This window comes from Ambystoma mexicanum, chromosome 3p, assembly GCF_040938575.1.
Source record: "Ambystoma mexicanum isolate Mex_15411 chromosome 3p, UKY_AmexF1_1, whole genome shotgun sequence".
NCBI lineage: Eukaryota > Metazoa > Chordata > Amphibia > Caudata > Ambystomatidae > Ambystoma > Ambystoma mexicanum.
Genome location: NC_090925.1, coordinates 571,847,166 through 571,991,344, shown reverse-complemented (window position 1 = coordinate 571,991,344; position 144,179 = coordinate 571,847,166).

Below are 144,179 nucleotides of genomic sequence, written 5' to 3'. Positions count from 1 at the left end.
GAATTGGATTTTGCAGTGAAGATAGCTTCTTTATAAATTCATGGCACTGATTTAAAATGATCTCTGGTGGAGTCAGAGTGGTTAGATTGCCACATTTTAAGGGGAAGTCGTTTATTTGAACACATAGTTTGCAGTTCCTCAGTGAACCACGAATTTGAGTGAAATGATTTCTTTTTCTTTTTTACATTCTAGAGGTGCTACAATATTTACTGCCTTGGAGACGGCGTCTCTAAAGATATATGCTAGGATGATTTAGTCCTGTGAGAAGGGAGGTGCTAGGCATGGGATGTTGAGGTAGGGTTGGATATTATCTGCTGTAAGTTTTTTGGAGCTTCTTGCTTGCGTGGTGGGGCGGGTGTGGTGATTTTGGAGCTGGAGGCTGTGGGGATAGAGAATTGGATGCAATGGTGATCTGTCCAAGGATAGGCATGATTGGACGTGATCGAGGAATTACAATTATGATCAGCAATCTAACCAGGGATGCAACCTTTGGCGTGAGTAGGACTAAGGATATTTTGGGTGAATCGTAGGTCTGTGAGGTCATTGAGGAGTGAGCTAGTAGCTTTGTCATTGGGGTCATTGAGACCTAGGTTAAGGTCACCTAAGAGTAGTGTTTTAGTGGAATTTTTAAGGTTGTTACTAAATAAGTGGATTATGTGTCCCTGGAAGTCCACTGGAGATCCTGGTGGACGGTAAAGGAGATGGATATTGATGGTATTATTAGGTGAGAGGGATAGTTTCACTAATAAGATATCTATGCCATCCTCCTGTAGGATATTTTGTGTAGATCTGGGGTCTGGCCGTATTTTCTTGACAATGAAAACAAAAACATTGGTAATTCGGTGATGACTACCCCTTGCATCTGGGGTTTGGCCTTATTTCCTTTCAGTGACCATACCTTATTACATTACATGGGATAATTTATTAGTATACACTATTGTAGGTAGTTTAGTGGTGAGCATGATTTTTCTGTTTTTTTTTTGGCCTCAACATACACAAAACCTTCCTTATTCTTATAATGTTCTTGTGATCTATAGAGGCCTTGGACCTACATTCAGAAACACCACAATTTCATGTATAGCATTCTCAATAACCTGTGGTATTATCACTGATTTATATACATCAGTGAACTATGCTTCCATAGGCCTCCTTGCTGGTTCATGGACCCCCAGCAATGTCTATTGTATTAGATTTCAGCCAGACACCATGCATTGGATGAACACACACATACCTCTATTTATCACTGCTAATTCTATTATTCCTTCTGCAGGGAAACATGATGTATTACTTAAAAATCTTCCCCATTTCCTACAACATTCTTCCCAAATGCACCAAGAATAGACAAACACAAAAACACTCTACACGATTTGTGTATATATCATTTGTATTATAAACCGTTGCATTTCAAAATATCATCTGACCCTTCTGTATTACCGCATTATCTGTAACAAACAGAAGAGAAAAATATACAGCAACAGAACAACATTTACTTTGTATTATCTGTAACAAGAAGAAGAGAAGAAAAAAAATAGCGACAGAACAAAATTCACTTTGTCAATTAAACACAGGGGATTCACTTTGGCTACTCTCCCTGCCTGATATTTATAGAAGGTCATTCGTACAGCACACAATAACCTCAATTCACTTGGATATTTACCAGCTATCTGTAGTTCTCCCACACACGACCTCTCCTCGCTCGCCTCCGAATAATGGGGCCAGGTTTGCCTTTGTAATCTCGAAGGTTTGGAGTGCACAGCGAGAACATGCAGTTATCTGCAGTTCTCAAGCAAGTGCTAATTGAGACTGGGCATGCCTGCCTCACAGCCCAGTCTCAGATGGTCCCTCTCAGCAGCTCAGCAAAAAGCAATCTGAACTTTTTTCTGTCAGACTTTTCCAGCAAAACTCTGCACTGTCTCACATTGCTCACATCGAGCCACTGCAGATACCTTCCACCAATCAAATGAAAAAGACTGTATCACCCTTCCTTCCACAATAGCTCATTTCTACAGTAAGAAACTGTAGCTGAAATCATTTCCTGGCATGCAGATTCTGCTTTCTGCAAACACAGTGAACAAAGAGAGAAGAAAAAAAATCCAAGTGCACGTCTGAAAAAAGAATTTCAGAACATGTATTTCTACCTCATTTTCCACATGGATATTACATTTTAATGTTAATGAGTTAGGTCTAGTGATTAGTATTTGTTAATTAAGTCAGTCAATTAGATAAATAATGTGGTCTCCTGTGTATGGAGCAGTTCAATGAAAGAAAAGAAAAAAAAATATTCTGGTGCACTTTTAAACCTGCAGCCTGTCTCCATCTGCATACCCATATGTTATGCTAGCAACATAGGGCTGGCTATATGTGTGCCACATTATTGCTGGCAATATAATGCTATCACATTCAGTGAAGCGCCATACTTCAAAGCACTATAAATTATACTACATTATCCCTCCCGTTCTGAGAATTTGGCAATGGTCCAAGCCACAATTGGAAGAAATTCAAATTGCGCTCTTTTTCTTTTTTAAAATGTATGCGTATTGGTATATCTTTCATTTCGCGTTGTAGCTAATATCATGAGCAACATCTTTACAGACAAAACAATTAACCATCCTCCCATTATTAGCACCACAACAGCTAAACCCACCATAGTTCGTTCCCCCCAGGTTCCCCAATTAAACTTTTCCACTTCTATTATACCCAGGTTACTAACTGTGATATTGTTTTTTCTCAAATTAATTTTCAGAGTATGTTTTTCTTTATGATTCAATAAGAACTCCACATCCGGGTCTATTGGAAATGCATCCCTTTGAAAAAATTCAATATTTTCTACTTGGCTCTCCCAAATATCATTTGCAATATGAAACAATGTTAAACCTCCAATCGAAACAATTGTATCCTTTGGAACCTGTAAGTAAAACACATTATATTTCACCTGTTTAACAACAAATGATCCATGATTTAAATGTATGATCGTTAGATTTTTCATACAGGTGCTGACCAACCATTTACCTTTGACCATTTTAGCTTGTGCCAACTCTTCACCTGCCATATTGCTAATAACTACTTCACATCCTCCTGATATACTTAGGGCAGATTTCAAACCACAAATAGCGTCTGTAGTATCAGGAATAAACGGTTTATCTGGACACATGTAATTTTGTTCTTTAAACTTTACACAGGTTTCCAAATTTGGGATTAAATAGACCTCGGGTTCCCATGACTGAAATGCCACAACTTCAGGAGTCTTGATCTTGATAAACCTATCTTCTTGCCAAAATCCCACATTATGTACCCACTTAGTTTGATAAATACGTTCAGGAGCTACATATAGGATGCACAATAAAAACCCTATTTCCAACCTTTCCAAATCCACATATAAGGGCATTGCATTGCCCATTTCAAATGCAATTTTCACTTGTATCACACCAATCTCCCTCCTGGTCAACCTTTCTATCATTTGATGAATAATATCCTGTGAAACAAAATACAATGGTATATGTCCTTGAATCAATTGTGAAATTGCAGTTTGAACTTCCCTCATGTAATTCGCCAACAATCTATCTCAGTTGTTGTGCTTTAGTACTCAGTGTCCCTACTGAAATGGCACTGGCTGTTGACATTGTGGTATCTATTATGGCTCCAACTATAGACATCACCAATGCGACCGCAAGCATTACTGCTCCTCTTTTTCCTCTCCTTTTCTTTGTCTGCTGAATTTTCCAATGGTTTTTCCTAATTGCATCAACATATCTTTTATCGACTGCTTGGCGTCCTCTTTTCTTAGTTCTAGCCACTCTTTAGTCTGCTCAGCCTTAATTCCAGTATTATTAAAATGTTTTTCCATCAAAGTATCAGGATTCAAGGGTATATAAATGTTCTGGAAAATCATCCCTCTATCACTCATGATGAATCCTGGGGCTTCTTCTACCGCAATACCAGATGCTGCTCCGGGCTCAATGACAACTTGTCCTTCCAATGTTTTGAAATTCCCTCTGATTATTATAATTAACAACAACATCGTTGGCGTCATCATTAATTCTACTTGTTTTGTAGATTTGGTCTTCGCCCCCTCCCCCCCAGGGCTTTTCCGGAATTTGTAAATAGACTCATGTGTCTTCTTTCATGTATTTAAAGGACTTTATCTGTTTCTACACGCTCAAGTCTCTTTACCTCGTGTTTGGGGTGCCAGGGTTTAATTTGATTTACGTGAACAAACTGTTCTGTTACTGTTTCACCTTCAGTTTTCAAAATTTTGTACACTACTGGAGATATCTTATCTATAATTCGAAATGGCCCCTGTCAGGCTGCCAGAAATTTAGAATGTTTCTGTTTACCTTTTCCAAAATTAAATTTATACACCTGATCCCCGACACAATACTCTTTCACCAATGTCCTTTTTATCATAATATGACTTTGCACTGTCAGCAGCCCTTTCTAGATTCCACTGCACAAAAGCAAATGCATGTTGTAAATGCTTCCTCAGCTCATCCGTGTATTCATGAACTGTAGATGTACTTAAAGTGTCTGCTCATGTGTTCTGTATAGCAGGTCTTGCGGCAACACCATTTTCCTACCTGTCAATACTTCATGAGGGCTAATACCTGTTGCTTTGGCAGGAGTTGATCTGATTGCCATCAAAATCAAAGTTAAATGTAAATCCCAGCTGGAACCTGCCTCTGCTACAAACTTCTTTAATATATCCACAAGAGACCTATTCCAGCGTTCAACTTCACCAGAAGAAGCGGATCTATATGCAATATGTAATTTTCTTTTCACTTCCAGTATTTGCCATACTTTACTCATTAGAGCGCTTGTGAAATTACTTCCTCTGTCTGATTCTATTCTTTGTGGTAACCCAAATCTTGAAAATATATGATTCACCAGTAATGTAGCTGCTGTTTGCGCACTACAATCGGGTGCAGGAATACACTCTATCCATTTTGACATTAAACAGACCACACTCAAAACATACCGGTTCCCCCCTGCTCAACCTCTTTACAAGCCCTACATAGTCTATTTGTAAATCTGACTATGGAAGAGTTAAGCCTCTTTTCGTTAATGGGGCTCTATGCATCGGTGAAGCAGGTTTAAATTGGGCACATACTAGACATCCTCCAGTATATAATTCTACATCTTGGGACATATGTGGCCAGAAGCATAACCTTTCAGTATCTCCAATGTTTTTTGTGAACCTCTATGTCCTGCAGTTATTGCATCATGTGCATGGTGTAGCACCTGCCCTCCGAATGAAAGGAGTACCACCCACTGTATTTGTCCTGTTATGGACTCTCTAATCATGAGCCCATCCTGTAATCTAATTCGTTTCTTATTCTTTAATAGCACCCTCAACTCTTCTTTTTCCACACAATCATTTTCTGTTAAAGGGTTTTGTTCAGGGTCTATCAAATGATTATAATAGATTCCCAAAATTGCATCATCCTTTTGTGCCTTAATCAGATCTTGATCTGGTGTATCATGACTCCACTGTACCACTGGTTGCTCTACCTCCTTTGGAGCTTTAGAGTGTTTAACTGCATCAATTTGTATTTCACCAAGTAAATGTTCAATAGGTAGCAATTCTCCCATCACAGTCCCAATTTTAGCTAAAAGATCTGCCTTATAATTTCCTTCCTTATCCACTCCTGGAGTTCTTAAATGTCCACAAATTGTTCTCCTGTATATTGTCAAATCATTTTCTTACACCAATTTGTCTATGGCTTGTATCATTTTTCCATGTTTAAGGGCCTTTTTATTGTATGTAATCATGCCTCTCGCTTTCCAGCCTGATAAATATTCCACAAATCTATTTCGTGCATAGTCAGAATCAGTCACCAGGACAATTTCACTAAATTTATTATCAACTTCAGTAGTAATTGCTTTACAAATGGCTGCCAATTCGGCTACTTGACTGCTCCGAGCTCCAATTCTCATCCCTATAATGGGGATGTCTTCACATTTCAACCAGACATTTCCTATTCCTGACACCAATTATTTATTACTGTCATTTTCAATGTGAAAAGCACAATCGTAAACATATACAGTCGGCAAATCCTTGCATGTCTTTTCATCAAAAGCTTTGTGTGGTAATTACCCAAATTCCTGTAAACTAGATTCCACCTCTACTTCGTTTTATACATGTTCAGCTGCACAGTCATGTAGATCTGCCAAAGCTTGAACAACTGGGCTCTTTTTATTTTGGCCATATCTCACTTCTACAGGAAAACCCCGTAATGCCAGCGTCCATGAAGTGATTCTGGACTGTACTAGGTTACCTGACCTGATTCTTTTACTCTCTAAAAACTGCAAAGGTTGATGATTCGTCTCAATAATCACCTTTTCTCCCTGAACAATGTGGCGGAAATGCTGTAGCGCCGACACAGTGGTCAAAAGGGCCTTTTCACATTCATTGAATTTAATTTCAACTTGAGAAAACGCCTTACTTGCATACGCAATGGTTTTGTGATTCAAATCATGTTTTTGTGATAATACTGCCGACATACAATGTTCAGAGAAACCTATATCTATAAAGAAATCCCTATCCTTTATGGGGTATGCTAAACATGGTGCCTTTACAAGACATTCCTTTAATTTAGCCATTGCCTCAGACTGCTCTTTTTTACCATTTCCAGGGTGTATTCAGCTTCAGCAGTCTAGTCAATGGTTGAGTAATTTCAGCATAATTTTCAATGAACGTCCTGTTAAAGCACGTCATTCCTAATACACTTTTTACCCCTTTCACCCTTCTGGGGTCTTTTAGTTTTTGTATGGCCTCTACTTTCTTCTTTTGTGGTTTTAGTCCATGTTCAGTCAACTCATGGCCTAAACAAATCACTTTTTTCTTGCACCATTGTGCCTTTTGTAAAGATACTTTGGCGCCTGCTTTTTGTAATTGGCCAAGAACATGTCTTATTTCATCAAAATGGCTTTTCAAGCTTTCATTTTTATCAGGACATCATCTACATAAACTATGGTTCCTCTTTCCGCTGCATCAGACATGGCCTTTCTCAAAAATATTCCAAATTCACTCCCACTATTGAAATACCCAAATGGAACTCTAACCCATGCATATTGGGTCTTATCAAATAAAAATGAAAATAAATTCTGGATCTCCTCTGCCAATGGCACGCACCAATTTCCAGATGTGAGATCTACCGTAGTAAACACTTTTAAGCCAAGCACCTGAGCCAAGCCTTGATCAATGAATGGCAATGGCCATCTGGATACTGGCACTCTTTTATTTAATTCCCTCAAATCTGCACATAGCCGCCATTGACCATTTGGCTTTAACACACCTAAAATAGGTGTGTTGGATGTACTATGAATAGGCCTGATGATTCCAGGAGACTCCAAATTTTTAATTATCTCTGCCAATGACTCTAAACATGCCAGTGGTAATCTATACTGGTGCACAAATACTGGGATTCTACTACACCCTTCCGGTAGCGTGGCCACATGTAAATTAGTTAGACCACATTCATAAGCATCTTTAGCAAAGACATCTTTAAACTCCATAAATATTCTTCTCAATTCATTTCTATCCTCATCGCTGTCCCATGCATCTGCTGATAAAATCTGCTCCTCTACCATTTTTGAAAATTCTGGGAAATCTTCCAGTGGAGGAATCTCTGTGCTTTCTTCTAACTGTGTGGCTGTGTCTCTCTGTAATGCTGCCACTTTTAAATATGTTGGTATATCAGCTTCCACTTCAATGGGCTGATTTTCTGTTTCATTTAAGTCAAATGTTATACAATCCTCTTGAAGACAGCACACTGTCTCATTTGAATCATAAGGGTACACAGAATGAATTTGAAAGATTCCTTTGGGCTGAGAATCCAGGTATTCTGGCAATTAACCCCTGGCATCCACATACTTTTCAGGGATATTTCCAATCACCATGTTATTTAGATCTGCAGTATAATGTGATTTTTGTATGGCCATTCCTAATGAGGAGTTTTCCTCTAAATTAATATCTTGACAACCTTTATTATTCACCATGATTTATACAGACCCTTCACCAATATCTACTAATGGAATGTATTCATAATCCAGACCTTTCTGTTTTATGGATTCATTCAAGCACACAAATGCATTAGAATCTTCATCTGCTGTCCATGTTTGCACTTCAGTGTTATTGCAACCTGTTTGGTGAATGCAGAGATAATAGTATCCTTCCTCATTTGTAATTCAATTGAATATGGGACCAGTTGTGCGCAATGATAAGCCTTTCTTTTGTCTTCAAATTCAGGTGCAGGACCACCTAGGCGTGACCATATTTTTTGATTAAGGAAATCTAACACCATACACATTCTGTGCATGATATCATTGCCCATGTAAAAGTCATTTTGTGTTCCACTCACTATCCATACATTATGGTAAATTGTTTTCTGCCCAATACTAATTTTTAACATGCATCTGCCAGCAATTCGGTTTTCAAAATCTGGACTGTCCAAGCCAGAGACATATTGGTTTTTAATTCTAAATTTCGGGATCTCCTCCCTCTGCATTATTTTTTGCAATCATGTCTCATTAATGAAGCTCCTTTCCTGTTCAAGCGCTAAAGTGGCTTTTATTGTTTTAGAATAGTTATTTATACCAATGTGAACCCATGGCTGCTCATCTTCCATGTGTATTTCAGCAAGAGTGGTGATGTGTTTTTCTGCATCTGTTTTAGGAACAGTATTCTGTTTGCATGTTTTCTCTTTTAAATAAAAGTGTAAAGTGTGCTCATCTATGGCAGTTTGCCATTTTTTCCTTGGGTCTAAATATATTTCTACAGATTGTTTCTCATTTTCACTCTGCATTTTATCTTGACACATCAAGATAACAGTGACGCTAGGTATGCAGCTATTCTGGAGATATACCTCTACTGCTTCATTTGTTTTGGCAACGGTGTGACATTAATTTATATTGCTGTTTTGTGATTTTAGTTTTTTAGGTCTCAATGGTTTTTTGGTTAAGGACCACAGTACTCCATTCACCCCATCTATGAAAGGAGACAATCTTTTCAGGCAATCTGTTCCTATCAGAAATTGAATTTCACAAGTAGATGTGATCAATACGTCCTGTTTCATTCTGTGTTTTCCTATCTTTATGTCAACCTCGGTAACACCTATAATAGGCACCTCCTCCCCATTAAAATGATGTACTGGACCTTCATTTTGCTTCACTGTGATCTGATTCTGAGGGGATCTCCCTTCATTGATACTCTTTACCTATTCTTTAGACATAATTGTGGCCTGTGCGCCAGTGTCAATCATTGCAAATGTATTGCCTTTCTCTTCTATAGTGATGGGAGCATAGTACCTGTCTTCAACTTCTTCTAACACACATAAGAAGTGCAAATTCTTACTGATTTCAGGGCTCACCTTTCTCGGGCCTTTTTCACTTTTGGCTAAGCACATTGGTAAATGGAAAGATATGTTTCCCTCCTTTTTGCCCATTTCTGTGTGAGAGACTTTATTCATTTCGCCATGTTCAGAGGTTTTTTGGAGTGTGGCCATCATTCGCCCATTCATCCAGGTATCATCAGAGGTCACATTGCAATCCTTCAACTGAACATGTGTAACAACATCACTTGGAAATGTGTCATTGTCTAAGTCTGTGCATTTGTAGTTACTTATTATGGTACCAGTCTTTTTAACTTCTTCAAAAATGTGTGGCTCAAAGAATTCTTCAGGTGATTGACCTGTACCCTCCTTTTGAGTATTTCTTTTTTCTGCCTATTTATGTTATTGTTTTGATTGCCCAGGGAAGGAGTTATAGCATCCCCACTTACTCCCTGTTCACTGGTATGCCCCATGCATGAGTCATTTTTCTTAAATCTGTCTTTGTTCCTTTCGCATTTCAGGTTTTCCTTTTTCATTTGTACAAATCCCCAATGTTTGATTTAGCTCTAGGTTAAACCGAACTTCTTTCATAAGGGTATTTGCACTTTCTGTCACATGTTCATTTACTGGTATCTTTATTTTTGAATCTTTATACATATCAGAGTATTATGGAAAATCACATCAGAGCAATCTGTTTTCTTGGCACTGCAGGTATTTTAAGTACTTAGTCACTTTTCAGAAACCACCGGTCATTGCTATGGCCTTCTGCCCCCTCCTTTGATGACTTTTTGTGTGCTGTACAGAGCTTTCCAATTTGCTCAGCTAACATGTTCACTTGGGCCTCGAGACACTGGAATCTTTCCATCTCTCTAGAATCCTCTCTCTGTTGCCTAGATCAATATTGGTTGATTTCCCTCTGATGGGATCTATTCTGATACCTCTCGGGGGAATGATTTCTATTGGGAATGTTCCTGAACTCTTGATTCATATATGGAGGGGAGCGGGTAGCACACATCCTTTGGTTGTAGTCCCCTGACGGGGAATCATTGTACTGACGTGGAGCGTAATTCATATTTTGCCTCATGTCCTGTCTCTCATCTTGTGGGTACTGACCCCTATGTTGATTCCCGTTATCATTAAATCGATCCACATATCGTCTATCCTGATTACCATATATCATGGTGTTGGGATCAAATCTGCTTTGCGTCCCCAATGTGTGGTAGGGACCATTATTTCTTTGATCCTGATTTTGTCTCTGGTTATTGTTCATACCTGATATATCGGGCCGATAGCCTGCCCGGCGCCTATCTCCTAAGTACCTAGGGCTGATATAGCTCTCCCTATTACTAGGATCATGTGATTGAAACATTGGTGCAGGAGGTGACAACCTTTGTTGATTACCCCTTTGTTCAGGTGTCAAATTATTTTTACCTGGACTTTGAGCAGACTCAAGTGACATTTTTGCTGACCTGATTTCCATCACTGTTGCTGAGGGTTCTTTAGCTTTTGGTCTAGTGTCTTTCATTTTATCACTTTCTCTACCCTGACGATAGAATACCTCATATAGTTTTGTGCTTTGGTGTACAATCCACTCAAGAGACTTGTCACGATCAAATTCACAGACCAACTGTGATATGTCTTTCTGTAGCCCATAGAAGTAGGCAGTTTTAAATTCATTAGAATTGGGGTCAAAAGATACATCAAAGCGATAAAATGCTCTTTTTAAATCTTGTAAAAACTGGTGAGGGGATGTATTAGGCCCAGCAGTGATTGTGTAAGCAACTTTCTTCGCCTCCTGCAATGACTGGAAAGGAGAAAAATGACGCCTAATCTCTTTTTCAAACTCTGCCCATGTCATATTCTGTTGTTCATTTAATCCCCTTATGATACTGGCTGTGGGAGCATCTAGAGTTAAATGAAAATACTGTCTGTATTGTTCCCTAGGTATCTGGAGGGCTTTAAATATGTCATGCACCGCTTCTAAGTGATCCTCTATGCAGCATTCCCCTCCCTTTTTAAATGGTTTGATCAGGACTTTGATGGATTTCATTATCTTTATGGGGCTACTTGTTGCTATGCATGGAATTGCACTACTTGGGGATTCAACCCTGGTTCCAGGTGTATGGGATTGGTGGCGGCCCCCAGTGGGTGTATCAAATCCCCCAAGGGTGCTGCAACCAAGTTCAGTCACCGGCCCAATCACTGGGGCACTAGCTCTTTGGGTAGAAATAGGATTCACCCCAACTCCATTGAATGTGGTGCCCTGTCGTCTATCCTGGGACCTGGAAATGCATATTTGCTGTTCCAAATCCTTACACTTATTAAGGAGCCTGTCTGCCTCATTTTGCAAATAGTTGTTTTCATCAATCATTTTATTAATTACCTCCTGCATGTCGCACATTTGCATTTGACATTCATTGAATTCTTTATTTCTATTGTCTCTTTCTTGAAGCATTTTAACCATTTCCTGTTCTGCATTTTGGAGATCACTTTCTTTTTCATAATGTTCTTTTTGTAAAATCTGCATTTCCGAAACAATCTCATCTTTATCTTGTCTAATGTGGTCTACCAACGCTTTTAAATGTACCAATTCTTGTTCACTGTCCTCAAACTGTTTCTTGCTTTTGGACAATTGAATATCAAGATCTCTACATTTTAACTGCATGTCTTTTTGATATCCTTCTAATTCTGCTCTTAACATTTCCTCCTTTTTACTTGCCCCATCTAGGTCGGCTTTTAACCTGTTAATCAGCTTAGTATCATTTTCTTGCATTCGTAGGGACCTATTCAAAATAAACCATGTCTTGGCACATAGCCATATCAGGCAATCTTTCTCTGCATGTTTATCATTTGCATTTAATAATCTCAGAAGGCAGACCTGAATTATGCTGCCTTCTGCAAAAATGTTGTCTAGTGGTTCTTTCTGCACTTCACCATAAATGCGGTCGTGCCATTCTGTGGCATTATTTGATGACCATGTCCCATGTCCATATAACATTGCCTCCAAATATTGTACTAGTTCTGAGAATGTGGCTTCTATTTGAGACATTTTGAAATTTGTTTTTAGTGCCACACTGCTATTATGAAATGGGTTCCCTCTAATGTACAGATGGTAGCGTTAGACACACTTGCCACGCACAGTAGGTGCTCTATGATCACTTTCCCGGCCAATGCACCATAAATATGTAGGATATTTTGTGTAGATCTGGGGTCTGGCAGTATTTTCTGATCAAAAAAAAAAAAAATTGGTAATTTGGTGATGACTACCCCTTGAATTTAGATTGGGTTCGGCCTTATTTCCTTTCAGTGACCATACCTTATTACTTTACATGGGATAATATATTAGTATACGCTATTGTCTGTAGTTAAGTGGTGAGCATGATTTTTCGGTTTTACTTGTGGCCCCAACATACACAAAACCTTCCTTATTCTTATAATGTTCTTGTGATCTATAGATGCCTTGGACCTACATTCAGAAACACCACAATTTCATATATATCATTCTCAATAACCTGTGGTATTATCACTGATTTATATACATCATTGAACTATGCTTCCATAAGCCCCCTTGCTGGTTCATGGACCCCCAGCAATGTCTATTGTATTAGATTTCATCCAGACACCATGCATTGGATGAACACACACATACCTCTATTTATTACTGCTAATTCTATTATTCCTTCTGCAGGGAATCATGACACATGTATTACTTAAAAATCTTCCCCATTTCCTACAGCATTCTTCCAAATGCACCAAGAATAGACAAAAACAAAAACACTCTACACGATTTTTGTATATATCATTTGTATTATAAACAGTTGCATTTCAAAATAACATCTTACCCTTCTGTATTACCGCATTATCTGTAACAAACAGAAGAGAAAAATATACAGCAACAGAACGACATTCACTTTGTATTATCTGTAACAAGAAGAAGAGAAAAAAAAATAGCAACAGAACAAAATTCACTTTGTCAATTAAACACAGGGGATTCCCTTTGGCCACTCTCTCTGCCTAATATTTATAGAAGGTCATTCGTACAGCACACAATAACCTCAATCCACTTGGATATTTACCAGCTATCTGTAGTTCTCCCACACACGACCTCTCCTAGCTCGCCTCTGCATAATGGGCCCAGGTTTTCCTTTGTAATCTCGAAGGTTTGGAGTGCACAGAGAGAACATGCAGTTATCGGCAGTTCTCAAGCAAGTGCTAATTGAGACTGGGCATGCCTGCCTCACAGCCCAGTCTCAGATGGTCCGTCTTAGCAGCTCAGCAAAAAGCAATCTGAACTTTTTTCTGTCAGACTTTTCCAGCAAAACTCTGCACCGTCCCACATTTCTTACGTGGAGCCACAGCAGATAGTCTAGTATCACCCTTCCTTCCACAATAGCTCATTTTTACAGTAAGAAACTGTAGCTAAAATAATTTCCTGATATGCAGATTCTGCTTTCTTCAAACTCAGTGAACAAAGAGGGAAGAAACAAAAAAATCCAAGTGCACGTTTGAAAAACGAATTTCAGAACATGTATTTCTTTTTTTTTTAAAACTTTTCTTTATTGGCAAGAAGTAGTAGCTGGCACGTTACATGTTATAACAACAACACACATTTCATAATTGAAGAGTGGGTGACAATGCAAAGACTCTACAGAAGGTCGCATATGTTCATAAAAACGGGTTAATTACAACATGGCCATTCATCGTATAGCTTGATCAATCCCCTGTTCAGGATATGCGGGAGAAGACAGAAGCTCCAAGTCCACCCTGCTGTTCAGGTAACTACAAAACTCAGTCCATATATTTTTAGGTCGAGCATTCACCGGCAACATGTTGATATAGTCCGCATCACATATTTGTGTCCAGGTAAGGGCTTTTAACCACATCTCTAGTGAAGGGGGGGATCGACGCTTCCAACACTGCAGGATGCATTTCTTGGCCACTATCGCAGCCACATTCAGAAATCTAGCGACCCGCTTCGCCTCAGTCCCCTCCCAGAGCCCAAACAGTAGAGACTGGGGGTCAGGGTCAATACGGAATCCCACCATCTCAGAGAGGGCCCCAAGCACCGCCTCCCAAAATGGAGCCAATGCCCCACAGGACCAGAACATGTGGGCGTGGTCCGCATCGCTGGATCTACATCTCTGGCAGGAGTGGGAGTGATCCCGTGCAAATTTCCCAACCGCGTAAGCAGTGTAGTAGAGGCGATTGAGTAGCTTGTATTGAACACATCTAACTCTGGAATTGAGAGAAACCTTGCGTGTATGCATGCACATTTTGGCCCGCATACCATCTGTGATGTCCAACCCCAGGTCGCGGCTCCAAGCATCCTGGACAGTGTTGGGGGGGTTCTACAGCTCACGACATTAACATTTTATACAGAGCGGAGACTATGCCCCTACCCCCTGCGGAATTCACAATGTAGCAGATCTCGGGGGACTCCGGGGGTTCGTCCGAATACGAAGGCCACATTTCTTGGACTGCCGCTCTGAGTCGAAAGTATTGCAGCAGCTCCAATGAGGACTTGGAGTGCCCTGGCCTCCATGTATGCGGGGTGATACATTTTCCGTCGGGGAACAAATCGGAGAATGACCTGTATCCCAGGTCTAACCAGTGACACATCAGCAGCTTATCTTGTGTGGGGGTGAGGCCCGGGAACGACCACAAAGGAAGCCATTTATAGTACGGGGGGAGCCAGAGCGAAGCAGCAGAACCTGTCGCCACGCCCTGATAGTGGAGGCCACTGGGTCAGCAGGGGCGTCCGAGCGATACGAGTGGAAAAGGTTCAGGGACATAACATTTACCTCCCCAGTCGCGAGGATCTCGAGCTTAACATGCGGGGGAGGGTCCTGGTGCTGGTACCAGTGTGTGGCCTGCTGAGCTTGTGCGGCTATCCAATACTGGGTAAGATCCGGTGCATTGAAGCCCCCCTTCTCGTAGGGTAGAGTCATATGTTAACACTTCCTTCGCACGGCACCGGAATGCCATAGAAAGTGGGCACACCCCACATGCAAGTCCGCAAAGTATTGTTTCCTGGGCCAGAGTAGAACGTTAGCAAATATGTATAGGAGCTTTGGAACTATGATCATTTTTATTAGGGACAGCTTCCCTGATAGTGAGAGGGGAAGGTTACACCATCTTTTCATCCTGGCCTCAATATATTGTGCGGCAGCCCAATAGTTATCAGCCAATCGAGAAGATTTCGAGAGGGACACCTGGACCCCCAGGTATTTGATGCCCTCAGGGACCCACTTGAGTGGGAATTCGCATGCATGTTGGGAAGTTGCGGGTGTGAGGGGAAAGATTTCTGATTTAGTGTAATTTATAGTGAAGCCCGAGAATGTGCCAATTTTGATTATTTCACAAATGATCGGGTCGAGATGGACCGAAGGGTCTCTAATATACAAAAGCACATCGTCTGCATAAAGTGATATAATTTCGGGGGTGTCTCGTAGCCATATCCCTTTGCGCGTATGGTTGTCTCTTACACTATCCGCCATGGGCTCGATAGCCATCACGAACAGCAGGGGAGAGAATGGGCATCCCTGATGCGTCCCTCTGTGGAGGGTGAAGGAAGCTGATAGATGAGAGTTAACCAGGACTCTGGCCAAGGGGTTAGTATATAGCAGTTTAATGCAGGACAGAATGTATCGGCCGATCCCCATCCTCTCCAGCACCACCCAAAGGTATTGCCATGAGACCATGTCGAACGCCTTTTGGGCGTCAAGTGTCACGGCAACCGCGTTGGCTTTGGGGTCAATCCTGGAGATGACATTGAACAGACGCCGAATGTTTAAGGCAGTGGAGCGTGCGAGGACGAAACCACTTTGATCCGGGTGGATCAAATATTTCATGATGGGGAGGAACCTATTTGCTATGATCTTGGCGAAAGTTTTGGTGTCGGTATTAATGAGGGACAGAGGTCTGTAGGAGCCACATTCATCAAGAGGCTTACCCGGCTTGGGGAGCACAGTGATGACAGCCTCAGGCAGGGACTGGGGAAGGGTAGCAAGACGCAGCGACTCATCCCAAACCTCATAAAGCTGTGGGGCAAGAAGGGCAACGTGCTCTTGATAGAACTCGGCAGTTAGGCCGTCTGGACCGGGAGCTTTTCCTTTAGGGAGGGCCGAGATGACCGAGGCGATCTGATCAAGGGTGAAGGGTGTATCTAATTGTTCTTTAGCAGCTAGAGATATAAGGGACGGGATTGAGGAGGGCATTCAGATCTTGCGGGCTTTGCTCCCGCTACTGGGCATAGAGGGTTGCATAAAAATCTGCGAAGGTCTCAAGAATGGGCCGGTCGGACCAATGCCGCACTCCGTTATTGTCGATGATACTATCAATCCGGGCTCTGCCCCCCTCATCCCGGACAAGACGGGCAAGGGTACAATCCGGCCTCTCCCCCTCACCATACTTCCGGGCCGCAACGGGTCAGGCAAGGTATCTTATCTCGCTGAGGGCAAGGGACTCGAATGTGTCCAGTTCAGTTCATATCTGTGCTAGCTTCGGTGGAGAAGGGGTGGTAGCGTACACACGCTAAAGCTCCTTAAGTTTGGACTCAGAGCGGCGTGAAGAGTTTCTAATGTCTTTCAGGACCCCAGCCTCCCTGGAGATACACATGCCTCTGATGAAAACCTTGAATGCCTCCCATCTCACCCCATCTGTTGTGTCGTGGGGTTTGTTATTATCAAAAAACAAGGTCATATCTGCAAGGATGTCGACCCTGAAGACAACATCCTGAAGTGCCTCTGACTTAAAACGCCAGTTAGAGTGATGGGGGAGGGCCGGGTGCAAAGCTATGTCCAATGTGATTGGGGAGTGGTCGGACAGCATGCGCGGCAGAATCTGTGTGGTAAGTGTTTTGCCCATGAGCCCAGCAGAAAGAAGGAAAAGATCAATTCTGGAATGACTGTCATGGGCAGAGGAATAAAAGGTAAACTATTTAGACCTTGGGTAGAGCGCTCTCCAGGCATCGACCAGACCGGCTGTGACCATGTGTGCATGGAGGCGGCGAGCGGCCCTGGACATTATTCTGGGTGCAGCTCCGGATCTGCCCGATTCAGAGTCTAGAATGAGATTCATGTGTCCCCCCAGATAATTGGAACCCCAACATATCCTAGGAGGATGTTGATAATGTGATCGAAGAAATCAGGTGCATCTATGCTCGGGGCGCATGTGTTAAGCAGAAGGCATTCTGTATTAGCGAGGAAACAGTGGAGGATCACGTACCTACCCTCAATATCAATGTGGCTGGTGCGCAGGGAGAATTCCAAGGACTTGTGAATAAAGGTTAGGACACCCTTGGACTGTGAGGAGTACACCGTGTAATATTTGTTGGGGCCCCATGCCGGGGCTAGAGAGGATGAGAGGCGTGCGAGTGCGTGGGTTTCTTGCAAGAGAAGTATTTTGACCCCATGTCGCTGGACATATGCAGTAATCCTGCGTGCCTTCGTTAAGTTGCTGAGCCCTCTGACATTCCAAGACATTAGCCTAATAGCCATTCAGTAGCATTTTAGGGGGGATCCCAGTAACGTGTGACATAATTTGTTGAATAAGTGTCGGCTAACAATACAGTGACGCGTTGCATCGCGTCATGAGCCACTACTACCTCGCCATTTTTGTTATAACATCCCACAACTGTACCCCCCCTCACTGCCTCCCCCAACACAGCAGTGCCCAAAAACCCACCGAAAGATTCAAGGCGAGCGTGCCAAACCCAACAGGGCAGCTCTTGCCCACACACCCAACTGGGGTGCAACCAGTGATCATAACAAGCCAAACTCGGCGTTGCAACTGCAGCGGGGGTCGTTGCTGCCATGGGCCCGACTGAGGTGACTGATCGGTGGGATACACTGTGTAACATACACCGGTAAACATGTTAAGTTTCCAGGAGACACCACAGCAGAATACGATTAGCAGAGGGTATAGAAAATAAAGGATCCAATGATCGTTGCAATATACCATAGATCTTACCCCGGTATCACATGTTGAGTTTCAGGAGACATTACGAGTTACGACAAGCAATGGATATGCAAGATAAAGGATTCATGAGATAACAAGGAAAATGCAAATGACGAGGGAGCCATTTGGTACAATAAAAGAATCAGGCCTTGGGGGCGAGGCAGGCCAGCTCAACCCTCTTCTAATGGATCGTCCACCGGACCAGGGAGAGGAATATGGGACTCAATAAATGTCACCGTCTCTTCTGGGACCGTGAAAAACTACAATTTATTGCGGTGGGTGAGTTTCAGCCTTGCGGGGAACAACATGGCGCATTCCACTTTCCTCTCTCTGAGCAGTTTTTTCACACCATTGAATTGTCTGCGCTCCATTTGGACGTTGACATAGAAGTCGGGAAAGATTTGGATAGTCTGAGACTCCAGTTTCAGTTCACCGTTTTCTCGAGCCAGACGTAGAATATGATCCCTATCCCTAAAGCTGAGAACCTTAGCAACAATTGGTCTAGGGAAATCGCCCGGCTTGGGGCGAAGGGCCAATGGGCGATGAGCGCGTTGAATAGTGAAAAATGGGGAGAGTTGAGGATTGCCCAAGAGGTCTTTCAGGAGGTTTTCAACAGCATGTTCCATTTTCCTTTGAGGGCTGCCTCCATAACCCCCACAATGCGGGATCTGGACTCTAGGTCGTCACACTTCGCCTTGACTTGCTATATATCGCGCACCAAGTCAGAGACCGTGTTTTGGAGAACGTGCACCTCATCCTCATTGGCCCCAATCCTGGTCTCGGCCTCAACCAGCCTAGCGCCGTGCTGATCCAATTTGGTGCGTAGTGAGGCTACACTGGCGTGTATGTCATCTAATTTTTCATGAAATGAGGCAAAGTTCTTTGCCATAGTCTCCATAAGTGTCGTAAGGTCTGGCTGAGGGGAACATGAGGGTGTGTCTGGATCGTCCTGAGGCGAGGCGCCCCCCCTACTCCTGTCTAGAGAGATTTTTGGCATATTTGTCCATCGCCTCAGTTTTGTTGGCCCCGCGTGACTTGCCGGACATATTCGGTGACACACCAAGACCCCAGAGGGCAGTTTTGTAGAATGCACGTACCAGGCTTCAGGGCTATTGGGGCAAGGGTTCCACGAGGGACCATAGCCTCCCACCCCAAGCGGGACCAGCCGCCTTATAGGGATTGGGGCACGATATACACTAGGCAGGTGCGTTGCGAGGTACAAGTACCACTGTGCAAGAATAGGCAGTGCGTCAAGCTGTCAAAAGTGGAAGGGCAACTTAGAGGGGATACTGCCGAGAAAGGCACACCAGAGATCCAGTCGGGTCGCTAACAGACAGTACCAGCTGTGTAGGGCATCTGGAAAAGCTGTCAGGGTGCCTCAGGCGGCAGGGTGATAAGGAGAGGGCGGCAGTAAGAACAACAGGACGGGAGCAATGACACACGGGCCACCTGGAGGGTCGTGCAGGCTCAGCAGGGTTTAAGGCACATAGTCTCAAGGTAACCAGGTAGGTGTGGGGGAAATTGTGTCCTGCGAAGAGGGGAGGTCTCCGCCCCCAGGATTGAGAAGTTGCAGGGAGCGGATAGCAGCAGTCCCAGGCACCCTACTCCTCACCTGTAAGCGGCAGAATGCTGAGGATGATGCAGGCAGCGTCCCAAGTCCAGTACGGCCCCAACCAGTAGCGGCGGGCAGCCCACGAGGCACCAGCCGTAGAGCCACGCCACCACCGGAGGACCAGGGCCACCCCAGCCACCACTACGGGGTCAGGGACCCGGCAGAGAAGCCGCCAGGTGGATCAGGCCCGGCGCCCGAGCGGCAGGGGTCCACTCCAGCGGGCCCCGCAGCGTGATGTGTGATGAGTGGCGAGTGGAGGAGGAACAGGGTCCGCCGGCCGCGGGGCGGCCCCAGGGGCAGGCAAGGAGGGAGGCCACACGGATGAACCGAAGGCACCCGGCCACAGGGAGAGCAGGCCGAGGAGATGAAAGCACCGGGCAGTGGTGCACAAGGGCCCGACTCCGAAGCGGGGCCGGCGGAAGAGGGACCAGGCCTGCCGCCCCGGCGGGAGACCACAGCACAGGCGGCAGGATGAGCCGGGCAGCCCGTAAGGTGAGGACGGCGCCTCCGGGGAACCACAGGTCGTCGGGGCCACAGGTGGAGGACGCAGTCCAAGAGGCCCAAGGGGCCACAGCTATTAAGCAGCCGGAGCAAGAGTGGGCCGCCACGACACCACGGCGTCCGCTGTCCTAGCTGGGGGGGAGACCGCTCTGGCGGCCCCCGCGGCCCGATGTCGCCGGGCCCACCCGCCGCCTCCCTCGCTCTCCAACGGCAGGTCGGGGAGAGGAGTCACGTTAGGATGGCGCAGGCAGCAGGAAGAGCGGGCCGGGAAGAGGAAGCGATGCCCCAGTGACGCGCGAGGCCCGGCCCCAAAGCTGGGCGGGCGGGGAAGGAATCCGGCCTATGTCCGGACTCCGCACAGCAGGGCAGCCAGACGAGGCAGGAGAGCCAACTACCGGAGGGCCTCGGCGACCAGGGCCGCAGCCCGACCACACAGCCAAGGAGGCCTCAGCCGTCGGGCGGGCAGCACAGGAACAGAGCGACCAGAGCTCCAATCTTCGCCCAAAAGAAATCAAAGCATAGCTGATTAAACTGGCAGCACGATGCTCGCCTCGTCAACCTCGGATGAGAGATAGAACCGCTGATTTAGGCAGATGAAGAGCAGCCGGGCCACGGAGCAAGAAAGCTAGGCAGCCATCTTGCAGGCTGCTCAACAGCGCCCCCCCAGAACATGTATTTCTACCTCATTTTCCACATGGAGATTACATTATAATGTTAATGAGTTAGCTCTAGTGATTAGTATTTGTTAATTAAGTCAGTCAATTAGATAAATAATGTGGTCTCCTGTGTTTGAAGCAGTTCAAGGAAAGAAAAGAAAAAAAAATATTCTGGTGCACTTTTAAACCTGCAGCCTGTCTTCATCTTCATACCCTTCTGTTATGCTAGCAACATAGGGCTGGCTATATGTGTGCCACATTATTGCTGCCAATAGAATGCTATCACATTTAGTGAAGCGCCATACTTCAAAGCACTATAAATTAGGGTGAATCCTAAGTCTAAGAGGTCATTAAGGAGTGAGCTAGTAGCTTTGACATTGGGTACATTGAGACCTAGGTTAAGGTCGCCTAAGAGTAGTGTTTTAGTGGATTTTGTAAGGTTGTTACTAAGTAAGTGGATTATGTGTCCCTGGAAGTCCACTGCAGATCCTGGTGGACGGTAAAGGAGATGGATATTGATGGTATTTTTAGGTGAGAGGGATAGTTTCACTAATAAGATATCTATGCCATCCTCCCCAGAGTGAGGTGTAGACCTGATGGATATTGCCTCTTTGTAGATTAGTGCAACCCCCCCCCCCTCCTATTTTGGAAGTTCTGTCCTGTCTGAGAATGCTGTAGCCTAGTGGCAGTGCTAGAGTGATAGCAGGGCCTGAAGCCTCATGTAGCCATGTTTCAGAGATGCATAGAATGTCTAGGTCTTGACTGAGTAGGAGATCATTGATTTCTAGTGCGTGAGCAGTGAGGGAACAAACATTCAGTAGGGTGCATTTAAGAAAAGAAGGTTGTAATTTTTTGTCTGGATCCAGAATGACCTTGCAAACTTTGGGCAGGGGAGGGAGCTTAGTGCATGAAGGGGATGGCAAGCTGGCCATAGGCTTTGTTGACTTTACTTTGTGTGTGGATGTGCTAGTGTTGTGTGAAAGGTGCCTGTTAATGGAAGGGGTTCCAAGTCTTGTGTTTCTGCAGATAGTGTCTGTGGGGCGGGTGAGAGTGAGCATTGGGTGAGTGTGTTTTCTAAGTCTATAGAGTCTGGTGGGAGAGTTGGGAGGGTGAGTAGCGGTGTGCTGTGATTCCATGGTTGTGTAAAGAGGTGACTGCACATCGCTGATGTGCTCAGTTTGGAGCAGAACTGTCTGATAAAGTAGCATTGAGTAAGGAGTATAGTTAATTTGTTCATTGACCTTCGTCAGTGAGAAGAAGAGGATCTCTGTGGCACCCACGTGATGGAAGATGGACTGACTGAGCTGGAACCAATGACCTGGCATCCCTTATGGGGTAGGCAGATCCTGCATAGGCACACGCCAACCAGCCGTGCAGGTTTTTACTGTATGTATTGCATCACTATGACAATGTGTCTCTTCTTGTACTCCTTTTTGGCAGAATGTTCTTAGCAGCAGAGTTCTTTGCTGTTGCTCTCATTTGTGTGTGACATTGAAACTTGTTATCATTACAAGATTGACTTGGGCCTTTCTTCCCTAGTGGGTTGTATTCTCTCTGGTGTGAGCGTTCAGGGACTTACATTCAATTGGTGACCCTGAAGTCATCCCAGCACTCCCCGCATTTGCAGAGGCTTTCAGGCCACTTCTCTAGAAGGAACCGCACACACCAGTGACCAGTCCTGAAAAAAACATTTGTTCTGAGTGGGTTAGCAGGAGGCCAGGAGCCATTTTAAGAGAAGTCCTCTCAACTCTTTTAAGCGGGGCGCAGCTCTGAGGAGAGTGCAAGCCGGTGTTGGAACCCTGTGATGGTGGAGTTTTAGTGAGCACGCTCCTGTCAGTAGACTCTAGGAAGCGATAACAAGTAGGGGACAGATGCATGGGGAAGTGTGAGTGGTGGTAGCACGTAGAGAGCGAGGTCGCTGATGTGACATGGGTGTGGTTTGTGTTATTTCTTTTTGGTGTTTGTACTGTGAAGAGATTATTTTGGTAAGGCATTATAAGATAAGGCAACCGTAAGGCAGGGAGCCCCTCCTCAGAAGACGAGGAAAGGTGGTACCACAATAATACATATTATTTAAAGGAGGAATACAGAAATAAAAATAGTGGTCTCATATAAGTAGTAGGCCTGGAACAAGTAGTGGTTTAGCTTGTTATTTCAGATTATTGTATTTGTGTTTTATTGGATGAAGAACAGGCCCTAGGAGGGGTGATCATAGTGTGTGTCGCGGCGTGGTGTGGCATTGGATGGTTTTATGAAGTAGTGTGTGTGCACGGGTGAAGAGGGACAGAAAAGGTTGAGGGGTGATTTTTTGTTTTTGGTGTTGATTGTCATAAGCAGCAGCACCAAGCGTCAGCAGGGCTTTGCATGGTTCGTAAGACATAGGCACCACTAGCATAGGGGAGGAACACCTATAAAGTATATCTACAAGTCCCTGCCACTGTATCATGACAGGGTGGAGAAATACCATAATCAGTGGATCGTGGAGACGGGAGGAGGGGGGGATGCCCTGCCCATGGCCAGAGCAGGGCTCCCACAATAAGAGTTTCTTGGAACACATGTCCACATTTGTAGTAGCGAAGTATAAGGGGAAACAGCTACAGAAGAGAAAAAAAATGTAGACCTCTGGCGAATGTTTGAGGACACAGAGGACCAAGGGGATAGAGCGGGGGCACAGATACAGATAGATGGAAAGTGCTGGAGGGGAGAAGGAGAGTTGAGGCATCAGCGGAGCATGGGGGATACTATCCCTTGGCAGCATGTCCCACAGATGGGTACACAAATCCAAACTATGTGCCCACTGTGGTAGGGACCCCTTCAGCACCAGTAATGCCACAGGCTACCGCTCGCCCACCCCCATACACACATCCGCCTGAAATATCGGCATCCGCGGATGTCAGTTCAAGGGAGTTTGAAGATAGTTTGACAGAGTTGCTAACAGAACTGAACAGGATACACGCATCCTCTCGAGGTGTCTGAAAAAGGATCGGGAGAATGGAGATCAGGGGAGGTGCTGCTCAGGATGGATACTGAAGGAATAAGAAGTGTGTGTGTTGAGAAGGAGGGAAGCAAGGGTGAGTGGACAGTCCTTGGACAGGAGAATACGGTGTAGCAGGCCTAAATAACGCCTGTCCAGATTAATAATTTGGCATTTATATAGCACTATGAACCCTCAGGTATCTGAGCGCTGCTTATTATCCACGGTGTGTGGTGCTCATTTATCGACCTCGGAAGGATGAAAGGCTGAGTTTGGCCCCACCGGGATTCGAACCTGCGTTAGCAGGCTCTGCACGGATGTCAAAATGAGCGCTCCACTCGCTGTGCCACTTGACCGGCTAAGATTAAACCCGGGTATACTTTGGCACAGTCCAGAGTATACATCGGTTGGGGGGATAAAGAGTCCTATACCAAACTATACCCAGGGTTTAAAATAGACTGGGCCACACCATAACCCGCCAGGCCAGAATATGCCCCACCTGAACCCCTGCCATAATATACACAGGTATAATCTAGCCTAGGTCATAATATACCCGGGTATAATCTAGCCAAGGACATCATATACCCAGGTACAATCTAGCCTAGAACATAATATAGCCTAGGCTATAATATACCCCCATATAGTGGTGCCCAGGCCAGAGTATAGCCCGGGTGATAGTGTCCAAGTCCAAAGCAAGGGCAGTGTGGCCCCAGTCAATAGGGTACAAAGCGGGACCACCGCCCCCTTTGGAGAAGCAACAGTGATGGGGTATCCCCTTCTCGTTCCCCGGAATGAACACATATTCTGAATAGGACAGCCCACAGAGAGCACTTGCATGTCGGGGCTTGTCAATGACCATCCACCCTGAAGAGGAACCCTCGGTGGGGGCGGAAATAAGAGACAAACAGTTCATATTTATGGTGGACTCAGGTGCACCAAAATTGTGCATTATGGAAGATAGTTTCCCATTATCAGGCAAATATCTTGACACACAGGGATTCTCTGGGGCTATTTCCACAGTTCCCTACACTGCGGAACTGGACATAAAGGTGGGAGGGAAGGTGGTGCAGACTCCCCTACTATATTATGCAAGTTCCCCAGTCAATATACTGGGCAGGGACCTGCTCAGTAAATTAAACATGATAATATAATTTACAGATCGCAGTATAGTTTACTCCATGCCTGGGATGTGCGCAATAAGGGTAATGTTGATAATGCACACAATGACAATGGAGGTGGTGGTTCCCGGGACTACTGTGGACCCGGACCTGTTAATTTATGGTATTAATGTGCTCATGGAGGCAGTGCCTCAGATTGCAAAACAGTGTTGGCGAGTGCCCACAGATTTCATCTTTCGTCCAGTTGTGTCACCTGAGGTGGTGGCAGGAACAATATTGTTGCTGGATTTACAGGTATTTTTGGTATCTGACAAGTGTGATGTCTTGCTAGGATTTACAGGCACTGGTGTGAATGGTGCAGAGTGCTCTGTATTGATCCAACAGTACAATTAAAGGAAGTGACGGATGACGAGCTGTTTGAGAATAATGACAAAAATTGGGAGATAATATTAGAGCTTTGTATCCTCTGCAACATAATGTTACACTACTGAAGGGTGCAGTGCCTCCTGATATCAGTACTAACCCCACCTCTATTATTTGACAAAGACTTATAACGCATGCATTTGCAGTTGTGGTCTCCAAATCCACATGATGAAGGACTACTGAAAGACGTGATCCCTCCCTATATGTATAACACTGAAGCCAGGTGCAGTGCTACCCAGGGTAAAACAATATCCATTATCAAGGGAGTCAGAGGAGAGTATTAGAAAGACAATACAGGCCCAGGTGGATCATTATGCCATCGACCTCTCCATGTAACACAGTGATATACCCTGTTAATAAATCAACAGGGGCAATTGGAGAATGATTCAGGACTTGCACCCCCTAAATGATGTGGTACAGAAAGAATTTCCAGTCGGCTGAACCTTGCAAGAATGTTATGCAGTATCCCCAAATAAGCCACATACTTCACTGTAGTGAACTTGAAGAATGTATTCTTCTCGATTCAACTCCATGCTGAGTTGAGGTACCTCACGGCATTTGCACAGGGCCTGATGCGTTTTGAACATACTAGGTTTCATTGGGAGTACTGTGAGAGCCCAAGAATCTTTAACAGAATAATGCTTGCTGATTTAGGGAACATTCAGGTGCCCTGCATGATTATCCAGTACATGGACGATCTGTTAGTGTGTAGTGACATTGAGCAGCACTGCCAAAGGGATTCCATAACACTCCTGCAATTGCTGGCCTATAAATGGTTCATGGTCGACAAGGCTAAATTGTAATACTGCCAACAGGAGGTGCTCTATCTGGGACAGTTCATATCAGCGAATGGTAAAAAGATACTACCAGATAAGGCAGCATCAGTACACGCTACCCCAGAACCGCCTCAGTTACAGAAATGCAGAGGTTTTTGGGGCTGTGCAACTACTGTAGGATCTTAGATTATGCTGCAATCCCTTAAGGAAGCACAAAAAGAAAGGATCATAAGTTACAGTGGACTGAAGATAAGATCAAACAGTTTAACAATCTAAAAGAAGTAATTAGTTCAGCACCTGTACAGGCCACCACAGACTACACACAGCAATTTGACTTGTTCGTGCATTCAAATTGCCAGCAGTGACTGCAGTATTGACACAGAAGAGCTCTATGAGCCATAAGCCATTGGCCTATTACAGCATCACACTGGATTCAGTGATGCAAGGGCAGTTTGTGCGCATTTGCAATAGAAAAAGGTTCTACTATTGGAATGGGATGCTCAGTTACATTGTATGTGGAACATTCTCTATTTGCCATTTTAGGAAGTTCAAAGTCTACCCTGACTACACAGAGATCATCTGTGTACGTGATTATTATTTCAAAGCAACACATTCATGTGTTTGGATGCAAAACAGTGAATACTGCCACCTTCCTAACAGTTATGCCCACTGCCGAAGATCTGACAGAGCATGTCTGCTCCACATACGAGGGGGAGGGGGATGGCACCCCGAAAGCAAATGATTGTGCATTGACAGAGGGTGATGCTCTCTTTGTTGATGGATTGTCCACAATTGACCAGGAGAATGGACCAAGACATACAGGGGCAGCGGTGGTACGACTTGAGGAAGTGGAGTACAAGATGGCGGTTATGAAAAGATTGCCTATGCACTATTCTGTACAGGTGGTGGAACTCGTAGCGCTTATTGAAGCATTGAGACAATAGAGAAACTTATTGAGAATTGAGACAATAGACAAACTGGACGTAGCAACCACAACAGTAACAGATCCTGAGTGCATGACCACAAAACCGCTGCTGCCGGTTGACTTTGTGTACATTTGCAACTTCGTTCATAGGTGGAACAACCCTTGGTTCCATGGGCCCTACGAGGTGGTGTTTTGCACTCCCCTCGCCGTGCAGGTAAAGGACTTGCGATATAGGGTCCACCGATCTGACTTCTGCAGGGAACCTACGGATAGCACATTGCCACTTCAGTTATCTTTAAAGGAGGCCAGTAGTATCTGCACCCTATCTACCTCACCGGAAGATTAGCTGCTAGCTCCATATTCTTCTTTTTTCAGGAGCTCTGCTTCTCTTTTTCTCTCTCTCTCTCTCACTATCTCTTTCTCCCTCTCTGTGTAAAAGTACATCTTGCACATTCTCCTTTTCTTTGTTTTGTGTCTTTTTGCTTCCATTTCAGGAGAGAAGATGATGAATTTCGCAACTGCTTGTTTAGTAAACTGTAATAAACCAAGGCCAAGGCATCGGGACCAACTGTTGGATCTGACACCGAAGGCAACATGACGACATATAGTAAACTTCTATTTGCAGCTATGGACAACATGGGTGTCATCTCTACCAATTTGCCGATGACACCCAAATACTCATAGCACTCTCTGGGAACTATTAGTTAGACACCCAGTTACCTCAGGGTTTGGTGCGCGATATAAGTAATAAACAAATACAGATACAAATACAGCATCCTAATAAACAACATCTACACAATCATACAAAACTGGATGGCTCTAAAGAGCCTCTGTCTTAATGATGAGAAAACAGAGATACTCATTGTGGGAGTCCCAATTAAAATCAATACCCTCCATACTGACTCCAACGCAATCAAAATCGATGGCACCACCATACCTGTCCTCAAAAAAGTTAAAACACTTGGTGTTTACCTTGATGCCAACCTAACTATGACAAAGCACACTTGTACCTTTGCTTCATCCACTTCTTACACAGCTAAACTCATAGCCCTCAGCCGCCAGTTCCTCACCCCAGCCAATTGCACCACTTTAGTCAGAGCCCTAATACTTTCTAAAGTAGATTACTGTAATGTTCTCCTATTCAGCACTTCTAAGGCAAATACAGCCAAACTCCAACTCATTCAAAATAAAGCCTCACGAGCATCTTTAGTACTAAGAATATCAGACCGTATCTCTCACATCAGTAGAGATCGTTTACTGGTTGCCAATCAAAGCCAGAATCACATTTAACACCTTATTTCTTACCCATAAATGTATCAATAATAAAGTCCCTAGCTACCTTAACAAATCCATCACTAAACAAGAAGCAAACCGCGCATTAAGATCAAATGCAAAATCTCTCCTATCCATCCCATGTTACAAGAGTAGCAGAGCTGGGGGCAAGAGCTTCTCAGTCCTGGCACCTACTCATTGGAATACCCTCCCAATCAATCTGAAAAATGAATCCTCTTTCCCCATCTTCAAGAAACTACTAAAACATGGCTATTTAACACAGTCTAACCTAGTATGTTTATATTCCAGCTTCCTCTCTCATTCTGTGCTCAAGAAATTTATGTAGCACTCTACTAATCAGCTGAAACTATGCCTGCTGCTCTCCCTCCTGTATTGATACCTGAATATACTTTCATGCTTGTATTTGACAAAGAATGAATTGTACATAGATGGTTTAATTAGTTTGTAATTGTTTTCTAATTCATTGTGTAACTATTTCTAATAATGCCTGTAACCACTTTAAAAGTTGTCTGTAACTACGCTGTGATACCTAAGGGTCTGGGCATTTAATAAATGCAATAAATAAATAAATACATAAATAAATAAATAAATAAATAAATAAATAAATAAATAGGTTACGGCAAAGTAACCCCTAGAGTGCTGAAGTCATTATTCAGGGCAAGTCAAAAAGGGAAAACATGCAACAAATTACCTCTAAGCTCAAATCCCAGGCCAAACTCCCTGCTGGGAGACCCGTGAGTGTGTTTAACCCAATTTAAGAATCACAGCTGGACCCCCTTCTGCACCACATTTTTTCCATCTGAGCTGGTTTTTAAAAGTGCTGCCATGACAGAAGCACATGCTCAATTCTGCAGCAAGCCTGGTAGGTCTCTGAGGAGTGTCAGTGCAATTCTGTCCCATGGAGATTTTGCTCTCATGTGGAGGAAATCTGTCTCCCAGAGACCCCACTGTGATTCTGATTCTGTGTATGCTACTGTGATTTTGCCAGCTGTGATTTTTCTCCCACTCTGATTTTGCTCCCATGTATCCCACTGTAATGTATGCTCCCACTATACAAATGTTGAATCATTCAGTGTGTCCCCACTTCTTACTTCCCATGTGTTGAACTTTGATTATTCCCGCTGTGATTTGGATCCTAAATCTCCTGCTTTACGGTGTTCCCATTTGCTCCACTGTAGCTCCATGGTGTCCCTCATGGGATTTCCCCTCAAGTGATTGGAGTAAACGCACTACTCCCTGTCTCGTGCTCCCTTAGGTCTTCGCTTAACTTTCTGCACTATGCTGTAGGCCCGACGGCGAATGCTGTCTGCTTCCAGGAGCACCAGCCCACTCTAAGGTGCCCCAAGACCTCTCGTCACAATTACTCTTCCTGTGGTGCACCATTAACAGGACATCAGCAATGCCATACCAGACGGACACTCTAAATGCCCATTGAGATCTCCATTGACTGATCCAAACATTAGCATGCTCAAATTCTTTCTTACAACTTACATTAAACGTACAAACTAAGCCGCTCACACATGGTAATTGATCAACCTTCCCAACAGGCACTACCTGCACACAAGGCTTTGCTCTGGGCACAGATACCACATGCTCTATTTATAGAAACCAGCTAGAAACACACCCACACGCATAGGGGTGCACTCGTATATGCCCATGTCTTCATGAAACACACAATGTATTATACAAAATATACTACATCAGTTTTGGAGGTAAAGAGGCTGCATTTTATTATAGAAAAATTCTCACAAATCCTGATGGGGATCCCATGTGTCTTTTACATCAACCATAATTGGTTACCATTACTTTGACCCTAGCAGCCCTGCTAACCCACCAGCTGTCATTTTGGCCTGCTAGCTGTCCGAGCTGTCCCAGGGTTACTTGCAGTATCGAATGTCCAGCCGGACAACCCACCGTCAAATCCTGGGCAACATTTCCACCCAATGGGCAACCTGAGGGGCCACCCGACCGTCCACGCCGATTTGGCCTATTGGATGCAAGTGGGCCCCTTAACCCACAACCCAGGTAGCAAAATCACAAAGTCAGAGTTCCTCTTAGTTCAACATTTTGGACATGGTCCAAACATTTTCATAATCCCTTGTATAGGACCCCGTCAACAGCGCCGACAAACTGCAACACTCAAATATAAACAGAGTATAATCACACACTATGATCTTCATAACACATTTGTGCATGTTCAATAACCCAGCTCGTAGCTAACAATAACGCTGCAAGCATAAGGGGTTGTGAGGGTGGGCTATCTTTATCTGAGGCGCGGGCGACATCGGCGGCAAAAAGGATGACGAAGGGGCTATCCCCCTCATATATATAACATCCCCCACCAGATGCAGGTAGAGAAGGTCTTCTCCTTCCACCTCCATGCCCCTCCCTATTGCGACCCCCCCCCCCAGAGGCCACAGCAGAGCAGTAGTAACATCAGAGGCCCCCGAGGCAGTCCCTAATAGAGCGGCTCTTGTAGGGCCATGGCGGCGTCTCCAGGATCCGGGCACTTCCTTTGTCTTCTTTCCTCACTGAGCACACCGAGCCGCCCTTTCTCTCTGGTCAGCGAGACTGCCAGGAGACCTTGCAAATGGCAGCGGAGCGCAGTAGGAAACCTAATAACATACGAGAGGTTACCTGGATCTTCAAGCGGACATGGACACATAGCACAGGTGTGGTTTCACTCCAAGCCAAACCCTAGATGTCAGCAGAGTGTCATAAAGCAGAACAGGGACAGCTCACTTGGCTCTCTCTTGCAAGATTTATCCGAGTTTGCGGCCAGATAATGGATGACAAATTCTCTTTCCAGAGGTTCTTTCCGAAAATGGTGGAAACCCTTTTCTCGCCCATTAAATGTGATGAGAGATGCTCATTCGGCTTCACTGCAAATCCCGCGCCACGAGGCGTCAGCGACCTTGGTTCTCCTCCAGTCTTTCCCAGCAATAAATCATTCGGGGTGGAAGTCTGCCATGTGTCATTAGAGAAAACCTCATGATCTGAACAAGTTACAAGTTGCGCAGTCTTCAGACCCCAAGGCGAATTGATATGCACTGCACGCAGGAAATAAAACATTACATGAACCATGTAATCATGACTTTGATTCAGCTGTGCGCTCTCTTGGATGGAACTACTCGTCATGTATTTACTTCATTCGGAAAGAACTTGTGTGTGCTGTTATTCCACAAAATGGCCTTTTTCCACAAAGGGGCGACTTCTACTTTGTTTAAAAATTTGAGCCAGAGATTATTATTTTTTTGCATTCGTTTTTTTATTCGTGTTTTCAAATTTGACAAGTTTTAGCAACAACCCTCAAATCGATATCAGCCAGCGCATTAGACACTTTAAACAGGATGATGGTATTCAGTTTGGACGCATTCTTTGGGATGTCATTTAAATGAGGCTGCGGATATCTCCCCTTAGAAGCCTGTAGCAACTTCTCTTTAATATTGAGAAGAATAAAAAGGAGCTAGAGGTCTGGAGCTTAAGGGTCACACCATAGCATTGACTTCAGTGGAAACATCAATATACCGCCTGTTTGGTCCAGCATACGAAGTGGTTATGTATCCGCTAAACAGGACACCATCGAAATCTAATCTTCTCTCCTCTTTCCCACTGACAACACACTGTATTTATTATTACTGTTGTTAGTAGGTGTCGCTTTTCGACAGCATTAAGTCAGTATAATAACACTATGACGACTTGCTCCATGGGTTTAACTAGTGTGTTGTTTTACAGGACCCCTAGGATAGGGCAAGTTGCCAGTCACTTGTGTGGAGTCACCGTTGTAGTCTTCATTTTCTTCTGAAAAAGGTTTGTTCTTCCAGGCCCTCTTCTGTTTCTTTAAGTGTTTCCACAGGACTCACGTGGCTCTGTATTCTCATACCTCAAGAAGAAACTGGTTACCTATGTACTGAGATGGGCACTCCAGTCTGAAGCTCAGAGCAACCTCGTAACAACCAGTTTCAGAAAAAAACAACGGACTCGGCAAAGCCTTTCACACCAAAGCTGCAACCTTATGGAATAACCTCCCACCACAAATAAGACTAAAGCTCTCATACAGTACCTTCTGAAAGAAACTGAAGACCCACTTGTTTAGATAACTCTCTTAATCTAATACAAAGCCAGCTGGAAAATCTATAGACTAATGTTGTCCTGTGACCTGTGTGTCTAATGTGATTCTGCGTGTAGATGTGGCGCCCTGATGCCTGCGGGCTCTGCTGCAGTATAAATAAATAAATACATATACATTCTCTCTTTATCCTGCAGCCTATAACCAAATATTTTCTCCGCTGCTAGTCTAATCAGTCTTTCATCCTAAAGGTCTGCTTTAGGTATATTTCCCTTGCCCTGTAGCCTCTTAATTGGCTTTCAAGTCTCACTAGGAATCATGTTACCCTTGTTTGACCATTCCCTCACTGATATTGTGTAGCAACCACAGTCTAGGTGCCTGTACCTGACACCCTTTCCATCTTATATAAGATCTCCTCCCAGTATTCGGTCAATTTGCGGCAGCCCCTGTGTGTATGTAGAGTATCACAAAAATTATCCATGCACCTCCAACATTTTTCAGGTGAGCTCAGCATAACTGTGAGTGGTATGATGACATCTCTGTACAAAAGTAGATTGAGCCAATTACAGGTGGGCCATATCTATGTCTTTGCTTTGACTAGCCGCTATTTTGTTCCACTTTTCTCTGTCACTGTTGTTAAGGGCATGCAATATCTTACGTTGAAGCTTAATTGTCAGTGTAAAATATGCGGTTCTCACCAAGTTCCCTAATTCTCCAGCTCATAAGCTTCCGGAGTGCTGGATACAGGTATTAGACAGCCTTCTAACAGCATAATCAGAGTGTTCTTCAATTGTAATTAGGTACATGTTTGTGGTTTGACACTGCTACCTATATTGCAACACGTGGAATGTGACTATATGTCCTGTATCAACTAATTAGCAGTTTATCATTGCAATATAGACATCTCTTCAAGACTTTCACTAAAGCATACCAACCCTATGCCTATCCGTGTATTTTCTGAGACTGCCTTCTTCCTTGTGCAAAAGTTGGCGTCAAGGATCAGGTGTCAAGGGCAAAGTCCTTGTGTTATGACCGTTTTCTCATTATCCCATAATCCTATTGATAACTTTTCAATGTTGGAGCATTTATGTTTGCTTTGAATTCTGGGCAAGAGAGTCAGTCACACATTGCAGAGCCTCCTGTGGTCTGCCCCTTTCAGGGTGGAACAAATCCTCATATGCATATGGTCTTTGCCCTCTCTGTGATGGCTCGATAGTAGACTGAAGAATGATGGTCTTGAGGGTTGCCCTGGACGAATGGAAGAGGTTACGATTAATTAAAAACCTTCCAGCCACCATCTCTTTTGTTTTGCTGTAGTCACCCTGAGTGCCATGGTTATGCCCAGAAGCACGGAAACTGCTCTCCTGAACATCTGTGAAGACCTGCTCTCCAACCTTGACCCTAACATCCCTTCTGTCCTCATCCTAGTCGATCTCTCTTCTGCCTTCGACACGGTCAGCCATACCATCCTGCTCAACCGTCTCTGTGACAATTTGGGTATCACTGATCAGGCCCTGCTGTGGCTGACGTCTTTCCTCTCTGATCAACCCTCCCGGTCCAACTTGGGTCCTTCCTTTCCTCTATATCCCTCTCTACCTGCAGTGTTCCCCAGGGGTCTAACCTCTCACCCTAGCTCTTTAACCAATACCTTGCAACGTTCGCCCATCACATTGCCGCTCTCTGCTCCGATTTTCAGTGGTATGTGGATGACACTCAACTCATTTTCAGGCTTCCCTCGGCCACCTCTTCTCCTTCTCTCATATCTGATTGCCTGTCTGCTAATCAGGATTGGTGTGTCACCAACAATCTCTGCCTTAATGCCAGCAAGACGGAGAGCCTCCTCATCAGCACACCTTCATCCTCCCTTACTGTCACTCGCTTGCTGGCCTCCCTTGACCCTCCTCCTAGCCCCACCTGCGAGGCTAAGAACCTCAGGGTTATCTTCAACTCCATGCTTTCCTTTTCTGCTCATATCTCTGATGTCTCTAAAAAGTCAAACTTCCAACTGCACCCCCTCAGAGATATTCTGCCTTTCCTCTCTTTCCCCCAGAAGCTCACTGTCTCTCGAGCCCTGGTTCTCTCTAGGTTGGATTATTGCAACAGCCTCCTTCTAAATCTACCTGCTTCTACTTTCCACCCTTTGCAACTCATCCAGAACAGGACTGCAAGACTTGTCCTTGGACTCAAACCATGGGATCATATCTTTCCAGCACTGAAATCTCTTCATTGGCTCCCAGTGGCTGCAAGGATTAAATTAAAGACCATTTGCATTGTCCACAATGCTTTCTGGGGCCTGGGTCCTAAACACCTTCAACTCTCCCCCTGTAAATACCTTCCCTCTTAAGCTCTTCACTCCTCCACCTCCAACTCCCCCATGGTCAGTCGTTTCTCAAAGAAATCAGCTGGGGTAGATCTCTGTCTTTGGCTGGCGCCTCCCTCTTGAACCGCCTCCGTGCCACTCTGAAACTTGAGGAGAACCATCTCTGGTTACGGAAACACCTCAAGACCTTCCTCTTTTCTTCTGCCTTCTCTCCTGCTCTCCCCTGCTGATCTGTTCTGCTTTGGCATTGTGCACCTGTTTACCCTCTGTTTTCAGGCCCAGGTACTTGCCCACCATGCCACGCACCTGCATTGCTTCCGGGCAACCCTTGCACTTGGGTCTGTAACTGTAACTCTACAGTCCCCCCTTTTTCTGCACTTATCAGACACCCCCTGTCTGTGTCTTAAACCTAGCACTTGCCAATTGCTGGCTGCACTACCATTTGTTGTTTTTTATTCCTTTGCTCAGCACTTTCCACCTCTCCCCTCACCTTTGCACGTTCCCCCTTCCCTCTCCCCTGCACTTGCGCATTGTCAATGTCACTGGGCCTAGTAAGATCAATGTTTTTGTTCTCCCTTGTTCCCCTCCCTTACTTCATCGTGCTCTGAAACACTTGTGTATGAGCGTGATAAAAATAAAATATCAATATCAATGTTGCCCCAAGCCTGCTGAACCTAGAGACTTAAGCTATACCCCACTGATGAAACCCAGTGAGGCTGAATCATTTCTGTGGTTGCTTGTGTTCTGGTGCAGAATTCATATGTTCGGGCTGGACTGCCCCTTTTTGGGTGGAACAAAGCCGGATTTGCATTAGGTCTTTCCCTTTTCTATAAATGCTTGGCAGGCTGAAGAACAATGGTCTGAAGGGTCTCACGGAGCAATGCCAGAGTTTGTGATTAATTCAAAACCTTCCACCCATCACCTCTTTTGTTTTGCTTAAGTCTCCCTGATTGGGACAATATGACCAGAGCTGAGGCTCACCTTAGATCTGTGTCCCAAGCCTTCTGGGCCAAGAGGTCCAAGCTACACCTCACTGTTGGTGCCCAATGAGTCTGAAACATGATGGGGTTGCTTATGGTCTTGTACAGAAGGAATGTGACCAAGTTGGGCTGGAGTGCTCCTTTTTCGGTGGGACCAAGCCTGATTTGCATATGGTCTTTGGCTTTTTTGTAATGGCTTGGCAGGCTGAAGAACAATGTTCTGGAGGGGTGCCCAGAGCAATGCCAGCGGTTACAATGAATTTGAAACCTTCCAGTCATCACTTCTTTTGTTTTGAATATTAAAGTGGCATATTCTGTAGTTTGAGCCCCTCTGCTTCCGGTCTGGATACACTTTTTCTACTTTGAGTCCACCTCAGTCTATCCGTCTAAGTGACAAAATACAAAAGAAACCCACAAACACTTTTTTCATTTTGCCTATTTTATGCCATGTTCCAAAGTTATATTCTAAGACAAATGCTGAATATAGCAGCAATTAGGGATGACTACAAGTTTCTTGTTTAATTAGGCCTCAGGATATTGTTTTAAATTAAACATTAGAAGGGATGGAAGGGCCATATTGATGCAGAAAAACTAGCAAAGCGAGTGTCAATCGGATGTCATGATCATTTTGTGATGTTGATCAAACTTTCATTATTTGTGTGCTGTTTGGTTGTTTTTCCACACACTGACCACTCATGGCCATTTCCACCTACTCCCTTTCCCCCCCACACAACACCCCACACCAGAGGTCTTCAAACTTGAGCAAAGTTTCGGCAGGCCGGGCCCCCCCAAAAGTGCCAGATGGACAGTATGTAGAAATCGCTATGAACTTTTGCGTGCCGTCACCACACCCTACTCCCAGTACAGACCCTGGGCTCTCCCCAACCTACTCCCACCACTATCCCAGTGCTGCCGCCCATCCTGCTCCCACCACAGTTCCATAACACAAGCATACACACATCCATACACATTTAAATAAAAAATAAATCGCCATAAACGTACCTTCTGCAGGGGCCTGCGCGTGGTTGCTAAAATGCCCCGCTCCAGGTTTCTCTGCCCGTATGTGCGAGGAGGCACAGGAGCACCCCCTCGCACATACATACATGCAGTGCCCCAGCGAGCATTTCCAATGAGCTATGCAAGGCTGGCGAAGCAAAACACCCCCAGCGTTGCATGGCTCAGTGATCATGTGCGGCTGCGGAAATTAACTGTCAAAGGCAAACAGTGTTCCTGGCTCCTACGCTCCTCCATAATGGGTGAGGTGGCTTGTGGGTGGATGCCCCCTCACCCATTATGGATGAGCCGGCAGGCTTGGACTGGCCTATAGGGCAAAAGGGCGATGACTGTACCAAAAATGCCAAATGCTAGTGTAGGCCAGTCAAAATGGGCCACTTTTTTGGGCCAGTTTGAAGAGTTACTTCACTATGCAGCTAGTAGTTTTGACCATTGTTGCTGAATAAAAATTCTTTAAAAAAGTCTGTTAAAAACAAGCACTGTGAAATCCAACAGTTTTTTCTTGTGTACAAATATCAGGAATTTTTCAAGCACTGACATCATATGCCCACTTTCCAGCTGTTGCCATGTTATATCCATATATGGCATTGACTGGCAAATGCATATCCCATCCCTACAAAAAGGCAAATATGTCGGATTTGCCAGTGCTTATTTAATCTCATGCAGTGGACATTGGGGCTCATTGTGAGTATGTCATTGAGTTTTAAGAGGCAGTATTTTAAGTGCTGCTTGCTTTTAATGACCATACTCAAATGAGTAGTGTGTTATTTACCTCATGTAGGACTTTGGAAATAGACTGTGTTTTAAATACTCAAATACCTCTTGAAAATATTAGTGATTTCCCCATAATTCTATAGCGACCTAGAATCAGAGGTAAACATACGTGTTCAGCCCCACATCGCAAACCTTATTTGCCTGTAAATTCCAGACACTGAAGGTGCAGTAGAGCCTCCAGTGGGGTGTGAATTAGGGGGGGTGTTCGACATGACTGCGCAAACGTCAAGACCACACTACTGTGTGCAGTTGCAAAGTTTTTCTGCCTTCCACAGCACAAAATAATGTTTTGCCCCCCCCCCAGTCATTTAGCAGATGAACTTTCTAACCAACTCTGCTTCTGGCTAAACAACTTCGCACACATGTATCTTCTGTATGAAGTAATTCTCAACAATAAAGTTGTGGTGAAGAATTGAGAAACATAACCCCATTTGAAACTTTTATTACTTACTAAAGTACATTCCGTGGAAGGTAATAAACATGGATAACCACATTTTTTGTTGAATATTCCTAGAAAACATGCACTTAGCGGACACAAAAGAGCCATATCTACATTTGCAGAGTTTTGTTCATGCATAGGGCGCATGATGCAGTCAGAGGTTGATGTCCATACACACAAATGATCACCATCTGATTTCATGCCCGTTTATTCTAGTCACTCCTGTCTGTAAAGCTCTCCCTCCCAAGACGTTACTCCGCTCCTGGCGGTCAGTTGATCCCAAGGTACTTGGGGCCTGTATCGTCTCTAAGTGCACCTCCTTGGGACCTGTATCTCTATCCACGCTCTCAACATCGCTGCTATTTGCCGCCAATGTTCTCGCTCCACCTAAACTTACCCAGAGTCGGAGATTACTCTCTCAGCCCTGGTTTACTGATCAGCTAAAAAACGCCCGCCTGCTACTTAGACAAGCCGAACGCAAATGGCGAGCTAGTTACGACCCTTTGCTTAAAGACTTGTACAAGCTCAGCCTTTCCACTTACCTAGCCAATGTCAAACTGGCTAAAGCCACTTTTTTCGCCCAACAAATTGAAAGTGCTCTATGTAAACCTAAAACACTATTTTCTATTGTTCAATCACTCTCCTCCTCTGAACCCCTTACCTCGATGGTTAAACCATCGCAAAAGCTATGCAATGACCTAGCATCGTTTTTTATTACGAAAATCGATGTGATACGATCTAACATCGCCAAATCTCTCGCTATGCAATCTTCCGGCACTTCTAACCTTGTGCCACTCACCCTCACTGACCCCCCTGCCAGCTGGTCCACCTTTCCTCTATTCACTGAGGCAGAGGTTCTAGCAGCGATTCTTAAAATTAAATCCTCTTCTCCAGAGGATGCTATTCCGGCAAGTATGATGAAGACTATTGCCCCAGACATTCTGTTTGACGTCACAGCGGCTATAAACAATTCATGCCAGTCTGGTCTGGTTCCGCCGGAACTTAAATCTGCTAGGGTTATTCCCCTGCTTAAGAAGCCGTCTCTTGATCCTACTATCCCCTCTAATTTTCGCCCCATATCCCTGCTCCCGTTCTTGTCTAAACTCTTGGAATCTCTGGTCACGCCCCTTCTCTCCTCCTTTCTGGAATCTTCTAAGATCTTTAATCCTGCCCAGGCAGGTTTTAGGCCAGGAAGAGGTACAGAGAGTGTGCTTGTCTCAGTGCAAGATGACATGTCCAGACTCGCGGACGCAGGTGGTGTTGGAGCTTTGATTCTGCTGGATCTGTCCGCCGCATTTGATACGGTGGACCATCCTATTCTTCTCTCACGTCTAGCACAAATCGGGATCTCTGGATCAGTCCTGGCTTCGTTCACCTCTTTTCTTGCAGACCGCACTCAGACCCTTGCTATGCCCCCTTTTCTCTCTGTCCCTTGTGCCCTCACCTGTGGTGTCCCCCAGGGATCCTCTCTCTCTCCTATCCTATTCAATATCTACATATGGGCGCTGGTCTGCCTTATCCGCTCGTATGGACTTAATTGTTATTCCTACGCGGATGATACCCAAATCCTGATCCGTTTGGATCAGGATCATATTAAGGTCTCAGCTTCTCTTCATGACTGCTTGACATCAGTCGGTGTCTGGATGGACCAAAATTGGCTCAAGCTTAATGGCGACAAGACTGAGGTGATGTTGGTGGGTTGCCCTCCCTGCCCGTCATTATGGACCCCTGCTTTTTGGCCTACCTCACTGGGCCCCTTGCCCTGTCCAGTGGACAAAGTAAAAAACTTAGGAGTCATTCTTTCCACCTCCCTGTCCATGACAAATCAGGTCTCTACGGTCTGCCAATCCGCCCACCACCAGATTAGGGTACTTAAGAGGGTCCTTCCTATGATCCCAGAGGCTATGCGCCCTCCTGTGGTAGCTGCATTAGTCCTCTCACGGTTGGACTATTGTAATTCCTTATACCTCGCTCAGCCGACGGGCCTTCTCCAACGTCTCCAACGTATACAGAACCTGGCAGCTAGACTAGCCACAGGTTCCCCCTATGGAGCTCATATCTCGCCAGTGCTTCGTCAACTCCACTGGCTCCCAGTGGCCCAGCGAGTTAAGTTCAAGTCACTGTGTATTGTCCACCGAGCAATCCAGGGCCTAGGTGCTGAGTTTCTTCAAACCAAATTTGTCCGTTATATCCCGGAACGCAACCTTCGTTCCCTGAACACCAATCTCTTGGTGGTTCCTAAGTATAACCGGGAAAGACTCGGTGGCAGAGCCTTTTCCATTGCTGCGCCAAGGCTTTGGAACACCCTCCCACTGCCACTCAAGTCTATCTCCAACCATCTGGCTTTCAGGAAAGCCCTGAAAACTACTTTATTTTAGCTCTCTGACTATTACTGTGCTTCCTGTTTGATAGCTTCCTCACCAGCGCCATGATGCCCTAGGGCGACCGTGCGCTTTACAAGTTCAGGTAACATAACATAACATAACACTCAACACATGCGACTTTGGGATCAGCGCTGGCTACTCCTTTATCTATGTGACTGTCACTGGGTGTGTGATGTTCGGGAGATGGTGCCTAGGAGCACACAATTCAGCCAGGTTGATGTGGCATGCCTAATACATTACATAGCATGTTACAAGCCATACATGCTGGAGTGAAGTGAATGGCATTATAGGAGCAGGTGACCTCCAAGATGGAAGTGAGCACTGGCATTAAATGAACTCCCAAAGAGGCATGTCCTTGGGGAAACGATGTGTTGCACCGGGAGCAAGACCTGCTAATTCGCCAGGCATGGGAGGCTGTTAAACCCAGGCCTGTAGAAGGAGCAGAAGACAGCGCTAAAATAGAGGAGCAAGTTAATTACGGAATGTATGTCTAACTTAACCTTTAATTTATATTTAAAAATACAACTCCAAAAAATGTATTCTTACTCAATATGGTAAAATTAAACTCTAAACGTGTATTGACTATACTCTAACTGTTTAAACTCTAAAGCACACTCAGTTCTAAACCCTCCAAACTGGGAACACTCTAAACTAACTGTAAACTCTAAAGGAATCTTAAACACAAACAATAGTATACTGTATCTTAAAGACCACACACACACTCCCACAAGTGCACCTGTTTCACTGTCTTAGATATAAATCAGGAGCCACAGTCGGGGATTTCCAGCAGCCCTGGGATGTCATTGCAACAAACGAAATGTGCATGGGTGCACTAACTGTACCTTTAGACAATGCAGCCTGCAGTGACCCCCCAACCAAGTTGCACTGGCGTCAACACAACCCCAGGCTGCCTCTGCCGCCACCAGAATCTTCATGGACTGTGGAAGAGAATAAATAGTATGATCCAGGAAGTCCAACACGAGCTGGATCATGTAGAGGCCATGAAAGGGCATTTTGAAAAGAGGCTCAACAGGGTTCGTCCACAGGGTAGACGTTTTTGTCATTTGCATTTTGCTAGTTTCATTTTTTAGCTTTTTTAGGTATTTATTATGGTGCTATTTGTTTGTGATTGGACAGTGTTTTAACTTTTGTGTTGCTTCTGCGATGTAATAGGGCCTCATTATGAGGTTGCTGGTGTTCCAGCGGCAAATCAGCTGCAATACGACAAACGTATTTAACGTTACTGTCACTTGGTCTGGCGGAATTACTGCTGGATTACAAGTGGCGGTATGGTGGTGTTTGTCCCCATGTATGGAGTCCAAAGGACTCAATGAGGATTTCAGCAGAATTATCGTCGGCGGAATTATCTGCAATTCATATCCTGCGATATCACCCTGTGACGAAACAAAATCTGGGAAACCAGTTGTCCAGGGATGAATATTCGTTTCTTAACCATCAATCAGCACCACATCTCTAATACACCAGAACGGATCTGAACAGATTGGAATAACAAGCCCATTATAAATCTCCTTGTCCAATTTTGGTAATGTGGATGAACGGCAGGCTTATCTTCGAACGGTTGTGGATCACTGTTGAAACACAGCGAATATACAATTACTACCCAGTGATAAAAGTGACTGTCCAGTCAAGGTTGTATAAAAATATCTACTTCATTTATATCACAACAGAGAGTCTAACAACACTATGAAATACAACCCATCCTGTAAAGCAATGCAGAGGAAAGACAGTTTCAAACAAGGAAAAGGGATGCCCTCTGGAAACTGACAGGAGGGTAGTCGGTATGGTTAATAACCACAACAGTTTAAGGGTTCTTGGCTTCAGAACAAAAGGGAGCAATAGGTCTTAACATGTCTCTAGGGGCCTTTGGTGAAGGACCAGGGGGACAGAACTAAAATGTTCCTTGGGCTGTAGGTGTTCTTGGTGCTCGTCATGGTCGAGTCGGCTTCAGGGCACTTTGCAGGGTTCTGCGACAGAGTTCAAGACAAGAGTCTGATGTGAGTATCAGGCGGCAAGTCAGTTCGGTGACAGAAGCTGGACAAACGGCTGCAGGTTTGCCTACAAGTCGGCTCAGGGTCAGGAATTGTTGTCTCAGTGCTGATCAGAGGTTCTGAAGCACTGGTCGAGACGTCTTAGATGTCTTCAATCAACGGCGGCTTGACAGCGGTCAGCGTTGCAGTCGGTTGCAGCTCGAGGAGCTTGACTGGCTTGTGTCGTCCTTTAAGGCGGATGGCCTACAGCTGAGGAGTGTGTTGCAGGCAACTGCCTTGTCCTTGGTTGTAGGTTCAGAGATATTCTGGCACTTCCTATCCAGAAAGCCAGTTCCAGAGCCTAGCAGGGCACGCTGTGTGCTGTCTGGGTACCAGTTCAGGAGTGACTGAAGGGTTCTCTGAGTTCTGTATCTCCCTCTGTTCCCTGAGAGATGTTTAGGGGAGGGATCTTGCTTCCCTCGTTGGATGTCCTGGCCTTCCTTTACTGGCGGAAGATGTAAGGCAGACTGGACCTTCAGCCAGGATCTAAGGATGAGTTCCTCTTGCTGCTTCTTGCAAAGTCTGCAGAGGATCTGCTAAAATGGGAACTTGCCCCTCTTTTAAACAAAAGTGTGCCAAAGTTATTGGTGCAGGCTAAGACTACCTTAGTGAACCAATCTCGAGGCCCCTACCAACAATCTCCTATATGCGTGAGGCATGGAAGGCTATATTGAGTTGAATTTAATTGGCCAAGCTGGAGCAGGCAATTTACAGTTTGCAATCTACTCATTGTCTTCCGGGATTTGACAGAATTGCTGAAATGCCCACAAGTTGTGTGCCATATGGCCATTACGATGCCCATCTTGGTGTCTTTTCTCAGGAAGTCCTGATCTATGAGGTTCAGTCAGTCAGCAAAACAAGGTATAGTTCCCAAAAAGTATTTGGGCCTCATTACGAGACTGTAAGTAACCGGCCGGTGCTACTGATGGGTAACCGGCAGTCTCGTTTTACTGTTACCAGCGCCTGATATACTGGTGTCACTGGGATATTACGGGCACCGGCAACAGCGGTACCTTCCCATTCCATGGAGCCCCATAGGTCTCCAACGAACGGGAACCACCGAAGCACCCGCACCATTGCAATGGTGCCGGTACTTCAGTGATTTTTCTGCTGGTAGGGGCCAGAACTACCGGCTGGTCAGGCCTGCCGGTAGTTCACTGCCCCTACCAGCAGACTCGGAGTAACCCGGTCCAGATAAAATGCCAAAGCCGGTAGTACCAGCCAGTTTACCAGCATCTTTTCCAGAGCAGGTTACTCGTAATGAGATGTATGGTAGCTGCTGAGGAAGTGGGGGTTGAGCACCATTGCACAGTTGCTTAAATGAGGCTCAATATGCTGTGATGCACATATGTTCTGTTACCTGTCAACTTGTACCCATGTACGTTGTTACATGATTGGTGTGCAGGCGGACTGCTATTGGTGCTGTTCTGATTGTCACTAAAAGGGTTCTTTGAAAAACATATGCAGTTGGACAAATAACTTGACAAAATGTCAGAATTCTTCAGTGCCCACAAAGAATGCGGCAGGAGTGGAACTTCCTAAATTTTAGCCAGCTCCCCGTTGTGGAAAGGCACCAAGGGATGATTTTGGTGGCACTTTGTATGATATGATATGACATGATGTGGCATTTATAATGCCCCTGTACACAAGTGTTTCTAGGCGTGACAAGACAAGGATGGGGAAAGAAAGGGAGGACAAAATAACGATCTTACTTGTGTTATTCAGATCATGCAGGTGTGGGAAAAGTGGAAGGAGAGAAGTGCCAGGGGGGAGGGGAAGGGGCAAGTGGAGTTAACTGACAAGTGCAGCCAGCGGGTGGCTCATAAATGCAGAGAAAAGGCACTGTAGGGTTGCAGATACAGACCCTTGAGTGTTGGGGAGCCCGGAGGCAGTGCGAGGGCAACTGGACATGCAGGTGCCTGGGCTCGAGTTCAGAGGGTGATCAGTGTGCTGAGCAGTCAGCTGCATCAGCAGGGGGGAGGAAGAGAGAAAATGGAAGCGAAAAAGGAAGATCTTGAGTTGCTTCCGGAACGGGAGGTGGTTCTGCTGAAGTTTGAGAGAGGCAGGGAGGCTGTTCCAGATGGAGACAGCAGCCGAGGATATAGATCTGCACCCAACTCTCTGCTTGGAGAAGCATCTCATCCTCAGAGAGTTGGAGGTGGATGAGCAGAGAGCTCGAGAAGGAAGATGTTTTGGAAGAGAATGTTGGAGGTAGAGCGGTTCCAGGCCCCAGAAAGCCTTGCGAACGATGGAGAGGGTTTTGAAGCCGATCCTTGCTGCCACAGATAGCCAGTGAAGAGATTTCAGAGCTGGAGCGATGCGATCCCTTGGTCTTGAGGCCAAGGACAAGTCTCACAGTACTGGTCTGGATAAGTTGTAAAGGTAGAAGGGTAGAGGCAGGAAGATTTAGAGAGATGCTTTTGCAATAGTCCAGCCTAGAGAGGAGCAGAGCTCTGGAGACAATGAGCTTCTGGGGGAAAGTGAGAAAAGGAAGAATACCTTTGAGGAGGTGCAGCTGAAAGTTTGACTTCTTTAAGATGTCAGAGATGTGAGGAGAGAAGGAGAGGGTGGAGTTAAAGATGACACCAAGGCTCTTAGCCTCACAGGAAGGAGCAGTAGAAGGCTTGCTGAAAGCAGTGTTGATTCTAGATTGCTTAACAGTACTAGACTGTGAATGTGTGCTGCCAGAATTGCCAACAAGGCTGCCTAGCTCAGTAAGGAAGGGCCACACATAGGAAAGCATGAGATTGCGGTGTTGCCTGGAGGGAGGTTCAAGAGGGCATGGGGCTTGATGCCATGCTCACATCGTGAGGTGTTCTGACAGCTCTATCACCATTATCATTATGCTCCTCAACCATAAGCACTGTCTCTTCCGAAGAAGTTCCAGCATCCGCAAACATTTGCTATTGCCCTGATGAGCATGCAGCTCCCAATAGATGATTGTTGCCCATGTGACTCCACAGTTCCCCAGTGCCTATGTCTGTGCCCAGCTTCCCACAACACAGAGGCATTATTTCAGAAAGTGCAGACTGAAATTTGGTGATAGTCCACATCAATACTGAAAAAATGTGAGGCCCTTGATGTGGGCTTTTTCACAGTGGCAATATCAGTGACAGAATGTCCTAATTATGTGGTGATGCTGACAAGTTCTGTCGAGGACAACAAAGAAGAACCATAGCGTTGTTATGCTGCTCTCTCCTACTGCCTCTTTGCTTCCTGTCATGCCTGGACTACTTGCCTTACGCTGGTTTAATTTATTTTTCTTTGCATACAAATGCAGTGCATGGGCACTGTTTGTATTGTGCTGTGTGTCTGTGGCTCCACCGTCAGACTTCCACTCACAAACACTAAAGTGTGTCAACGATTCTTTCATCTTCCTTTTACCAGGTCCTGCTGTGGTTCAAACTGGGCCACTCGCATCTTCATCATCATTGCCTGAAAGCAGTGAATGGTGAGAAATGGCTGCCCTTGGCCTTTTCCACATGTTCACCACCATTCTCACCTGCTTCTGAAGAAATTGCACTGTCTGCTTGATTTTTTCCAGTGATTGGCCCGACTTCTGTGACTGCACCTCACCCTGAATATTGTTTCCAGCACTAATGCAACAGTCACCATTTCTTTCACATTATTAAAATCGGAGGATAACTTGTGCTCAGAGTCAGCAGCACTTCCTTGTTCATTATCTGTTCTGTTACTTGTGGATGCACTAGGTGAATCATTGGTTTCTGAAGAATTGGTTTGGTTATGATATGGCATTTATAACGTGCCTATTCACACGTGTTTCAAGGCGCAACGAGGCAAGTGAGGGGAACAAAGGGAGGCAGACAACGATCCTAATAGGCCAGGTGTCATTCAGATTGCGTAAGTGCATGGGAAGGGGAGGGAGGAGAAGTGCAGGGGGCATAGGGGAGAGGACAGTGCAGTACATCGGATACAGAAAACAGTCCCCAAGTGCAGGGGTTGCCGGGAAGGTAGTGCAGGAGTGGGACTGGCGGGGGAGGGGACCAGAAGCCGAGATCAGAGGGTGACCAGGAATCGGTGCAATTTCAGTGTCAGCCAGGAAGTCAGCAAGGGAGAGAAGGAGAAAAAGCAGAAGCAAAGAGAAAGGTTTTGAGGTGCTTCTGGAACCGAAAATGATTCTCCTCAAGTTTCAGGAAGGCTGTTCCAGAGGGAGGCCCCAGCCGAAGGTTAGATCCCAGACTGAGCTACATTTCTGGGTTTCTTTGAGGTAGTGGGTACTTGGGATCCCTTTTGTGGAAATGGAAAAATGCAATCATTTGATTGATTATTTTGGTCTACCTACAGGGAAGAGCAACAAAATATGAAAGTATGCATACACTATATGCATGTGCTTGTGAACATTTGCAGTATTCAAGGTTTGATATGAAAATGGCAAATATTATAAACAATAATATTCATATTGTAAGTACATTTGTTTATAAATGATTTGCACAATATGCCTCTGATTCTGACTGAGCTGCTGAACATGACTGCAGAAATGGTTAATGAAAGCCGAAATGGCCAAATTGCTGATTGCGCCTATTTCCAGAGTGTATGCGCATGGTCCACTAATTTTAATTTTACATAATTATGCCATAGTCTCTAGAAGCTATCATTGCATAATCTTGTGCCATTTTTCTTTTTCAACGCTGCAATGTGTTATCAACCCTTATGATTGTTAATATGCAGATCCACCGTTCTAAGCGTGTGCACATATACAAGTTTATGAAGCCCCTACCAGCTATATATCAAGCCTTTAATTGTCGCGTGACACGTGCAAGTTGCCTCATTATAATATAGCTTTAGGATGATAGTTAAATATACATGCAGCAAAGCAACATACACTCAGCAAAAATGTGCATGCAGCCAGGTATGCAGCAAAGTATTAGAAAACACATGTAGCAAAAGCTTTTAAACATATTAGGTCAGAGCGTTCGACTTTTTGAAGTAAAAGTGCTTTTCTTTTGCATGCATTTTATATATATTTTCCCTTCATAAAGCATAGTGTTATATTAGGTTGTATAGTTTAGTCATGCCCCATTACTGAGTTTGTGTTGCAACAGTGTGAGCTGTCATTGGCCAGTGTGAGCAAGAGAACATTCATGCTATTATAAGTTACGGGCTGCACATTTCACCATGTTATCCTGCTATGTTTTTTTCCAGAACTAGGGCCCCTTTTAATTCAATTTTATTTTGTGGTGAGTGCAAGCGTTTCAAGGTTAGGATGTTTCGGTAGGAAAAGCAGACGTTGATTAATTGTTGACAAGGAAGCAGCCCCCATAACCTGAAACTCAATTCCAGACAAGCGGGTGCTGTTCAAGGCAAAAGGCAAATTAATACACAAAGGACACGAAATGGCATCAGTGCCCATTTATGAGGTTAGAACGTGAACGCAGCACCCGCAGTGCCACGAAAGGCCCTGTTTTGTGCGGTAGCTCCCTTGATAATTTGAAGAAAATAGATGAAATTCAAATCGAACAATGGTGTCTCAGCTTGGTGGTCCATCAAAAGATGGCAGGAAGGTCATGGTGTACTGGTTTGTGGCTTTTGTCGAGATGGGCATAGCTGGAATGCAGGTGCAGTGCTTGGAGAAAAGAGATATAAATCATAATGTTCATGGACTCCACAACATATCTGTCCTCCCCATTGTTTCCCACATTTCCATTGATCACATCTCAGTGAGACGGAAAGGCTCAAAGCTATCTAAAATATTTATGACCCAATTAGTAAAGAGCTTCACCTTGTATGGTCCAGCCAATAAGAACACGGCCCGAACATAAATTAGGTCATGGTTTGAGGGTGTGGATTTCTAGGGGATGCAAGGTTGGATCTGCCAATGAGCGAGCAGAATGTACAGTGTTTTGTATGGGTTTTGTGATGCATAGCCAATGATATTGTTAGGTTTTGAATTATTGTAACACTTATCAAATATGCAAAACGTGCGGTCTGCAGCTTTGAATTGTTTAGCCCCAAATGAGCATGTGAGACAGTGTCCAGTATGCATGCTGTGTGCTCTCTCCCGGCTGTTCTGGAAATAAAGCTGTGTTCTTTCTGCAGTTTGTGTACTCCATTTTGGAGCATTTTTGTCCCCCTAATTCTACATGATCCGTTACTGTACCCTCTCTAGTCACTTAATACTGTCGACCAATGTACTCATTACATTTACCAAAATAGGAAATTCATGTAAAATAATCAAGGTGACAGAAACATAATAGTAATCATAAATTATATAATCGAGGTGAATAAACAATTGTAGTAATTCATGAAAATACCAGTGGCAGAAAGTGAATACCAATTTGAAACGAAAATAATTGATGTAAATAAAAGCATTATAGTAGTTCACAAAAAAATACTAGTGACCTGACAAAAAATGAATATTGGTCAGAAACAGTTATAATAAAGGTAAATGAATGAAACTGTGGGAATTCATGAAAATATCAGTGACAAAAAATAATATTGTTTGGAAAAAATAAAAATGGAGGCGAATTAAAAAAATACGTATTCATGAAATAAACAGTTTGGAAAAATATTGATCATAATAATGAAGGTGAATAAAATGAATAATGATAGATAATAATACCCTAAGTGACTAGAAAGCTAGTAATTAATGAAACATCACAGTGACAAAACAGTTAATACTCACTTGGAATAAGTATAATCAAGTGAATTAAAATATTTAGAAAAGTGATTACTAAAGAAATAGTAATACATCTTTACTGCAACAATATTCAGCTATTTTGAATAAACTACAAAAGAATGAACAATTGTACATGAAAAACAAACTATCAACATGTTTTACAATTCATTAACAATCAAATTAACCAACAAAATGTAGCACTTAAAATGTCAGACAACTATTATGTATGTATATATATGTATATATATACATATATATATATATATATATATATATATATATATATATATATATATATATATATATTACACAGCCACGGTAGTGGCTGTGTAGTTATGGTTAAGTTGCTATTTCCATAGGAAATAGGAAGAGCACTTTTTGGGTGGCTTATAACTCTGCTCCCCCTGGATGAATCCTCACCAAACTTTGCAAAAAAAAGTATATGGGTCTGCAAAGTTTGGTGATGTTCGGTCCAGGGGGGGACAAGTTATAGGGGGGGTCCCAAAACGTTTTTTTCCCCATAGACTGAATGGGGGAAAAACTTTGTGCACGCCTACAGTCCAAACGGCTGGATGGATTTTCACCAAATTTGCGGCAGGAGCAGGAGGTTGGTCCCGAAAGCGTGCTTTTGTAAATTTGGTGAAAATCCGTCCAGTAGTTTTCTTTAAAACAACCAAAAAGTGTGTTTCAATAAATTAGTGAAATCTATGTCTGCTCCGCGGTCACACTTCCCTGTTCGCTCCACGGACAAGATACCGATTGACTAATCGGCAGCGTCATGTCTGCAGACATGTGACGCGTTCGCTGATTGGATGTTGAAGAGCGTGAATTGCGTCAGATTATTTCGATGCTGCCGCCATCTTTCATTCGTGTTTTGGTGTACGCGGACATCGCCGCTAAAACATATAAAACAACCCAACATTGCACTTGTTAAACTTATCAAATACTGTCTCGGAAGGTGAGGGTTGATGAGGCTGGGATGGGATGTGGCAGACGGCAGTAAAAAAGTGGTGTTTTTTATCACAAAAGTCATACGGTAGATTTCAAGTTGTTGCTCAATATAATGGGCCGCATTACCGGGTAGGAGGTAACCATGCCGCTATTAGCGGCATGGCTTCTCCCTTACCGCATACCGGGTCATTCCGACCCTGGAGGACCCGGTAAATCCCCATGCCAAATACCATTCCCCATTCCCATTCGAGCCCCCATAGGGCTCAATGGGAATGGGGAAGGAGCTAATAACGGTACCACAATTTGCGGTACCGTTATTAGCTCTGAAGTCCCTTAGCAGGTCCCGTCCTTAACACCTGGTCAGACCAGGCATTAAGGACGGGACCCGCTGAGGGACTGTAAGAGGATTCAATCCAGCACTACAGCTAAATCAATGCCTAGTCTGGGATGCTGAATGGAAACCCTTATTGATATATCTTTATGTCCAGTTCATGAGTTCTGGATGACTACCCCTATATAACACCCCTCTCTTGGAATCCCCCTGACCCCACTGAGCCAAGAAGTAGTTCTGTTTTGCAAGTTTAAAAGGTTTATTTGAGAATTTAAACAATATATATATATATATATATATATATATATATATCACACTTTTATAATGAATTAATAATTGAATATCACACTTAATCTGAGCAGTAATCAATAATGGATAGTCTGGCACTAGCACACTTGTGAATAGGAACAGAAGAATAAGGTGGTAGAGAATGCTTTATATAAGTTCAGATGGATGCAATGTTGAATGAAAGGCAGTACAGAAAATACTCAATATGATTTCAACAAAACAATGTAATCACTTTTCTCTGGCAATCCACTCCCCCCCCTTATACAATGTAAGAAAATGAAGAGTAGCACACAGTTCTCAGACATGCAATCAAATGTAATTCAGTTCACCCCAGCAAGCTTAGACTACGGATAGAAGTTGAAACACAGGCAAAATGCTTTGAATATGGTGACAATGCAGCGAGAATATGCTGAAAATACTTTTAATTCCCTTCAGGAGGTTCAGGGTGAGTGGTATCTAGTTGATATGAGTTCAGGCTCACTCTAGCAATGATTCAGGGATGGTTCTTAAGAGGCAAACGAAATTTAACAGTTCAGGCAAAAGCAGCTATCTTTTTACAAGTAAAGAAATCGGGCCAAATCGCAAATCGCGGCAAAATTTGCGAGTGCGAGAATCGTGATTACGGCAGAAGTATCAGGAGTAGCAAGTCGGTTCTAAGCTTGTTGAAAAGCTGATATTCGAAGCTTCCAGAGGGAAGTTAGACCAAGTTGCTAGCACAAACGGTTCCAGAGATACGGACGATTAAATAAAGGTAGTTTTTCGGATTTGAAATTTTAAAAGTTCAAAGAGACAGGTTACAGCTTGCAGCTAGAAAATGACAGGTGACAGCTTTGCAAATGACAGGTGACAGTTAGGAGGCAGTTCTGGTTAGATTTAAAATAGATTTAATTATATTATTTATACTAAGAGATTGGTTCTGCACAGTTCTGCTAGGTACTCACAATATATTTTTGAATTAGGCCTCGCCATGGATCTGGTCAGGTTTTGGACTGGACTCCGGTTCTGGTCTCAGCACTTCACAGTGATCTGGATCAGCTCTCTGGTTCTGCTAACAGAGGTCTGGGTCACTCTGGATCTCTGGCCTCTGGTTCTGGATAGTGCTCTGCTTTCTCTGGGTACAGCACTGCTTCTGGATCTTTCTGGCGCAGGGTTTCAGGCCAGAATCAACACCTGTGAATAGCCTGCAAATGATTTTTGGGCCTGCTGACAAATACTTTTGCTTGCAGTGGGCCTTCTTGGTTCAAAGTTCTGTAGTCTCTGTTTAGCTTGGAAGTCTAAGTGTAGGATCTCTGGATGTGAAGTCGTCGGTCAGCATGCTCCGCGGCAAATGGAATTGAATCCCTCTACCTGTCCCAGCAGTCTCTTTTATGTGTTTTGAAAGTGGGTGGAGAGGCTAGCTTTCTAGGCCCAACCCCTTCAGAGTTCTGATAGTTTGGAGAATTCTTTGCGTTCTCACTGGAGAGCAGGATTGTGTGTCAGAATGATGTCATTTAATGGCTTGCAGAAAGGATACTCCCCTCTCACATTGCACACAAATCTATATTTGACCTAAAGACATATTTGCACAGGTACATGTTTGTTTAAAATTACATGCACCCATCACATATCACATGAGGTATACTCTGTTCAAACTCTGATGTTTCTAAGAGCTTGCATTCAGAAACGGCAACATTTTGCGTTTTTAACTGGTTTTGCAATATTGGTTTTTCATTAAAAATTATACACATATACACGGCCTGTCCATACATACTGTCCATACAGTAAATTCCCATGTCTCTAGCTTAAACACAGAGGGCCTCATTACGACCCTGGCGGTAAGGGGTTAACGCCAGCGTTAGCTGCGCCGACCCCTTACCGCCAATTATGAGGTCCCCTAGCGCCATGGTGCTTTTAACACCTGCTTTTAGCAGGTGTTAAAATCCATGGCGCTAAGGGACCATGGAGTAAATTACGCCACCGTAATTTACGGTGGCGTAATTAACGCCTTCCCCACTCCCATTATGCCCTATGGGGCAAAAATGGGAATGGGGAAGGGTAAATGGGGATTGGGGACTTACCGCCCCGCCAACCTCGGAATGGGGCGGTAAGTCCGCCAACCACCATGGCGTAAACATAGTTTACGCCATGGTGGTAAAGTCACGGCCCAGGCGGTAACTTACCGCCTGGGTCGTAATGAGGCCCAGAGTCTGTAGTATACATAAATAGCAGGGTTTTGCCCCAGAACATCACACAAATTCCCAACGCGTCTTAAAACGTGCACAGAAAAATCACAAGAATTATGGTATCATTTAAATAATTTTGACAAGTCCGCACCATGAGTTATACATCTTTCTTAAAATCATATTCTGGCCAACAGGGGTGTGTCTTCCCAGGTCACATGGTGGAGAAACCAGTTTATCCAGTTTCTGCCAAGCTCAGAGACCCTGCCCCTCCCAGCTTCTGCTAAGAGGAAGCTGTTTTACGGTCCCCCCAATAAACCATCTGCCTGAGTCCTGGACGGCCCATTGTTCAAGAGGAAGCCATTTATGGCCTCCCCCCAATAAACCCTCTGCCTGGGTCCTTTGTTTAGTCTCTAGCAGTCCCTTGGTAATTCAATCAGAGAGGGGTAACCTCCCCTCAGAATGCAGCCAGGCCTGAGAACTGCTGTGGATCCAGTTTCACTCCAATTGGGGGGAAGTTGTCAAGCAGAATCCAGTTCCTTAAGCCAGGCCCCAGCTAATGTCACTTTTAGTTACCCAGTTTTCTGCATTCAAATAAAACTAACAATTTTTACATATGCAGCTAGAATGCTGATTCTAAGTTCAAAACTATGACATTTTAACAGTGACAAACTATGTGGCAGTCACAAGTCTGTCCCTCAGTTTATTTACACATTTCGATTGTTGGTAATTTTAAATCCAGTTTCAGTTTAAGCCGCTGCAGACCTGCAGAGCTCAGCCAGTCTTGTTATAAACCTTCAAGTCACTTCAGAATATAACTTTACATTGTATCACCTCTCAGTAAGTCTTTCTTTGGCCTGCTTTGGGTTAATTTATTCAGTTTTACACAAAAGTCTGGTGGTTTTAAAACACCGGCTTTCTGATAGTGGTGAGTACTGGTAATGCAACCATTTTTGGGATTTAAGAAAATGAATTCCCCACAGTTCTAGGTTGCTTTTGGCAATAAGCATTGCCATTCCCAATGGTTTCAGGCTACTGTGTGGGTAGTCCAATGGTGGTTTTAGGCAGTGCCCTTCTGTGCCCATAACATCGGCAAAAATGGGTGGCAGCCTATTCTTCATGCATTTCCCTGGGCATTTTCTGCGAAGCTCTGGCCATCATGATGTTTTCAATGCCAGTACTGCACAGTTTTTGTGGTAGGGCGCGGATGCATGGGTAAAAACATCCCACAAGCCCCCCTCTTGCGATGGCCATTCTGTTTCACTGATGGAACTCGCAAGATCTGGGATGTTTCCTCATCTTCTTCCAATAGATGGCACAGTTCAGCATCTTTTTCTCCATCCGGTCGGATCGATCGGTTCTCCTCGCCGGTCCTGATGGGAAGATTGGGCGGTAACCCGGGCCCCTCGCGTCTCTGCTCCCGGTCTCCGGATCGTCCTCCTTGGCCAGTCTCCAGGTTTTCTTTCTCCTAGGATGACAAAGGAAGAGCGGCAATACCTATTCATGGACATTTCTCCCCCACCATTGATATAGTGGGGTGGCATATATATTTTAGAACTCAACAGATATGAACATGCACATTTTTTTAAATTAAGCGACGGGAACACATAAACTTGAGAAACACAGAATTTGATAGGTTATATGTAGGATATTTTAGGGTTGGAATTGAATTACTCTGGAGCGGTACCCTCTGGGATTGCAGAGGACTCCTCCAGTTGTTGCAGAGTGTGCCTGGGATGGCAACACTTCAACTGGTTGATGTGGACCCACTTGTCTTCCCCCTCTGCCAAACCGCCTTTGGGGATGCGGATCTTGTAGGCCACAGGGGAGATCTTGTCTATAATCTCAAACGGTCCCTTCCATGTAGGCAAAAAATGTTCGCTGTTTGGCCTGGTTCCTTTGGAAATTGTATAAATAGACCCGGTCCCCCACCTGATATTCCTTCCTGGAAGTTTTCAGGTCATAGTGGGTCTTCATACTCTCAGCTGATCTTTCTAGATTCCGCTGAGCATAGGCAAAAGCATGTTGAAGGTGTTTCCTTAAATTCTCCACATACTCATGAGTTGTGGAGGCATTTATTAGTGTCTGCTCTTGGGTCCTGTAGAGCAAATGCTGCGGAAGCACCATCTTGCGTCCAGTCATCAACTCGAATGGTGACATTTTGGTTGCAGATGAAGGGGTAGATCTGATGGCCATTAGGACCAGAGGTAATCGGATATCCCAACTTGGCCCAGAATCTGCCACAAACTTCTTTAATATGCTCACAATGGTTCGGTTATATCTCTCTACTGCCCCAGAAGAAGCTGGCCTGTAAGCAATGTGTAGCTTTCTCTTGACCCCCAGTATCTCCCACATCTTTGTCATTACTTCACTGGTGAAGTGGCTACCTCTGTCTGACTCAATCCTTTGAGGTAGACCAAAACGTGAAAAGATGTGGTTAATCATCAGGGCAGATGCTGTTTCTGCCTTGCAGTTTGGGGCTGGGAGACATTCCACCCACTTGGTAAACAAGCATGTAACGGTCAACATGTACTTATTCCCCCTAACGGAGCGAATCACGGGGCCTACAAAGTCGATTTGTAAATCTGACCATGGGAGTGTCATTCCCCTCTGTTGGAGAGGCGCCCGGTGTGTGAGGGATGTTGGCTGAAATTGTGCACACACAAGACAACCCTTCAAATATTGGTTGAGGTCCTGGCCCATGTGTGGCCAGTAGGCAACTTCTCTTAAGATTTCCAGTGTTGTGTGAAACCCCCTATGACCGGCGGTGGCCGCATCATGGGCGTGACTCAACATCAGGCTTCGGAGTGAGGTAGGAACCACCCACTGATCGTGGCCAGCTTTGGATTTCCTTACCAGTAAGCCGTCTTGGATTCGGAACATTTTTGGACATTTCATCAACACTCTTAGGTCCTCTTTCCCAATGTAATCGGTATCCGTCAGAGGAAAGTTCTCAGGGTCCTCAAGGTGTTGGTAAAACTTACCAATAATTGGATCCCCCTTCTGAGCTGTAATCAAATCAGCATCAGGGGTCTCCGTACTCCATTGGGCAGTTGAAAGATCATTGTGAGCATTTGTCTGGGACCTAGTGATAGCAGTGACCTGGATTTCCCCCAACAGGGACTCTATTTCAATTAGATCCCCTTGGATGGCCCCGGTTTTGGCCAGCTGATCAGCTAAGTCATTTCCAGTTTTGTCTGGTCCCTCTACTTTGGAATGACCCTTGATCTTTTTCCAATAGATGGTCATCTCATTCGAGGTGACCAGATCATCAATGTTTTGGATCAACCTCCCATGTTTCAAGGGTTTGTTGTTAGCACATAACATGCCTCTGGTTTTCCAATTAACCAGGTGCTCCACGAACCCGTTCCGTACATAATCAGAATCTGTGATTATGACCAGTTCGTGGAGTTGATGTTGGACAGCAGTGAGGATGGCTTGATGCACAGCCATCAATTCTGCCACCTGACTACTTCGGGGACCAATTTTGTATCCAGCGGAGGGTTCTGGAAACTCCTTCACCCATGCATTCCCTACGCCAGCCACCAGTTCTTTCTCCCCGTCGTTGTCAACCTGGTAAGAGCATCCATCCACATAGACAGTGGGCATTCCCTCACACTTGTCCTCTTCAAAGACTTTGTGTGGGGAATTAAGGTATGCCTCCGTGTTGTCCTTGATTTTTAGACTTTCGTCCTCGAGACAGTTTTCTCTGGCACAATCATGCAAGTCAGCCAGACCTTGCGCGAGGGGACTCTTCTTGTTTTGGCCATATCTGACCTCCACAGGAAAGCCTTGCATTGACAGAATCCAGGAAGTAATTCGGGAATTACTCACATTTCCGGCCCGGATTCTATCACTTTGGAGATATTGCAGAGGCTGGTGTGGAGTCTCCACAATGATGTGTTCCCCCTGGATAAACGGGCGGTAATTCTTCAATGCCCACACCGTTGCCAGGAGTGCCTTCTCACAATCGTTGAATTTTTCCTCCACAGAGGATAAAGTTTTGCTCGCATAGGAGATTACTTTATTGACCTTGTCATGCTTTTGGTATAATACTGCCGTCAAGCACGTATTAGAGAACCCCGTCTCCAGGAAGAACTCCTTGTTTCTGACAGGGTAAGCTAGGCAAGGCGCTTGTGAGAGGCTTCTTTTGAGTTGTTTTACCGCCTCGGCTTGTTCTGGACCCCATTCCCACTTGACCCCCCCCTTCAGGAGATGAATCAGGGGTCTGGTGATCTCTGCGTAGCCCTCAATGAACTTTCTGCTGTAATTAGTCAGTCCAAGGAGGCTCCTTAGTTCCCGCAGAGTTGTGGGGTCTTTCAGTTTCTGAAGTGCTTCCACTTTCTTTTCCTGGGGACAGAGACCCTGAGGAGTAATCTCATGCCCCAAGAAATTAACACGTGTTCTACACCACTGTGCTTTCTGAAAGGAAAGTTTTGCTACGGCGGCCCTCAACTGGGTCAGAACATAACGGATCTCCGCTATGTGTTCCTCCACAGATGAACTTTTGATGAGGACATCATCTACATAAGCCAGGTTACCCCTTGCACCCAGGTCGGGCATGGCCTTGTGTAGGAAAATGTTGAATTCATTGCCGGAGTTGAGGTATCCGAAGGGAGTCCGGGTCCATGTGTACTGCTGGCCCCCAAAGGTAAAAGCCAGCTTGTATTGGTCCTCCCTACTGACAGGGACAGTCCAGTATCCATTGGTCAGGTCTATTGCAGTGAATACCTGTGACCCCTGGATCTGGGCCAGCCCTTGGTCAATGTAGGGCAGAGGCCATCGGGAAGTATGGACCCGTTTGTTGAGCTCCCTGAGGTCGGCACAGAGTCTCCACTGGCCGTTTGGCTTCAATATTCCCAGCACCGGATTATTGAAAGTGCTGTGGACTGGACGGATTATTCCCCGGGACTCAAGGTTCTTAATTATTTCAGTAAAGGACTCCATGGATGCGAGAGGCAAGCGATATTGCTTCACAAACACTGGAGTCATTCCAGGGTCCGTGGGGATTGTTGTTTTGTGAATGTCGGTGCGGCCACAGTCATATGAGTCTACCGCAAAGAGATCTTGGAAATCCAAGAAAACTTGTTTCAACTTTTGCTTCTGTTCCAGAGTCACACAGGCATCAGCTAGGTTGACTCTCTCTTCCACCATCTGCCTGAAGCCTGGAAAGACTTCTGGTTTGGCTATCTCAGCGGCCTCCTCCAGCTGGGTGGAGAAGTCCCTGGTCAGAGTGCTGATTTGGACTGGAGGCCTCAGGTGGGAAAGGAAACCCTCATGGACCTGGAAAATCACCTCATCCCTCCTGAAGTCACAAGTCACATCTTCCTTACCATAGGGGCAGGAAGTGTACACCAGGAAGTTCCCCCCATGCCGGGTAAAAATCCTGTCTGGTGTTGTATTGTCCTCACTGTCACTGTCAAAACAGTCCTTGGGGATTGGTCCTAACAGTTCATTTCCTAGATCAATGGAAAAATGTCGGTCATCAACCGCCATTCCAATAATGGTGCCTGCGGCTAGAGTAATACTCTTTAAGTCGCTGTTATCCACCTCTATTGGAATGGTGTCATGTTCTATGTTGACTAATGGAGTTGGGTTTACCCCCAACCCTTGCTGTTGGAGAGAAGCATTTAGATGTATATAAGCATCAGGGTTTTACAAATATTGTCCTCTTTTAACTTTCACTTCCAGGGAGAATTGTCGGGTCCTTTCTGGGATGGTGACTTCCTCTTTGATCTGAATTTCAACTGCATAAGGTAGCAATTGAGCTGACCTAAATGCTTTTTCTGGATCATCAAAGCCCATGGGATTATCCGCTAATCGGGACCAAGCTTTGAAGTTTATTAGGTCCAAACTAATGGCAAAGCGATTGAGAATGTCACTGCCTAAGTAAAAGGCGGCAGTGACGTCTCGCACGACCCAACAATTATGGACTATGCTCTTGTTGCCAATGGAGATTTTGAGCATACACCTGCTTGGCAGGAGATGTTTGGAATTAGGTGCTTCCAGGTCCATTTCCCATTTGTCTATCAGTTTGAATGTGGGAATGGCTGGATCTTTTGGGAGTTGGCGGAACATGGCTTCGCTGATGAAGCTCTTACCGTTGTTCACACACACTCGAGCGAGAACAGAGTCCTTCCCATCATTTAACTGAACAGGGTTGAACAACTGCTCTCCAATTTGCTGAATATCAGCCAGGCTCTCAGCTGATTTCACATCTTTCTGGACTATAGGAGTGGGAGTTTTTGATTGTTGATTAGTAAAGAATTTCAGGGTGTTTCCTTCCAGTGCGGAATACCACCTTAAACTGGAAGGAAGGTTGATTTTCAGAAATAGAGAGGACCCCCATCACCAGTCTGTTGTCCTACTGCTATTACTGTCACGTCTGGAATCTGGTTGTTCTGGAAGTGAAATTCTACTTGGTCAGATTTTTGTTCAACCATGTGGCAGGTGCCGTTTAAACTAACATGGTTGACACTCTGTTTTAATTTTATTCGTCGGCTAGTCTGGCTCCAGAGGACCTTGTTTACACAATCTATTAGAGGTGACAACCTTCTCAGGAGGTCATTCCCTAGTAAACAAGGGGTGCCCTCTGGAGTCACTACTATGACCGGGTGTTTCAACTTGTGTCGCCCAATTTTAATGTCCAAGTCTGCAGTCCCCTCAATGGGAATTTCCTTCCCGTCAAAGTTCTGCAGGTGTCCAGGAAGAGAGGTGAGAGGAATACAGTAATTCTCCCCCCTTCCGGCATTTAGTTCCTCAAAGGCCCTTTTGGACAGAAGGGTAGCTTGGGATCCAGTGTCCACCAGTGCCAAAATTGTACCCTGCCCCTGTACTTGTACCGGGGCATAGTATCTTCCCTCCTTCTCCTCAAGGGGGCACAGATAATGCACATTTTTGGACAACTGGTGGGCTAACTTTCTGGTTTTGGACCGCCTCCCCCTTCTTGGAGGCAGTCACCAGGATGGGTTTGAACCAGGGGATTTCGGTATTGTGGGTTCTGGGATGAGATGATGGGCGGCGGTAACTCAGTCTCCATATCTCCCCAGTCTGGATTGGAATCCCTTGGGACCCATTTTTCTTTTGGGAGGAGTTCCCCCATCTCTGAAGGAGAAGGTCCTTTCCCCAGGATCCTCTGAGGATCCCTCTCCCTCAAATTGGAAGATCTGTACCTCCTCCACAAAGTGGGTCTGTTTGGGTCCTTTGTTTCTCCTACCCCCCCTCTGCTCCTTGGGAGGCAGGCTTTCAGGGGTAGGAGATTTTGTTTCCGGTTCCTGGTTTTCCAGAGGCTGTTTACAAGTTGGGAAGAAAGCTTCCTCCAAGGCTTTACACCCCCCTTCCCCTTGTGCCTCCTCCCTGGGAACCGGTGTGTTATCGGGGTGCTGCCCCGTCATTGTTCTGGAGTACCAGGTCCAGAGTTTGGGGGATTCTGCGGTGGCACGCTCATCTGAGGGTTCTTTTGAGCCCTCAGTATGTGACCCAGATCCCGTGCCATATTTTGGACCTGGCGCTCTAACTGGGAAACACGCTCAGGCTGATACGGGGCTCTATTTTCTCCCCTGGGCTGATCCCGGGAAGGGTAGCTATCCCTTCTCTGGTAGTACCCCTGGTTGGGAAGATTTGGGTACCCCTCCACCCTTGGCCTCCCCTCTCCCGGATTAGGTTGTCTGAGCTCAGGGAATTGGGGAAAGAAGGATGGATGATTTTGGGGCTGGAAATTGGGTGGATACCTGGGGAAAAAGTTCTGCCCAGGATTTGGAGAATTTCTGCCCTCCTGGGGGAAGTTAGGAGGGAAGTTCCCTGGGTCAGGTGCTTGGCTGGACCCCCCCCCCTTGGGCTGGAGAAGTCCACACATAACCCAGGATTGGTCGGTTTCCCTTGTAGCGTGGACTTACATAGTCAGGGGAGCGGGGGACCCCATTTGTGGGACTACCTCCTCGACTCCCTGTCTGTGACTGGCCCAAGGGACTTCTGGGCTGTGAATTATTAGGTGCAGGTAGGTTTTTAGGCCCCCCCCATCTCCAAATCCAAAACGGGGGTGACCTTTACCTCTGCCACCTTGGCAGCAGCAGGGGTGCTGTTAGTTTTGGGATTTTTCTGGGTATTGCTTTTATTTTCTATGGGCTTCTGCACCTAATAGATCCGGGTAGCCTGTTCAATGACCCAGTCTAAAGATCTTTTTCTCATGAAAATCTCTCACGAGCTGGGTCATTATATATTTGGGCAAGGCATGGAAAAATGTATTGACAAATTCTCTGCTGTCTGTGCGCACCCTTCTGGTGGTCTGCGCAAAGGCACGTTTCAGTTCTTGCACAAATTCTTGTGGGGCCTGATCCTCCCCACATTGCAAATTGTAGGCTGCCTTGCGAGCCTCTTGAGGATTTCTGTGAACAGAAAAATGTTTCAAGACGGACGCCTTATAGGTGGACCATCTTAAATGATTTTGGTCCTCCAGCCCCGCAAAGAAACTGGAGTATTCTGGTGAGAAGGTCCACTTTACATATTGAATACAGCTTTGGCTGTCCTTCAAATGGAAAGTCTCCATCATTTGCTCGTAAAGCTCCAAGTGTTCCCAAACAGAATACTTGGCGTTCTTGTGATAAGGCGTGATGACACTCCTTATTGCCTTTATTTGCTTCAATGGGCCTTATTGGCCTTTTTGGTTCGGGTAACCCTGGTCCATTCATCCTCTGACTCAGAGGCACTGCTCCCAGAGGTTCCTGTCTGATCTTCCAGGTTTTCCCGGATTCTGCGAGCCTGGGATTGGCTGGCAGAATGTGGGGACCTGGTCTCCTGTGTCCTGCGCCGTTCAGACGAGTCTTCAGATTCCTCCTTGCTGCCAGGATTTGATGGGTACCCCCCCCCCCCACTGACCTAACTGGGCAGAAGTTTTCAGGATGCCCTTAATGGGCCTATTCTCCTGGGGTTCCCCACTAAATTGCACTGTGCTTGGGTGCCCATACCCGGATGCCCGCCCATCCATTCCTGGGAGGTACTGGCCTATGAGCCCCATGCTTCTGGCTGGATAGTAATCTGCCATCCCTGTGGCCTGGTGCTCATGTGTGCCAGGGGACATGGGGGTGGCAGAGTCCAGGGACTGAGAGAGATAAGGGCCTCTGGTACTAGGGCTCCTGAGGTTATGCTCAGGAGTTTCCCTTTCCCAGCGAACCTGGTCTCTATCCGCCCCTGCTCCCTGTTGCAATGCAAGAGCCTGCGCTTTCAGTTCCTCAGTTAAGGCCTTACTAGAATCTATCAGTCGCTCCTGCATCGCTACCTGTTGTTGGAGCCTATCATTGTGCTGACAGAGAGCCTCATTTTCTCTTTGTGCCTCCTGATTGGTCCTGGAGTACTGGGCCAGTCTCTGCTGCAGGAGGGTTACCTCCTGAGCTGTGTCCCTATTGGCCTGCTCCTTTCTTGCCAGAGCATCCTCCACCCTCCTGGTGTGCTCTAACAAGTTCTGGTGTTCTTTTTGGAGGTCACCCAGTCCCTGGAGGGCCAGGTGATTGTCTTCCATTTTCCTTTTTAAGTGGCAGACTTCCTGGCCTAAGGTATTCCTTTCCTGACTAAGAGCCTGCATCTGTGTCGCCAGGTCGTCCCTTTGCCTTTGGAAGGCACCAGTTTTCCGGCGCTCCTGGTCAAACTCTGCCTGGGTATCCAGGTCTTTCAAAATCAGTTTATTGCTCTCTGCCTTCTCCCTATCTAGGTGGCTTTGCAGGGTGACTACCTGCTCAGCACATGCCCTATTGAAGTCTAACTGTTGCTCCAGCTTTTTCTGGCTTCGTGGTAGGGAGTCCAAACCTTCTTGGTACTCCTTCTGCAAGGCCAGAAATCTGGTATCCTGGTCCGCCTTTTCCTATTGCAGCACATCCATATCCTCCTTTATTTTAGTGATGTACCGTCTGCTGTCATTTTTTGACTCCTGGCTCCTGAGCAGCCTCTGCTCAGAAGAGTCCAGATCAGATTGGGCCTTCTGCAGTGCCAGCAGTTGCCTACTCGCCAGATCTTGGCCTTCAGCACATTTGTCCTGCATGGCTCCCATATGCAAATATAAATATGCCGCTACCCTGGCAATCTTGTGGTGCTCATCCTTGGCCTTAGGGGCCATATATAGTTCACTCAGGGCCACATGTAGGGGACCCTGATCTCCCCATATATCTGACCCTGTTTCAGTGACCTGTTGCGCGATTGCCTGCAACCAGACCGTTTGGTCCTGATGAGTCCACTCATAAATAGCTTATGTAAGAAGTGTTCTCTGGCTATTTTCATATCTACCAAGGTCGTCATTCTGGAATTTGAGTTCCTTCCTGACTTACAGAAGTTTGTATTTTATTTTTGCAAAACAGACCTTTTCCTTAGAGCATTCCTTTGAGGAGTGCTTTACAGCGTAACACAGCGTGGTGATCCGACCGGATATGTGTAGCTGGTCAGCTGGCACACTGTATTAATCTGCACAAGTGATAGATCTAACCCAAACGTCCGGCTCGAGCCCCAAATTTGTAAGAGGATTCAATCCAGCACTACAGCTAAGTCAATGCCTAGTCTGGGATGCTGAATGGAAACCCTTATTGATATATCTTTATGTCCAGTTCATGAGTTCTGGATGACTACCCCTATATAACACCCCTCTCTTGGAATCCCCCTGACCCTACTGAGCCAAGAAGTAGTTCTGTTTTGCAAGTTTAAAAGGTTTATTTGAGAATTTAAACGATATATATATATATATATCACTTTTATAATGAATTAATAATTGAATATCACACTTAATCTGAGCAGTAATCAATAATGGATAGTCTGGCACTAGCACACTTGTGAATAGGAACAGAAGAATAAGGTGGTAGAGAATGCTTTATATAAGTTCAGATGGATGCAATGTTGAATGAAATGCAGTACAGAAAATACTCAATATGATTTCAACAAAACAATGTAATCACTTTTCTCTGGCAATCCACTCCCCCCCCCTTATACAATGTAAGGAAATGAAGAGTAGCACACAGTTCTCAGACATGCAATCAAATGTAATTCAGTTCACCCCAGCAAGCTTAGACTACGGATAGAAGTTGAAACACAGGCAAAATGCTTTGAATATGGTGACAATGCAGAGAGAATATGCTGAAAATACTTTTAATTCCCTTCAGGAGGTTCAGGGTGAGTGGTATCTAGTTGATATGAGTTCAGGCTCACTCTAGCAATGATTCAGGGATGGTTCTTAAGAGGCAAACGAAATTTAACAGTTCAGGCAAAATCAGCTATCTTTTTACAAGTAAAGAAATCGGGCCAAATCGCAAATCGCAGCAAAATTCGCGAGTGCGAGAATCGAGATTACGGCAAAAGTATCAGGAGTAGCAAGTCGGTTCTAAGCTTGTTGAAAAGCTGAGATTCGAAGCTTTCAGAGAAAAGTTAAACCAAGTTCCTAGCACAAACGGTTCCAGAGATACGGACAATTAAATAAAGGTAGTTTTTCGGATTTGAAATTTTAAAAGTTCAAAGCGACAGGTTACAGCTTGCAGCTAGAAAATGACAGGTGACAGCTGTGCAAATGACAGGTGACAGTTAGGAGGCAGTTCTGGTTAGATTTAAAATAGATTGAATTATATTATTTTAACTAAGAGATTGGTTCTGCACAGTTCTGCTAGGTACTCACAATATATTTTTGAATTAGGCCTCGCCACGGATCTGGTCAGGTTTTGGACTGGACTCCGGTTCTGGTCTCGGCACTTCACAGTGATCTGGATCAGCTCTCTGGTTCTGCTAACAGAGGTCTGGGTCACTCTGGATCTCTGGCCTCTGGTTCTGGATACTGCTCTGCTTTCTCTGGGTACAGCACTGCTTCTGGATCTTTCTGGCACAGGGTTTCAGGCCAGAATCAACACCTGGGTCCGGCTGTGAATAGCCTGCAAATGATTTTTGGGCCTGCTGACGAATACTTTTGCTTGCAGTGGGCCTTCTTGGTTCAAAGTTCTGTAGTCTCTGTTTAGCTTGGAAGTCTAAGTGTAGGATCTCTGGATGTGAAGTCGTCGGTCAGCATGCTCCGCGGCAAATGGAATTGAATCCCTCTACCTGTCCCAGCAGTCTCTTTTTATGTGTTTTGAAAGTGGGTGGAGAGGCTAGCTTTCTAGGCCCAACCCCTTCAGAGTTCTGATAGGTTGGAGAATTCTTTGCGTTCTCACTGGAGAGCAGGATTGTGTGTCAGAATGATGTCATTTAATGGCTTGCAGAAAGGATACTCCCCTGTCACATTGCACACAAATCTATATTTGACCTAAAGACATATTTGCACAAGTACACGTTTGTTTAAAATTACATGCACCCATCACATATCTGATGTTTCTAAGAGCTTGCATTCAGAAACGGCAACATTTTGCATTTTTAACTGGTTTTGCAATATTGTTTTTTCATTAAAAATGATACACATATACACGGCCTGTCCATACATACTCCAGTAAATTCCCATGTCTCTAGCTTAAACACAGAGTCTGTAGTATACATAAATAGCAGGGTTTTGCCCCAGAACATCACACAAATTCCCAACGCGTCTTAAAACATGCACAGAAAAATCACAAGAATTATGGTATCATTTAAATAATTTTGACAAGTCCGCACCATGAGTTATACATCTTTCTTAAAATCATATTCTGGCCAACAGGGGTGTGTCTTCCCAGGTCACATGGTGGAGAAACCAGTTTATCCAGTTTCTGCCAAGCTCAGAGACCCTGCCCCTCCCAGCTTCTGCCAAGAGGAAGCTGTTTTACGGTCCCCCCAATAAACCATCTGCCTGAGTCTTGGACGGCCCATTGTTCAAGAGGAAGCCATTTATGGCCTCCCCCAATAAACCCTCTGCCTGGGTCCTTTGTTTAGTCTCTAGCAGTCCCTTGGTAATTCAATCAGAGAGGGGTAACCTCCCCTCAGAATGCAGCCAGGCCTGAGAACTGCTGTGGATCCAGTTTCACTCCAATTGGGGGGAAGTTGTCAAGCAGAATCCAGTTCCTTAAGCCAGGCCCCAGCTAATGTCACTTTTAGTTACCCAGTATTCTGCATTCAAATAAAACTAACCATTTTTACATATGCAGCTAGAATGCTGATTCTAAGTTCAAAACTATGACATTTTAACGGTGACAAACTATGTGGCAGTCACAAGTCTGTCCCTCAGTTTATTTACACATTTCGATTTTTGGTAATTTTAAATCCAGTTTCAGTTTAAGCCGCTGCAGACCTGCAGAGCTCAGCCAGTCTTGTTATAAACCTTCAAGTCACTTCAGAATATAACTTTACATTGTATCCACCTCTCAGTAAGTCTTTCTTTGGCCTGCTTTGGGTTCATTTATTCAGTTTTACACAAAAGTCTGGTGGTTTTAAAACGCCGGCTTTCTGATAGTGGTGAGTAATTTTAATGCAACCATTTTTGGGATTTAAGAAAATGAATTCCCCACAGTTCTAGGTTGCTTTTGGCAATAAGCATTGCCATTCCCAATGGTTTCAGGCTACTGTGTGGGTAGTCCAATGGTGGTTTTAGGCAGTGCCCTTCTGTGCCCATAACATCGCCAAAAATGAGTGGCAGCCTATTCTTCATGCATTTCCCTGGGCATTTTCTGGGCAGCTCTGGCCATCATGATGTTTTCAATGCCAGTACTGCACAGTTTTTGTGGTAGGGCTCGTATGCATGGGTAAAAACATCCCACAGGACCCCGTAGTAGGGCGCTAAGGGATTACCGGCACCGGTGCTCGTACCGGTGCAGGTAATCCCTTAGCGCCTACCCTGTAATGAGGCCCAATGTCTGTAAAATACAGTGGAAGAATTACTGTGTCTGTGTTACAATGTTTTTAAAATAATATTGCAGCCAGACTGGCGCCCTCGAGTTTGAAATCTGAGGCAGCCACCTGCAGTGTTTGATGGAAACAGCGGGTCTGCAAGTGCATGGGAGTACCAGTTCTCATGAATGTGTTGAGACATGTTGTTGCAAAGTGAGAATGTATTTAGATTCTGAGTCAAGGTCACTAGGTTTGCTTTATTGGTTGCGAGCTCAGGAGGCCCATAAGGGTCAATTGTTTTTTGACCTTGAGCGAAAGGCAATTCAGTGAGAATGCAGGGAGTGAATGTTTGCAAAAAAGAACATTTGATAAGGTTATGCATTCTAAACGTTTGTAAGACACATGTAATATCAGTTTCTGTCATGACCATCGCCCAAAACCCTCTCTGGCAAACCCATTGGCCAGGTGGAGTCAGGACTCGGGCCTCTAGAACCTGCCATCCTCTTCAAAAGCCCTCATGGGGCCAGTCCTGGCGTCTGTGGCGCCAGGCTCATACACCATGAAAAACAATGTGCTTGGGAACTACTTTATTGTATTGTCAGCCAACATGGAGGCATCCACATAGTTTGGTTGCTAAGAACCAAGCTATGCAGTCTAGTGTTTTGGGTGTGGTAGCCTAGGGACTACTTCACCTGGACTATTTTGTTGGGGCTATTTAAACCACACCCGAGCAAGACAACATGCTTTGCGTTACTTTGCAGCTTGCAACGTGACGCTCACCGTGTCCAGCTATTCCCTCGAACCTCGGAGAAGCAGAACCTGCAAGGAGACAAAAGGACCATCATTAGCAGGAGCATCTTACCTGCAGTCTTCATCTTTAAACACTCGCAGCTACTGAGAACAGCTTCCTCGAATCTGCACGCCTCCCGGACAGAACGACCTGAAAAAGGAAGATAGAGGCAAGATTAAAGAAAGCAGTAGAGACATTTACAAATTACGAACTGCTCAAAAGGCTTACCTGGCTGGTCGCCTCTCGGCTGGCACCACTCCGGACATTCCACTCGCGCTGAAGAACACTGTGACCTACAAGGAAGGAAAAAACAGGTTAGCAAGCAAGACATCGCAGCTCTGCGTATAGCGCTTACTTACCGCATCATAGCTCTCTTAATGCGCCATCATTTACCAGCAGCGCTCAACCAAGCCAGTTCGCCACGCTGCAGCTCTGCATACCTAAGGGAGAAAAAAGAGACATTTTAAACAAAGAAAGGCATGCAGGATAGCAACAAAACTAAGGAACAGCAATAAGACCTACCTGAACAATATCAAACGGGCCGGCGTCAGTGAAGTAACTGGACCGCACTCGCCCATGAAAGACAACACGCCCCTGCAAAGAAGGCAGGACGGAGAGCATGCCTAATTCTACCACAAGGCAGAACCTTCCCCGCAGACCACATCAGGGCAAAGCTGAGAAGCATAACAGTGAGTAACCCGGCTGGGTGGCGTCCCTGTGGATACCAGGTGAGCGTAACAGAACTCAAAGCCTACCATAACAAATCCACCTGGGTGCCATGGAGACATCAGAAATGGACCAATTGGCCCAATTACTAGGAGAACTTCGTGCTGAGGTTCATTCTGCCTGACAAGAAACTAATGCCCTCCGGAAAGACCTAATAGTGACCAAAGAACGCACTGAAGAGATTAGCAGGCAATACTTGCAATCACAGGCAGGACAGACGCCTCTACTTGGAAGCAATCCAACGATGTAAAACCCTGCCATACCCACCACTCCGGGACAGATCACGTTACCTGAAACAGTGCCCCTGGCACCAACAGAAAGGTTCTCAGGTGACCCACGGAAGTATGCAGCATTCATCAATCAGTGCCGCCTTCATTTTCTTGGTAGGCCTGAAGCATTTCCAAACGACCAAGCTCGGGTAGCTTTTGTCTTATCATACCTGAGTGGTAGATTGGTCGGTGCCGTTGGTAACCCATGACGATCCTCTATTACATGACTTTGGGGGGTTCCAGAGAGAAATGGAAAAACTTTTTGCTCGCCATACCCAGGAACAAGCAGTAGACTATGAACTCTTGTCCCTCCGACAGGGGAATCAGGACTTGTTAACGTACATTGCTACCTTCAGCAGACTTGTTGCCGAAGCTAGGTGGCCAGAAAACAAAAGAACCATGTTATTCCATCGAGGCTTACGAGGCGAATAAAGGACGTCTTGATCCCCAGGTGGTTGATCCACCCAGAGACTGTGCAGAATTCATAAATCTGGTCGTGCAGCTAGACCACTGGTTGCAGGATCGAAAGGCAGACCAGTCTAAGACGGACCCTCAGACCGTGTATGTTTGACCAAGGGAAAACACAGCCCTTGTACCTGAAAATACTGTCGAACCCATGCAGATTGGAGGGATACGGCCTCCATTAACAAAACAAGAGTGGGACAAAAGAAGACAACAACAGCTTTGTTTGTATTGTGGGAAACAAGGACATTTCCTGAAGGACTGTCCAGTAAAACCCCCAAGAAGAACAGTCGGGGCCACAGAGAAGGATGAAGCTAAGGAATCGGAAAACTACCAAGCTCAACAAACGTAGAGGTCAGTTTGTCGAGTGGGAAGAAAGAGTTGCTGACCTCGCACTTTGCAATACCAGTGATCTTAATTAACCACCAACAGTCGTCAAGAATGCATGCCGTTGAAGCATACATCGATAGCGGAGCAGTTGGAAATTATATTGATCAAGAACTGGCAGCAGAGATGGGGCTTCCTTTGTGTTCTAAGCCAACTATGGACAAGGTAACCACCGTGGATGGGACAGAAATCGCTTCCGGACCAGTAACCCAGTGCACAGCCAGGGTAACCTTGCTGTGCCAGGACTGACATCGGGAGCCTATATCATTCGATCTCATCAAGGCACCTCAATTCAGGCTAATACTAGGGATGCCATGGTTGGTTGCTCACAACTCTTTGATAGACTGGCGGGCACGAAAATTAACCTTCCCCGGTGACTGCTCCCCTGCCTGCTATTACCAAGAGGAGAAACCCAACGTCTGTATCCCCATGACTCCCGGAGGGATAGTATCTACCCTAGGAGCAACTAATACCTTTCAAAGTGATTACCATGATTTCCAGGATGTTTTCCGAAAGGACCAAACCAATACATTGCCGCCGCACAGGCCCTATGACTGTCAGATCGACCTTGTTCCTGGTGCACAAATCCCTTGTGGCAGGATCTACACTCTCACAGAACCAGAAAACCTTCATTTGAAATCCTATTTAGACCAGAACCTTGCAAACAGATTTATCTGTCCTTCGAAGTCCCCCACAGCCAGTCCTTTGTTCTTCGTACCGAAAAAGGAAGGAGACCTGAGAACCTGTATTGACTACCGCGCATTGAACCAGATCACCATGAGGAACCGCTACTCCTTGCCACTTATCCCTGAGATGCTAGACCAAGTTAAAGATGCCCAGATTTATACCAAATTGGACCTTCGAGGAGCGTACCACCTGGTCTGAGTCAGAAAAGGAGATGAATGGAAAACCGCCTTCCGTACTAAGTACGGCTTGTTTGAATATCAAGTCATACCCTTCTGGTTATGCAACGCTCCTTCGGCATTCCAGTATTTCATGAATGACGTCTTAAGGGAGTTAATTGATGTGTGCGCCTTAGTGTACATAGACGACATCTTGGTATACTCATCCTCGGAACAGGATCATGTCAGGCAAGTTCGTTCAGTCCTCACCAAGCTCTGTCAACATTGCTTGTTTGCAAAGCTTGAAAAAGGCTTTTTTCACGTCACCGAAGTAGAATTTCTTGGTTTTATCCTTACTCCAGGAGGCATCAGAACGGACGTGCAGAAGGTAGATGCCATTCTGAAATGGCCTTCACCGACGTCTCTGAAAGGGGTACAAAGCATGCTGGGCTTTGCGAACTTCTACCACTGGTTCATCCCAGAGTTTTCTCAGGTTGTGCACCCAATCACAGTACTATTACGTAAAAACAATAAAAAGTTTGCTTGGACTGAAGAAGCAGAAGAAGCCTTTCAGGAACTTAAACAAAGGTTTACCTCCGCTCCAATCCTGCGACATCCTCGTCCAGACCTCCCTTATGTCGTTGAAACTGATGTGTCCAGTCTCACAATGGGGGCTGTCGTTTCACAGAGAGACCCGGAAACCGGCCAGCTACATCCTGTGGCCTCCTGGTCAAAAAAGTTCTCACCTCCAGAGATTAATTATGCCATCACGGACAAGGAACTCCTGGCTATCAAATCCGCCTTTAAAGCCTGGAGGCACTACCTTCTTGGGGCCAGACACACCATTACAGTCATCACAGACCACCGAGACCTTCAATATCTCAAAACAGCCAAGGCCCAGTCCTCGTACCAATTACGGTGGGCCCTTTTCTTCGCTGAATATGATTTTGTAATCACGTTTCGACCAGGAGTCAGAAACGTAAAAGCGGATGCCTTATCTCGCATGGGCATAGATGAAATAGTATATACAACTCCAGACCCAGTACCTTTTATACTTGAAGACAAACTCTTGGGTAGCACGACAGCCTTAACACAAGCAGAACTACGAAAAGAAATCCAACGGGCAATGAATCCTGATGCCTACCTCGCATGCAAACTCAAGGAGAACAATATACCATCAAGGACCATCTACCCTTTTTTAGGGATCACCTATATGTACCCAAGAAGGAATTACAACAGCATATTATTTCAAACTATCATGATTCACTGATCGAAGGGCATCCTGGGATCGCCAAAACCCTAGCTAAGGTGAAAGAGAACTTTTGGTGGCCTACCAGGCGTAAGGACATCATTCAGTATATTCAGTCTTGCGGTGTCTGCGCACAAAATAGATCACAGAAACAAAAACCACCTGGTCTCCTACAACCATTGGACATTCCTCCAGTTCCATGGCACACTCTTTCCCTTGACTTCATTACTGATCTACCTCCAAGCCAAGGGTTCAATACCATTCTTGTAGTTGTGGACTTATTCTCGAAGATGGCCCATTTTATTCCTCTCAAAGGCCTCCCAGACGCAGCCACTTTAGCAAAAGTATTCCTGGAGTGCGTGGTTAAGCTACATGGCTTCCCTTCGGTTCTGGTCTCTGATCAAGGCAGCCAGTTTGTTTCAAACTTCTGGAAAAAATGTTGTGCAATGGTGCAGATTGACGTTCGGCTATTTACCAGTCTCCATCCCCAAAAAGACGGCCAAACCGAGAGAACCAATCAGACACTTGAGCAATATTTATGGTGCATGCTGCACCACGAACAAAGGAATTGGAAAGACCTACTATGGATAGCCGAATATGCATATAACAATTATTTGCATTCAAGCACGGGACAAACGCCCTTCTATACCCTTTATGGCAGACATCCACGTACCTCTGAACTAGACCTTCCAGCCAGTTTGGAAATGCCAGCGGTAAAGACTCTACACACAACCATTACTCAGGCTTTCAAAAGGGCAAAGGAACACCTTATTCATGCCAAAGAAAAACAAAAGAGATTCGCCGACCAACACCGGAAATAGGCCCCTGATTATCAAGTAGGAGACAAAGGCCCTCATTACAACTCAGGCGTTAAGGGTTAACGCCATCGTTAACCCTTAACGCCTGATTTCAATTTTAATGGCTGCTTTTAGCAGCCGTTAAAATCCATGTCGCTAAACCGCCTTGGTGCTAATTACGGCACCGTAATTTACGGTGCCGTAATTAGTGCCTTCCCCACTCCCATTATGCCCTATGGGGCAAAAATGGGAATGGGGAAGGGTAAATGGGAAATGGGGATTTACCGCCCCACTCACCTTGGAATGGGGCGGTAAATCCGCCATCCACCATGGTGTAAATGTAGTTTACACCATGGTGGTAAAGTTGGTGTACGTACCGCCTGGGTCGTAATGACCCCAAAAGTTTAGTTAGCCGCTAAATTCATACCCATCAAGGGAACCCGGACCTTTCATCCCAGATTCTTAGGACCCTATACCATTAAGGCAATTATCAAGCCAGCAGCCGTGAAACTGGATTTACCACCTAATCTACGCATCCACCCGGTATTCCATGTGTCCCTCCTGAAACCAATGCAACCCGGCACACGGATTGGGACACCACCTAAGCCCATACTTGTTGACGGAGAACCAGAATTTGAAGTCAAAGTTATCTTGGACTCTAAATACTCTAGGACCAAGCTATATTATCTCATCGATTGGAAAGGATTTGGACCACAAGATAGATCCTGGGAGCCCAGTGAGAATATCCACGCACCACGTCTAATCAGGAAATTCCATCGGAACTTCCCAACCAAACCTGGGCCAGACAGAAGGAACACCATGGGAGGGGCCTTAGGGGGGAGTGCTGTCACGACCCTCACCCAAAACCCCGTCTGGCAAACCCATTGGCCAGTTGGAGTCAGGACTCGGGCCTCTAGAGCCTGGCATCCTCTTCAAAAGCCCTCATGGGGCCAGTCCTGGCACCTATGGCGCCAGGCTCATACACCATGAAAAACAATGTGCTTGGGAACTACTTTATTGTATTGTCAGCCAACATGGAGGCATCCACATAGCTTGGTTCCTAAGAACCAAGCTATGCGGTCTAGTGTTTTGGGTGTGGTAGCCTAGGGACTACTTTACCTGGACTATTTTTTTGGGGCTATTTAAACCACACCCGAGCAAGACAACACGCTTCGCGTTACTTTGCAGCTTGCAACGTGACGCTCACCCTGTCCAGCTATTCCCTCGAACCTCAGAGAAGCAGAACCTGCAAGGAGACAAAAGGAACATCATTAGCAGCAGCATCTTACCTGCAGTCTTCATCTTTAAACACTTGCAGCTACTGAGAACAGCTTTCTCGAATCTGCACGCCTCCCGGACAGAAAGACCTGAAAGTGGAAGATAGAGGCAAGATTAAAGAAAGCAGTAGAGACATTTACAAATTACGAACTGCTCAAAAGGCTTACCTGGCTGGTCGCCTCTTGGCTGGCACCACTCCGGACATTCCACTCACGCTGAAGAACACCGCGACCTACAAGTAAGGAAAACACAGGTTAGCAAAAGCAAGATTTTGCAGCACTGCGCATAGCGCGTACTTACCGCATCATAGCGCTCTTAATGCGCCATCATTTACCAGCGGCGCTCAACAGATCCAGTTCGCCGCACTGAAGCTCTGCATACCTAAGGGAGAAAAAAGAGACAATTTAAACAAAGAAAGGCATGCAGGATAGCAACAAAACTAAAGAACAGCAGCAAGACCTACCTGAACAATATCAAACGGGCCGGCGTCAGTGAAGTAACCGGACCGCACTCGCCCATGAAAGACAACGTGCCGCTGCAAATAAGGCAGGACGGAGAGCACGCCTAATTCTACCACAAGGCAGAACCTTCCCCGCAGACCACATCAGGGCAAAGCTCAGAAGCATACCTGTGATTAACCCGGCTGGGTGGCATCCCTGTGGATACCAGGTGAGCATGACAGTTTATTTATTTATTTTAAAATGTTTTTATTGGCATTTCTTAAATTAACATAGTACCATCAATATGCATGGTTGCCAACATATAACATATAACACAGGTTTAAGAACATTGTAACCGAACAATAACCAACAGTAACTGTCTCCAAATGCGTTTCATCCTATTAGTTGCATCTCCTTAGAGTAGGGTAATTTTTGTAACGCATTCCTTTAACTTTTGTATTAGGTACATTATAAATGTGTGAAGTTACCGAAAATAAAACTTCTAAAACTAAACACCGACAGTCTACATATGGAAGGATCGTCTGGCTCAGATGGGTATGTTACCGGTGAGAGTTCCATTTCTCGGGAAGTGAAGGGGGCAATGGTCGAGATGACATCGTCTCTGTTTCAATGCTTGGGTTCAGGTGTAGTAATAGTGATGAGGATCTTCAGGGGGGTTTATGATCTGCGCTGAAGTGTATGTCTCGCAGGAGGGCCTTCCAAGAGTCAAGGGTGCCACTCGCCATGTCTCCTCCAGGGATGATTCCATCTTGCCAGGCTCTGGTTTCGGCCGTGGTCCATCTTTCCAATTCTCTCAACCAGCGTTCATGCCTCGGTCCTCCTGGTGTCTTCCATGCCATGGCTATGGTTCTCTTCGCCAGTATGCATGCGATATCCATCAACTTTATGACGTGTTTGTATTTGCTTGGCCTAGGGTAAGTCCCTAAAAGGCATTCTCCGGGTGTCCACGCATATCTGCTTACTCCGGCGTCTGTGCAGGTCTGTTGTACTCTGGACCACAACGCCATTGCCTTGGTGCAAGTCCAGAACATATGGATGAGATCAGCCTTGTCAGTCCCACACCATGGGCATGCTGAGGAGGCCTGTTTGTTAAAGGAGGCCACCCTGTGCGGGGTCATGTACGTCCGGTATAGAACGTTTAGTTGTATCTGACCAAATCTAGAGTTCCTCGAGACCTTCTTGGGGTATAAAAGTACTCTCTCCCATTCTTTGTCTGTGAGTGCAGTTTCAAGATCTACTTCCCACTTCGCCTTTAGCGCCGAGCTTTTGGGATTAGGTTTGTCGTTGAGTCTTTTATATAGTCGGGAGACAGGTTTCCAGCCATCTGTAAGGTCGTGCATTTCTTGCAACAGTGGGTCCGGGGTGGGTTCATCTGGCCAGCTGCTCCAGTTTTTCTTAGCGATTTGTTTGATGCGATGATACCAGAGAAATTGGCCACTCGATAGCCCTTCGTTGGTCTGTAAAGATTCAAAGTCCCTGAACTCGCCATCCTCAAACATATCTCCCCATGTGTAAATTCCAACGTCCTCCCATCTCCTGGCTATTGAGAGATCCGTTTGTGTTTTGCATATGTCAACCAGGATGGGGTTGTCTGGAGAGTAGGGATGTTTCACTTGCCTAATGTAGCAAGTTCTGGACCAGATCTGCCTTCCAAGTTCGACAATCATGGGGGCACCGGATTTCTGTTGTAAGGGGTTCCAAAGCGTTTCTCTGGGGAGTACTTTGGAGGAAGCTTGTCGTATCAGTCCCAGCTCAGCCGATGGTTCGTCTGAGATCCACTTAGTCACATGGCTGAGCTGTGCCACAAGATAATACAGCTGGAGGTCTGGGAGTTGTATTCCTCCTTCCTTATGCGGTAGGGATAGGGTAGCTAAAGACAATTTGTGCCTGGTAGGTCCCCACAGGAAGTCCTTGATGAGTGACTCCAGTTTCTTAAAGAAGGGCGGTCTGACGTAGTGGCATATGTTGGCAAAGAGATATAAAAAACGGGGGAGAACTATCATCTTGATAATTGCTACTCTTCCTACCATCGCAAGTGGGAGTCTTGACCAGAATTTCATAGATCTGCGGAGGTTGGTTATTGCTGCTTCAGTATTGTAGTCGTGTGTGATCTCCGGGGTGTGGCCCACATTGATTCCTAAGTACCGGAACTTGTCGATTTGCCACTTCATCCCTATATTCGGGAGTTCTGCCTCGTCGAGGCCTCTCAAGCTGGCCAAAGGGAAAGCTGAGGATTTCAGTCTGCTGAATTTGATCCCAGAGTATTTTGCGAAGTTGTCCAGTACTTCCAGTGTGATTGGTGCGTTGGCTTGGGGATCCTTCAAGTATAGTAGCACTTCATCCGCGTACAGTGATATTATATTGTGTTCGTTGCCTACCGTGATGCCTGCATCAAAAAACTGTTTCCTAAAGTATATGGCAATCGGCTCCAGGCCCACTATGTATAGCATGGGCGACAGCGGGCACCCTTGTCTGGTGCCCCTCTGTATTTTCCAGGGTTCTGACACTAATCCACCGGTCTTTACTCTTGCTATGGGAGAATTATAAGGCACTGTGATCCATCTGATGAAGCCTTTGCCAAACCCAAACCCTCTCAGTACCTCGATAAGCCACTCCCAGTAGATGGAATCAAAGGCCTTAATGGCGTCGAGCGATAAAATCGCTAGGTCCTCTTCGCTCTCACAGGTTTCGGCCATGACATGCTGGAGTCGTCTCAGGTTGGCCGTGGTGTTGCGTCCTGGAACAAAGCCATTCTGATCTTCGTGTATTAGGGACTCAACCACCCTAGCAAGTCTGCAGGCCAGTATGGTGGTAAGAATCTTGCTGTCGTAATTTAGCCTGGCCAAAGGGCGTTAGGAGTCACAATCGTTGGGTGGTTTGTTCGGTTTAAGCATGGGAATTATTATTGTCTCTTTCATTGTGTTAGGTAGGACCCCATTTTCATAAGCCTCCTGATAGACCCCGTGGAGAATCGGGGTGAGAGTGGTTTCATACGTTTTGTAGAATTCGGGCGGAAGGCCGTCGCTTCCTGGGACCTTACTGGTGGCCAGTGATCTGATTGCTGCTGTCACATCTTCAGCCGTGATTTCCAATTCTAATGCTTCTCTTTGTTCGCTGGATATTCTAGGGAGGCCTATCTCTTCTAGTGTGTCTTTAATATCCTCCCTGGATATTTGTGTGTCATGGGAGTATAACGTGGAGTAGAATTTGGCAAACGCTTCATTAATACCCAGTTGTGTCCTGTGCCGTATCCCTTTCTCATCGAGTATCTCCATTGGGAGGTGTTTGGGGCGTTCTCGCTTGCACAACCAAGCCAGCAGTCTTCCGGGTTTGTCGGACTCCCTGTGGGATCTAGCGGTGTATGTTGCAAAATCAAACTTCTCCAGTCTATCCCAGGAAGATTGGCATTTCTCGCGGGCTTCCTTCAGTCTCCCTTCAACTTCTGGTGTAGTGGATGAGGTGGATTCCAGTCGGAAGATCTCCTCTTCCTGTGCTTCGAGCTCGGCCCTCAGTTGCCTACGAGTGCCCCCAGCTTTGGATATTATTTCTCCTCTGACTACTACCTTCATGGCCTCCCATAGTGTGCTCCAGGTAGATACTGAGCCTTTGTTAATGTCAATATATTCCTCAAGTTTTTCGGCGAGGTCCTCTTTAAACACAGGGTCGGCGAGGGTCGCCGTGGGCATTCTCCACGTGGGGATTGGAGGTCTAGGCCTCTTGACTTGCCAATGCATGACCAGTGGGGAATGGTCAGAGATTGATCTTCCCAAGTACATTGTGGTTTCAACCAGTGAGGCTTGTTCTCTGTCGACAAACAAGTGGTCGATTCTTGTGTAGACCTTGTGTGGGGCCGAATAGTAGGAGTAGTTCCTTTCTTCGGGATGCTGTTCCCTCCAGATGTCAACCAAGTCGAGGTGTTCCAGCGTGTCTGTCAAAGCAGACGTAGCGGGGTTTCTTGGGTGGGGGGGTGGTGTAGACCTGTCTTTAGAACCATCAATGACGCAATTGAAGTCCCCTCCCCATATGAAGGTCTTGTTTCGATGGTGTGTCATCCGTGAGCATATTGCCTTGAGGTGCGAAGGTATTCCATGTTGCGGGAAGTACGAATTGACTAAGCAAATTGGAGTCTGTTCAATAGTGCCCCACACTATTACGTACCTTCCTTCCTTGTCAGATTCGAATCCTTGTAATTGGAAGGGTACATTCGGGTTCACCCAGGTGAACACTCCCCTCGAGTATTTGGAGTAAGGTGATCCTCTCCCGGTCCCAGCCCATTTGTCCGCTAGTTTAGACAAGGCTTCCTCCGTGAGATGTGTCTCTTGCAACATTGCAATCGATATTTTCTTCCTGCGGAGGTAGGACTGTACTCGATTCCGCCTCAGGTATGAGCTCATCCCCCTCACATTCCACGTCATTACTTTAAGATGTGACGCCATCGGAGCAGTGCTTCAGGCCCGGCAGGCCACTCCTCGACGGGAGTCTGGATCAATCCTAGTCGTGGGTTATGATACAGCAGGCGAAGGTAGTCCGGTTCCACGCCCTCTGAGTAGTAGCATACATCCTTCTTGCCCTTTTTCGGCGTCAGTGATATGTAGACTGTGTAACTAACAAAACAATTAACAGAACTCAAACTGGTGCGCCCAGCGACTACATCGTCATTGTGGTGCTCAGGCGCTCTCAAGCCGTCTAGACCCATCCGGGTATCGGGCGTGAGGTAGGTTAGGCGGGTGGTTGGCCCGACCTAGGTTGTTTGCGGGGGATAGGTCTGGTGTCTGGCGGCGAGGCCGAACAAGGGCCGTTTCTGTGTAGCTGACTGTTAGCTGGATTACCTTCCGTGGTCCGGCCACTTGTGGTTGACGTGTCCTTCCATGGGGTGGCGTCTCATGCGGTCTGGGGAGCGTCTGTCCCTTCTGCGAGGTTGTTATCTTCTAGCCACATATTGGCGGCTGTTGGATTTTCCAGAAATATCGCCTGTCCCTTGAAGATGACCTTCAATCTCGAGGGGTAGAGGAGCATGTATTTCAAGTTTAGCTGTCTTAGTCTTGCTTTCACTGGTACAAATGAGTTTCTTTCCCTCTGAACTTTCTGGGTATAATCAGGGTAGATAGGGATTTTGGAGTTACCCCGTTCTATTGGACCTTCCTCTCTGGAATACCTCAGGATGGTCTCTCTGTCTTGAAAGTTGAGTATTTTGGCAATTATGGGGCGGGGGTGCGAACCAGGTGGGGGCCTCTTTTGGAGGGACCTATGTGCCCTTTCGACTGAGAATCCTTGGGTTAGCTTCTCTGCGCCTATCTCCTGTAGTATCAGAGACTCAGTGTAGGCCGTTGGATTCGGGCCTTCGCTTCCCTCGGGCACTCCCAGTATTCTGATGTTTCCCCTTCTGGCCCGACCCTCGGCTTCCTCAGATCTTGTCTCTAGTGCCGCCACCTTCCTCTCTAGGTCTATGACTTTGGCTTTCAGGGCTACGGTGTCTTCAGTCGTTTCACAAATGGTTGTCTCAGCGTTTTTCACCCTCTCAGACAAGTTTCTGGCATCTTGGCGTATGAGTTGGATGTCGGATCTGAATTCCTCCATTTTAGTGTCTATGTGTGTTCTTAGCAAAGCTATAGCCTCCATTACTTGGGTATGGTTGTCAGCTGTTTCACCCTCTCTTGCCTGTGCCGGTTCCGGGGTGGGAGGGCGAGTATGCGTAGGGGTTTTGGATTAAGTGGAAACATACGAGTCCATGGTAGCTGGTTTCCCTTTTTTCCTGGCAGCCATCTTCAAGTCGTGAGTTGTTCGATGTGCTGCAGAGGCAAGGCGTATAATTCGTGGGGTGAACCGGGTAAGTATAGGACTGGGCAGAATTATGGCCGTCAACACAGAGGGGTTAGGAGTTAATTTCTTGTGCCCCGGGCCCAATTGCGTGTGCTTGGTCTTCGAGGGTCTGCTGTGCATTTATGTCCGGTGAACAGTTACTGGGGCGAGGCCATTCGCCTCTACTGGATGTGTCACCCCAAACGCATATGGTGGGCGCAATGGGTAATTCCCTCCAGCTCCTCACCTGAACTGTCCGCCTCTGCTTCAGTGAGGTCGGGTAATCAGGAGCCCGCCGCCTCGCTGCCTCCAAGCCGCTCCTCTCTCTGGTCGCAGGCTCCCCGGGTATCCGGGCAAGTGTGCTTGGCATCTCCAAGCTCGTTGCGTGCCTCCGGGCCGCGATGGGAAGGAGTTCTGGATGGGAATTCCGGGCCTCACGAGCCGCTCCCTCCGCTCCAGGCGGCTCGCGGTCCGCGCCGACCCTAATCCCGCTCGGGGCAGGAACCCCGCAGCAGTCCTCGGTGCGGTGAGGGGCGCCGGGGCGTGTCTCACCGGTATTCTTGTGGAAGACCGGGGCTCAGTGTGTTCCTGTAAACTCCGGGAGGAGCGCCCGCGGGAGCCGCAGCGGTTGGCTTCGCCTCCTAAAGAAGGCTGCAATTATCGGCGATCCGCCATCTTGGATGCAGTCGAGGACGGGCAGGGGGGGACCGGTTCGAATGCGGTCCCTCGCGTCCTGTTGGTCCGTTTTCGCGGCGGAACAGCTCTGCCTTGTCGGGGACCGCTTCCTCCATCCTCGGAGTCGCTTTTTCGTCTCCGAGTGTGTAAATTAGGTCGGCAACAGGATCTAGAAACGGCGCCTCGGCCGGAGCTCGGCAATTCAGCCTCTGTGCGCCATGAGCTCCAGGCCACGCCCCCTGAGCATGACAGTTTATGAAGATTCTTTGGTGCAAGCACATTGCTCTCTGAGTTTTACGAAGAGAATGGAGACGGTCAATATTGTGTAAGTTTGCTTTTGATGACTCTACACCGGAACAAGATTTAATTTTTTATTACCTGAACATTAATTTTGGCAATGTAACTGAAGTACTATATTTCTGTGTAGTTGTCATTTTTTTGTAGTTATGGAGAGTGCAGATTCTCGGCGTTTCTAGACTATCACTAGATTCACCCATGTACAACGCTAATATTTCTTTAAAATGTCATGTATGACCACATCGATTTGTGTATCAGTTTCCACGTTCTTTTTGTCTTTTTTTAAATTGTTTGCTGTGTGTAGTAATCGTTAGTCTAAACTGTATGCCGAATTAAGAAATCAATCAATGTATTGTACTAAAGGTTGGGTATTGATACATATTTTCTGTTATGTTTTGCTAATAGTTACATGCTGCCTTACTGTGATTGCCATGGATTCCAGATGCCCAGTGATGGATTTTTTCAACAGCAGATGCACGTACTCGTAAACGCCTGGATCACCATTACTATTTTTTGGGACGATCGTGCAGGACCCACGTGTCCCTACACTGCACTGGTGCTTAGGAGAAATATAACATCTATTATGGTGGTCTAGGCCCAACTTCATGCTGACGCCCTGGAATTCACTGTGTGACCGAAGCGGTTCCTTTATCGAAAACGAATACTTTGTGTATGGGAAAAGAATAACGTGTGCATCACGATTAAAACGTTCTATCACGAGCGCAGAAAATGTTTTGCAATTTGCTTGCATATGGGAATAGTCCGATGTTCTCAGACACTTTATTGTGAAATAAAAGTACTTTACAAATTGTAAAGTGTTACTGTTTTCTTTTAAAAAATGGTTTATTATTTCATATTGTGATGTGCTATGTTGTAAATCAATGTGTATTTATTTTCAGGGTCTGCGTCACGGCACGTACGTGCTTATGGGCGCATTTGGCTACACTCGAGAGGAACGTTACAGAGAAAGGTGTTGAATATCACTAGGGATGGTTATGTGAGGGTCAGGGGCGGCCCATATGATTTAGTGACATCAGGGCAATTTATCTTAGCCAGATGCAGCAATGGACAAGATTAGCACAAGATGGACGTGCTGTGCTGTCATATTTCGTGTTTCTAAAAGAGGAAAAATGAGGTAAGGTGCACTGAAAATGTTTGCGATAGATCAACGTTTGTAAAAAAATACATGGTCGAACCCTCGGAATAATAATATTTTCTGATCCTTGCACTTGTGAAACTTATGAACTAATGTGTTGGGATGTGAAGGTTAATGCTGATGGTTGGAATATTTCTGACGTGATTGCAAATGACTTTGCAACGTTTTTTGGGATTTTGTGCACACCTAATATGATGAATCATTTGTGTATTCTTTTGACAGTTTTGAAAAAAAAAAGCCTGGGTGCATTTACAGTAAATTTGCGTAAGGCTGATTGGCAATGACCGAAAAGCATGGTATTGGAGATGTGGCAGTGTTTTCGCATAATGTAGTTAAAAAAAATAGCGGCACACCTTCAGTCACTGAGGAGTAGGCTGTAGCCATGGGCAGTGGGCAGAATGTCGGGGTCATGGTATAAGGTCATGATCCGGACAATGTGGCTACTGTCCATTACCAGAAGTGACAAAACATAGGATTAAAGTGGCCATGTCCACCTGGGACTGGCTTTGTGGTAAAGTTGTTCCACATTAGCATACATTTGAAAGGGAAGAAAAATGTGCTCATAGTAATATGCTCAAAGGGTTTCTTTTCTGCTTTTTGCAGGCTGCAATGGAAAGCGAAGAAGGGCCCTGTATGGAGCACCCACCTTCCCTTTCTATTGTGGCCATCTTGGAAAAGGATTTTGTTTCCTAAACCGGGACGCCAGAGGCGTCCCGGTTTAGGACAAAAATCATCTTTTTTAGTAGCACGGGTTACTACTTTGGAAATCTAGATTGTTAATGGCATTCATCCCCCATTTTAGGGGTTGAAGGGGGGGTAATGATCCAGAGACCTTGTTATGCGCTCTCGCTTCGATTGGGCTGATAACTTGGCCTGCTGGCCCTTTATCCACCGTTCCAGTCCCTGGAATGGAGGATGAACTCTACAATATTTCCATTAGCATAACTGGAAATGTTGGAAAATCTTATTGCGTCTATGTACTTTACAAAGAAAAATAAAGTAGATGGAGTCTATGTGTTTTTTTTTTACTTCCATTTTTTAACTGTGAACGGTGGATCATAAAGGAACATTTATTGTGTTTATGGATGCCTTTTTTTTTGGGAGGACTGCTAAGAACGAAAGTTGTGGACGGAACTGAGGAAAGAGGCACACAACAGTTATATGGAGTGTGTGTGTTATTTGTAAGCTACGGGCCGTGTTTCTCATGCTCCTTCATTATAGCAGTGGTGCTGTTTCTTGGGGAGGAGGGATGGCCTTAGTTGATTTCGTTTTAAGATAAATAGCAGTTTTGCTAAAAGTATGTACTGTATACTAGATTGTTAATGGCTGAGTACGAATAGGTGTTGGAGTTGTGAAAGGGAAATGTTGAAGTTGCAAGTTCCTATGGCAGTACAAAATGTACTTCAACACTGTCCACGAGGCACAGACCTTATTGTGAAGTGTGTACGGGTTTTCGAACACGTCACCATACTGTGCGCCAGCATATCGTCATGTGGCATTCTTCGGAAAGGTGTGCAATGAAGTCAGATGTTCGTTTACATTAAGGTTACATGCCACTACTAGAAACCTATGAAATTCAGTAAAAACATTTTGTTAAAGGGACGTTATGGTTAAGTTGCGATACTAAAAACCTATCAAATTCAGTAAAAAAACTTTGTTAAAGGGACATTGTGGTTAAGTTGCACTACTAAAAACCAATGAAATTCACAAAAAAACATTGTTAATGGGACGTTATAGTTCCAAGTAAAACTGAAAACCCTTGAAATTCGCCAGTTATGGTAAGCTAAGCAACCATAACTCGCGCCACCATTGTGCACTGCTAAGACTAACACCCAGGACATGAAAGATGACATCACAAATGTCATTGATGACATCACTGATGACATGACTGATGACCATGTTTGTTCATGGTGATGTGTTCATTGTTTTCAGTTTCGTCTATGGAACAGAACGCCATTGACTGATGTGTTTTGTGTGTGGGCTGTGACAGAACTCTGCCTGTGTTTTACTTTGTCTTACTGACATGTACCATCTACAGCCTTCTTCATCATGGGATCCAGTAGATGAGTGAAGGGTCTACATGGGTCGTTTTTATTTTATCAGTGATTCGTAGTCTTAGCTCACAGAATGAAATGTATTCCTGTAATACACGACTCCATAGTTTGAATAAGCACTGCAGCAGAAACACCTTCTGACTACTTTGAAGTAATGCTGAGCAGCATAACTCGGACAAAGAGGGCCATCATTGTGTGGCCAGCAGAATCTCTTGGCCCTCATTTAGCGCGTGTTGGCCAGACAGCATGCCTGCATTGCAACCTGCACTCCTTGCCTGTGGCATACGTTTTAGGTTAGGGTATCTATCTCTGAAGCAGTCACAGCCAGCCCTGCAGTAGTTGGCAAGAGAGTACCATTAGCACAGTGGTTTAATTCTCATTCAAACATAAAAGGACAACGTGACCCCCAATCTAAATGTAACCCTACCCAATTCACGGAGCCAGTCTTCATTCCATGATCCGTTGACATCCGTTGACATCTCTGCCCTATGTCAGCTCTACCTCAAAGTCAAATCTCTGCCCTATGTCAGCTCTACCTCAAAGTCAATGTATCCCGAGTTCATCTTCAGAGACTCATCGTCAGTCATTCTCTTTCTCTCTCTCTCTCTAAGCTTTCAAATAAAGTCCTGGAGTCATGCAGTCGCGCTCTGAAACACTTGTGTATGAGCGCGATAGAAATAAAATATCAATATCAATATCAATGCACGGCATTACAGACTGATCCATGAATGCATAGAGTTTGTACTAATAGGGCTCACAACTGGACCACCACCTGGACTGAAAGCATCTCTTGTTATATATCCCATTTCACAATGGTTTTATTTGAAGAATACTTTATTGTGGTCTTGGCCGCACATCACCTCCACTGGTCTCCTGAATGGTCCTCTCAGAAACACACGGACTTGCTTGTTCACAGAGGAGTAAAGTAGAAGTGAGTAAACAATGTGTATTCTGGCAGTCTTGCTGAAACTGGTTCTGTGTGGTTCAGAAGGTTCATGGACACTTCCAGCAACTTAGACATTCAACACAGTGAATAGTAGGTATAGTGGCTTTAACCTCACATGTGCCATATCTCTGCTCTGAGTCAGAATAAATCCCCTGAGGGATGAATACCAACAACATTCTGTCACGTCAAACGTCCTGTGATTGAAGGCATGCAAATACTGCTTTATAACTACCAAAATTGGATTAAAAACCTAGGCAAACAATTCAAACCTTCACATCTATTCCCATTTACCAAATCACATACTCTTTGAACATCATTGTTGACATCTTTATGATGCTAAAAATTTAAAACACACCTTATATATCCCGCATCCCATCTACCAGTAATACACATAAATTACCAAAACAAAATGTGACTATCAGAGTGTTGCACCTCATACCAGACCAAGAAGGGTAGACCTTCCTCATTCCCTGGCCAGGTAGAACATCCCAGTGCGGAGAGCTCTGCCCCTTCCAAAAACTCTTGTGAAACTGTGCAGGCTAAACACAGTACACTCCCTCCAAAATTGAGAAATCCTGCACCTCTCAAAGAACGGACCCTAACTCAAAACATTGGAAAAACAAACTTACCCTTTAAAGTAGAGGGTTTCCCTGCACTACTCAGTGTCAGTGAGTGTTCAGATATCATTACAACCTCCCTATGCACATCAAATAACTGTTCTCGCGGAGCTTGTGGTATCCACAGTGAATGCTGTAGAACCATGGATACAATGTTGCAAGTTTTCTGCTTCCTGAATGTTTAGAATTCAGAATGGGAAAGAGTTTCAGGACCATGGGTCTCAGCAGGGGATTCTCCTGCCTGGGATGTCTGACAAATTGAGGGTATTTGTCCCTTCTCCCCAAGGCGGAGCCTCACCCTTTGAGGCTAGGGAGGTGAGACTGCTCTGCAAGACCCTCCCTAGTGATCTGGGCATGTGGGATCTTACTTGGAGAGACTCCCCATCAGGTGACAAGGACTCCCGTTTCCATGAGGAACTCACTAGACCATCCACCATAGTGGCATGGCATATATGGGACTATCAGCCATGAAGAACATTGTAAGCTCCCGGGACCTGTCTGATATGATATGATATTTTATTTGTATCGTGCTCATACACAAGTGTTTCAGAGCGTGATAAGGCAAAGGAGGGAACAGGGGAGAACACAACAACGATCTTACTAGGCCCAGTGACATTGAGAATGGGCAAGTGCATGGGCAATGGAAAGGGGAAAAGTGCATGGAAGGGGGAGAGTGGAGAGTACGGGTCAGAGGAGAAACAGATAAATAATAATAAATAAAAATAAATAGATAATTGAGGCAATAAACCTTTGTAGTGCAGCCAGCAAGTGGCAAGTGCTGTGTCTACGGCAGCAGACTGGGTAAGTCTGATAAGTGCAGAAAAAGAAGAAAATGGGGGGGCGTGGGTGACTGTATGTGAACAGATACAGACCCCAGTGCGAGGGGTGGCCAGGAGGCAGTGCAGGAGGGCGGCAGGGTGCACAGGTACCTGGTCCCAGGGGACAGAGGGTGGCTAGGTGCACAGTGCCAAGAGAGAGCAAATCAGCAGGGGAGAGGGGGAGCAAAGACAGAAGCAAAGAGGAAGGTCTTGAGGTGCTTCCGGAACTAGAGATGGTTCTCCTCAAGTTTTAGAGTGGCTGGGAGGCTATTCCAGAGGGAGGCCTCAGCTAAGGACAGAGATCTACCCCCAGCTCGTTTCTTTGAGAAACGACTGACCCTGAGGGAGCTAGAGGTAGAGGAGCGAAGAGCTTGAGAGGGGAGGTATTTGCGGAGGGATAGCTGAAGATATTTTGGACCCAGGCCCCAGTAAGCCTTGTGGACAATGCAGAGGGTTTTGAATTTAATTGTTGCATCCACTGGGAGTCAATGGAGAGATTTCAGACCTGGAGAGATATGATCCCAGGGCTTGAGGCCAAGGACAAGTCTCGCAGTCCTGTTCTGGATTAGTTGCAGCGGGTGGAGAATAGAGGCATGTAGATTAGGAAAGAGGCTGTTACAATAGTCTAAACTAGAGAGAACCAGAGCTTGGGAGATGGTGAGATTCTGGGGGAAGGAGAGGAAAGGCAGAGTACCTCTGAGGAAGTGCAGTAGGAAGTTTGACCTCAGAGATGTGGGCAGAGAAGGAAAGTGTGGAGTCAAAGATGACCCCCAAGGTTCTCCGCCTCGCAGGTGGGGGTAGGAGGAGGGCCAAGGGAGGCTGGCCATAGAATGAGGGGAAAGGATGGTGATGGTGTGCCGATGAGAAGGCTCTCTGTCTTGCTGGCATTCAGACAAAGATCATTGGCGGCACACCAATCTTGAATGGCAGTTAGGCAATCAGAGATGAGAGAGGGAGAGTAGGTGGCCAAGGACAGGTCCATAATGAGTTGAGTGTCGTCAGCGTAGCACTGGAAATTAGAGCAGAAAATGGCAATGCAGTGGGCGAGAGTTGCCAGGTATTGGTTAAAAAGCTAGGGCGAGAGGTTAGACTCCTGGGGAACACCACAGGTAGAGAGGAAGATAGATGATAGGAAGGACCCAAGGTGGACCTGGGAGGGTCAATCAGAGAGGAAAGAGTTCAGCCAGGCTAGGGCCTGATCAGTGCTAGCCAGGTTATCACAGAGATGCTTGAGCAGGATTGTATGGTTGACTGTGTCGAAGGAAGAAGAGAGATCGACTAGGATGAGGACAGAGGGAATGTTAGGGTCAAGGTTGGAGAGCAGATCTTCACAGATGTTCTGGAGAGCAGTTTCCGTGCTTCTGGCAGCTCTGATGCCAGACTGATGGTCATGGAGACAGCCAATAGAATCGGAATGAAGGTTATGCTGAGAGATGGTCAGCTTTTCCAGGAGTTTACCCAGAAAGGGAGTAATGGAAATTGGGCGATAGTTAGAAATTGTCTGAAGACAAAACTAAAATATCCCATTATGCACAACAAAGAGGATCTGCTTCTTTAAAGAGAGATGTACGTTTACCTGAGACGAGTAGGCTGGATGCCAAGCAGAGGCGAAGCATGACCAGACAGAGAAGAGCGTAAGCAGGGGAAGACCCCAGACAAGGTGACACATGGAGGAGGTGAAGCACGGGTGAGCCGCATAGCCTGTGACTTTCGTAAGAGTCCTGAGCAGCAGAGGGAAATGCTGGAACCCTGTCATTTCTGAGGAGAGAGCACCAGAGAAAAGTGGAAGCCTTATCCCTGTGGTGGCGGGACCATGATGACTTTGTGGTGGGAAGTCCCCCAATGAACAGATCCAAAACCACCCAGTAAGAGGGTCCATGAGATGCCCTACCAATTGCAACCAGACGCGTTGCATCTAGAGAGAGAACCGAGTCAGAGATACCGACAAACCTGAGCAAGCGCTGAACCCAAACAGAGGTAACAGGGAGAACAGGACTACTGCCAGGCTGCCGGGGCATTGCTATGCAACAGGAGAAACTAGTCCCATTGAAATTGACAAGATACTAAATATAACTCCATTAAAGTGGAACAGTGGTAATGTAATCATGAGAATAACGAATACGCCTGAGAGAGTAGGTATCAAGGAATGGGCACAAAGAGAAACTCGTCCCAGTGAAATTGACGAGCCCCTAAATATAAAGTTAGGTGAATGAAACTGTGTTATGGTTATCCCGAGAGTAACGCATGAACTTGAAAGAGAAAGTAATAAGAACTGGACACAAACACCAAGGGAAGAAGGATGTAAAATATAAATGAGAAGTGAAGTCAAGTGAAGCAGATAAGGGAAGAAGTAATCAAACTGAGCAATGTCAGGAAAGGTGAAAGGTTAAGTTGTTACCAAGGATATAACCAACTTAAAAAGGCCAGAGTTACAGAAGTCAGAAAGGCATCTACGCCTGGAACAAAGCATACGAAAGACGCATACAAAGCATTGTGGAATAACTGTCCCAAGTGGGGAGAGCAAATCTAGGTATATTGTAAAGGAGCTACAAGATCTCGTCCAGAAGGTGACAAGAGACTATTTGAAGATATCTCACCAAAGATGACTATGGACTAAGTAGAGACATTACCATAAGAGAATACCAAAAAACGAGAGACATTCTCCTAGTATAATTTAAGTTAGTCCAAAAGTGGTAGGGTCAGTTAAAATTAGTTTAGATGGAGGACATATTTATTGCAGCCTTCATGACGACTGATAAGCACCTTGATTATTTTTATAGGCAGGGAAACCCCTCTAGCAATAGGGAAAGATGGGCCTTATTAATATTATTTTAATAATCAACACACAGAATGACCTTCAAGTGACTGACTCCTTCTTTGGACCCCCCACAGGTGCAATATTTCGAATTCACCATCTGCTCAGTGAAACAAAGTATACCCCATGATTACACCACCAACCAGCAAAGCATACACTTGATACATAGAAAAGGTAGGCATAGCACAGGCAGCACCCATGATGGTTGGGAGAAAGAATAAAATCCAAGATGGCGGTAGGCTAATTATAGATTTGGCCTATCCCCTTGAGCCCAAAGCATCCATAAATGGACACTAGAAGTGCAGCCAATGACTGCCCACACCTAATTACCAGCCACAGGTGCAGACCTTCACTACCAGGAGACGCGGCTGGGGGACGAGGGAGCACATTATGAAAACAGCCATCTCCAAGCAGACAGTGTGGGCTGTAGGAGAAGGAGGCTTGCGTTGGTGAAATCTTGAGACTTGAGAGTAGTGGAAGAAGCAGAGGCCAGAGAAATGAAGAGTCGCCTAGTGGCACCAGTGGAGAGCAGGAGGTGGTGGTGGGAGATAAGAGGGTCAAGGAAGAGGTGGAAACATCTGATGGTGAGCGTGAACAGGTGGAGATGGTTACATGAATGAGCACAAGTGAACATAAGGAAGTAGAGAGGAGGTCATAACAACGGAGGGAGAGATAGGACGTGATGGGGTGGTAATAATTAAGGACGTACACGCGGAGCTAGTAACATCATGTTAACGTCAGTGGAAGATCGGGAAGATAACAGAAGCCAAGGTTCTGGAAGAGGAGGAGAGAACCTAGGAAGAGAGGAGGAGAATATCAATGACTGGCTGAGGATGCTGAGGTGGAGACATCAGAATGAGAGACAAGGGGTGAAGCAAGAACAACAGGAGAAAGAGGTGGCAGTGATACAAAAAAGAAAGAGATGACTAAGAGAATATCATTAGGAGGAAGAAGGGAAGCCAGCTGAGATGGCAATGCCACATGGTAAGCAAATGTCCCTTAAGAGAAAGGGAACCAACACAACACTTAGCTGGTAAGAGTATGCAGGTTCTAGCTGGCCTGGTTGGCCCTAAGCATGACCAGATGGCAGGAGAAGGTATGAGTAGAGGTCAGGGAGTTTATTGTCAGTTTACAGGGGAAGGGAAGGAAAGATTAGAAGGAAGTCCAAGCAAAACCGAGAGACCGCTCTGTAGCTCTCCCTACTGGCTATGTCCACTAGCCTACCTGCTCACAATAGTATATAATAGCGTGAGTTATAGGGCATTAGCACCGGATGTGGCAGACGCAGCGAATCAGATTCTGCAGAACGTGGGCTGAAATCGCTGATCTAAGCCCACGTTCTACGGAACACGCAGGCTCCTTCCTTGCCATGAGCCGGCATTTTTTTTGTTTAAAATATACCCCAAACCCTCTCCCTCCACTTACCTTTTGCCAGCCGTTGCACTGGCTGCCACCCGCAGCTGCTCCCCGTTGCCCTGAGCACTCCGGTCGGCCGCCATGGAAAGGGAATCTTGGTAAAAGATTTTCCTTCATTCAACGGGATGCGCACAGCATCCCATTGAACAAAGGACATTTTCTTTTTTAGCACCCCGGGTTGTTGCTTTGGTAACCCGGGGTGCTAATGGCCTTAACACCCAATCCGGCTCGCCTGATCGGGTGTTAACACCACACAGGACCCCAGAAATCCCATATCCAGATCAGTCCAAGAAGAAGTCTTTGGATCACCTTATGATGACATGACATTCATAACGTGCCTGGGCACAAGTGTTTCTAAGAGCGACCCCAATATGAGGGAATGGATGAGGTAATCCCTCTTGAATTGTTTAAACTGGGACTTTTGCTCCAGAGGCCGGGTTGTTCTAGATATCCACATTCCATGGAAGAAGACATTGGGCAAGGAGTGGCCCCTGAAATCTGCTTTGTTCGAAACTTTTATGCCTGTTTGTTTAGAGCTGCCATAGCTTGTAAGAAATTCTTAATACAAGGTAGCAAACACTGGCATCTAGTCTTAAAGGCATGGTCTAGTAAAAAATGTTATTTAAAAAATAGATAGGCAACATAAAAAAAAATACTAGCATTCTCTTTTTTAAAACTTCCTATGTAAAATTTTGAGCTATTCAAGCTCAAAATTCGCAAAAGCAAGCACATGGGCGCATCCATTTTGTGAAATGGATGCCCTCCTGTGCTGGCTTTTGCTTTTGCGGCACTAATGAAGGAAAAGCAAGCCAGCTGTAGTAAACAAAAGCTACCGCTGGGTGGCTTTCCCTTCATTAGTGATGTACGCGGAGGACGGGGACCGGAGACCAGAGCAGGAAAGCTGCAGCTGAATCTCGGTAAGTGCTATTTATTTATAAAAAAAAATAAGCACTAGCTGCGTTTTTTTCCTAAGTTTTCCGGGCTGGAGGAGAAAAATGGATGCGCCCATGTGCTTGCTTTTCCAAATTTTGAGCTTGAATAGCTCAAAATTTTACATAGGAAGTTTTAAAAAAGAGAATGCTAGTATTTTTTTTTATGTTGCCTATCTATTTTTTAAATAACATTTTTTACTAGACCTTGCCTTTAAATTAATCCTTGATCCCAGATGGAAAACGGTGACAGTCAGCAGTCACATGCTCAGTATTATACCTCTCTATTACCCTCCAATCTTCAGGGGTACCTCCAGAATGGCCATTTCTGAAGGAAAATGTGAACTCTCAACTGGAACAGAAAAATAAACTATAAAAATCTGAATTGAAATACATTTTAAAATTCCTACTACTAAGAAACACTATCAGGTTGTCTGTACATCTTGTCTTATTCAGGTCTACTGGAATTTCTTTGCATTGTCTTTTTCATTATGCTTAAACCTAGCCCAGGTTAGTTTACAATATTTTTGCTTTTGAAGACATATTTCAGGGCACAAACAATTCGTTTTTCTTTACTTAACTGTTAGCTACTGGTCTAGAAGCATGACCAAATCTATGCGTTAGCATCATCTTTCAGCAATATTCAAGTGCAATTGAATGCTGTTTTGTTTCAATTCTCCAAAAACTAAACATAAAAACGTGTATTTTTTTTCGGTTAAAACATATGGGGCCTAACATTTGTAACCATTCCCGGAACCATGAAAACAGACTCTGGAATAAACACTTTCGGCAAAAGTTGAAATGTCCATTGGACATCCCTGTTCTGTCAAAACAAAGGGAATAGCGGAACATATAAACAGAACATAAACAATCCCAAAGACTGCTCTGTGTGAAAGGCTGATCTTCTCACAGCGCCGTGGTCACGCCACACACATCATCCAGTCCTGCAGAAGGGCCCAGGATGGGTTTCCTCAGCCTGGGTTTGTCAATTAGTCACATATTTTGGGCAAATGTCGAATGGCTTCTATCATGCATCACATATGTTCTGTTGCAGGCAATGGGTCAGTTCGGTGTTTACAGCTAAGGGGCTCCCAATACAGTCCCATACTGATGTTCTTTTTCTTACTCGGAATTTTTCTTGGCACGCTTAGGAACGCCTGGGTACCTCATCTGCACCAATCTCCTCACTCTTTGATTGACATATCTCTCTTTGCAGCTCACTCACTCAAGTTTCTCCTCTTGAAAGTACTTGGGAATATCAAGCAGTGCTGCCCAGCAAGTGTGTATTGCACCTCCGCCCTTGTTGCTGTAAACTAGGGCTTGGACTACTCTCTCAGTACCCATCCATCACATTCACCTTTCTAGTCGCTTGAACGCCCGCCTAAGTAAAGGCACAGAAATACCTAGGCAATATGTCACACGTGTGATTTGCATTGGCTCAGAATCTATTCTCCCTTCTTTCATTCCTCTTTCTTGTTGCGAACAGGCACTATCATCCAATTTGGAGGATTATTCATGGATGGCGGTTTAATCCAGGGTCTCTTTAAAGGATGGAACTTCATTGTGTCTATCCCAATAAAGGGGAATGCACACTCACGCTTCTGCCTGTGCATATTCAATAAAGGGGAATGCACACACACGCTTCTGCCTGTACATCTTCAATAAAGGGGAATGCACACACACGCTTCTGCCTGTGCATCTTCAATAAAGGGGAATACACACACACACACTTCTGCCTGTGCATCTTCAATAAAGGGGAATGCACACACACACACTTCTGCCTGTGCATCTTCAATAAAGTAGAATGTACACACACGTTTCTGCCTGTGCATCTTCAATATAGGGGAATGCACACACACACACTTCTGCCGGTCCATCTTTAATAAAGGGGAATGCACACACACGCTTCTGCCTGTGCATCTTCAGTAAAGGGGAATGCACACACACACACACTTCTGCCGGTCCATCTTCAATAAAGGGGAATGCACACACACATACTTCTGCCTTTGCATCTTCAATAAAGGGGAATGCACACACACGCTTCTGCCTGTGCATCTTCACTCTTCTGCGGCAACCTCTCTCAAGTTGGGCACTACTGCCTAATCATGGTCACTGCAGTAAAATAAAACATAATACAAGGCAGTGTATTGGCTTGACCAGTTAGACAAATATTGTCATCGTAAATACATGGGAAAGACCCGTTTTACATTCTGTTCAGCAGTTTTCAGTTTTTTTCTATAGTCCGTATTGCTTTAAGCATTTTGTTTCTCTGGTGACGTGCATTCACATATTTTACACATATTGTGTATATTAGCCAGACGGCCAATGTAGAATCGACCCAGAAACTCGCCTTCGCTAAACTCCTACAGTTGCTCCAGGTCTTGAGTCCTCCACCTGCTGCTTCATCTGGGGCAGAACAATACTCCCTACATTGCGTGAGGCATGTGGATCCATCAAGCACCAGTACACGGTGGCAGCAGTGACTCCAGTGAATATGCCTCCTCGTCATTCCAGAGTAACGAATCTGGCATTAGCTCATCACCTAACGTCATATTGTTTTCCAGTGTCTCCAAACTTGCATTGCTCCGAGGGTCAAGCAGGGGGCTGTTTTTTTATTCATTTTTTATTTATCATGAGTGCTTGTCTTATTATCTGCAAAGGGAGCAGTTCCATACTTTTCTATCATCTGCCAAGCGGCCACTTGAACTTCTGGGGCCCCAAGCCAATTGAGGTCACAGAGTATTATATCAGCTTTGCACCTTGGCCTTTTTTATTTATTTCATTTGTATAGGGTGCAAACAACCCGTAGGCATTGAAGCTCTGTTACAGGTTGAAGACTACTAGGGGGTAAATCATAGGAATCGGCGCACAAGTGGCACACGTGGCTGGCGCACACTGTGCGCGTGCGGCAGTCTGCGCCAGCTGCGTGCGCCAAAACCCATTTCAGCGCACAGCGTATTCATGGATTTTAACATCCGTAACCAGTCGTGGCCCAGAGTGGCGCAGCGACCCTGCAGCAGCGCCAGTTACGCCCCCAACCCCGCCCCGTGCGCCATGAACAGTGCACAAATCCAGTACATGGCGCAAAGGCCAGTGGACCAGCATACAGCCCCTCAACCACGAAAACGCAAGTAAAACTCCACTCGCTCTCCACAGAATACACGTTCCCCTCTCGCGTTAGCGAAATCGCATGTAAAACTCCCCACACACCCCTCAGAATACACGTACCCCTCTCGCGCTAGCGAAATCGTGTGTAAAACTCCCTGCGCACCCCTCAGAATACACATACCCCTCTTGCGCTAGCGAAATCGCATGTGTTTTCGCTAGCGCGTGAGGGGTAAGTGTATTCTGAGGGGTGCGCAGGGAGTTTTACATGCGATTTTGCTAGCGCGAGATGGGTACCTGTATTGTGAGGGGTGCGCGGGGGGTTTTACACGCGATTTCGCTAGCACGATAGGGGTACGTGTATTCTGAGGGGTGCGCAGGGAGTTTTGCACGTGATTTCGCTAGCGCGAGAGGGGTACGTGTATTCTGAGGGGTGCGCAGGGAGTTTTACAGGTGATTTGGAAGTGTGGGTCCTCCCGGGTGTGCCCCCTCCCCAGGCCCTGCAGGCAGCCCACACCACAGGGGAATACCCTACACCCCTGGCCATGCCCTGCAGGCAGCCCATCCAGCCTGGCCATGCCCCGCAGGCAGCCCACATGGCACCATGCACTTGTGAGCCCCAACACATGTCCCACCCAGCATTGACGGGCACCTGCCAGCAGGCCCCGACTCATGTCCCCTTGCACCCCCAGCCACCCAGCATTGACGGGCACCTGCCAGCAGGCCCTGACTCATGTCCCCCTGCACCCTCAGCCACCCAGCATTGATTGGCACCTGCCAGCAGGCCCCGACTCATGTCCCCCTGAACCCCTAGCCACCCAGCATTGATGGGCACCTGTCAGCAGGCCCCGACTCATTTCCCCCTGCACTCCCAGCCACCCAGCATTGACGGGCACCTGCCAGCAGGCCCCGACTCATGTCCCCCCAACACGTATTCACAATCCACCCAAATCCCACCCCACGCCACCCCTGTCCAAACACCCAACCAAGTATCCCATGCAACCCACATTGAAAACCCCATTACATGATACATCCAAATGGCAAGTATGCACATCAATACATGTCCGTCACACACACACAATGGGTGCAAGTGAATGAGAAAACCCACATCGTGACATGCATGAAACCAATGATAGAATACCACACAAATGAAGTATGAAACCAAAATGTATTAAATATAAAAGCAAGGGAATGAAAGAAAACCACACAATAATAGGAATAATAAAAAAAAAGGCTGCATGTCCAAAATAATAGAAAAAAAATATGAATGCAGAATCCAAATAAATCCAAATGAAAATGGCTCCAAAGGGTTTGTCCATCAAAGCAAATCCAAAGGAAAAAAGAAAAATTAACATCCATTGTTCCATGGTAAAAAATTTAAAAAATGAAGTCTAATCCAGTCTTCAACTATATACAGTGTACAAATCCAGGGTCCATGAGCCCAACAATCCAAATGAAACCTACAAAAAACCCTACCTAATAAACAACTATATACAAAAAGGTGGGGCATAGTCCATGCGCCCCAAATTAAAGAAAAATGGAAAGGAAACCTAGGACTAATTGACTATATACAATGGCGGCGGGCAAGTCCTATGGCTCACTCTGTGATGTTCCGGGCCAGGGCATCATTGAACTCCACGTCGATGTCCTGGAGGCGGGCCTCTTCCCTGTCCTCGAGGTCTCGCACAGATGCAGTCATGGCCTGTTCCAACTCCCTGCGAGTTGCCTCGAGGCACTCAGCCCGCCTCAATGCCCTGCGCATGGAGTTCTCCGCCCTGACCATAGTGAGCTGTGCCTCCTCCGCTCGCATCCGCTTTGCATCTATCCGCTGGCCCAACCGCTGCCACACGGAAGACCCTCCGATTCCAGGGTCCTCCTGCCCTCTGGCCGATGCCTGCCCCTCTGATGTTGATGGCCCCGAGCCATAATGCCTCCCACGTTGAGCCTGCCGCTGCCTCCGACGCAACTGCCTCTGCCAGCACAACGGCATCCGGGCTGATGGAATCCACCGGCGCCGTCGTGCACGTGCCCTGCCCAATGACGACGGCACATCCTCCATCTGCTGGGGTCCAGTTGCTGGGGTGTCCACCCCTGCTGGACCTCCGACTCCCAACTGTGGCAGGGATGGGTTCTCCACTGAGCTGGCTGCATTGGTCGGGGCAGGTCCACAGGGGGCCCTGGTGGCATCTGGGCCGGAAGACGGCATGGAGAACGACTGGCGCATAGTCTGCAAAGAGGAGGAGAGGGCCGCCAGAGTGCCTGACACATGTAGGAAACCCCCAACCATGGCCCCTCCCAACTGGGCCACGTTGGCACGCAGCTCTTCGTGATGACGTGCGTGCTCCCCCCAGGAAGCACGCACGTCATCACGAATGTCACGCGTGCGCAACACGACACCAATCAGGACGGTCTCCATACAGTCACAGGTCCCCTCGTCCGCAGGTAGAGGAGTGCCAGATGATGTGGACCTCCCCCCTACCTGCGGACAGGCCTGGGATGGGGCATCCCTGCTGGGGCAAGGTGGTGCAGTCACAGTGTCAGGGACAGTGACATGCACAGGCGCCTCCACGGCGACCTGTGCTGCCTCCTGCCCCTGCCCCTTGACTGCACCACTTGCACCAGTGGTACCACCCCCACCAGGCCCCATGTGCGGCTCAGTAGTGGCCTCCTCCTCCTCTGTGCAAACTACCAACCTGGATGGCTCCACACCATCTTCTGCCATCGCAAGTCCCTGTGGGGGCTCACCCACCCCTTTCTCTGCAGCCGTAGTGGTAGACGCGGCACCAGTCCCATCGCTCCTGGATGATGGTAATTCCTGGGAGGCAGACTGGGCCTTGCATCGGCGGCCGGTGGAGGCATCCCCGCCGCTTTGCTCCCCAGAGCCATGTCCGCCCTCTTCTTCACTCACCGCTGTGTAGAGGGAGACACAGAACACAAGCATCAGGGTACTGTACAATAGTCCCCTAGACAGGAAGCAATAGCACGAGTGGCACTGTCAAATGTCACTTCCATCATGTCCCTCCACAACACATGGGTCAGTGCAGGCAACACACATGCAGAAACAGGCATGGCGCATGCAAAGAACATTTGCACACATGTCCAAGGGACAGTTGAAACATACAATGGTGGTTTGAAACTCACATGCATCATGGGTCATACTGATCACATGCACACACATCACCGTAGTTTCATGCATCTGGCCTCGTAACACCCCAGACACAGTGGATACAAGGATGCAAAGATGACTGGGCTGCATCAGTGAATCAGAGCATCGTCACGGACATGTGTCATGCATCCATGGCGTTTACAAGTCACACACACACTAGTCAGACTACCAGACATGTACACCATAAATGTCCATGACAGCAGCACCCATCTCTCACACCCCATCCATGTCCAAGAACAGAGACAGGCATGCATTCCGCAGGGGTTGGAGTTTAGGTGAAAAATGTGGCCACAAGCTGGGTACGGGCTGCCTCACCACATGCCCTTTCCCCTCCCATGCGCAGGGGCCATGCGTGTGGTTGGGGATGTGGGGGCACCACCATGTCCACCGGTATGCCATGCCGTGTTGCAACGTTGTGCAGGACACATGCTGCCGCAATGATCCTGCATACTACTGGGGGTGCATATAGTAGCTGGCCACCAGAGCGGTCAAGGGAGCGAAAATGTGACTTGAGCACTCCGAATGTGCGCTACACTATGGCCCTAGTTGCAATATGGGCTACGTTGTATCTTACCTGGGGTGGTGTGGTGGGGTTCCATATGGGCATCATCATGAGGGTAGGTACTGTCTCCTGGTAAGGTGATAATAGTTGTCATTAGTGGCGTTTTTGTATTTGTCTGTGTGTGACATGTATGCATGTGCACAGGCATTTGTACTCACCTAGGAGCCATGTGTCGCCATGCTTCCCAGCTTCCAGGGCCCGGCTCAGGGCAGACATTCTGAATATGAAACTATCATGGGTGGACCCAGGGAAGTTTGCATATACAGATGTGATGATCCCCTTGGCATCGCATACCACCTGCACATTGATGGAATGCCAGTGTTTGCGGTTTCGATAGATGTGCTCTGTGGCCCTCGGTGGACGTAGGGCCACATGAGCGCAATCTATGGCACCGAGCACTTTGTGGAAGTGTGCCACCCTGTAGAAGTCCAGGACCACGGCCTGCCTTTCTGCAGGTGTTCTGGGCATGTATATGTGCCTGCGGACTGAGGGACGCGCAGTGATGATGGCCAACACATGGCAGCGTGAATGCGTGGCCTGTGAGACCCCCCCCACTATGGCAGTTGTCTGCTGAAATGACCCAGTGGCCAAAAAATGCAGTACATTGAGCACCTTCTCCAAGGGGCCCAATGCTTGGGAGCACAGGGTGGGAGATGTGAGGTAATCCTCCCACTCCCTGACCAGCTCTAGGATATCAGGTGGAAACCTATACCTACCATATACCTGTTCATCAGGTATCCCAAAAAGGCTGGTCCTGGGCAAAAAAATGCGGGCCTGGCTATTCTCCTCCTCCTGCGGTGTCCCACGATCACTGCTGTGAGGCACGGGACATTCATCATAGTTGTATATGCTTATTTGTTGTTTGCACGCACTTTTATGCTGCGCAAGGGCGCTTCCGCCTGCTTTCGTGTGGGGGACGTAATTGTGCATGTGCGTGTGTTTTAACATGCGCAGGTTTTCCCTATTCGATTCCATGAATACGTGTAGTCCACGTGCGTGTGGGCGTTCTGTGTACTTCCCAGTGGTACTTCCCCTGTTATGCCCTTATTTTCACACGTTGTTCCCCATTCCGCGTGTTCCACCCCTTGTTCCGCCCCCTTTTTGATGTGTGTGCTGACATTGTGCACTTTCGCTGTGCGTGTCGCGCATGGTGTTCGGGATGTAGAAATGATGCGTGCGCCACGCGCGGATTTGGCATACATCCCGGAAATTACACGCGCAGGTCCTTCCATGAATCGCACACGTGCGATTTTCATGCATGCGCTGGCTTTTTCATGCTTGCGCCTGCTTGCGCCACTGATTTCGGCGCACATTTATTCCATGAATTACCCCTGTAGACAAGCTTGTGTAATACAGGCATAGTTTCGTCATACAAAAACAAAGGTAACATAGGTACAAATACCAAGTGGCAATTATCATACAAGAAACAAACAGTTGAGGGATGGAGCAGGAGAAAATTCATGGCGAGTGGCCTGTGGGGAGTTCAGGTTTAGGTGAAAAGCTGACATTTTAGGGAGGGTGGGAGGTCGTTCCAGAGTTTGGCAGCAAGGTATAGGAAGCTGGAGCCTCTGGCTTTGCACCTCTTTACTTTGGGAACAATTAGTCGATCAGTGTAGGGGGTCCTAGTGGGTCTCGATTATTGGGCTTTGGCAATTCTTTTGGAGAGGTATGGTGGTGCGGTGTTGGAAAGGCAGTTGTGGGTAATGGAGAGTGTTTTTAAGGTGATCCTCTACTGGATGGGGAGCCAGTGAGCTTCACTTCTAGCTCTAGAGATGTCTCTTTTCGGGATGTTCAGGGCTGCTCTGAGGGCGTTATTCAGGATGACTTGGAGTTTGTCGATGTTACTGGATGAGGTGCCATTGAATAGGACATTGCAATAATCGATCTTGGTGCCAATGATTGTACGGGCAATGGTTAGGCAGTTGTTTTTAGAGAGGAAGGGTCTGGCACATTGAGGACCTTGGTAGCGTAGCCTGCTGAGTAGGAAATGGCACTTACTTGTCTGGTCATAGTGAGTGAGGCATCCAGGTAGACCCATAGAGTCTTTACAGTATTTGAGACAGGAATTGAGCAATTGTCAATCAGGAAGGCAGTGTATTGATTGTTAAGTCTTTAGGGCACTCGGTGGGCCAACAATTAACATTTCTGTTTCTGTTTTGCCGCTGTTGAGACAAAGATAGATAGTGTTAAAGGTTTTAATCATCTGTCTAGTTACCTGAGAGAGGGATCAGGATTTGTGTGTGGATTTGTTTGTCATCAGCATAGTTAGCATACGCTATGCCGAGGGAGTCTAAGATTTGGAATAGGGGCATGGTAAGGATATTGTATAGTGTTGGGGCGATGCAGGATCCTTGTGGCACACCGCAGGTGATAGGAAAGGGAGAGGTATTAGCGATTTCTGAGAAAACACTCATGACTCTTCCATTCAGGTAGGATGCTATCCAGGCATTGGCTGAGGGTGAGAAATGAACGTAAGTGGTGAGGTGGTGGCAGAGGATCTGGTGGTTGACCAGGTTGAATGCCGCAGATAGGTCTAGGAGAAGAAGCAGGGCAGGCTTGCCTTCATCCCTAATCTCATCTAGTTGATTTTTTAGGTCGAGCATGGCAGATTCCGTACAGTTCCTCAGGAGGAAACTGGATTGATAAATCCCTAGGATTTGATTGTCCTCCAAGAACTGCTGAAACTGTAAGTAGGCTGCTCAGTCCAAAATATTTAGGAGGAAGGGGACAGTGGTGATAGGCCTGTAGTTTGAGGGGATGGCTGGGGATAGGGATGTTTTTTTAAAGACAGAGAGGTCCCATGCTTCTTTGAGGCTGGCTGGAACAGTACTTTGAGTGAAGGAGGCATTTATGATGGCGGTGATGATGGTGTTAGTAGGTCACTCAATCTTTGATGAGGGATGCAGGGCATATGTCACCTTTGCATTTTGATGGTTTTAGGCTTTTAATCAATTAAGAGACTTCTGATTTGGAGAGGTCACTGGAGAAGAACTGAGTGGTGGAAGGAATGGGGGTGAGGGGTGGGCAGCTGTTGCTAGTGGCCATGGGTACTATATTGAATGTTGCTTGTTGAGAGAGGATTTTCCTGTTCAAGGTGTCAATTTTGCCTAGGAGTGCATCTTGGATTCTTGAGCAACAAGTTGTGTCTTTAGTGATGGTTGTGGGGGGTACTTCTGGGGATTCAAGTTCTCGGTATATGGTGAAAATCTCTTTTGCATCTGACTTGGCATTGCTGATTCTGGTGTTGAAGGAGTTGTATTTTGCTGTGATTATGGCTTATTTATAGTGTTTGGAAATGTTGGTGAAGTCCTGTTTTGCAGAGACAGTGGGATCCTTTAGCCAAGTTAACTGGGCTTGTCATTTCAGAGTGCCCAGTTCTAAAAGGTCGGGGGTAAACCATGAATGCGAATGTCTGACTATCTTTGATTTGTGTGGAACTAGGGGAGCTAATGTTTTCACTGCCTTAGAGAGTATTGAAGTGAAGGTATCCACTAGGGAACTGTGGTTGGTTGTGAAGGGTGCCTTGTCAGGCGTATTGACCCATGTTCGAGTTATTATGCTGCAACATTTGGTGCTGTGGGCTTAGAAAATCCAAGATAGCCGAAAAGCCCACATTTGTGCCAGAATCCAGGAAAACCGCGCAGTTTTGCGCACACCAAAATGGTCGCCTGACCTGCCACCCACCAGTGCGAGCTTGATGGGCCAGAAGCGCCATGAGTGAAACGTGGTGCCAAAGGAAAAACAGCAGTACCTGTTAGCTCAAAAAGCGCTTTGAAATCACCTTTGTTTCTCTGAATGCAAGCTCAAAATGCTTATTTCAAACATTGCAAGATAGTTAATACAGGAGACCATTGCCAGACCCTATCCTTTGGCTGCACACAGAGCGAAATCAGTGCAAAGGAATATGGTGCTGTTCAAAATCTGTTTTGATGTCAAAAATTGCTAAAATCATGGGCACAAAACCACCAAACAAAAATCCAACTTCTGGTTGGGTGTTTTACAGTACTCTACTGCAGAATCTAAATCAACACAATGTTAGCAAGGATCATATGCCATCAAGTAAAATCCCCTTTTTGAAATGTATAAATTCAAGACAGCTGCCAAACAAATGGGTGCAGTACCGGTGTTTGACACTGACCGGCGCTAGCGATCTAAACTCTGACAGGAGACCTGTATTTCAGGAGCTGAAAAGGAACCTGAGTCAGCTGGGACTTCAAAGCCTTGCTGGTCAATGAGAATTCTTCGTGCCTACTGTTCCCAGCCCCTATACCAGAAGGCAGTCTGATTTAATTAAAAGTTCAAGAGGCCTCTGTCCATGGGAAGCTGTCACACCTCGGAACTCCACACCAGAAGGCAGGAAATCACATGTTTCTGTTAATCAAATGGAGAGTGGCACCCTGGACTGATGCCCCGCTAGCAGGAAAAACCAGACAAAGGATGCCCTCAGTTGAATGGGGTATGCTGATTTTGGGTGTGAACTGTCAACAACAACTGCTTTGGGAGAGACAGGCCATGTGACATCTGACTCAGCCAGCTAGGGGCGGAGACAAACCATTGTGGATTCAGAGAGCCCAGCAAATATATGTTTTGTTAAATTGCTTATAAAATGTTGTATCAAGCTGACAGAAATGTACGATTTGGAGATTCTTAATATGAAAAATGTACCCACAATTTGAGACTAAGCTCAACTTTATGCTACAAACATGATAACTTATAGTAATATGATCAGGGAGGGGGTGCAGGTCTGTGTAAAATTTGATGCCGAACCGACCTTGGCAAAACCCACTAAAAGCGCAAAATGTTGTTGTTTCTGAACCCAAGCTCGGAGGAACATGGGGCTTGAACAGAGAACTGTCTTAAATTCATCTGTGATGTGTACATGTATTATGAACCACTGGTGTATCTGGGAAACATGTTTGATTATGAAAAATTGGGTCCTAAGTAAAAGCAAAGGGGCGTTTCTTCAATAGATTGTAAAAGGGTAGCATCACTCTGACTCACAACGCAGTTATCCAGTTAAAGGACAGAACATCATCTAACCCAGGGGTGCACAACTGATTTTGACAGAGGGCCGACAGTACCTTACATGAGGGCTATAGTGGGCCGAAAAGTAAAAGTGGGCGGGGCGGTAGGCGGGACATGTCAGGAGGCTTTTTCAACCCCCAACTTGTATTAAACACATGGAAAAAGATATGTTTTTGAGGGGTAACGATTTTTATTGCATTTCAAACTTACATTTTGTACTACACATTTTCCATTGCTATCATTTATTTCGATTTAGTTATTGTATATCGTCTGTTTAATTAAATTATATATATTTTATTGACCCTTGATTGGACATTCCGTTATTTTGGACTGCTATAGTTTGCTGTTTGGGTTACCCAAGAGGAGTATGGCCTTCGTTGAGTCAGGTTTCCTCAAAAAAGCAAAGGATGTACATCTCCTAACTGTGCCTGTTTTAGCTTTATTATTGAGTTCACTCTTGGAGTGCAACACTATGCCCCATGGCTCCCATCCCCAACCAAACACTATGCCCCATGGTCCCCTCACCCCCAACCAAACACTATGCCCCATGTCTCCCATCCCCAACCAAACACTATGCCCCATGGCCCCCTCACCCCCAACCAAACACTATGCCCCCTGTCCCTCACCCCCCAAGCAAACACTATGCCCCCTGTCCCTCACCCCCAACCAAACACTATGCCCCATGGCCCCCTCACCCCCAACCAAACACTATGCCCCATGGTCCCCTCACCCCCAACCAAACACTATGCCCCATGGCTCCCACCCCAACCAAACACTATGCCCCATGGCCCCCACCCCCAACCAAACACTATGCCCCCTGTCCCTCACCCCCCAAGCAAACACTATGCCCCCTGTCCCTCACCCCCAACCAAACACTATGCCCCATGGCCCCCTCACCCCCAACCAAACACTATGCCCCATGGCCCCCTCACCCCCAACCAAACACTATGCCCCATGGCCCCCTCACCCCCAACCAAACACTATGCCCCCTGTCCCTCACCGCCAACCAAACACTATGCCCCATGGCCCCCTCACCCCCAACCAAACACTATGCCCCATGGCCCCCTCACCCCCCTAACCCCCAACCAAATACTATGCCCCATGGCCCCCTCACCCCCAACCAAACACTATGCCCCATGGCCCCCTCACCCCCAACCAAACACTATGCCCCCTGTCCCTCACCCCCCAAGCAAACACTATGCCCCCTGTCCCTCACCCCCCCAAGCAAACACTATGCCCCCTGTCCCTCACCCCCAACCAAACACTATGCCCCATGGCCCCCTCACCCCCAACCAAACACTATGCCCCCTGTCCCTCGCCGCCAACCAAACACTATGCCCCATGGCCCCCTCACCCCCAACCAAACACTATGCCCCATGGCCCCCTCACCCCCCTAACCCCCAACCAAACACTATGCCCCATGGCTCCCACCCCCCAAGCAAACACTATGCCCCCTGTCCCTCATCCCCCAAGCAAACACTATGCCCCCTGTCCCTCACCCCCAACCAAACACTATGCCCCATGGCCCCCTCACCCCCAACCAAACACTATGCCCCCTGTCCCTCACCGCCAACCAAACACTATGCCCCATGGCCCCCTAACCCCCAACCAAACACTATGCCCCATGGCCCCCTCACCCTCCTAACCCCCAACCAAACACTATGCCCCATGGCCCCCTCACCCCCAACCAAACACTATGCCCCAAACACACTCAAGCATGCACCCATACAGACCCGAACCCCCCACCCCCCAAATCAACACACACACAAACATGCACCCATACAGACCCGAACCCCCCACCCCCAACTCAGCACACACACAAACATGCACCCATACAGACCCAAACCCCCCACCCCCCCAAATCAGCAAACTCTCAAACAAGCACCCATACAGACCCGAACCCCCACCCCCCAACTCAGCACACACACAAACATGCACCCATACAGACCCAAACCCCCCACCCCCAACTCAGCACACACACAGACCCGAACCCCTGCCCCCCAACTCAGCACACACACAAACATGCACCCATACAGACCCAAACCCTCCACCCCCCCAAATCAGCAAACTCTCAAACAAGCACCCATACAGACCCAAACCCCCACCCCCCAACTCAGCACACAAAAAACATTCAAATCAAAACATTCATACACATCCGACACCCCCCCACCCCCGCATCTCAACATACACTCAAAATACATTCAAACACAAATATTCATACACATCCGACACCCCCCCACCCCCGCATCTCAACATACACTCAAAATACATTCAAACACAAACATTCATACACATCCGACACACCCCCCCACCCCCGCATTTCAACATACACTCAAAATGCATTCAAACACAAACATTCATACACATCTGACACACCCCCCCATCTCAACATACACTCAAATACATTCAAACACAAACATTCATACACATCCGACACACCCCCCACCCCCGCATTTCAACATACACTCAAAATGCATTCAAACACAAACATTCATACACATCCGACACACCCCCTAATCCCCGCATCTCAACATACACTCAAATACATTCAAACACAAACATTCATACACATCCGACACACCCCCTCACCCCCGCATCTCAACATACACTCAAATACATTCAAACACAAACATTCATACACATCCGACACACCCCCCCACCCCCGCATCTCAACATACACTCAAATACATTCAAACACTCAAAATACATTCAAACACAAACATAAAGCAAAACAAACCCGACACACAAACACAAACAGACCACTTACCGGAGACGTGCTGGAAGGCAGGCAGGCAGGTAAGCTGGAAGTCGCTGGAATCGCACTACGGCTGGCATGGTCCAAGGCTGAAATGCCTTCCGGCATCAAGCCTTATGGGCCACGCCAGCCGTAGTGCTGGCCCTCCATTGGTGCAGCACACACGCATTACGTGGCTCGTAGGAGCGACGTGATGCGTGTGTGTGCTGAGCCAATGAGGGCCAGTGTTTTCACCGGCCCGGAAGACAACAAAGACTTTCCTAATGGAGGGCGGCCGCGGGCCGCCCTCCATTAGGAAAGTCTTTGTGCCTCGCGGGCCGGTCAAAAGGGCATGGTGGGCCGCAACTGGCCCGCGGGCCGTATGTTGTGCACCCATGCTCTAACCCATCAGGATCCTTAGAGGGTTGGGCATAGAAATGTAGCCTTCCCACCCACTTTCAAAAGACATAAAAAGAGCCACTGAGACCCAGGTAGGGACTGCTCTTTCCACTTTCTTGCGAAGCACTTTGCTGGACCAGACAATATCCAGAAAGACCATATCCAGAACTTAGACTCCAGATTCCAGAACTTTGAAGCAGAAGGCCTACTGCAAGCTAAAAGTATTCTCAGCTGGCCTTACAATCTTGCAAACTGATTTTACCCCAGACTTCCAAGGGGCACATCAGAATAAAACAGCCAGGCTGTGCTGTTTCTGCTTCTTTGCCAAGAATTTTCGCCAGAACCAGACCCAGAGAGCAGTGCTGTATCCAGAACCGCAGACCAGACTAGACCGCTGTGCAGTGCCAAGAACTTTTGCTAGGCTAGAACCAGAGATCTAGACCAGTGGAGCAGAGCTGACCCAGATAGCTGTGACTTCAGAACCACCCGCCAGAAGTCCAGTCTAAACCTGTTGACCAGATCTGGACGGCCTATTTCAAATTTATAGTGTGAGTATCCATCCAGAACTGTGCAGAACCAATCTCTTCGTTTAAAATAATCTAATTCAAACCATTTCCACTTACCTAGAACTGCATCATAGAAATCATGTGTCCATTCTGTGATTTCAAACCTGTGAAAGTGTCATTTGTCATTTGAATCTTACTTTATTTCTGAGAATCTACCTCCATTAAATTGTCTGTATCTTTTGCACCGCACGTCATAGAAGTGAGATCTAACTTTCATTTTAAAGCTAAAGACTTTCTACTCCTTATAGTTTTTCCGTAATCACGATCGACGCACTCAGAAAAAGTGCCACGAATTGCAATTTGACTCAATTTCTCCACCTGTCAAAAATAGCTGTCTTTTGCTTGCAACTGCTGAAATTCGTTTTCAACCTGATAATCATTCCTGATTAATTGCTAGTGTTGACCTGAACTAATTCAAAGTAGCTGTCACCTACCCTGAATCTCCTATAGGGAATTTTAGTATATTTTTCACTTCATTGCAAATCACATTTAAAAGTATTTCTGCCTGTTTTAAAGCATACCGGTTGCTCTAAGCTTGCTGGGGGGAACTGGAATGTGTATTGCATTTGATTGTATTCCTGAAAAACTGTGTGCTCCCCTTCCATCTCCTTATATTGCATAGGGGGGGAGTGAATTGTCAAAAGAAAAAGTGATCATATTATCTCTTGTTGAAACCATATCAGTTTATTTCTGTGCTGCATTCTTTCCATCATTGCTTTTCCTTGAAACCATAAAAGTATTCTCTGCTACCTTATCCTTTCTATACTAACTCCTCAATGATTGTAAAGAGTGTGCAATTGTAACATTACCCATTGTTGATCAACATTATATTCATAAGTGTGCTATCAAATATTAATGTATTCATAAAAGTGTGATATATATATATTATTTCATTTTTCAAATAAATCTTTTAATTTGCAAAACAAACCTACATCTTGGCTCAGTGAGGTCAGGGGGATTCAAAGAGAGGGGCGTAATACGAGGGTTTATCATCCAGATCTATGAACTTGTCATAAAAATATATAAATAAGGGCTTCCCTTGGGCATCCCAGACAAGGCACTGACTTAGTTGGAGTGCTGAATTGAAGTCACTTAACAGCCTGGAGGCAGGGGCTGTTGATCAGGGGCAGGATATTGGGCCTCATTACACGGTAGGCGGTAAGGGATTACCGGCACCGGTAAGGGCACTGGTGCCGGTAATCGCTTACCGCCCTACTACGAGGTCCCTTAGCGGGTCTCGTCCCTAACGCCTGGTTTTACCAGGCGTTATGGAAGGGACCCGTTGAGGGACTTCAGAGCTAATAACTGTGCCGCAAATTGCGGTACTGTTGTGAGCTCCATCCCCATTCCCATTGAGCCCTATGGGGGCTCGAATGGGAATGGGGGATGGTTCCCGGAATGGGGACTTACCGGGTCCTCCAAGGTCGGAGTGACCTGGTAAATCCGTATTCCGGGAACACGGACCCGGAAAGCGGTAAGGGGGTAGGCATGGCTCTAATAGCACCATGGCTACCGCCTACCGTGTAATGATGCCCATTGTCTCTGGTGAGCTTCCGTGAGCTCCTTGTGACAGCAGGAGGAAACAGGTCGGGTAGTGCTTTGGGTTTACTGAGCTGTGTGATAGAGACATGGAAAATATGGTGGTCTGACCAGGGACAGGGTGTGTTGGCGCTTGTGGAGATTTCACAGTTGTGGTTTGCGATCCAGTCCAGTGTGTAGCCTTTGTTGTGGGTGGGATTGGTGATGCATTGAGTGAAGCATAGTGTGAGTCGAGGGCATCTGATAATGATTTAGAGGGTGGGTCGTTAGGGTGATGGAGGCCCAGGTTGAGGTCTCCTAACAAGATTATTTTTGAGGAAGCCTTTAGGTTACCCTGGAGAATATGAAGTATGTTTGGCTCAAAGTTTAGAGAGGGGCCAGGAGGCTGTTAGATGAGGTGAATGGTGATATTACATGTGGGGGGTGGTGAGAATTATATGTCTGTATTCCCATCAATGGAGGTGTTAGCTTGTCTGAGGGGAATGGATTCTTTAGCAATCATGGGGACTCCGCCTCCCCTGGAGGAGGTTTTGTCATTCCGTAGGATAGTGTATCCTATGGGTATGGCCTGGGTAGGACCAGATGCTTCATGAAGCCAGCTCTCAGTGATGGCAAGTGTGTTGAGGTTGTAGTTGGTGATTAGGTCATTGATATCGAGTGCATGGGCAGAAGGGAGCAAGCGCTGATCATGGCGCAGGTCAGGAGGGGCTGAGTGTCAATGCGCAAGGTGACAGAGACTGGATCGGGGGGTGCCTTGATTCAGAGAGGCTAAGTGAGTAGGTGGGGGAGATGTCAGGTGTTTAGGTGATGGTTGGTTAGGGTGGATGCAGGGTATTTTGGTTGGCTCCTTACCAGTGTTCGGAGGAAGAGTGGAGTTGCTGAGGGTTCGGTGTTGGTGAGTATGGGGGTTTATGGGGAGGTTTAAAACTCTGAGGGAGGATTCATGGCTAGCCTTCTGTTTGCTATGGGTGGCGAGGTGGTGATCTGATGCACAATGTTTGGGGCGTACATTTCTGCTGGGTGCAGGGTTGAGAGCAGCGCCTTGTGGGGTGAAATAGCCCCTGGATGCAAGAAATAAAAAGGCCAGAGTCAGTGGGGGACATGCCCCTAAGTACAAAAGCCTGCCCTGAAATAATGTGGAAACCGAGGCCTAGGAAATTAAAGCAAAAGGGAGTGAAATATTTAAAGATGCCAACCGCCTGGCATAAGGGAAATACATGTGGCAAGGTTTGCCAAATTATTGGAGAGCTGAAGTAACATTCTCAGAAATAGCAGTGCCCAGAATATTAAATGAAAATGCTGAGATTGTATTCAAGCCTTTGCAGCAAAATTAAGCAGTTTTACTGTGAAAGAAACAAATGCATGAATATTCATTTTTCCCTTTAAACTAAGGTAATGTTCAAGACTTTCCAAATATGAACTTGGTTTCTTTCATACTGGAATGCTGAATTGGGTTTAAACTGCTGCAGTAAAATGAAGGCCTTTCACAGCTGAAATCAACCAAAATGACATTTCGATTTTGCCTACAAAGTGACAAGCTGCAATGCCAGATGTGTACCAAAGCCTTTAGAAATGTAATTATGATGCCCTCATTTAGCCCCCGCATGCAGGGAACAACTTTGCAGTGATACTTCTACATGTTAAAATTGTGTGCTTTTCAAGAGTTCATTTTAAAGGGAAATGTGAGTTAAAAGGCAATTTTGGCTAAGCGAGGGAAGGCCATGGGGTTTTATTTGCTTGTGATTTCTTCAAATGTGAAACTGAATTCATTCCTTGGTTGTCCTGGGACCCTAGAGAGGCCTGTAACTTAAATTTACAAAAAATAGGAGGCTTAGGAGATCGAATTCACAGTGTGGAAAGATAAGGGCAGGTCTGCTCTTCAGTTTTATGACCCAGGTCACACAGGCTGCAATCAAACTTGCATTTTCTGGCCATTAGCCCTAGGAATGTGTAAGCTAATCTCAACACAGAACCCCTCTTGATGTCACAGCCAGGAACAAGGACTTGCAAGGGTGGGGGCCAGGGCCAAGGAGTGGTGTTGGGTGTCCATTGTGAGATTTCAGGAAAGGTCTCCACTCACCCCTTCTGGGCATCCCAAATCAATTTTTGTGGGACCTACACAACCCAAGTTATTTAGGAAAATGTAATGTGACCCTCCTTGTGAATGTGAGAGAGATGAAGAGTTGATTAAAACATGTAAAATATGATTCATATGCCGCCCCACCAAGGGCCATAGTTTTCAATGATATAATTTTGGAGTAAATGAGAAAAAACTGTAGCGCCGCACCTGACGAGGCTCATGTGACTTAGTAGCTGACTTGGGACCCCTTGGGGGAAAGAGGAAATCCTTGACTTATCCCATTGGCTGTCCCAGCAGTGGTGCTCTGATGCTCCCTGATGTCCATTCCAGACCTCTCCTGTATGTAGAACAAAACCCCAAAAACCATAGAGTGTGTAGGCCTGGTATTCTTGTAGCATTGCATTAGATAATTCCCCCTTTCAATATCCCCATTTGCTTGTGTATTTCAGTCATTGCCCCAGTGAAGGATCCCTATTTGTCTGTGTAGATCCTTAGTGTATTTTTAAAGCAAATCAATTAATTTCCCCATTTATTTCACAGGATTTGTATTGTTGGAATTTAAAACCAACCATCTTTTCCCAGTGTATTGTGAACTGGTATGGTCATATAGTGTTGCCCAAAACAATTAATCCCATTTTGATCTGAGAAACACATTTTTCCCTGTGTTTCAATTGTGCCCTGCTAAACGAATTTCCATCTGCAGATGTATTGTCCCATTGCATCTGTCATACTAACCAAAAACTGATTTTCCTCTTGTCAGCTACCCCCTTTCCCAGAGCTTGTCTGTCATTTTAAGCATCAGTAGGAACAGATTCCCTTTGCATTTTCTTTCCCATTGCCGTGTGTTGAACATCCCAAAAAAACAAATTTTCCCTTCTGTTCCACTTTCCCCATTGTGAGGTAAAAACGAATTTCCCTTTGCATTTTCTTTCCCATTGCCCATGTGTTGAATATCCTAAAAAATTATTTTCCCCTTGTGTGCTGACTAGTTTTCTCTAAAAGCCCTGCCTGTCTTTCTAAGTATAAGCAAAGGAATTGCCTGTCTTTCTATTGTTTCCTATGAGCAGCAGTGATAAATAATTAAAAACCCCATTCTTCTTGTGTGCTCTAAAATCGAATTTTCACATTCTTTGCTTGCTATCTATATTGTTTCTGTGAACTATATCCCAAATCCGATTTTTCCCTTGTGTTCCCACTCCTTGCCACTGCCTTCCATCCAAAACTGACAAGCCTAATGGATGTATGGGGGGTGAGGGTTGCTGGGACTCAAGCATCATTTTATGCGCATGCAATTTCCTGTTTGTTTGCATTCCTTTTCTTGGTGGGTTTTGAACTGTGTTCCGATTGTAGAGGTGAAAGAAGTAAAAGGAAATCCTGGTCACTTTATTTTGAGTTATAGCAGTGTACTGCTTCATCAAAAAGGATATTTTGTTTTTGTGTTGCCACAATATTGTTGGCTGATGTAAGCTGTTTATTCTCATTTGACATTAAATAAAAGATTAATAAATATATTATTGATACACACCGGCCTGGTTCCTAGTCCATTGTGACACAGGGTGTTTCTGGAGGTTGTATGCAGGATGGTTTGGAGGCCTTCTCAAAAAGGAATCCGAAGTATAAAAATCAAAGCGTTTTTATTGTGCGCCACATCCATTGAAGGGGAAGGGGATCCCTGGCTTGTGTGTGCCGTGTAATAAACTGTGACAGCCTGGGTAGTGAATGTTAGTTTGCACATAACAATTATGTGTAAGATTAGAGGCGATGTGTGGGGGTAGCAATGTGATTGGCTTTCTGTTTGAAGGGGTTGTTGCTAGGCAGAGGGCAGCAGCATGAGACCCATCAGTATTGGAGGTGGTACAAGACCTGAGGCATGAGTACCTAGTGTTAGTGTCTAGTGGAGTAGTTTGGGCTGGTTTACTACAGGAACGTGATCGGAGGTTTCTGCGAAATAGCATGCCACCCGGTGGGCTCGCGAGTGCACAAGTCTGAGAGGGGAGGAGGTGTGCACCGAGGCACAGTGCTGGCCATCTTGGATGTTTCAGGAAGGCATCCAAATCCAGTGCTTCCTCCAGGGTAGATGGAATTGTAGGTCTCCCTGAACCTGTGTCACAAAGAGAACAGCAGAGACTGCTGGTAGAGGCCTTGTGTGTTGGCCATCTGTGGGGGCTGGCTTTGCTTGCCGGCACATGTGGTGGGATGCTTCTTGCTGGTTAACTAGCCAATCAGGGTGTTGCAGGCCCAGGGCAGCCTTGTGTGCACTGAGGCATGGTGGTGGCCATCTTGGATGTTTCAGGACGGCCTCCAAATCCAGTGCTTGCTCTAGGGCAGATGGTATTGCAGGTCTCCCTGTAAGAAAGGGGGACCTGTGTCACAAAGAGACCGGCGGAGACTGCTGGTAGAGGCCTTGTGTGTTTTATCAGTCTTTTTGGAATACATACAAGATCCTTGGCACTGAATAGGTTTTTATGGCATTACAGTTACCCCAGAGACCGAATCACACTACAGCCCAGGGGCACAGACTTCTTTGATCTTACTAAGAAAATAAAACACACACACACACGCGCACACACACACACACACACACGCACGCACGCACGCACACACTTGTACTACTCTGTCTGACAACCAATAATTCACACCTCATTCTCCCGCTATACCCCAACAGCCTCTGCCAACTCCTTCTCCACCAGGTCACCCTTCTTGTGGGTCTCTTGGTCTGTCTTCTTTTCACTTGACCTCACCCAAACAATCTACACTCTTTCTCGCATTCACTCCCTTTAAATACAGGTCTCTTCGTGATTCTTCCATCCTCCTGTCACTGTTTGCACTACCTCTCACCTCAATCTCTGGGTCAGTCTATACCTGTATTTTCCCCAGGGGCTACAATACACTTGGGGATGCTTTAAAAATCCCTCTAAGCCCTTCCCCCTTTTCCAGCACTGTTTGTTTGCAGTGTCTGATGTGGTAGCAGGCGGCTTGTTTTCATTGTAGCTCCCATCATGTGCTGGTGAGTTTTCTTTCTAATTCAGCTTTGGTAGGAGTTCTGTGTTTCTCCTGCTCCCCTCCACCCCTTTCTCAGTATCAGTTAGTTTTCTGTCACCCCATCATTCCCCTGGAGTCTGCCTGGGTTTGATAGATTGGGTGTTGAGTTTCTAATCTCTGTTTGGGAGGAACAATCCTAGTCTATCTAGTCTCAATTCCATTCCCCTGGTTCCAGTCTGGGTTTTCTTAGTGGCGCCCATTTGTCTTTGGGGAGTTGCAGTTCTGCAATATAAAAAAGAGAACACTGGCCAGAATGTGTATTGGGAGGCATTGGCTGACAGAAAGGGGTCCCACATCCGCATTCAATGCACATGAGTGTTTTTTTGGGTTGAGCCCCCCTTCTTTGACCAGGTACAACGGGGACATCATTTGGGAGTTACCAGGGGTCGCAGCTGCAACCCCTGAGGTCTCCCTTTCTACCGCTGTGGTCTCCATAGCTAACCCTAAAAAAAAGAAAACTTTTTTTAATGTACTCTCCTTGTCTGTGGCCAGTGCCATGTAGCTCTCTGTTTCTGGAGTGGCTGGCTTCCTTGTTCAGGCCTCTTAAAAAAAACAGGGGATTCCACAAGTGTAGCACTTTCAGTAGTGACCCTAAATAACAAAGCATAGGAATAACAAAAAATGTGTCTTTCTGGAATGCTATACACTAATTGCTGGACTCATTAAAGGTTTATTTCAGGCACACTTCAGGGGGTGAGTCACTGATTTAGTCTGTTCTTAAAGACCTCAACTCAGCCTTTCATCCTCCTGAGGTTGATAAATGAGTACCAAAACAGGTTGGATGATATTGTAGGTATATTTGTTCTTTATAAAGCGTTTAAGCGTAAGTGCTATATAATAACACATCATTATCATTTTGCCTTGGACCTCTGCTTGCATTCACAGTAATTTGGTAATATGGGCCTATACACACTGATATTAACGAATAATGCATGTGGTGATTCATTCTTGTATCAAATGTATATCACATTATAGTGATATCGTTACCATATTTTTCATAGTTTACTTAGGGACAATGCTATATGGTGCCCCTTCCTGTTTTGTCAAGGGGTGAAAGGTCATGTTCCATTGCTTACTGTGATGTCACTTCAGGATGAGAGTCAAATGACATCACACCCTGTGATGTCATCAGGGGGTCAATGGTCGTGTGATGTCACTTCCGCTACCCCTGGCATTTTGGTGAAATGACGTCTCTGGGGTACAATCTAGAATCTGTCATAACATGCAGTAATGGCAATTATCAAATGAAAAAGTCTGCTTAATGTAATTATTTTCTCACCACCAGTGTTAGCACAAATCATTGTTAGCAAAGTTCAGAATGTTTTATTTAGAGACTGATGATTCAAATACAGCTCTTGGAGTAGGAAAGAATTGGATAACCAGGTGCTGTGTCAAAATCCCTTGTCTTGAGGATGGGACTGGGAGACCATGGTGCTGGCACCACCACCCACTCCGTGAAGTAGCCTCCAGCAGGGGCATAGACCTTTGGTTTTCCCCAGAGGTAGGGGGGTGGTGGCAGCAACAAAAAAACTGTCCAATTATAAGTACAGGGACTTTCATGCAGATGGCCTTTCCCAGGGTGTGGGGGGCAGTGAGAGGTGGCCCGGGCCCCACAGCATCCACGTACTCGGCATCCCTGGCCTCCAGAGAAGTCATACAGAGGATCCACCAGGCTTCCCAGTCCATCTCTAGCCATATTTGTATGATTTACCGAATGACCCCAGAGTGCGCCTTTCCGATTGTGAAAAGACACTCTGTTCAAGTCATGGACAACTTATTGCACGCACTGACAATGATGACCCGTATGATGAGTTTCATGATGCCCTGGGCAATATGATCCGTGCACCGTTCAGTAGGGACTTGCTCTTCATGCAAAGGAAGAAGAAGAACTTATGCTTTTTGGGAGATGGGCAGCACAGGTTTCACCAGATCACAGACCTATTACAACGATGCCACTGGAAGTAAGAGAAGGTGAATGGGAGTTAAGAAGGGAGAGAGTGGAGGATTCCAAAGAGAAAGGATTTGAAGAGAAAAATAGAAGATAAGGGGACATGATTATGGAAAGAAGAGGTGGAAAGGAGTGGGAAAGAGGAGATGAGAAGAGAATTGAAGTTTATGTAGGAAGAGGGGCATACCAACAAACAAGGGGAAGAAAGACAGTTACAATTTGAGGAGGCCTATGAACAAGTTAGGGAAGGAGGCTAGACTTTGAGAGAGAAAGAGCATGGTGGAACATCGACGAGGTGCAAAATAGAGGGAACCACGGAGGGAGAGCAGAGATAGAAAACAGAAAGGAGAAAAGGGGAAGTGATAAGGAGAAGTATGTGTCAGATAGGTGGGACGTAGAAGAAGGGGCTGCTCTGGACCTGAGCTTCTGGAGAGCAGTGGACAAAGCAGTTGAAAATGGTACTCCTCTAATTTGTTTATTAGGTTTTACTGTTGCTATACTTTTATTTTAAAAAGAAACCGTTCCGGAAGGTCTTCCATTTAAAATAAACGTGTAGGAAGAGGTTGAAACTTAGACTTCAGTGCACTGCATTGATCATTCCCTTAAACAGCAGGCACGTTTGTTTGGGGGTTTGGATTGCAGGTGGGAGGGGTGTGGTGATGGGGTTTGTGTGGAGCTGGGGCAAGCCAACTGGGAACATAGTTCCACTACTTCTTTTCGTGCACTTTGACCACTGTTGGAGTGGCTTCTAGGTTGGTGGAGTAGCAGCACTCCAGAAAGGTCCAGACAGCCTTTAAAAGGCTTAAGCTTGACACCTCCATGGTCAAACACAATCTTGCCATGGTCATTAAGAGTCTGGCACCTGCCCCCAATTCTAATGACTAGGGCACCAGGGCTGGTGAAAGAATGTGACATCATGACAACTTCTACGAAAGTCCAGTTGGCCATCTCATCAGGCCAAGAAAGAAGTGCAGTCCCCTAAAAACCCCACCATGTTGCCTCAGTCCGTTTAATGTAATCCCTTACTTTCTGTCGTTGGTAATAAAGATCTTTGAAAGATAGATCTTATCTTTGTGTCATCTGTTGATCCCAGGGCCATGACAGTACATATTTCACTAAAAGATTAAATGTAACCAAATGGAATTATATATTACCACTGAAAGAAATAGTTTAGTTAAAAAGGATATTGTGGTTGCAGCTCACAAAATAAAAAATAAATGCAGAGGTTCACCTTCTATGGTTCCCAAAGCAACCATAAACCAATCAATTAAAATATGTTCAGCGAATTTCTAAGGCTTTTATTACAGAAGGTTAACATAAGTGGACTTAATAATTGTTTTCAGTTTCTTACTTTTTTTATTGATAGTGATATTGTTCACTAATAAGCCCAGCAGAAACTGTGGGTGGGGCATGGCCATCAACAATGCCCATGCAATGCAAACATATCCAAAGTGCTCTTTAGGCATGGTCTTAGGCCATGCCCTTGGGACACTGTGCTCGGAATATGGCTTTCGGCCATGCTCTTGGCACCTCCAAGAGAGCCAATGCATGGCCCAGTGCATGGCTGTGGCCAGCATTCAATGAGAAAAGTGCCCACATGTTCCTATAGGGACTCACTGGACATGGTGTTATACTGAAAAGTAATCCCATAGCCGAATGATACATATATTTTGGTGGCCAGAAGCGAATCACATCATGTGACAAACATCACAATCTGAGAAACCTGAATGTAACCAAAAGGAGTCCATTTTGTGTAACGCCGGCCATTTTCTTTTTTCTGTAGCGCTTTGCAAATGTATTCTATGCTTTAGATTCGCACACAGTGCGAGGCCATGGCTTGAACTCTGAAATTCTAACACAGACAGGAATGCAGGACTGTACAAAAATACATTGTTTTCCCTTTCCAACATCCTTGAAGCTGAGCAGAAGCCACGCCTAATCAGTAGTCCAGGTGCTGGTCTGTCTTGCTAGCACTGTTGTAAAAGGCAGTTAAACATGAATTATATGCTCCTAGCGGTGCTCCTTCGTGGAGGATGGTATTTTCTGCTTCAGAACTGTCTGACCCTTAGCTCATCAGCCGTAGCAATCAGATAACGTAGTATGGAATGTTTTTCTGCTTAGAACAAGATATCCTTACCGAGCCAGAGCTCCATGTTCCTCATAACAGAAAACTGTCTCTGCTGCCTTTGCTAGAATAACTAATGTTTAGACTGAATGAAGAGCGGATCGAATAGCTTCTAACGAATGATGATATATGATGTATATATACTGCTGCTTGAGTGCTGTTTTCTCTCTCACAGCTCATGGGGTCTGGGAACACACATTGTGAGGTGTTGAGACCCAGTCAGCCGACTGAGAAACTCTGAATAAAACCAGACTTGTTTGGAAAACGAACCTCGGGTCTGACGTGTCATTATAGTATATGGTTATTTTGCTTTAGTTTCCATATGCAGTCTTTATGGCCTAGCAATGGCCTTTGGTCATGCTCAGTCGATACTGTGCCTGGGGCCATGGAGTGGGACCAAACCTGATTTTCATATAGTCTTTCCCCTTTTTCTAATGGCTTAGCAGGCAAAGAACAATGGTCTGGGGGGTTGCTCAGAGCAATGCCAGAGGTTCAGATTTATTAAACTCCTTCCAGCCATAACCTATTTTTTTGCTTTAAAAAGAGTGGAATGGGATGCCAAGACATGGGAACGGAGCCTACTTGGCCAAGAGAAACCAAGCTACACCCCACTAATGACCACCAATGAGGCAGAGACATGTCTGGGGTTGCTTGTGGTGCTGTGCAGTATGCATGAGACCAAACATTTAAATCTGGGATGCCTCTTTTGATGGATTGGGGACCAAGCCTGATTTTTATATGGTCTTTCCCCTTTCTGCAGTGGCTTGGCAGGCAATGAAATAGAGCAATGCCAGGGATTCAGATTAATTCAAAATGTTCCACCCATCAACACTTTTGTTTTGCAAATGTGACCATTGGTCATGACCTGTGGCCATGTGCAGTGGACTCTGTGCTCAGGGCATGGCCTTTATACATGCCCTACATACCTGATAGAGACTTATTTTGCTCGGAGCAAGATATTCTCCTATATGACCACCTGGCCATGTCCTGAATGTGTCACAATGCCCTGATGTGCCCACTGCACAACACCTGCAGCCACACCCGGGGTACAGCAAGCACCCAGACATTCCTCATTTGCATGTACTGAGCACATAATTGTGCCCCAATTGCTCACTGAAAAAGGCCTGAGGTGATCTCCATTGGAAACTGTCCCCAGGACACACAGCCGAGTCAACACACCCACTGGGCATGCTCGATGGCACCACAAACAGACCAACAATGAGCGCTGGAAATGGGCTGTGGGTATGCCCAGTGGACAATATTCCAGTGAGCCTGGGCACAGCAAACGTACCCACAGTGCCCACTGCACCCATGAATTACATGGTCTTCAGCCATGCCCCAGGTACATGAGCTCACCTGCAGTGGTCACCAGCCACAGCATATGTCCATGCTCAATTTACACTGTGGCCAGAACATGGTCTTCTGTAATGCTCTAGGCACAGTGGCCCAACCCGCTACCTTCTGGTCTAAGTTCGATATCAGTCTCTTCAGAGGTTTTTGCATTAAAATCAGTGTTGGTTGTGTGTGTCGTTTCCAAGGTTTCACGCATTTCCGTTCACGGGAGGAGAGGCAACGCTAAAAGGAACAGGTACTTTTTGGACACCAATTATAACTTTGCTATACCTATGCAGAACCTTGCAAAAGTTCCCCAAAATATAGAAAGTAGGCTGTACATATATAGTCGAACGGGTCAATTGGATTTAATCCATTTGGGCATAAAATACAATCCCCACCAATGTACCTTTTTTATAAATGCGGTTTGAAGCATCAGGAGAGCTTTGTGCGGCGTGCGTGGGTTGCTGGAGGTGGGGGGAGTCTGGCGGTTGCATTCCACATACCTTCAATATGTGTAAAGGGGCTTGTCAAGTGGCAATGCTTGGGGTAAAGTGGGAGGAACCACCATTTCAATGAGAGAGAGAGAAGGGGGGAAGAGCGAGGCAACCAGGAAGCGTGCGTTGTGACTGAGCCTGTGGTTACAGAGGCCAGTCCAGATCATTGCTGGGGGCAACCAGCAGATACCAGGAGTGCCGTGGTCACACAGCATGGACAGTTACAGGGATCACCCTGTTTGCAGTGCTCACATTGCAAGACATTAGCTGCCGTTGTCTCCTGGACTAGCAGCTGCTCTGTGTTCACACAGAGGGACAGTGGTCTGGGGGCACCCAGGATACACATGCTGATCTGGGAACACCCAGATCAGCAGAGCAGCAGGACCGTGGTCACATGGAGTCAGCCTACAGGACCAACGAAATGAGACAGAGAGACAGAAGTGCCATGACATGGAGTCTGCCGCTGTTCTGTGGCACGCACGTGCGGAGGCTCCTTTGTCCTGGTACATCCTTAAAGGGGCAACCCCACACTCCTTCTTTTCCATCAATATCTATGAAACTCAAAATGTGTTTGTGGCAGGATTTGCATAGTTACCTGTTAGGACCCTCCAGATATTACTGGCTACATGATATTTGCATACTCCACCCCGTTCCCCAGATTTCAGCACAAGTCACCATTTCCTTGTGGGTTTGTGGCTTGCCGATATGTTGTTCCTTATACAATTCCACACTGTTTCACCAATCTGCACCCAATTTTGCATAGTTACTTGTTAGGAAGAACCTGACATTACTTGCTTCATGACATTTGGACACCCCACCCCGTTCCCCAGATTTCAGCACAAGTCAACATTTCTTTGTAGGTTTGTGCCTTGCCGATGTGTTGCTCCTTATACAATTCCACACTGTTTCACCAATCTGCACCAAATTTTGCATAGTTATCTAATAGGACACTCCGAACATTACTAGTTACCTGACATTTGGACACCACATCACTTTCCCTGGATTTCAGCACCTTAACACATGAGACGTTTGCCTGAAATCGATGAAACATCAATGTGGTCATAGAAGGACCAGTCCCAACACGAGGAACATAACCTGAGGTCCAGGCTATATGGGGCATGTTTTCTAAGATATTTACCCCACAATGCACTGCAATGAACTGCACCACGCATAAGGCGACAGGTGGGGAAAGAGCACAGAAGGTCCGAGTATGCAGCAGCACACCAACTCTTGCCTCCCCCCAACGTCTGCTCTGGGGTATGTCAGCCAGCCACACACGCCCATTCTCAGTGCAATTTACTTCAGGGTACAAAGCACATCAAGTGATGTGCAAATCGGAACAGAGACCTACATGATCAGTGTTATTATGTCTTTCTACAGAACCCGTTCAGAGAGTAAACAATAAAACAAAGACAAATATGACTGTACATCAAATAAATCAACATTTACGAACAGCAATACTTGGACCACTTGGGAATAGTAGGATAAAACAATAATGACATACATTGGGACTATGTTAGGCAGCTAACAACAAAACATATGCCAAACACTCTGTACATAGTTTGTGGACTCGCTACATGTTGGCAGTTCCACCACGTTTCAACAGAAGCTTTTTTCAGCAGGAGAGAAGGGAAGACCTTCAACCAATGGACACCATAGTGAGTCACTAGAACCCTTTTGAGCAATTCCAACAATCTGTGGGATCACAGTTACTTACTGGGACCACTTTTAGCACATCAAACGACATGCAGGCACACAGCATAAAAGTACCTAATCACTGAGTCCTCTTTGAGCATTAGTGGGGCTGCAGAAAACCAGTTCAAACTTGCACATATCAGTCCAGGATAGTTGAGAGCACAGTTCATGAGCTGGCAATGCCGCACCCGGGGACACTGGGGGCCACATCGGCTTAGTCCCTTGATGGCGGGGTGAGACACTGGTGGAAGGTGTCACTGGGCCACATTTTCCCCATTGGAGCTTGCATGCAGCACTTTTCTCTCCCCCAGGTAAGGGCTGTTGACTTGACACTGATGGCATTTTCCCCAGGAGCATCTCAAATTAATGTAGCAGCATAGGCAGCCCCTCTCATTATTTTTGCGCATGCAGACGTGTATTTTGATCCTTAATTTCACCCCACGCTCCACGGAGTGAGCATTTACCTTTTTCTGTCTTCCTCCCATGAGGCTCACGTGCACTCCTCCCCCAGAGCCGCAACCTCAGTGAGGGAACTGGGTCTTCAGCTTGATGACCGCTCATCCATCAGCTAGGGACAGTCGATGGCAGCAGGCCATCCCCTTGCCTTCACCCAAAGTCATCCTATTGATGCGGCTCAGGTCGCACCTCATCCATTTCTCCCCCTTTCATGCACGAGATGGGTGTGTTCGTGGGTGGGGTAGGCCTCCAATGGTGGAGTCGGGGCCGCGCCGCCTTATCACATTGTGTGGGACATAATTGGACTCTGCGGCAGCGTGCTGCTCTCCCCAATGCACTCATCCATTAACCTCTTCCTGGATCCAAGGCCGCTGAGCTCTATGTCAACAGCTATGGAGGCAGAGGTCTTTATGGCCAGGCAGGGTTCTCACTTACTTGGTGCTGCAGTGGCAGCGTTCTTTTGGTGACCCGTTGCTATTTTGTCTTTTCTTGTTGTTTTTTTGACATCTCTGATCAGGGAGCACCTTAATTTCACCGCTGTTTGGGCCGGGATCACTCTGGGGGCCGCCGGCACAGTGAAATGCAGGCCAACAGCTGGCCTGCGCACCCAGCTTCCTTCAATATAAGATGAGGGAGCACGTGCCGGCATCAGTAGAGCCTCTCGCACAGCAGGGCGCTGCCAGTCGGAACACAGAAGACTGCACCAACAGTACTTGTCCCACATTTCCTTCCCCATCATCTTCCACATCAAATGCTCCAGTGCCAGAACAAGCTGCGCACCGGTAGCCGAAGACACAGTGGGCCCTTAAGACCCTTGTCGCCATTGTTGTGACTGGACCTGTTGTCACATAGACCAGTCCAGGTCAGTGATGGGGGCACCCAGCAAATACTAGGAGTGCTGTGGCCACACGGCAAGACATCAGCTGCTGGGGGCTTCCAGACAAGCAGCTGCTCTGTGTTCACACAGAGGGACTGATCAGCAGGGCGACAGGGCCATGGTCACACGGAGTCAGCGTGCAGGCCAAACGAATGAGACATAGAGACAGAAGTGCCATGACCACTGGCATAACAGGGGCCCCAGCAGCCCCCACAGTGCAGGGGGCTCCGCAACCACATGTCCTGTGAAGGGACCCCACTTGGAGTAAAAAAAAAGAAGAAAAAATTGTTTTCAAAATTCTTTTTTTTTAAAAACATTTTTCTTGTTGAATTCACTTTATGAAGGCAGAGTAAATACCATAACATGAAGACCCTAGGCTGGAGGCCTCCATGTCATGGGTTGGGGGAATCCCTATGACTTCCAAAATAAATAGTTTATTTTTTACATCACTCTGCCTTCATAAAGAAATGATTTCCGCTATGTTTCAGTCCTTAACGGAAATAATTTCTTTATGAAGTCAGAGTGACTTCAAAAAGAAACAATTTATTTTTGAAGTATTATGGCTCCCCTCAACCCCATGACGTGTGCATGTGTGCGTATATGGTGAAAGAGTGCACATAAATGTATGGATGACTGGGTATGCATGTGTGCGTGTATGGTGAAAGGATGCACACTTAAATGTATAGGTGACTGTGTGAGTGTATGGTGAAAGGGTGCACACAAATGTATGAGTGGCTGGGTGTGCGTGTCCAGTGAAAGGATGCACACTTAAATGTACGGGTGGCTGCCTGGGTGTGCCTGTATCGTGAAAGGGTGCACACTTAAATGTACAGGTGGGTGCCTGGATGTGTCTGTATGGTGAAAGGGTGCACACTTAAATGTATGGGTGGCTGCCTGGGTGTGCCTGTATGGTGAAAGACTGCACATTTAAATGTATGGATGGCTGGGTGTGCGTGTGTATAAATGCTGAAAGGTGTGTGCGCTTGTGTTCAGGGGCGCAACAAAATCTACATTTCAGGGGGGCTAACCCTTCAAATGTTGGGAGCGGCGTTAACTTCACGTGTGGTGGGGAGGAGCAAACTTATTTGTTTGGCAGCATCTAACTTCTTTATGCATTTTAATGAGACTATTGTAGTGCAGCTTCAATGTTACAGGCAGTTATCTCTCTCCTTTAAGTCTGAAGGCACCCCCTTATGGACTGAGAGAATGACTGGTCTCCTGTTCCCTCTCTACCCTTCCAATCACGCCCCTGGCATGCAAGTACTAAACCCACATCACAATTTCAATTGCTTAAAGAATGCGGCATTTAAATGCAGGTACTAACAGTGAAATGCTGTACATTAGTAATTGGTGGGCCGGGCCCTTATGAACAGCGAAACCCAGGTGCCGTTTAACATCTGTGTCCTTTTCTGTCCGTCAACTGCTCTCTAAGTCAGCCAGGTCAAGCCAACATAGCCCAAAATTTCAGGGGGAGGGGGGAGTGCTGAAGCCCAGTCAGCTCAATGGTGTTGCACCACTACTTGTGTTTAATGCCTTGGTTACTTATTGGTAATCTTCATTACTCCTAGCCCTATTCTTCCTCATCCCATTACTTGTGTATGAGGCAGTACTTTTCTATGAGGCATTGTGCCCCATATACAAGTACTGGGATCAGGTAGAGGCACATGAAGTTAATGCCTGACTTAGCTACCTGTAATCTTCATAACTCCTAGTCCCACTCTTCCTCATCCCAGTATTTATCTATGAGGCAAGGAGCCTAATATGTAAGCACTGGGACAAGGAAGAGGGATGTGGAGGTAATTCTAGACCAATGAGCTGATTTTGGAGGTTGGGGTAGGGGATGGGAGGGAGAGGGGAAGTGTGAGGGGGTGGCTGTGATTGTGCAATAAATCATAATGTTCGTCCATGTCCATGCTAAGCAGGCATGATCTGTGGTATTAGTGACTAGAGAAGCATTTTGGTGCAGCCAGTCTAGTCATTCCTCAGTTTGGTATGACTTTTTTTAACTGGGCATTTCTGATAAAGCAGTCCTGCTAAGTGTAATTACCTGGCTAGACTTGCATTTGGGTTCTACCAGTCTAGCCGTTTCTTACTGCGGCACTGTATATTTTTCGGGCATCTGTGATAAAATGATATGATATGATATGTTATGATATGATAACTCATATATAACGTGCCTGTACACAAGTGTTATTAGGCATGACAAGGGAAGGAAAACAGAGGGAGGACAAGACAAATGATCTTACTAAGACTTGTGTCATTCAGATCATGCAAGTGCGAGAACGAGAAGTGCAAGGGGAAAGGGAGGGGGAAGTGCACAGGAGAGGGAAGGGGAAAACAGGGCAGCAATGCTCTGAGTAAGTGCAGCCAGGGCAACACGGCTCTGGCTATTGCAAGGAGAACAAGGGACTGTAGGGTTACAGTTACAGCCCCTAAGTGCGTGGTAGGCCTGGAGGCAGTGCAAGGGTGACTGATCAAGAAAGAGCCTGGACTCAGTGAGACTGAGGGTAGCCAAGCAAAGAGTTGGTACAGCAGAAAGGTAGGTTAGGTAGGTCAGCAGGGGAGGGAGAGAGAGAAAGCAGAGGAGAAGAGGAACAGTGTGTGCTTCTTCCAGAACTTCAGGTGGTCCAGCTCAAGTTTGGGAGGGTCAGGGAGGCCATTCGAGAGGGAGGCACCTGCAGGGGAGAGGGATCTACCCCCCACTCTCTGCCTGGAGAAGCATCTAACCCTTGGGGCTTGAGAATGAAGGTTATTTGGAAGAGCGCATTGGATATAGTGCGGATCCCAGCCCCAGAAAGCCTTGTGGACAATGCAAGGGGTCTTGAACTTGATCCTTGCAGCCACCAGGAGCGAGAAATGTCATGGCTGGAGAGATACGGTCCCTGGGCTTGAGGCCAAGGATCAGTCTCGTAGACCTGTTCTGGATTAGTTGCAGAGGGCGTAGAGTAGAGGAAGGCAGAGTGAGAAAGTAGCTGTTGCAGTAGTACAGCCTAGAGAGAACCAGGGCTCTGGAGGCAGTGAGCTTCTGGGGGAAAGTGAGAAAGGGAAGAGTCCCTTTGAGGAGGTGCAGCTGGTAGTGGGACTTCTTGGCGACGTCCGAGATGTGAGGAGAGAAAGATAGAGTAGAGTTGAAGATGACACCAGTAATGAGCGAGAGAGGAGAGTAGGCTGAGGGAAGGTTGAGTGCCATCCACATAACACTGATAGTTAATGGAGAAGGTAGAGATCAGGTGGGCCAAAGAGGCCAAGTAGAGGTTGAAAAACCAGGGTCAGAGGATAGAGTTCTGGGGAACGCCACAGGTAGAGAGAGGTGGCGGAGTGAAAGGGACCAAGTTGGATCTGGGAGGGTAGGTCCAGCCACTCCAGGGCATGATCCATGATGCCCAGGTTCTCACGGAGTCGATTGATCAGGATGGCATGGTTGACCGTGTCAAAAGCAGAGGAAAGTTCAAGGAGGATGAGGACAGCAGGAATGCTGGAATCACGGTTAGAAATCAGATCTTCACAGGTGTTCAGGAGAGCAGTTTCTGTGCCTCTGGCAGTTCTTAAGCCAGACTGATGGTCATGGAGATAACCAACAGATTCAGTGTGGAGAGTAAGCTGGGAGAAGGCCAGTTTTTCCAAGGGTTTGGGAGAGGGGAAAGTTCCAGTGGCAAAAGAATGATTACAGAAATCGGCCAAGGCCGAAGCAAGGGTGTCAATATGGTCCTTGATGGTTCTGGAGGAGTGGGTGAGCACCTGTTTCGACGACACTTCCATAGATGGAATTTGTCTAGAAACCTCATCAGGTGTTAGAGAGAAAAAGGAGAAAGGAGGAGGAGAGGGAGAGATGGCCAAAGGGGGGCTGAGAGAGGAAGAGGGACAGGAAGAGGAGATATTGGACAGGATGTACTGAGTTTTAGCAGAGAAGCAAGAGGCCAAAGCCATACAGAGATCCTGTTGAGGGAATAGGAGAGGTAGAGACCGCAACAGGATAGGCAGGTTTCTTGCACATTTTTACGAGTTTGGCCATGTTGTTAGAGGCCGCAGAGACGCAGGCTTGAATGTGTGCTCTCTTCTTGATGAGTCTTATTGCTTCGACTGGCATTTTGGTGCAACCAGTCTAGGTATGTCTAAATGTGGCCTGGCATGCTTTACTGTAATGTTATTATGTGTCTACGCTGGTCTACATTGTGCAGCCAGTTGAACACGTTTTAATTTTGGCATGGCATTTTCAATAGCAAAGCAGTAATGTTCATGTGCACTGTTGGTGACTTGCATGTATTGAATTGGTGTTACCCTACAAAACAATAGCAAACACTGTGGTTTTTTTGCCAATGTTTCTCAGAAAGTGTGCTGTATATTGCATTAAAACACATATTTATATCTTTCTTCTAGTGCAGTGTGCCGCAAGCGTGGTAATCTAGGCCGGCCCAGAGTGTGGCGCGACCCATGATTTGTTGCCGAGTTGGGGGGGAGGCCTCAGCATGGCTCGCAGGGGGCCCCCCAGATCTTGTGGTACGCCACTGGCCATGACATGGAGTCTGCCGCCGTTCTGCGGCACATGAATGTGCAGGCTCCTTTTATTTCCAGTCAGTCACGACGCATCCTTAAAGGAGCAACTCCACAACGTGTATGGTGAAGTGGGCCAAAGGATGGTTTTGGTGGATGACGGCACAGTGTGCAAGAGGAAGGCACAGGGTGGAGAACAAAGATTGCTGTGAAGCCAAGGGATTGCCAGAGGGTGAGACAATTTCATAGCGGAGATGTGCATGTCAAGAACTGACCATTACGAATTGGATGAAGGGATAAAGCGGGGCAAAGTAATGGTGTTACTTGTGAAGAATTTGTAAAAAGGAGTGCATTTTAAAGTTGAATATGGCAGGTCAGGTTACAAGAAGATTGAAGAAAAAACAGAGTGCATACAAAGCGAACTGATCTGACTACATAGAAGCGTATTGTTACTGGGGTCAATCTCTTGCGTTAAACGTGAGTACCCGTATGTTACAATTGTTTGACTGCAGGGGCTTAGGGTTCTTATGAACCCAAGTGGTCTCAAGGGCAGCACAGCGTTCTTTCTTATTTTCCCCTTTCATCTTTATTCCAATCAAATAATTGTTTCGTTCTATTCAGAAATCTACCCAACAGACTTCAGACAATTGGGAACAGAAACTTTCCACCGTTGAAAGTGCAATGTTGCAGGGTATTAGTGTTAGGGCAAGACATTGCTGTGGCACAAACAAATTATACTTGTAATGCTTTTTGCACCAGGGCAATGTTCGCTGTTGGGATAACAAGGCCGGCTACTAGTTCTAGGGCCCGCATTGCCTTAGTGCAAACTCGCGTTTGCGGCTTTGCAACGTTTCTGGCCGACTGCTTTTTTCTGTAGTTGCAGAGTTCTGTGAATTACTTGCCTTTCTGTACTTTTATGCACATTCTCTACTTTTCCCCATAACAATGCATGGAGGATATTTTGCCTAAAGTGGGTATTGCATAGTGCGGGTGCACTACTTTTGCATCTTTTGTGCAAAAAGGTCCCCTTCATACAACATCCATCATTAATGCAACGTAGTGTTTCAAATTTGTAAATCCTGCAAAACAAGTGTATGTGAATCCTGCATATAACGAGATTATTAGGCGGGAAAAACAGGGAGATTCCATTGGAAACCTTGGAGCCGCTGCCAGCATGAATAGCTCACGTGGCACTGGCCACACACCTGCTGGATTTGACAATCGGATTGCAAAAGGTGACAGATGTGTTTAGGAAGTTCATCTTCAGGGATCCGCAGATAGGCGTAAGTGGTGGCTTTTCAGATCGCGGGATTTAGAAAATGAAACCGTCATGGCTTTTCCTTCGGCCATTGTTTCCCAGTCCTCCCTCTTCGTACTCCTTCCCCTGCCGCCGGTGAAATATCGGCGACGGGAGCTCGCCTCGGGCCTCTCTGTGCAACTTGAAAGAGTCGCACGTTCTAGCCCAAGCAGCACTAATTCTTTCACCATTAAATTAGATCATATTTAAATCGCAGTTTGCTAACTGTCATAGATTGCCAGATCCCTGAAACACTTTTGAAAAAAACCGAATGCGTGGCCTGAAATTTTTAGCAGAGCGAAATGTCCCTTGCACGCTGTGTTTTGCCCACTAGGTGGCAGTGTAGGAAAGGCACAAATGTTATTTTATGTTCTCGCCACTGGAAATAGTTTTTCCTGGCACAGGCCTCACCTTCCTGTCAGTTGTTCTTCGCCCACGAATACAAGCAAAGCACTGAGCGCATGTAATGCGCGGCTGCGTGGAGGACGTAATAAGACTTCAGTACATTATTTAGCTGATGATAATTGTTTGACCACCTGGTTAACATCATCAAATGAAAAGTAGATTGCAATTGTGCTCTTGTTTTCAATGGAAGAGGTACCAACCACTGTAGCAACATTGCGAACTTTTGGACCCCGCCCACATGCACTTTCTAAATCGGTATAAATTGAGAGCAAATTACCAGAACACCAGAGATAAAACCAGCAATATGGTGATGAAGTCCACGATGAATGCGCCACGTTGGACTTTTATTACATTTGCTAAGTATGATTTCTTAAGTCAATGGGTATAAAGAACACATATTTCGATTGCTTTTCATGCACAGAAAACATACACTTTCGACTGGGAACTGGAACTGGCAGGTCGTGCTCTCCTAGAAGGACTGCGCCGAGGTTTACAGGGAGCTTTGCTTACATGTCTGGGTGCAATGGTTCTATTTCATGTTTATTATGTTCCTAGTAAGAATCCTTTGGGGAGTTTCATTTAGTTCTAAGCAGAAGTTGGTGCACGGAATACGCACCTGCTAGGATTAGTGTAGCCTCATTAACCGAATGCAGCCAATTTGTGGCCTTGGCATTGATTGATTGGAGTAATTATTGCCCGCCTCCAAGGCACTAATGCTGTTAGTACATGAATGTGCCCTGTGCGCTCGCCCAACACACTACCTGCTGTTCAGCCTCTGGTCTGTTGTCAGTTCTGATAGAGCTTCAGCTCAGGGACGTCATTTCACCAAAATGCGAGGGGTAGCGAAAGTAACATCGTATGACCCTTGACCGATGATGACATCACAGGAAGTGATGTTATTTGACCTCACGCCAAAGTGATAGCACAGGAAGCGTTGGAACACAACCTTACACACCTTGACAAAACAGGGAGTGGCATCACATAGCATTGTTCCTAAGTAGACTACGAAATATATGGTTACGATTGCACTATAATGTGATATACATTTCAAACAAGAATGGATCGCCATATGTATCGTTAAGATCAGTGTGTATAGGCCCATATTACCAAATTACTGTAAATGCAAGCAGACGTCCATGTCCACATGATAATGATGTGTTATTATATAGCACTTACGCTTAAGCGCTTTTTAAATAATACATACAATATCACCCAACCTGTGTCGGTACTCATTTATCGACCTTAGAATGTTGAAAGGCTGAGTTGAGGTGTTTAAGAACAGACTAAATCAGTGACTCACCCCCTGAAGTGTGCCTGAAATAAAACTTTAATGAGTCTAGCAATTATTGTATACAATTCCAGAAAGACAAATTGTTTGTTATTCCTATTCTTTCTTATTTAGGGTCACTGTTGAAAGTGTTAGACTTGTGGAACCGCCTGTTCATTTTTTGTCTTTTTTTGAATGAGGCCTGAACAAGAAAGCCAGCCACTCCAGAAGCAAAGAGCCACATGGTGCTGGCCACAGCCCAGGAGCTTGCATTTAAAAAAAAAAAAGAAAAAGTTATATTTTTTTGGTTTTATTTTAAGTAGCAAGGGTGATCAGGGGTAGCAAGGCAGATCCCAGAGGTCGCAGTTGAGACCCCTGGTGACCCGTAAATGATGTCCCTGCTTCAGCTGAAGGCTTGTGTTAGTAGTGACTGCTATACGTCCTGAGCATCCTAGCAGGATGTCTTGCTCGCAGTATTCCCAGGAATGGGCTACCAGCTGCCATTTTATTACTGCCATCTAATGATCTTTCTTGTTGTTATTGTCCACTTTGACTTTAATCCTTCTTTGCTGTACATGGCCCTTAAATGTTTTAGGAGTCTTTAAAGGCTCGTATGTCACCTCAGCATCGGTCCCCTTGTCTGAGCCGAATAGATGCTGACTTCCAGCCTGCTCCCTGTGCTGTGTGTTGTGCATCTGTGTATCCTGAGTGCCTCCCTGTCATGATGCCTACTCCCGGGAAGCCAGTTCAGGGCCAGCGTCCCCGAAAGCAGACATCATGTCCCCAGGGAGGGACCCAGCAACCCCTTATAGGGGCTCTTTGGACATTGTCCTGGCGCCTTTGGCGCCAGGCTCATAGAAGGCATCAGTCCTGGCACCATAGGCGCCAGGCTCATTATGGGAGTGCTTGGATGGACTTACCTGATGCAGACCATGCTGCCGGATCCAGACCTCCTTGAGGTCTGAAAGGGACTATTTTACCTATGGGACTATTTTACCACTCGGGCGTGGCTGAGGAAGAATACTTACCTGGAACTACTTTGGGGGCTATTTAAACCACGCCCAGACAGCAGCTCACGCTTCGCGTTGTTCTGCATCTAGCAGCTGAACGCTCACCGTGTCTGCTCCTGCATCCTGGCTCCAGCCACGCCTGCCTGCAACCTGGAACACCTGAAAAGGAAGGAAAGGAGAGAAAGGTGAATAATTGAACTTTACCTACCTCCATCCGGAGTCCGGAACCATCACTCCGACGATCCTGAGAAAAGACATTATTTTTTAGAAGCGCATCGCATCGCTCGCTGCAGCGCAGCGTTCCACTCACCTTCACGAGGCGCCCTCGGGCTCTTCAGCCACCATTGGCACCATCCGTCGCCTTTCAGCGCCTAAGGAGAAAAAGAGACCAAACAAAGGTGAGCGAAGGAACAGATTGAGGAAGGCCTGATTCTTCCACCTTAAGACTTACCTTATTTTTGTTGGGACAATCTTTCCACACCTCAGGTCGGTGCCGCTTCTTTGGCACTGCCGTACCCCGGCCCCAAAGGGGAAAAAGAGACAAAACAAAGGTGAGCGAAGGAACAGATCGAGGAAGGCCTGATTCTTCCACCTTAAGACTTACCTGATTATTGTTGGGACAATCTTTCCTCACCTCGGGTCGGTGCTGCTTCTTTGGCACTTCCGTACCCCGGCCCCTAAGGGGAAAAAGACACACGCATTAGTGGGTGAAAGCAAGATCACTAAGGGAACCATCCATCAAAAAGACTCACCAGAGTTACCTTCGGCGAATCTATTCCTCTACGCGGATTCTTCATCCTACATCTGAAATAGAGAAAAGGACAACGGACAATTAAGGCTTGAACTTTTGCAACTGAATACTTACGGCCTCATATCGGAAAAGTCAAGCAGAGTTGAATACTCACCAAACCCGAGATCCAGTGAAGTAACTGGAAATCAACGCGCCCCTGCATCGGAAGCAGGATGGAGAGCTCGTCCTTTCAGACTCTAAGGTGAGACTCTACGGGGAATCGCGGAGGGGGTTCGAGGAGTGTGAGAGGGGGAAGGGGGGGAATCCAACACATTATCCAGCAGACAGTTAATCCCCTTTTCTATCTACAGAAGGATTCTTCTACGGGCCAGACAGGCGAGGTTTGGGGGTCCGGTCCAGTCCGTCTTCCGAGTCCTGCGCATCACCTCAGAAGAGGTCATAGCAGTCCAGAACAGATCGGCGCCTCCGTGGGAATCAGGTGAGCGTTACACTCCCTTTCACCAGGTGCAGAGACCACATTCTGGCACTTCCTTTCTGCTGAACGGCAGCAGGTCCCTAAGGTCGCCCGATCCTGCTGTCTTTGGTCTGCTCGGACTTTTATCAAGGATCCCTATCCCTATCCCTCTCTTTTTCCTCAATGACAACTTCCTCTACGACTTCCTCTACTGTCGTTTGAGTCTCTACGGTACATCTCAGTTTCTTATTTTCCCAATAGTGCTTCACTTGGCACTGGATCACAGTCTCATGATCACAATTATTCAACCCCATAGAGTATTTTCTTATATATTTTGCTATTGGGTTCCCATAGACTTCACATGCTTATCTCCCACTCCCACTTTTATAACCCCCACCCCACACTTCTGCGCAAGAAACAGACAGTGAGCTAATCAAAATTCGAAATGTATTTAAAAGAATAGTTGTTATTTTCAGACAACTGGGTATCCATCTTTACCCTTTACATCACTTACATTCAAAAATATCTATGTAGCATGGAAGGTAGTGAATGCATTAGCTATGTAGAGGCCACTTGACCAATAGACAATGACCGGCTAGCACAGAGTTAAGCCATGTACATGCAAAAGGTGACTTGTTTGCATTGGCTCATAAAAGTCTGAATTCACAGTTATATGTTCTGTTCTGACCCACATTTATATATTTCGCTCTTTAAAAGGTATGGGTACAGCTCAATGTAGAGGTTTTTGTGGCTTTCATTAAACTTGAATTTGTTCTTTCATCGTTGTATGTGTGTGTATGGCTTTCCTTGGAAATGAATGTATTCCATTCTATCGATATGCATGCACAAGGGCCTACATGTAAGGCTTTCAGACCCTTTATATTTTTCAGTTGAAGATGTGCCATTCTCCACTAACAGATATTTAGTTGAAAACTGTCTTCCCTTCTTCACTACACCGGACTCTGCCTAGACATTGTAAGACAGGAGAATGCAGAGGATTTGCAAATCACTCAGTTCCTGGTGAATAGAGTAAATTTTTTCAGCATGCTTCATCACGTAAATATCCAGCTTACGCTATGTGTGATGTCACTATGGGCAAAAGTACCATGCATTTATCTTATGACCTGATGTTGCTCCGGACTGGTACAAACCATTACTTATTTTTCCAATAATATCTAACTTTACAAAGACAACCCCACATTAAAGTTCCAAAATGCTTTCAGATTTGGGTTTCGTTTTTTACTATAAAGTGGACTGGTCCTTGAAGAAACCATGTCTCACTTTGTATTGGATATATATAGAAGGCACACAGAACATTGGACGATTAGCAACTGTGCCCCTGTTTTTGAATTGCATTTCCCTCTATTCTCCGTCCTGTTACCAGATTTCACCTGATCCAGACGGACAATTTAGGGAATTGGGGTTAATGTACCTTTTCAGATGTAAATTCTGGTTTTGAGAGAACCAGCTAGGGACCTAGTCAGCCAGACACCATCCTGTCAGCACACCCTCAATTCCGGTGGCCATTTTGGAATCATTCCCCCTGTGAAGACTGGTCATCCCTCCATGGGCTGCTGTGTCTTCTTTCTCTCAATGCAAAGGTCTCATGGACTGGTCTGCACCTCTCAGGAGTCAGTTCTCTTGCTGTTTAATCTCCAGTTTGTTCCACTTCCATCTTTTCCTCACCCAATCTTCCTTATTATAATAATATTAATATAATAATATAATAATATATAATAATAATAATAATAATAATAATAATAATAATAATAATAATAATAATAATAATAATAATAATAATAATAATAATAATTGGTTATTTATAACATGCTTAATAACCAGAGATTTCTAAGCGTGGACCCAGGGATTGAACTTGTGTTGCTCTGCATTATATTGCTTCCAAGGCGAGTGTGTTGCCCCTGAGTTATCCCCCGCAACCCCCCCTTTGATCTCTGTGGGCTGCGTATGCCATTATACCATTATATTTCACTGTAACTCCACCTCTGCCTGGTCAGATGTGTGGCATTCCAGTCACATGGGTGGGAGGAAAGCGCTTCTTATTGAGAAAAGCCTATTTCATTTTTTATGCTCTCATTTCTGACTCATCTGTGCTACCTTGATACAACTTTGGCACACCTTTTTAGATATTGGATGATTGAATGCTATTTTATGCATTTTAAGCATTTTAAGGTAATTCTTAACAAGGGTATGATAAAGAGTTGGGCAAAGAAAGCATCATGTGCTATTGCCAACTTGAAAATTAAACTATTCCCTTAACCCCTTAAATGCTGAGCTCTATGCAAATAGGACAAGCATACTCGTCCTTAAGTTAAATGCGGAATTTCGATTGACTGAGACGAAGAAGAGGGCTCCTGGAGGCAAAGAGAAGCAATACAAGAAAGAGAAGATGGACTCTGGCACTACGCCAGGGATGTCCCACGGCTATACAATGTATGAAAGTGCCAGACCCAGGAAGGTAGAGGAAGAAACCTACAAGTTTCAAAAGTGCTTGCTTGCCAGTAGGGAGAAGAAGCTGGCCGCTTGGTGTCCTGAGTGAGAGAGCTAATGGGAACCAAACCAAGTTACACAGCATCTTGCACCGACGTGAGAAGAGTCCCAATGGGACGCAAAGTGTCTCAGAAGTGAGAGGAAAAGTGAGAAGGAGAATGGTGGCATGACCGCAACATATTTGTGGTTGACCAGCGGTCCACAAAACTTTGCTGATACCGTGGTGGTGGAGTGAATCGGTCCGGTAACCAAGAGCCCAGATAGGCCACAAGTAGGGAGACACAGTCAGAGACCTGAAATAAATCTCTGTAGCCAACCTGACAAAACAAGGAGAACTGTGGAGGAGAACGGAGACCGCAGTGAGGATTTTCCTACCAGTCGCAGGTAATGGAGAATACAGAGAGCAGGGAACGGGGTGGCAAAGTCATATGAGAACGCTCATATTAGTCCAAGTAAAGAAAAAGGAACTTTGATAGTTAAACCCAGTGAAGTAAATAAGAAGCCTTGTGGGGATGATCATACTCACGTCAGTATCAGAAAAGAAGCTTTAATATTGAAAACCAGTAAAGTAAAGGAGAACCCTTATGGGAAAGAGAACCATTATTATAATACTCACACTAATCCCAGTGAAGAGAAGAAGTATATGAAATTGATATTTGGAAGAGAGAACAAGAATCATTATGTTAAAGCTCATACTCGTCTCAGTGAGAGAAAAGAGAGTATTCTACCCATAGCCAAAAAAGGGAAAATTGATACTCTGCTTAGTCAAGAGAGAATACCTACAGAAGAAAAATTCAAACCCAGAGAAAGTCTAACCGAGGAGAGTTGTGAATCCATAAAAACCCCATCAGGGTAAATCAAGGAAATTACCACTACCTATAAGGGAGCCTATAAGAAAGGTAAACAAGAAGTGGATAATTATAAAAGAAGAGTACCAAAATGAAAGCCCAGAAAGTTCCGAACAAACTATATGAACTGATAAAAGTAGTCACCAGAGATGATACAAGAATATCCAGCTGAATTGAAGTTTGCAAGAAGTGAACATACCAGTAGAAGGCAGCCATTCTCCGGACTTTAGTTATTAGGTTAGCGATAAGGTCAGGAGAGGTTAGTTTTCACAGTGGACTGATTACATTGAACTGTTCATTGACGACTGATGAGCACCTTAATTTTGTAAGGTAGGGACACCTTATAGCATAGGGAAAGTGAACAGTGAACTGTCTAATCCGAGTCCATGTCCTTCTGAACTGTCACTTAGGCACTGTGAAATTAAATGATTTGCACAGTATCACACACCTTCATTAATAACTGAAGCTGGGATTTGAGCTCAATCTGCAATTTAGGCACTTGACAGCTCTGGTTCCAAATTAATTTCACACAGCAAGATGCAAGGATCTGTTACTTTTTGACTTTCATGGACTAAAAATAACAACCTGTTTTGTAGACCAGGTTTGTAAAGTGCATACATGACACAATAAGCCAACACCACAATATTTTTTTAAAAAGTGCATAGAAATATGCATCAGGGCCCTCCTGTATCTCGCTGTGCAGGTGGAGGCCGTTGCCTTTATTCTACTTTCATGAACATAGCTTCTGCTCCATTACAAGATGGCCGGATCAATGTCTCCCTAACATCGAGGCAGGCTTGCTTGGGCCCACAACACTCTACTGCCTCCAGGAGGCTCTATTGCATCTCATTCACCTTCGGATTGGTCGGATGCACCATCAAATGAAATTTCCCCTGGGCAATTCACCGGGCCACCATCTAAGGTCCACATTTAAGGCCCTTTCTTGTCTGGCCTTGTCCAGCTGCGCCTGATGTGCACTGTTCTCACTGCGGCACGGTCGAGATAAGGAGGCTTCCCCCTCCTGTTTCCATTCTTCGTTCCTCCAATTTTCATCTTAATTTATTCTTTTTGCTCTTTTCTCTCCTTCTGCACCGTTGCGATTCGCCTTGTGCCCCTGTTTCTGCCTTTTCTTGCACTTATTCTTCCCGCTCTATCTCATCTGCCTTGCCTCGCGCTTTGCCCTGCTGCCCCTTCCCGTGGCAGCCTGTTGTCTTCCTTCCTCATACGGCTTTGAGGTATCTTAGTGTTCCTTCATTCCCCTCTATGATATATTTTCCTCCTCTCCACACCTGACTCACCATTTTTGACCCCTCTGGCTTCTCACACTGGTACGCCTCTCACTCTCACGCTTTAATTACCATCACCTTCCATCCCTCACCTTCCTTTCTCTCCTATTATCCCTTTCTCGCTGTCTCTGATATCATTCTACTCTCTTGCCTTCCCTTCCTTCCTTTATACCTCCTCCCACTTTTCCCCAGTCACCTACTGCCTTTCTCTTCTCACCCTGTCTCTCTCACCTTTCCTAACTTGCAGTCTCACTCTTGTTGCTCATTCTCTTGCCTGTGTGCCTTTCACTCTTCTACCTTCCTGGCACCTGCCCTCTCTCTTCTGGAACCTCTGGTTGTTATGCTACAGCCTGATCTTCTTTAGCCTGAGTTTCTCACTTACTTCCTAGCTCTTCAATTGACTGAACCGTTTTACAGTCCACGCTGTGCACCATTCCGTACCTGCCTGGACCATCTTGCTCGACTTTTGCAGCCCACGCTGTCCACTGTACCTTACCTTGCTGGACCATCTTGCTTGACCTTTGCAGTGCACACTGTTACCTTACCTGCTGCATCTTTTGTGTTTACTAGTGCTGTGTTGCATTTTACTTGTGCCGTCATCTGTTGTAGCCCCCTGCACCTCAGGCTGAGGACTTACTTTGTTGACTCACTTCCTTACCTGTATACTTAGGTAGCCCCCTCCACTAGAGTTGAGGCTTTTCCAACTGTGCACCCATTCTGGATTACACCCTTGCTCTGCTTCTAAATGTTCACTTGTACTGTTTTTATCCCTTCTCTGTATTCACCTGCCTCCTTCCTTACACCCATTCCTCCCCCTCTGTCCGACTTGCATGTTCAGCACAATCAAAATGCCTTAAATACATGTCTGTTTGCCTGATGTAGCCTCTCGGTCCATGAGGTGAGGTTTTTCCAGGCTGCAGCCATTCTTACCTGCTTAGCCTAGTCCATGCCTTTATGCCTGATGTAGCCCTGCATTCCATGGACAAGGCTTATCCAGGCGGCAGCCACTCTTACCTGCCTTACACAATTCCACGTCTGGTTTCCTCACTGAAACTTGCCTACTTGTCCTGCACTTAATCTGTTTTTGTTTTGTGCCGCTCACCCCTGCCCCTCTTTTTTTATGTTCAGCACTTGCACGTTCCAAATCGTTTCACGACCTAGTCAAAACGCTATTGTTTTTGTCTTCATCCCCTCCCGCATTCCTGCACCCCTCTTCCTCCTCTCTCCTGTTCTCATTCTGTAGCACTTGCACATTCCAAATGTTTCAAGACCCTTTAAGGACTTTTTTGTGTTATTTATCCCCTACTCACCCCTGTCCTGATGCACCTTGAATCACATGTTTTGCTGTATAGTGCGCATTACAAATAAACAATAAATAAATAAATAAGGGGAACGCTTGTTGCATTTCCTACAGCATACATGGAAGTCTACAAGTAACAGTACTGATGTGAGCTTAAAAGATCTCATCTAGGCTTACTGTGTATTTTAAATATTTAAATAATTCCAACAAAAGAAACTGTTATAAGTTCAATGCTCAAATTGTTGACTCGGGTTCACAGATTGTCATTCATGATGTGACGAAGAACATTTGGAATTTTAGAAACAGCAAACTGTTTTATGTGCCAAATAAGCTCATCCAAAAATAAGCTTGACAGAAAAAAGGTCCCTGATTTTCGTTGGCTTTCTCCTGACTAGGGCCCCTTCACTCAAATCAGCCACATGACAGGAAAGAGCTGTCAGTGGGCTAAACAATGTCACTAGAATGTGAAAAGGCAACCTGTTTCACCAAATAACTGTGCATTACTGTGCAAAGAGATGGGATGGTCTGTTCAGGATCACAGTGTCGTCCAGCGGACAGGCTGGGATGTGAAACTTCGCACTTTGACTCCACTAGCCATTAGGCACCATTTATTATGCTAACGGCACAGCAAGCAGGGCCGCCATAGGCCGGGAACTCTGCCATGTTCTGGCTCTACGGATTTACGTGAGAATATTAAATCCATTACTGCGAATCCGATTCCTCAATACGCTTTTTGCCCATTTCACCACACATGAATGCTTGCGGGGGTGCCCCACCCACAGCCCCCCACATTCTCCCATGTTATTCAATACCCTAGCCCCCCCTTCTATATTGTGATGAAATGGGCATACACTGGGTAATCGGATTAGATGTTTTAGTGTGATCCTGCCCCCACAGCCTCATCTGATCCGTTACTGCTGCCTCAGGGCAGTTATTGCCTCATACGTTTGGTATAATTACCATATACTAAATACAGCCTCAACTGCTCAGGTTTTGCCATCCTATACCAATTGCAGCCGCATATGACCACAGGCTGAACTATAGTTGTAGATTCATATTGTGTGTATAGTCAACATATGGAAAGCATCACGCAGCATTTCTGCCATCATATACCAAGTGCAGACTTAAATGCCCAAGTACTTGTATCATATGCCAGATATATCCACTAGGTATAGAGATCACAAGGAAAACCACAGGCTCACATACCCCGGGGCTGACTGCCAAGATATGGCTGCTTCCCCCTCACAAGGAAATCAGTCACTGCGACTATACAAGGAATGCAAGGGCAGGTGGAATTCACAGAGATGCGGGCTATGCCTTACATGTGTTATTAAGCCACTGCCACAAAGCAAAATATGGTTTTCCACATATGATGGCAATAAAAAGAAGGAACCATCCATAGATGGACTTCACCAAAGATCAAACAGGCATAGAAAACAGACTACGTGTTGATATACATGTATGAGAAATACTCGAATGGCAGCAGTTTTTCAGCATTTTAATGTACGTTTTCTCTCCAACTACAGAGAACTGCACGTCATGCGGAGCTTTGCAACATATCACGGCACCATGGGCTCCAAAGGAGAACGTTGAATCACACTAGGGCAGCGTGATCCCGAAGCAGTGTGTTGAATCATGCCACCAAGGGACCCTAAAAGTAGTGATGTGCAGAATCGGAGGTCAAAGTGGGCGGGAACTAACGGGTACGACGTTCCCTTACTTTCCGGTGCAATCCTTTATCAATCCCTTACTTTATGGTACTGAGAATACCATTCCAGGAGGGAAACTTTCGAAAAAATATTTTTTGTTTTGAACTTCACCCCTACAGGGGGCTCGCACTTGAGCGCTGCTGTGCATATGAAGCCAGTGTAACCTAGCACTAAGCTATTTTACAGGTTTTGGATTTGACGTTATTTATTTCAATAGACTGCTTGGGATATAGAACCCCCTTCCCAGACAGCCAGAAAGCACTGCGTTACAGCAGTCTGCGTATGAATGGCTGTAGGCTCAGCCTTGTTTGCAGGCAATGAGAGGGGTGAGTGCGTGTGGCTGGGCATGTTCTTTAAGAGGTGCCAGGGCCGTCACGAGGGGAGAGTGGGGGCAGGAGGGGCAGACTGCCCCGGGCCTGGCGCTTGCAGGGGACCTCATGGCCCCCTCTCCTACACAGAAGGCAGCACAGTCCACCCGTGGGCATTATTCACATGCGGGTCTGGACTGTGCTGCCTTCTGTCTGCCCCTGCTGTTTGTTGCAAAGCCGTTTGGCTCCTCAACAAACAGCAAAATAATGGGAGACAGCAGGGCTCAGAAGTGAGCTCTGCTGTCTCCCGTTATTCAGCCAACAACGTGGACATGCTGCCTAACAGGAGAGACCGCCTCTCCTGTCACTCAGTATGTTCACCTAGCTCATTGTGAACACGCCGACTGATAGAAGAGGAGCTGTCTCCTGTCAGGCAGCATGTCTACGTGTCAGAGTGAGTGCCACCCGGTCCCCCGTGGCTGCTTGGAGGCTTTTCAAGGGTGCATGGAAGTAAGGTAAGTGTTTTTTATTTTAATTTAAATGTGTGTATATGTGTAGTATATGTGTGTATTTAAATTAAATGAGTATGTATATGTGCATGAATGTGTGCGTGTATGTTGGTGTTTATGTTGGCGTCAGTGCTGTGTTTGGTTTTATGTATGCGTGCATGCAAGGAGTTGTGTGACTGGTGGATTAATGCATGGGTGAAAGTGTTGTATGTGAGTGTGTGCACCAGCCCCCACCCCTAAATTTAGCAGACCTGCAGGCCACTGCATCAGAGGTGCACCTAGGCTCAATTTTCAGGGGGGGTGATGGAGTGGGACTAACACTTCAAATGTTGGGAGGGACGCTAACTTCAGAGCCTGTGGGGGAGGGGCAAACTAACTTGTGTGGGCACATCTAATATCTTTCCACATTCAAATGAGACTCTTCTGATGAAGCTTTAATGTTACAAGCAGCTAACTCTCGCTCTCATTTCTCAAACGTCACTCTTAAGGACTGCTGTGAGTATGAGATGTCTCATGTTACACTTCCAATCACTCCCCTGGCATGCAAGTGCTAACCCCACATCACAATTTCAATGACCTAAAAATGTATGTTTATGAATGCAGGTGCTAACAGTGAAATGTTTTATGTTAGTAATTTTAGGGCCTTTTAACAGCGAAGCCCAGGCCCATTTTAATATCTGTGTCTTGTTCCATCTGCCACAGCTCTGTTGGTCAGCCTGACAGGGGCTGGATGACAGTTTTGAAAGCGGATAGTGAGTGGGCCCAATGCGGGGCAAATAAACCCATTGCGCTGTCGGTCTCCCCACTGAGGGATGGTGTTTGGGTCTTTCAGCTTTTGCAGTTGAAATGGGCCCCCAAGCAGCTGCCCTTATGTTTGCAGTGTTATGACAGTCTTTCTGATAATCTGCAGCTTTTAACCACCTCACTGTATTATTTTGATTTAATTATTGATTTAAGCACTCCACAGGTGCCTTGGCCTATTCTTCCAATCTGTAAGGCCTGGGGTGCTCCACAAACATCGCAAAGAAATGGGCCCCCACCAGACCTGACACATCGTCAACCAGCCCTGCTCCCACTTCCCTCCCAATGCCCTGAGCCGAGTTAGGAAGCTAAATAGCTATTTCACTTTCCCTTTGGCCACTAGTCATACCTTTCACCCCAATTCAAAGGCTCTTTACTTTCATAATGCAATGCTAATCTCTGGAGAGGTGGGCCATCTAAAAGCTGAGACCAGAAGTTAAGACTTTGGCTTTAACAAAGTTAGTCTGTTGATATCGCATGGATAGGCATTCGTACTCTGCATGTTTGATGCTGCTACCGCTCCATAACGAGAGCTACGGGCTGGTGCCACATCGAAAGAAAGAGGCCTTCTGCCTCAAAGTGGGAGGGCTGCAGCCCTCCCTAGCCAGGGGCTGGCTCAACCCACGTATCCAGGTCAAGTCAACAAAACTGAACATTTCGGGAGGGGGCTAGAGCCCGATCTGCTCAATGGCGTTGCACCATACATGTCTTTCACTGAAGTCCTGTTAAAAACAAACATTGGCAAAGCCAACAGTTTTGGCTTGTGCATAAGTATTAGGCATTTGCCAGGCACTGCTATTAGATGCCCAGGTACTCAAACCAGTTTGCACCTGCTACTATCAATGGCCAGTTAATATCAATACAACAGTGCCTTTACCATGCCTACATGAAAGCCCAAACTGTTACGATTGCCAATGCTTGTTTTGCTTTACCATTGTTGCACAGTACTGTGCATCAAGGTTAAAGCAAACATACTACTTGGCTACATTGGCCCACATTGAATTTAGACCAATCGAGCCAGTAATAACACTTATGGTGCACAGTCAGCCTGGACATACTTTCTGTGGCATGGCATGTTTACTGGCTAAGACGGCGTACATGTTAATAATGGCATATATTGGTGCAGCCTGCATGGACCACATGGGAACAACCAGCATGAATATATCTTTATACTAGCATTTGTTGTGTGCAACGGAGGCATGAAATGTATTGGAAAATGTTCCTGTGCACGGTTGGTGACTTGCAACCATTGGGTTTTTCCATGTGCTTCCATACAAAACAAATTGCAAACTGTATGGGTTTCTACACAATTTTACAAAGAATGTGCTGTAAAATGCATAAGTGTAACCCGATGTTTCAAATATTTTCTTGGGAGTGAGAAAGCCTCTCAAATAACCCTTATTTAGTTTGGGCACCCTCACTGTGCTCTACTGATCCTGCATAGTTGGCACAAACATTTAAGCCTCTTCAGTTCAGAATTTCACCAGCCTCCACTGTACATCATCCGTCTGTCACTGCGTATGATGTGTGTTTTAATGCGCGCACAGTGGCAGGGTGCTCCTTAATGGTGGCGTCAGGCACCACATACCGTCATGCCATCCTGTAGAGGTTTATGCCTATGATACAAAGGTTAGTCTGGCATAAAACCGTTCTTCAGTAGAGAAGTCTAACTTTGCTGTAGTTGATTTGCAGTTGTAGTAATAAACCATATTTGGGTACCTCCATACAAACTCAAGGGGAGATTTCTCGAGTCCCCTGTTTGCGAAGGTGCTACGGCAGGCACAGTGCTTAACATCAAAAGGGGGCCTCACCAAATGCTTTGCCCCAGGCCTCACCACATCTTGTGACAGCCCTGAGAGGTGCAAATGGTGGGTGGAGAAGGGGAGGCTACATTCCGGTGCATGCTGAGGGTGACACTGACACAAAAATGGAGGTCATTTAAATGCCTTTTCTTTCGTGTTTTCTTCAGTCTTACTAGAACTATTGTAAACAAAGTGTTGCAGAGTGGAGTGAGTGGAGGAAAGGATGGACCCCAGGCATGGGTTTCAATTGGGGGGTGACAGTGAGTATGGGGATGTGGCAGAAAAGGGGGTGGGGCAGATTGTTCCACTCCTTTTTTTTTTTTTACACTTCGACCACCGTGCATAATACCATGGTAGAGTGGTCTGAAATGCAGTTCTACGAATCATGCAACTGCAGAGACCACCCAAAACCGATCTCTGCACCACCCCACCAGAGTGCATGGAAACATGAGCTGTGCACCATGCTACGTGACAGTGCATCAACACACTACAGAGGGGCTCTTAGCCCCTAATGCTAGTAGCAATACATATTCTGGATTTGTGTTGTTAAAGCATCTCTGTTTTATTATTAATAAAGTACACAAAATCTGTTGGTAAATACAATGGCCCTCATTACGACCCTGGCGGAAAGTAACTGACCTGACCGCCATAGCGTAAATAGCGTTTCCGCCATTGCACGACGGAGTAAAGTGCGGCTAATTCTGACCCATCGGGCACGAGCACTACGCCATGGCGGAAGTGCAAAGTCCGCGATGGCGGAAATGTCCCCAAAACGCCCCTCACCGCCGTCGTACGGCGCC